Genomic DNA, 144,179 nt, shown 5'->3' with positions numbered 1-144,179 from the left:
GTCCGGGCGGAGCTGTTCTATTGTTGCGGCGGAGCCCGGCTCCCGTAGGAGTCCGGGCGGAGCTGTTCTGTTGTTGCGGCAGAGCCCGGCTCCCGTAGGAGTCCGGGCGGAGCTGTTCTGATGTTGCGGTGGAGCCCGGCTCTCGTAGGAGTTTGGGCGGAGCTGTTCTGATGTTGCGGCGGAGCCCGGCTCCCGTAGGAGTCTGGGCGGAGCTGTTCTGATGTTGCGGCGGAGCCCGGCTCCCGTAGGAGTCCGGGCGGAGCTGTTCTGATGTTGCGGCAGAGCCCGGCTCCCGTAGGAGTCCGGGCGGAGCTGTTCTGATGTTGCAGTGGAGCTCGGCTCCCGTAGGAGTCCGGGTGGGGCTGTTCTGATGTTGCGGCGGAGCCCGGCTCCCGTAGGAGTCCGGGCGGAGCTGTTCTGATGTTGCGGCGGAGCCCGGCTCCCATAGGAGTCCGGGCGGGGCTGTGCCGTTGCCGATTCCACCGAGGGTTTCGGTTGTGGGTATTTTATACCCAACAGTAGGTATGCCTCCTTTTAGAAAAAAATATTTTTTTAAGGGAACAGTGGGAGGATAATTGAACTTGAGAAGTTCAAGACCTATGAGCTATCCTATCATAACCTTTGGAGTGTCTATAAGCTGATTCTCGACCAGATATGCTCATTGATAAGGCACAACCATGAAACACACCTCTTCATCGATGGTCAATTCGAATGCGTAATGTACTACTCAAATATAGATTTATCATTGAGAATGACTATACACCATACATTATTGTGAATAATATTTTCTTGATCTATTCGGAGATTGTCATGAGTAGAGACTCTGACAGATGGCTTGAAATCATAACTTTCAAAATGAACTCCCTGTACATCAACCAAGTATGGACTATGGTTGAAGCACCTATGGATATGACCCAATAGGTTGCTAACAGGAATGCCAATCTAGATTGTTGCTATTGCCCCAGACCATCTAGAGAGTGTCTCTAGTGGGGGGCAAATGCATTTAGGGATTCAAGCAGGTATTGAGGAGTAGGTACTTCAATTTTGATGAGATAATCAAAATATTTGACTTTATTAAATATAAAGAACCATGTATGTATGAAAGAAGACAAGTAGGAGTACCACTAACTTTTTAGTTATATATGTGGGTGACATACAATATTTGGAAAGGTAGTCCCGATATTATACTCGGTCAATGAGATGCTTATCACAAAAGTTTTTATAAAAAAAGATTTGGGTTAAGCATCCAATATACTTGGTATCTATAGTGATAGATGTAAGTGGATGCTAGGCTTGTCCCAGTCTAGGTACATAAAATTTATATTGAAGGAGTTTAACATAAATGGGAGTAAAAGAGTTTACTTACCTATATATTCAATGTACCTCATTTGATGTGATTTATGCTTTATGCATAATTATTGATTTCAGGCACATCCATGATAGGATCTTTTGAAAATTATGAAAAGCATGTTGAGTTTCATTGATGTAGCAAAATATAAATTTCAAAAAATTTTAACATGCATTCAACAATGAAAATAAAATTTAACATTAAAACTAGTCTACCGGAATACAAAAGTCTTAGAAATCCCTTGATGATTACAATCAAATTATCAAAAAAATATATATTAGAAAGAGATCAGAAGTCATATACCAATGAGAAGACCATGATCTAGTAATCTTAAGACCTCCATGAGACTCCAAAGTAGAAGTCCTCTAATGGTGTTCCACACGAGACTGATCAGGACCATTCCCAAATCGTCATGGTGTTGCAGCCTTCTTTACAAGCTCGCTGCCGACAGTCCTTCGCAAAAACTGATGGCTCCATTTCTCGTACACCTTTATGACCTATACTAAGATCTCTTTAGAAATTCTTTTCTAAAAGATCTCACCACACATAAATCAGATTTTATGTTCAACACATGAACAATCTGATTTTAGGACAAGTATCACATACTTTTCTTTTCTCTCTTCCCTTCCTTTCTATTTTTCTTTCTCTCTTCTCCTTTATTTTTTCTACTTCAGATTTTCTCTCCCTCTTTCTCATCTAATCCCATGTCTAAACCACTTTTTGGATGAATTTTATGCCATATGGGATGCTCCTTATATAAGGAATGAAGGGGCGCCACATAAGTCACCAAGGGGTGCCAACTCTTGGCATCCCATCTTCCTTACACGCACAAATTAATTTTTGTATATAATCCAAAGCTTTAAGGCATGGAATAGGAAGTGATTTATAAGTATAAGGACTCTTCCTCTATCAAAAAAAATTTGGATGCCATCTTATGGTGCATGGAAAAGAAATTAGCGTGAGATACCAAGAGTCCTTAACAATTAAGACTCTTTCGTAAACTCTACGCATATATGAAAGGGTGTCCAATTAATTTGGTGTTCAAACTCCTTGCCAGAGAAGGACTCTTCCTTCTCTTCTGCACCCATAATCCCAAGAGGTATCTCATGCCATGAGGAATTAAGCAACGCATGGAGAAATAAAGGAAGGAATTAAGAGTCCTGTGAAATGGACTCTTCTATTTCAACACCCAAAAATGAGGCATCCCAAATTTACTTTGGTGTGGAGTTCCTTCTCAGAGAAGGACTTCTCCTCTTCCACACCCACATGTCCCAAGGCCCTATCTGATGGTGCACAAGATTATGGGACATCTGGAACATATAAGAAAATTAAGATAAGTATGAAAGAAGGACTCTCCTTCCTTAACTCTCAAAATAAATGTGACACCACATTATTTCTTTGGTGTGGTGAACGGCATGGAGGTGGTGGATTTATATGAAACTCTTTCATATAAACCAGATAAATCAATTAAAAATTAGATGGTTCAAACCCAATCACATTAGGTCAAGGTAATAAGCAAAGGGTTAGCACAAACACATTTGCATTGAACCCAATTGAGAACTTGGGTTAATTCATGTGCTAGCAATTCAATTAACTCATTGAATTTATAATAAATTCAAATAGATTGGATCAAGATCAAATTCTTATTGTATGTGATCCATTGGGTTCCAAATCTAGACAGCAGTGGATCCAAACTCTCGACTTAACCCTAATCCAATTGGATTAGGTCAGCTCAAGAGTTTCAATCAACCAGGACTCTTCCTAATTAATTTTTGAATTAAACTCTTTTAATTTTGATAAGTTCATAAGTCAAGATTAACATCAAACAACATATCATGACTATTCAAAAGATTTAAAATTTGATAAAAATATCAAACTTACTCTTCCATAGTGAGTTATCTTGTAATTCAATCCTTCGATCACACAATATCCCGAAAAGGCCTTGGATATGAAAATATGTCAAACCCAAATATCTATCCATATGTATTTTGATCCGAAGATGATGACTCGATTGATGAATCATTAAAAATCTTTTCTACTATTCATTCTTGCTCTGGCCAGAGACTCTCAGAGTCACCATCTTATGAGATCACATAGGATGTTCTCTCCTCCTACAAGGAGTGATCGATTTCTTATTGACCATACACAACTCCATGCACACTTTACCATATCCAGAATATCCCACACACATCTCAAAATGGTGTGCTAGGGAATAAAACAAAGGGTCTATGTACATAAGGTACCATGGTGATCTCAGGTCAAAGGATCACATGCACTATTCCCACTGGAGAACCATTTGTTGACATGCTGTAAGACTCCATCAGATGTTCTTCCTATGAGTTAGTTCAGTGAACTCATTCTCTAATGAGCACCTACATCCTTGTATTAGTATCACTATACAAGTGATTGTGAGATCAACCATCCTCTCCATCGAGCATACATAGGATGTACCAGTCTTATCGTTTCATCGATCTCTGAATAGATGATCCAACGACTAGAAATATTTTAGATTAGAGATATCAAAATTTTAGATCTTACTGACATGATCTCATCATGGTCCTAAAATTATTATCCTAATCTATGGGATTTATCATAATCATAAATAATATGATGCAACAAATGATAAAACATAATACCTCATAAATAAAAATAACTAATGTCATGCAAGTAAGTAGGAAGAAAATAAAGAAAAGTCCCTTCGCATCCCCATGCGATTGGCTTGTAAGGAACTATTCTTTCAAAGCATTCTCAAAGTACTTGAGAAGCATTAGAGAGGTAGTGAATTGGAAGAGTTTCAAATAGCAAACTGTGTTTGACTCAGTTAATTACTGTTAGTAAAGATTATCAACAAAAGTTGCCAGATGAAAGGTTCATCACTGAGTTGGGTGTGGTCTCACTATATACCCACGCACATCCTAGGTACTTTTACCTCATTCATGATTTGATCATAAAATGAGTTTATATAAAGAACAATATAATAAGACCAGTTCACTAAGCCTTATACAGTAGCAGTGTATTTGCCACCCTGATTGCATGGAGGCATCAAGTATAAAGGGTGATTGATTTTAGTGCAAGTGGGAGATTGAAAGAATAGTGCTCTACAAGTCAATTGCATGGGGATGTGAAGAAATTTTTTTAAAATTTCTTCTTACTTATTTGCATGATATTAATTATTTTTATTTATGAGATATTATGTTTTATCATTTGTTGCATCATATTTTTATGATTATGATAAACCCCATAGATTAGGAAAATAATTTTAGGGTCATGATGAGATCATGCCAATGAGATCTAAAAATTTGATAGCCCCAATCTAAAATATTTTCAGTCATTAGATCATCAAGTCGAAAATCGATGATATCGATAAGACTGGTACATGCTATGTATGCTCAATAGAGAGAATGGTTGATCTCACAATTACTTGTGTGGTGACACTAATATAAGGATGTAGGTGCTCATTAGAGAATGAGTTCACTGAATTGATTTGCAAGAAGAATATCTGAAAGAGCCTTACAGCATGTCAACAGATGGTTCTTCAGTGGGAGTGATGCATGTGATCCTTTCACCTGAGATCACCATGGTACCTTATGTACATGGACCCTTACTTTGGTTTATTCCCTAACACACCACTTTGAGATATGTGTGAGATATTCTGGGTATGGTGAAGTGTGCATGAAGATTGTGACTGGTCAATAAAGAATCGATCACTCCATGTAGGAGGAGAGAATATCCTATGTGATCTCATAAGATGATGACTCTAAGAGTCTCTAACCAGAGCAGGGATGAACAGTAGAAAAGATTTTTATTGGTTCATCAATTGAGTCATCATTATCAGATCGAGATACATTTAGATAGGTATTTAGGTTTGACATATTTTCATACCCATAGCCTTTTCGGGATGTTGTATGATCAAAGGATTGAATTACACAGTAACTCACCATGAAAGGATAATTTTGATATTTTCATCAAATTTTAAATCTTTTGGGTAGTCATGATACGTTGCTAGATGTCAATCTGGACTTGTGGACTTATCAGAATTAAAAAAAATTAATTCAAGAATCAATTAGGAAGAATCCTAGTTGATTGAAACTCCTGAGCTAACCTAATCTAATCGAATTAAGGTTATGTCATGAGTCTGGTATGGAAAAAATTTCAGTGCAGGGGTAAAATGGTAATTTTAAAACTTTTTCAAAATTATAATTTTATAATAAAAATTATTAATTAATCTAATTAATTAATATGTATTAACTCTATATAAAGATCTAAATATGATATATATAGCATGCATTTAAATTTAAAATTTTGAATTCTATAGTAAATATTTTACTGTTATGTGTTCAGAACACATTACCTTCGTGCAGGTAGTCGATCGCCATAGTCTGATCAACATCGGAATGGTCTGATCATCATAATGCACCCACACAGTATGTTTGAACTCTGTAGATTATCCACACGAAGCTCTCGGTCTGATCGGCTCCTCACGAATGCTAGTTCATTGCAGAACTCTTTCGACGGCTGATGCTGATCGAACTCCTTCGATCGATGTTTATCGATTCTTCAGATACTCCAGATCATCAGTAGAGATAGTAGAGATATTGATGAAGCTCTTTCTGAAGTTTGGTGGACTCACGATACTCGTAGCTCACCTTCTCACTTCTCGAACCCTAAGCAGAAACCCAAGGGTATTCTCTGAAAAACCCTGCGCCCTTTCTGTTTCTTTTCTTTTCTCTTCTTTTCTTTTCTTTTTTCATGCACAAAGCCTTTCTCATGCCACCCTTTCTCTCTAAGATCAGATATCACATGCCCCACCTTCTCTCTCATTTTAAAATGGTGAAAGACCGCATCTTTTCAGCATTTTCACCACGTGAGAAGATAAAGCTAGGTGGTTGCTCACTTGAATTCAAATCGAATTTGAATTCAAATGTCAACCAACCAATCTTTATCCACTCTAGACATGAGAAGTGAAGGGGTGTGGGTTCTTTGTGCATGAAAAATTTACACAAGAAACTTTTTCTCATGTAGAGTAAGTGGCGCACAAGTGGATAAGGTGGCGCATGAGATTAGTTGCCCATTCAAATTCAAACATCATTTGAATTTGAATGGCCAACCAACCATCTTTATCCACTCAAAATGGCACACACAGATGAGGCATGGGAAGGCTTCTTCTTGGGAGAAAATTCATGAGAACTTATTTCTCGTGAATTCAAATAGGCGCAGGTGAGGTGAGGTGGCGCAGGGAGATAAGTCAAAGTGGTTTCAAATATTAAATCAACTTAATTAAACCAACCTTATTAAAATAGGTCAGGCACAATTAGACTAAATTAAATCCAACATAATTAGGCTTAATTAGGCTCAATAAAATCTTAATCAAATCAAAAATTGACTAAGTCCAACCCTTGATCAGATCAGGGACCAAACCACCTTGGCGATTAGGTCAACTCTTAACCTAATCGGGTCAAACCCAACTGAATCCAATTCAATTGGACTTGATCCAAAAATAATTACTCAATCAAATTGAGTTAATTAGTGATCAAATCACTAATTAAACCTCTCATAAATACTGAGTCCAAATTCGATGGGCAATCGGACATCAAAGTCCATCGATATGAAATCTTGATCGAAGAGTCCCAAACCAGTGAGACTCTTGACCCCGGTACCCAAAATGTATGGAACTTATGATCAGAGAATCTTGATTCTCAATCACAGAGTCCTAGACATGTATGACCTAAAGTTTCTGAGCATTAGGACTCTTGGTCAAAGAGTCCCAGTCCAGTGGGACTCTTCACCAGCCATCAGATCAGATAGGAACCTCTAATATGTGTGACTCCGTAGGTTCGAACCTAAGCCGGTAGCACAGGAACCAATTCTTATACTAATCGAATTGACCATCTAGCAATGGTACCCGATGTCCAGATAGGTCGAATAGTCGCAATCACAACATTCAGAACCTATGCGAATATGGTTACTGTATAATTTATCCCTTTTGACACCTGTGCATAGGATGACTTAGGGTTAAACTGTCAACCCTGATCAGATCATCCGAATCATGCTCAACTCAAACAGTCCTATGACTCCTCATTAGGACTATCCTGACCAAAGCTTTGCTAAATTGAAACACTACTGTACATAGCTCCTGAACTGGAGTGGTCAATCTCATCTTGACACACGCACCGACAAGTCAAGTACTTGACTACACCCAGCAGCCTTCCATCACTGAATTAGAAATTCAGGTAATCCAGTGCCTAAGTGTAGTGAGCTGCTTGCAAGTCACCATGACGGTCTCAGATCAGAGGGACATTTATACCCATATCCCATCGGAGTAAATCTTGATAGTAGAAAAAGCTCCAAAATCGATCACATTCAGTGCAGATGTATCCTTACATCTCACCTGTATGCCATACCAGTGTCTCCACACTCTTTGGTTAAGAAAACAACCAATCCATATAACACACAATGATCTATGCTTGATAAACGTTGTCGTCCTTGGTAACAATGTATCATTTGATCGCGAACAGGTTTAAGGACTAAACGATAAATCCTCCATTATGAGTCTAAATAGTCCTAAGGACTTCACCACAACACAAGAGTTCATTAGAAGATGAAACAATTTATGATAAAAGATATCAAAATAACTTTTATTTATTTATAATTCATATACTAATACAAGAAAGAGCACAAACATCAACAGGCTGACGATTGGCTTTGGGATACTATTCCCAACAATCTTTCACTTGGCCTAAAGCCAATTGGTGCAGTATCTAATACCCATCTTCGACTTGAAGTCATCGAACTCCTTCACCGCAATGGCTTTAGTGAATGGGTCGGCCAGGTTCTCCTTTCCATCAATCTTCTGAAGGTTGACGTCACCTCAATCCATTATTTCTCCGATGAGATGGTAGCGGCACAGAATATGCTCCGTCCGTTGGTGTGCCTTCGGTTCCTTCACCTGAGCAATGGCTCCAGAGCTGTCACAATAGAGCAGAACTGAACCAACAAGGGAGGGTGCTACTCCGAGCTCGGTGATGAATTTTCTTAGCCACACCGCTTCTTTGGCAGCATCTGATGCAGCGACATATTCTGCTTCGCAAACTGAATCAGCCACAGTGTGCTGCTTGAAACTCTTCCAGCAGACAGCCCCACCATTAAGGGAAAAAACAAATCCTGATACACTCTTGCTGTCATCATGATCAGACTGAAAATTAAAGTTTGTAAACCCCATAAGTCTCAAGTCTGATTCACCATAAACAAGCCACTGGTCTTTAGTATTTCTTAAATACTTCAGGATGGTTTTAACAACCTTCCAGTGATTCTCCCCTGGATTAGATTGGTATCTACTCACTACCCCTTGTGAGTGTGCCACATCTGGTCGTGTACATGTCATGGCGTACATGATAGATCCCACTACCAAAGCATATGGAATTCTACCCATACGCTCTCTCTCTTGAGGTGTTGTCGGACAATCCCTTTTCGAGAGAGAAATTTCATGGCCTATCGGTAGACAGCCTTTCTTGGAATTCTCCATGCTGAACCTTTTCAGCATAGTATCAATGTATGTGGACTGGGATAAGCCAAGCAATCTTTTAGATCTATCCCTATAGATCCTCATCCCTAGGATATAGGAAGCTTCTCCCATATTCTTCATGGAGAACTGTGACGACAGCCAAATCTTTATTCCTTGTAATGCAGGGACATCATTCCCGATTAAGAGAATGTCATCCACATACAATACAAAAAATACCACTACTGGATCATTAGCCCACTTATAAATGCAGGGCTCTTCTCCATTCTTAACGAAGCCATACGACTCAATCATCCTATCAAAACGTATGTTCCAACTCCGAGATGCCTGCTTAAGTCCATAAATGGACCTCTGTAGCCTGTACACCTTAGACACATATATGGATGTGAACCCTTCAGGTTGTATCATATACACCTCTTCATCCAGCTCTCCATTTAGGAAAGCTGTCTTCACATCCATCTGTCAGATTTCATAGTCCAGATGGGCAGCTATCGCAAGCATAATCCGAATGGATTTGAGCATTTCCATAGGAGAAAACGTCTCATCATAGTCTATACCATAATGTTGACGATATCCTTTGGCAACCAAACAGACTTTATAGGTCTCCACCTTTCTGTCTGCGCCCCTCTTCCTATTGAAGACCCACTTACACCCTATGGGTTTTACTTCTTCGGGTGGGTCAACCAATGTCCACACATCGTTGACCTTCATGGACTCTATTTTGAATTTTATGGCCTCTAGCCATTTCGTAGAGTCAGGTCTCTGCATTGCATCCATGTAGGTGATCGGATCCTCATCATTTTCATCAAGTTTGATAGGATCGCCATCTCAGACCAAAAAACCATAGTATCTGTCCGGTTGACGTGGTACTCTACCAGACCGCCTTAAGGGTGCAGGAACAATAGGCTCCAGATATGATCTAACCAAATCCAATTCAGGTTCAGCAACTTGTGTCGATTTTTTCACCTGCCAAACTTTCTCAAGTTCGACCTTAGAGGCAATAGTCCCTTCACCAAGGAACTCCTTTTCCAAAAAGATTGTCTTAAGGCTGACAAACATCTTTTGCTAATCAGCTAGGTAGAAATAATACCCTTTGATCTCTTTTGTGTACCCTATGAAATAACACTTGTCAAACCTAGGTCCAAGCTTGTCTGTAATTAAACGTTTAATATAAGCCAGACACCCCCAAACCCTAAGGTGCGAGAGTACTGGGTTACATCCTATCCATATCTCATAAGGCATTTTGGTTACAGACTTACTTGGAACCCTATTTAGAAGGTAACAAGCCGATTTGAGTGCATATCCCCAAAGGGAGATCGACAGACCAGCAAACTCCATCATGGATCGAACCATGTCCAATAAAATCCGATTTCTCCTTTCAGACACACCATTATGCTGTGGTGTTCTAGGAGGAGTCCACTGAGAGAGAATCCCATTCTCCCCAAGATATGTCAGAAACTTATTGAAAAGGTATTCATCTCCTCGATCAGATCGAAGAGTTTTAATACACTTTCTAGTTTATTTTTCTACCTCATTTCAGAATAGTTTGAACATTTCAAACGACTCCGACTTATGCTTCATTAAGTAGACATACCCATACCTCGATAGGTCATCTGTGAAGGTTATGAAGTAGAAATATCCACCTCTTGGCTTGAGCTCATGGGTCCACATACATTAGAATATATCAGACCCAAGAGTTCATTGGCTCGCTCACCTTTTTCAGTAAAAGATGATTTGGTCATCTTCTCAAGAAGACAGGACTCACAGGTTGGAAGTGATTCATAATCACCAACTTCAAGAATTCCTTCTTGAGCCAACCTGTTTATCCTGTTCTTATTGATATGACCTAGCCTATAGTGCCAAAGGTAGACTTCTAACATATTATCCATTCTAGGGCATTTACCGGAGGTTTGAACTATATTAACAGGCTGTGATAGTAAGTAAATTTTATTATTTATTTATCCAATAAATATTGTAACACCATTCAAAATGATATTGCAAATATTTTTTTTTATTAAAAATTCATAACTGTACATGGCCAAAAGGTCTACAGAAATAATATTTAATAAAAAACTTAGACAATAGTGACATTCACTCAGAATTATATTATGAGAGTTGATTACAAAGTTCATGATTCCTAAAGCTAAAATTATAACTTTGCTTCCATCTCCAACGTTCAGGAACCTCTCGCCTTCATCAAATCTTCTACTGACCTGCAGACCCTGTATCGAATTACAGTTATGATAAGGGCTTCCGGTATCCAATACCCAGGCAATAGTATCACAAATGAAAAAGTTGCAAGGTGTTATCATATAATTACCTTGCTTCTTCTTTGGCCTGTTCGGGTCCAGGGAGGCAATGTATAGAGGATAGTTCCTCTTCTAGTGCCCCTGCTTCTTACAAAAGAAGCACTCCACCTGGCTCAAGTCGGGCTTGTGCTTCTTGGTCTGACCCTGTACAGATGTCCCAGCATGCGGCCGCACCTTCTTATTCTTCTTCTTCTTGTTCTTCTTTTCTTTCTTAAAGGGTCGACGATCAGAAGAAGACCCTCCCACAATATTCACTGACTCCTTATGGAGCTGATGGTCCTTCTCAAAGTTCTGCAGCAACCCCAACAAGCCATGGTAGTTCACTGCAGGCTTTGTCATCCGAAAATGAGTAAGGAAGGGGAGGAAGGACTTGGGCAAAGAATTAAGGATCGCATCCTTACCGAGCTGCTCGCGCAAGGGAAAGCCTAGTTTACTTAGGTGCTCAATCATTTCGATCATATACAGTACATGATCAGTGACTGAGGCCCCATCCCTCATCCGAGCATTGAAAATGGCACAACTAGTTTTGTGCCTTTCAACGTCGTCAGACGTGCCAAAGGAGTCATTTAACATTTGAAGCATCTCCTGCGGTTGGGCGTTCTCGAACCTACAACTGAACTCATCATTCATTGCCACCAGCATTATGCACCAAACGGTGGTGCGATCATTGAGCCACTTCTGGTAAGTATCTCGGACCATCCCTCTAGCATTCGGGGCTGGCTCCTCAGGTGTCAGATCCGTTACAACATAAAAGATCCGTTCATGCTCAAGAATGATTTTTAATTTTCGATACCAGCTATCGAAATTAGGTCCCATGAGCTTGTCATTATCTAATAATGATCAGAGCGACAGGGTAGTGGCCATAGGTGCATGAAGGAAAACCAGACCTTTATTAGTATATAAATTATCAATACTAAAGATTTGGACTTTAGTCTAAAGTTTCTCCCAGTATTTTTACGAACTGGTAGCCTCAACCTCCAATTCGAGTAATTACCTTAATTTCTTAGTGGGTACTAGAATCCACACAGACCACACACGAGCCCAACTTTGGTTGGTTAACCCATGTGCATCTATGGGTAGATTCATAACCAGTTGTTTCTCTAAACAACTTCTAGTAATTAATTTTACCCCAGAACCTAATCAGTAGGCTTTGACCTCCACTGAAAAGATCTGGTTAGGTCCAACCATTAACATGACTTGATTTGGTGAATCAGACCAATAAATGATTAGGCCCGACTTTGACCGGCCAACCTGACCACCATCAAAAAGACTCAACCAAATTATCATATTATGAATGATAATTCCATTAGTCAATAAGCATCAGGCCTTTGGGCCTCCAGTGATTATTAAACTAATGGACCCATTATCTCTCACTTAATAGGAGGCTATGACTTAGTTATAACTATAACTTAATCATTTTTAGGGACCTAATAATTTTTGAAAATTTTATTAAAGGATAAAAGAGAAGAAATTAACCAGTCAATTTCAATCCTCCCACTGACTTCATCAAGTCAGATTAAAAAAGGATTTAATTAAAGCCGGCATTAGGAGCACCTAAATCAGTCACACTGATTTACCTAATGACATGGGTGAGCCCTAATCACCAAGTGATCTAATCAAAACCTAACTCATCAGGTTGGCCAGGTAAGTGAGATCAGTGGAAGGGATGTACCATTAACTCATCAGAGATCGAATCAATGCGAGTAGCTCTCAGTTAAAAATCACTGGTCAGACTGCCGAACTTATCTTAGACACCAACCAGTTCATTAGTTTTAATTTGATCAACTTAGTAAATAGGGTTCAACTGCGTAGCCATGAATTAAGTCCATCTTGGTCAAGTTAAAGACATGGACCCATTCAACTACAACTATTAGAGTTGAGTCTAGAGTGTCCTTTGTAGAAATTTCAGTACAGGGGTAAAATGATAATTTTAAAATTTTTTTAAAATTATAATTTTACAGTAAAAATTATTAATTAATCTAATTAATTAACATGTATTAACCCTACATAAGGATCTAAATATGATATATATAGCATGCATTTAAATTTGAAATTTTGAATTCTACAGTAATCATTTTACTGTTATGTGTTCAGAACACATTACCTTCGTGCAGGTAGTCGATCGCCGCAGTCTGATCACCATCGGGATAGTCTGATCATTGCAATGTAGCCACATGATATGTCTAGCCTCTGCAGATCATCCACATGAAGCTCCCGGTCTAATCGGCTCCTCACGAATGCTAGTTCGTTGCAGAACCCTTTCGACGGCCGATGCTGATCGAACTCCATCGATCGATGTCTGTCGATTCTTTGGATGCTCTAGATCGTCAGCATAGATACTTGAGAAGTTGATGAAGCTCTCTCTAAAGTTTGGTGGACTCACAACACTCGTAGCTCACCTTCTCACTTCCCAAACCCTAGGCAGAAATCCTAGGGTACTCTCAGAAAAACCCTGCGCCCTTTCTGATTCTTTTCTTTTCACTTCTTTTCTTTTCTTTTCTCATGCACAGAGCCTTTCTCATGCCACCCTTTCTCTCTAGATCAGATGTCGACATACCCCATCTTTTCATTCCTTTTAAAATGATGCAAGACTATGTCTTTATAGCATTTTTACCGCGTGAGAGGATAAAGCTAGGTGGTTTCTCACTTGAATTCAAATCAAATTTAAATTCAAATGCTAACCAACCTATCCTTATCCACTCATGACGTGAGAAGGGAGGGGCGTGGGCTTCTTTGTGCATGGACAGTGTTGGTGCAAAAATCCACTTGTGCCGGAGAAGCTGGAGTCGAGGAAGTCGCGGTCGCCGGCGGGACCTGCAAAGAAAGTCTAAATCGGAGGTGGGGTTGCTCCGGCAAGACCCTCCGACGCTCAAGTCAGTTCTCTGCCTCAATAAGAATGGAGTGCTCGAACGAAAAATTTAGCAGAGTTTTTAGATGAAAGATGAGAGCTTATTGAATAACGTATCTGGAGCCCCCTTTTATAGGCGGAGGGGGCAGTAGCCTGATAGCGATATCTGTAACCATCTGGCAGTGGGTTGCCCAGGGTCAGACGGAGTTTGCTGTGAAGAGTAGTGGGGTGGACCCGTGGCTATCACCGGGGTGTGCCATGTAGAGTCTGCCGCGGGGAGTGGAGCGGCGTCTGTTGTCGCGACTTGCCAGCGGATGGGAGAATCGTGCGGTATCCGTCATAGGAAGTGGAGCAGGATCGTGGCCGTTACTCCGGCCTGCCAGGGAGTAGTGGAGCTGCACGAGATCCATCGTAGGAAGTGGAGTAGTGCTGTGACCGTTACTGCGGCCTGTCAGGGAGTGATGGAGCTGCGCGGAATCTGCTGCAGGAAGTGGAGCAAGATCGTGGCCGTTATTGTGGCCTGCCTGGGAGTGCAGATCCATCGGCGAAAGTTCGACAGCAGTCAGGGCTGATGACGGAGTCTGGCTCCCGTAGGAGTCCAGGCGGAGTCCTCCTTACGGTTGGAGTTGTCGGCGGAGTCCGGCTCCCGTAGGAGTTCGGGCGGAGTCCTTCTGCAGTTGAAGTTGGCGATGGAGCCCAGCTCCCATAGGGGTCTGGGCGGAGTCCTCCTGCAATTGAAGTTATCCTGCAATTGAAGTTAGGTGCAAAGTCCGGCTCCCGTGGGAGTTCGGACGGATCTTATCGGCGGTTGATGTTGAGGATGGAGCCCGACTCCCGTAGGATTTCGGATGGAGTCTACTTGCGGTTGAAGTTGTCGGTGGAGTCTGGCTCCCGTAGGAGTCCGGACGAAGTCTGTCTGTAGCCGTTGGTGTTGAGGACGAAGCCCGGCTCCCGTGGGAGTCCGGGCGGAGTCTTCCTGCAATTAAAGTCAAAGGCGAAGTCTGGCTCCCGTAGGAGTCCGGACAAGGCTTACCGACAGTTGATGTTGAGGACGGAGCCTGGCTCCCGTAGGAGTTCGGGCGGAGTCTACTTGCGGTTGAAGTTGTCGGTGGAGTCCGGCTCCCGTAGGAGTCCGGATGAAGTCTGTCTGCAGCCGTTGGAGTCGAGGACAAAGCCCGGCTCCCATAGGAGTCCGGGCGGAGTCTTCCTGCAATTAAAGTCAAAGGTGAAGTCCGGCTCCCGTAGGAGTCCGGACAAGGCTTACCGGCAGTTGATGTTGAGGACGGAGCCCGGCTCCCGTAGGAGTTCGGGCGGAGTCTACTTGCGGTTGAAGTTGTCGGCGGAGTCCGGCTCCCGTAGGAGTCCGGATGAAATCTGTCTGCAGCCGTTGGAGTCGAGGATGAAGCCCGGCTCCCGTAGGAGTCCAGGCGGAGTCTTCCTGCAATTAAAGTCAAAAGCGAAGTCCGGCTCCCGTAGGAGTCCGGACAAGGCTTACAGGCAGTTGATGTTGAGGATGGAGCCCGGCTCCCGTAGGAGTTCGGGCGGAGTCTACTTGCGGTTGAAGTTGTCGGCGGAGTCCGGCTTCCGTAGGAGTTCGGACAAAGTCTGTCTGCAGCCGTTGGAGTCAAGGATGAAGCCCGGCTCCCGTAGGAGTCTGGGCGGAGTCTTCCTGCAATTAATGTCAAAGGCGAAGTCCGACTCCCGTAGGAGTCCGGACAAGGCTTACCGGCAGTTGATGTTGAGGACGGAGCCCAGCTCCCATAGGAGTTCGGGCGGAGTCTACTTGCGGTTGAAGTTGTCAGCGGAGTCCGGCTCCCGTAGGAGTCCGGACGAAGTCTGTCTGCTGCCGTTGGAGTCGAGGATGAAGCCCGGCTCCCGTAGAAGTCCGGGCAGAGTCTTCCTGTAATTAAAGTCAAAGGTGAAGTTCGGCTCCCGTAGGAGTCCGGACAAGGCTTACCGACAGTTGATGTTGAGGACGGAGCCCGGCTCCCGTAGGAGTTCGGGCGGAGTCCTCCTGGAGCTGATTCTGCTGAGGACTTCGGCTGTGGGTATTTTATACCCAACACCAGTCCCCCTACTTTCGAGTTCGAATTTCGAACGAAAGAAGTACAGAGAGATGGGCACAGCCGAAATCGTCCCCTCGAATCCTGCGCACTACCGCCCCCAGATATTTTGGCATTAAATGTGCTCGTGCTAGAGTCTTTTTTCGGTTAAGGCGACCTGAAGAGTCTTTTCGGAACTCCCATCGAAACACGATCCCAAGCATCGCGCTACGGAAATTTGCGAACAGTCAATCCTCGATAGCGGCGAGTGGGACATGCGGGACACGTGGCATGCACCAGTTGGCCCAGGGACACCCGCCGCCATAACTGTGCTAAGATCCGTTGGCTATTTAAACCCCCTACTCTTCCTTCGAGCTTTCATCCTGCCGAGAGGACGGCACCTTTCTTTCGTCTGAGAGCCTAGCTACACAGCCACTTCCTCCGCATCGGTCCTTACCGTCTTCAGCCCCTCGATTCTTCTCTAAGGGGTTCCCACGTCATGTCCTCCACCTCGGAGGCCATCCTCGAAGGGATGTCTAGCGCTTGGAGGAAGGCGAGGAGGAGAACAGCGGCCGGTGAGTTCTCCGGTCATCAAGTGGCCACTGAGGATCCCCGTCGTTTCAAAGGGGGCTCAAGGAAGAATTCCTTCAACAACAGGGGTTTAATAACGGGGGCCACCGGTAAAGGTATTCTGCCCGAGAATTTCGGAGTAGCAAGGCGGGGTGATACCGGTCAAGAGGGCAGAGCTGTCGTCACAAGCTGTGGCGGGATCCTTGATGCCGTCGGGGCCGAGGGACCAGAAGCGGTCGGCGTCGATGGTGGGGCAGTAAAATTTGTTGCGGGGACAGTGGAAGTAGCGCATGCCGACCTTGTCGGAGCATTTTGGATGGTGGCTGTCACGGAGCATTCGGTGATGACGCATATCTCTGGTGCCACTGCTGCCCCCGGGGTGACTCCGGTTCTTCTTGAAACAGGTCTTCGCCGCCGCTGCCATCGCCCCTACCGCCCCCGGGAATCTATCCCATCCTTTTCCCCCTAAGGTTGGGACTTCGGAGGTGGAGCGAAACAAGGCGGGGCGAAAGCCGATGAGCCCGTCACACGCACTAGACAACGCGGCTGGGAAGGACAGAAATGGGAAGAGAAGTTTGTAGCTTGAAGCGGCCTCCGGTGTATTCTTTCCAAACCGTGTTCGCGAGACTTGCAATGATGTATATTTTTTTCCTGGCCCACCGGGTCTTGTAACGTACATCTTGTTAGTTGAAAAATGAAAAGGAGATTTTGTTACCTCATCCGCATCTTGCATCGAATAGTTGTCTGTCGAACTTCTTTATTCTTCTTTCTTTTCTCTTCCTCCTTTTCTTTTTCTCTTCTTTTTTTTTTTTTTTTTTTTTTTTTACGGCGTCCTAAGGTCATTGGTGGTCCCTATTATTTGTATTGGATTGTCATTTGCCGAGCTCCTTTTCAATTTTTACGCCGTTCGAAGGTACCCGGTTGCTATTGCACCAACCCATCTTTTCCGTCAATGGCAGCAGGCTCGCCCGGGGCCATTCGGGCTTGGGGTCCCTCTTAGGGATTGAGTCCGGGGTTCAAGCTTCTGTCACCCTGAGTAAGTTGTCCTATTTTGCGTCGAAAGCTTCCTTGAAAGCTGGGACTCCCATCGAGAGTTCCAATCCTCGCCGTGACAGGGTTTTCTGTACCTCGGGTGCTGTTTGTTTTCCAATCGTCGCTATTGCGATCCATTGCCTTCCTTTTTTGCTTGGAGTTTTCTCCACTGAAGCTGAGGTGAAGTTCGACTCTCGTGGGAGTCTAGACGAAGAACACTAGCTGTTGAAGTTGGTGACGAAGTCCGGCTCCCGTAGGAGTCCGGGCGGAGAATCCCTCTTGAAGTTGGAGTTGTGGGCAGAGCCCGGCTCCCGTAGGAGTCCAGGCGGAGCCTTCCTTGGCATCGTGGACAGAGCCCGGCTCCCGTAGGAGTCAGGGCGAGGTCTTCCTGCAATCAAAGTAGGGTACGAAGTCCAGCTCCCGTGGGAGTCCGGACGGGATTTATCAAAAATTGAAGTTGGCGACGGAGCCCGGCTCCCGTAGAGGTTCGGGCTGGGTTTACCACCGGTTGAAGTTGCTTAAGCTAGGGCAAGGTTTTCCTCCTGGAGGGTGCATATGGATGTTGCAGGGCCTCTCCCCCCATCCGGTCTAAAAGAACCGGACCTTTGACTTTGCTCATGTCAGGATGAGGTCCTCCTCCTGTTCCTGACATGACTGTGGGGGCACGTTAGGGCGCTGTAAGGCCTCTCCCCCCATCCGATCAAAATGGAACCGGGCCTTCGACTTTGCTCAAGTTAGGGCGAGGTTCTCCTCCTGTCCCTAACAGGGCTGTGGAGGCACTTATGGGCGTTGTAGGGCCTCTCCCCCCATCCGGTCTAAATGGAACCGGGCCTTCGACTTTACTCAAGTTAGGGCGAGGTTCTCTTCCTGTCCCTAACAGGGCTGTGGGGGCACATATGGGCGTTGTAAGGCCTCTCCCCCCATCCGATCTAAATGGAACCGGGCCTTCGACTTTGCTCAAGTTAGGGCGAGGTTCTCCTCCTGTCCCTAACAGGACTGTGGGGGTACATATGGGCGTTGTAGGGCCTCTCCCCCCATCCGGTCTAAATGGAACCGGGCCTTCGACTTTGCTCAAGTTAGGGCGAGGTTCTCCTCCTGTCCCTAACAAGGCTGTGGGGGCACATAAGGGCGTTGTAGGGCCTCTCCCCCCATCCGGTCTAAATGGAACCGGGCCTTCGACTTTGCTTAAGTTAGAGCGAGGTTCTCCTCCTGTCCCTAACAGGGCTGTGGGGGCACATATGGGCATTGTAGGGCCTCTCCCCCCATCCGGTCTAAATGGAACCGGACCTTCGACTTTGTCGGGATGACGTTTCCCTTTCATTTCTGACACAGTTTGTGCGAATTGTTTAAAGACATACAGGTATGCAACTTTCAACTAAAATGAAGTTATTGATAGCACACCCGTAAGTTTTCCGAGTTCCACGGTCGCGGGAGGTCGGCTCCTCCGAGTTCCTTAAGATAATAAGTTCCTGGCCGGACTACTTCTTTGACTTCATACGGTCCTTCCCAGTTTGGGGTGAGTTTCCCCCGGTCCTGAGGTTGTGAGACAGCAGCTCGTCGAAGCACTAGATCTCCTGCTTTAAAGGCTTTGTTCTTGACCCGGGTGTTGTAATATCGAGCAACTTTCTGTTTGTAGGTTGTCATTCGAACCTGAGCGATCTCCCATCTTTCTTCCAGCAGGTCGAGGTTGGCTCTAAGACTTTATGAATTTTGATGTTCGTCGAATGCCACGACTCGTGCCGACGGAAGTTTAAGCTCGATTGGGATGACGGCTTCCATACCAAAGGCTAAAGCAAAGGGGGTCTCCCCCGTAGGTAACCTCTGGGTAGTTCGATACGCCCATAGCACATGATAAAGCTCGTCCGCCCAAGTTCCCTTTGCTTTTTCAAGCCTTGTCTTAATCCCCTGCAAAAGGGTTCTGTTGGTCACCTCAGCTTCGCCGTTCGCTTGGGGATGGGCTACTGATGTGAAGTTGTGGGAGATGTTTAGATCTTCACAGAATTCGGCGAATTTTGCTCCCGCGAATTGCCGTCCATTATCAGTGATTAGGGTTCTAGGAAGACCGAACCTGCACACGATCGACTTCCAGACAAAATCTTGCACTTTCGCTTCTGTGATTTTCGCTAGTGGTTCGGCTTCAACCCATTTGGTGAAGTAGTCGATCGCTACAAGGAGGAACTTTCTTTGTCCAGACGCCATGGAAAAGGGGCCAAGGATATCCATCCCCCATTGTGCAAAAGGCCATGGGGCACTCAAGGGTGTGAGCTCGGTGGCGGGCTGTCTCTGGACGTTGGCGTATCTCTGGCATCGATCACACTTTTTGACATATTCAATCGAATCATGATGCATCGTTGGCCAGTAATATCCTTGGCGGAGCAGCTTGTGGGATAAAGATCTAGCTCTCAAATAGTTTCCGCAAATTCCCTCATGTACCTCCCACAAGGCGTAGTCAGCTTCTGAGGGCCGGAGACATTTCAAGAGGGGCAAGGAGTATGATCTTTTGTACAATTTGCCCTCATAAAGGATGTATCGGGAGGCTTGATTTCAGAGCTTTCGAGCCTCCTTCGCATCCTGGGGGAGAACTCCATCTCTGAGATAGGTTATCAGCGGGTCGACCCAGCTGGACTCGTGGTCGATCTCCATTACGGGTCACAATTCTTCTGTACTCGGGTGTTTTAGAACTTCAAAAAGGATGCCTTTGGGCAATTCGACCAGAGCTGATGTCGCCAGCTTGGAGAGAAGATCGGCTCTGGTATTCTCCAGCCTTAGAATCTGTCTAATATTGAAGTTGCTGAAGGCGGGGGTGAGCTCCTTTACCTTCTCAAGGTATCTGGCCATACTGTCCTCCCGTGCTTCGTAACTCCCGCTGACTTGCCCCACCACCAGTTGAGAGTCACTGTGCACCCGAAGCTGACTTATTCCCAGCTCTCTGGCGATCCTTAGTCCCACGATCAGAGCTTCATATTCTGCTCCATTGTTTGTTGCGAGAAACTCGAAACACAGAGCGTACTCTGCGATGACTCCCAACGGACTGACCAAGATCAGGCCTGCACCTGCGCCCGACATGTTGGAAGATCCGTCCACATAGAGGGTCCAAAAGCGATCGGAGGGATTGGCCTCTTCGTTGGGAGAGTTCGGTTGGGTGTTCAGGTCGTCACCTTTGCTTTGTTCAAGTTCAGCCTCTTCTGGGATGGTACACTCTACTATGAAATCTGCCAGTATTTGGGCTTTCACTGCTGGCCTGGGTCGATAATTGATGTCGAATTCTGTGAGCTCGATCGCCCATTTCGCCATCCTCCCAGAGATATCTGCCCAGTGCAGGATCGCCTTGATTGGTTGGTCGGTGAGTAGTTCACGGTGTGCCCTTGAAAGTAGGGTCGGAGCCTCCGAGCTGCAATCAACAAGGCGTAAGTCAGTTTTTCTAATTTGGTGTACCTGGTCTCGGCGTCCCTCAGCGTGCGGCCAATGTAGTAGACTGGTTGCTGGACTTTCATTTCTTCTTTGACAAGGACGGCCGCGAGGGCCATGGGAGAGACCGCTAGGTATAAAAATAGTTCCTCCCCAGGTTCAGGCTTTGCCAACAGCGGGGGTGAGCTAAGGTAGCTTCTTAACTCTTCGAATGCCTGTTGGCACTCAGGGGTCCAACAGAAGTTCTTCGGCTGCTTGAGGGTTTGAAAGAAGGGCAAGCACCGTTCGGCCGACCTCGCGATGAAGCGATTAAGAGCCTCTATCCTCCCTGTGAGATGCTGAACCTCTTTGACCGACTTTGGGGCGGTCATCTCCTGGATGGCGCGAATTTTCTCTGGATTGGCCTCAATCCCGCACCCTGATACCATGAAGCCCAGAAACTTTCCTGAGGTTACTCCGAAAGCGTATTTAGTTAGGTTCAGCTTCATTCTATACTTTCGGAGAGCATCAAAGGTCTCCTCGAGGTCGGCGACATGATTTCTGGAAGACTTGCTTTTTACGAGCATATCATCCACATAGACCTCCATGTTTCGGCCGATCTGCTCCTTGAAGATTTTGTTCACCAACCGTTGATACGTTGCGCCCGCATTCTTGAGGCCAAAAGGCATGACCCTGTAACAGTAAAGGCCACGATTAGTGATGAAAGCTGTCTTTTCTTCGTCTTCCGGTGCCATTCTAATTTGATTATAGCCGGAGAATGCATCCATGAAGGTGAGGAGCTCATGGCCAGAGGTCACATCCACCAGTTGGTCGATTCTGGGAAGGGGATAGCTGTCCTTTGGATAAGCCTTATTCAGCTTTTTGAAGTCTACGCACATCCTCCACTTGTCGTTTGCTTTTTTGACCAGGACAACATTGGAAATCCAATCAGGATAATTGACTTCCTTAATGAACTCAGTCTTGAGGAGCTTATCCACTTCCTCGGCTATCGCCTTCTGCCTCTCCGGGGCATGACTCTGGATTTTTTCTTTCGTCGGTCGATGCTTTGGATCGACGGCCAGACGATGCTCCATGACTTCCGTGTCAATCCCCGGCATGTCCGCATTTCTTCGTAGAAAATCAATGAGGTGCATCCGCACCTCCTCCCCCAGGTTGGAGCCAATTAGCGCCACATGCTCCGCGTTCCCATCATTCAAAGGGATTGGTACCAGATCTTCAATTGGGCCGCCCCTTTCTTCGGTGAGGTCATCGCGAGCATCTAGTCCATCAACGGGACAGGGGTCAGCCTGATTGCTTCTTTGCAAGGCGATATTGTAGCAGTGTCTGGCCAGGGCTTGGTCTCCCCGGACCTCTCCGATCCCCTGGTTGGTGGGGAACTTCAACTTCAAATGGTAGGTCGAAACGACAGCTCGGAGAGCATTGAGGCCGGGTCGGCCAAAGATTGCATTGTAGGCGGATGGCACCTTCACCACCATGAAATTCACCAGAGCCCTGGATTGCTTTGGATATTGACCCACAGCCACAGTCAAAGCTATCATTCCTTCCATCGAAATGGCATCACCGATAAACCCTACCAGGGGGGAGCAAATCGGCCTCAGATGACCGCCAAGAGCGGACATTCTTGAAAAGGCATCGTAGAACAAGATGTCGGTCGAACTTTCGTTGTCGACAAGAATGCGACGGACGTCGTAATTTGCTATATTCAAGGAAACTACGACTGCGTCGTTATGAGGGAATTGGACTCCCTGGGTGTCTTCTTCGGTAAAGGTTATGGGTTCTTCAACCTTTTACCGCTTGGGGAATATAGCCGGTATGTTGGTTGCCTCCCGCCGGGATCCCCCCAAAATGGTGTTGACGGAATCCGATAGAGGTCGATCGTCCGGCCACTCCTTGTCGGCGACCATAATCGGAGGTAATTGTGCGAATGCCTCACGAGAAGGCATCAGATGAGGAAAGGAGGAGTGGGTGCCGGATAAGATGACTGGAGATGGATCCATTGAGCGCTCCTTTAAGAACAAGGGTACTGCGAAGGTTCGGGCCCTTCTTCTAGCGCCAATCCTGTTGGTGCAAAAATCCACTTGCGCCGGAGAAGCTGGAGTCGAGGAAGTCACGGTCGCCGTCAGAACCTGCAAAGGAAGTCTAAATCGGAGGTGGGGTTGCTCCAGCAAGACCCTCCGACGCTCAAGTCAGTTCTCTTCCTCAACAAGAATGGAGTGCTCGAACGGAGAATTTAGCAGAGTTTTTAGATGAAATATGAGAGCTTATTGAATAACGTATCTGGATCCCCCTTTCATAGGTGGAGGGGGCAGTAGCCTGATAGCGACATCTGTAATCGTCTGGCAGTGGGTTGCCCAGGGTCAGGCGGAGTTTGCTGCGAAGAGTAGTGGGGTGGACCCGTGGCTATCACCGGGGTGTGCCACGTGGAGTCTACCGCAGGGAGTGGAGCGGCGTCTGTTGTCGCGACTTGCCAGTGGATGGGAGAATCGTGCGGTATCCATCGCAGGAAGTGGAGCAAGATCATGGCCGTTATTGCGGCCTACCAGGGAGTAGTGGAGCTGCGCGAGATCCGTCGTAGGAAGTAGAGCAGTGCTGTGACCGTTACTGCGGCCTGTCAGGGAGTGATGGAGCTGCACAGAATCTGCCGCAGGAAGTGGAGCAGGATCATGGCCGTTATTGTGGCCTGCCTGGGAGTGTAGATCCATCGGTGGAAGTTCGGCAACAGTCGGGGCTGATGACAGAGTCTGGCTCCCGTAGGAGTCCGGGCGGAGTCCTCCTTGCGGTTGGAGTTGTCGGCAGAGTCCGGCTCCCGTAGGAGTCCGGGCGGAGCCCGGCTCCTATAGGAGTTCGGGCGGAGTCCTTCTGTAGTTGAAGTTGGCGATGGAGCCCGGCTCCCGTAGGGGTCCGGGCGGAGTCCTCCTGCAATTGAAGTTATCCTGCAATTGAAGTTAGGTATGAAGTTTGGCTCCCATGGGAGTCCGGATGGATCTTACCGGCGGTTGATGTTGAGGATGGAGCCCGGCTCCCGTAGGAGTTCAGGCGGAGTCTACTTGCGGTTGAAGTTGTCGGCGGAGTCCGGCTCCCGTAGGAGTCCGGCTCCCGTAGGAGTCCGGACGAAGTCTGTCTGCAGCCGTTGGTGTTGAGGACGAAGCCCGACTCCCGTGGGAGTCCGGGCGGAGTCTTCCAGCAATTAAAGTCAAAGGTGAAGTCCGGCTCCCGTAGGAGTCCGGACAAGGCTTACTGGCAGTTGATGTTGAGGACGGAGCCCAGCTCCCGTAGGAATTCGGGCGTAGTCTACTTGCGGTTGAAGTTATCGGCAGAGTCCGGCTCCCGTAGGAGTCCGGACGAAGTCTGTCTGCAGCCGTTGGAGTCGAGGATGAAGCTCAGCTCCCGTAGGAGTCCGGATGGAGTCTTCCTGCAATTAAAGTCAAAGGCGAAGTTCGACTCCCGTAGAAGTTCGGACAAGGCTTACCGACGGTTGATGTTGAGGACGGAGCCCGACTCCCGTAGGAGTTCGGACGGAGTCTACTTGCGGTTGAAGTTGTCGGCGGAGTCCGACTCCCGTAGGAGTCCGGACGAAGTCTGTCTGCAGCCGTTGGAGTCGAGGATGAAGCTCGGCTCCCGTAGGAGTCCGGGTGGAGTCTTCCTACAATTAAAGTCAAAGGCGAAGTTCGGCTCCCGTAGGAGTCCGGACAAGGCTTACCGACAGTTGATGTTGAGGACGGAGCCCGGCTCCCGTAGGAGTTCGGGCGGAGTCTACTTGCGGTTGAAGTTGTCGGCGGAGTCCGGCTCCCGTAGGAGTCCGGACGAAGTCTGTCTGCAGTTGTTGGAGTCGAGGATGAAGCCCGGCTCCCGTAGGAGTCCGGGTGGAGTCTTCTTGCAATTAAAGTCAAAGGCGAAGTCCGGCTCCCGTAGGAGTCCGGACAAGGCTTACCGGCAGTTGATGTTGAGGACGGAGCCCGGCTCCCGTAGGAGTTCGGGCGGAGTCTACTTGCGGTTGAAGTTGTCGGCGGAGTCCGGCTCCCATAGGAGTCCGGACGAAGTCTGTCTGCAGCCGTTGGAGTCGAGGATGAAGCCCGGCTCCCGTAGGAGTCCGGGTGGAGTCTTCCTGCAATTAAAGTCAAAGGCGAAGTTCGGCTCCCGTAGGAGTCCGGACAAGGCTTACCGGCAGTTGATGTTGAGGACGGAGCCCGGCTCCCATAGGAGTTCGGGCGGAGTCCTCCTGGAGCTGATTCTGCTGAGGACTTCGACTGTGGGTATTTTATACCCAACAGATAGTTTACACGAGAAACTTTTTCTCGTGTAGAGCAAGTGGCGCACAAGTGGATAAGGTGGCGCATGGGAATAGTTGCTCATTCAAATTCAAACATCATTTGAATTTGAATGGCCAACTAATCAATCTTTATCCACTCAAATGGCACACAAGGGAGGGGCGTGGGAAGGCTTCTGCGTGGAAGAAAATTCATGAGAACTCATTTCTCATGAATTCAAATAGGCACAGGTGAGGTGAGATGGCGCAGGGAGATAAGTCAAAGTGATTTCAAATATTAAATCAACCTAATTGAACCAACCTTATTAAAATAGGTTAGGCACAATTAGACTAAGTTAAACTCAACACAATTAAGCTTAATTAGGCTCAATAAAATCTTAATCAAATCAGGAATTGACTAAGCCCAACCCTTGATCAGATCAGGGATCAAACCACCTTGGCGATTAGATCAACTCTTAACCTAATCGGGTCAAACCCAACTGAATCCAATTCAATTGGACTTGATCCAAAAATAATTACTCAATTAAATTGAGTTAATTAGCGATCAAATTACTAATTAAACCTCTCATAAATACTAAGTCTAAATCTGATGGGCAATCGGGCATCAAAGTCCATCGATATGAAACCTTGATCGAAGAGTCCCAAACCAGTGGGACTCTTGACCCCGGTACCCAAAATATGTGGAACTCATGATCAGAGAATCTTGATTCTCGATCACAGAGTCTCAGACACATAGGACTCAGAGTCTTCAAGTATTTAGACTCTTAGTCGAAGAATCCCAGTCCAGTGGGACTCTTCACCAGCCATCAGATCAGATAGGAACCTCTAATGTGCGTGACCCTGCAGGTTCGAACCTAAGCTGGTAGCACAGGAATCTATTCCTGTACTAATCGAAGTGATCATCTAGCAATGGTATCTGACATCCAGATAGGTCGAATAGTCACAATCGCAATATTCAAAACCGATGCGAATATGGTTACTGTATAATTCATTCCTTTTGACCCCTGTGTATAGGACGACTTAGGGTTAAACTGTCAACCCTGATTAAATCATCCGAATTGTACACAACTCAAACAATCCTGTGACTCCTCAGTAGGACTACCCTGACCAAGATTTTGCTAAATTGAAACACGACTGTACACAGCTTCTGAACTGGAGTGGTCAATCCCATCTTGACACACGCACCGACAAGTCAAGTACTTGACTACACCCAGCAGCCTTCCATCACTGAATTAGAAATTCAGGTAGTCCAATGCCTAAGTGCAGTGAGTTGCTTGCAAGTCACCATGGCGGTCTCAGATCGGAGGGAAAGTTATACCCATGTCCCATCGGAGCAAATCTTGACAGCAGAAAAAGCTCCGGAGTCGGTCACATTCAGTGCAGATGTACCCTTACATCTCACCTATATGCCATACCAGTATCTCCACACTCCTTGGTTAAGAGAACAACCAACCCATATGGCACACAACAACCTATGCTTGATAAACATTGTTGTCCTTGGTAACAATGTATCTTTTGGTCACGAACAGGTTTAAGGACTAAACGATAAATCCTCCTTTGTCGAATCTAAATAGTCCAAAGGACTTCACCACAACACAGGAGTTCATTAGAAGATGAAACAATTTGTGATGAAAAATACTAAAATAATTTTTATTTATTTATAATTAATATACTAATACAAGAAAGAGCACAACTATCAACAGACTGACGATTGGCTTTGGAACACTATTCCCAACAATCTCCCACTTGGCCTAAAGCCAATCGGTGCAGTATCTAATACCCATCTTCGACTTGAAGTCATCGAACTCCTTCACCGCAATGGCTTTAGTGAATGGGTCGGCTAGGTTCTCCTTTCCATCGACCTTCTGAAGGTCGACGTCACCTCGATCCATGATTTCCCAGATGAGATGGTAGCGACGCAGAATATGCTTCGTCTGCTGGTGTGCCTTCGGTTCCTTCGCCTGAGCAATGGCTCCAGAGCTGTCACAGTAGAGCAGAACTGGACCAACAAGATAGGGTGCTACTCCGAGCTTGGTGATGAATTTCCTCAGCCACAATACTTCTTTGGCAGCATCTGATGCAGCGACATACTCTGCCTCGCAAACTAAATCAGCCACAGTGTGTTGCTTGAAACTCTTCCAGCAGACAGCCCCACCATTAAGAATAAAAATAAATCCCGACACACTCTTGCTGTCATTGTGATCAGACTGGAAACTAGAATCTGTAAACCCCATAAGTCTCAAGTCTGATTCACCATAAACAAGCCACTGGTCCTTAGTATTTCTTAAATACTTTAGGATGGTTTTAACAACCTTTCAGTATTTCTCCCCTGGATCAGATTGGTATCTACTCACTACCCCTAGTGAATATGCCACATCTGGTCGTGTACATGTCATGGCGTACATGATAGATCCCACTATCGAAGCATATGAAATTCTACCCATATGCTCTCTCTCTTGAGGTGTTGTCTGACAATCCCTCTTTGAGAGAGAAATTCCATGGCCTATCGGTAGATACCCTTCTTGAAATTTTCTATGCTGAACCTCTTCAGCATAGTATCAATGTACGTGGACTGGGATAAGCCAAGCAACCTTTTAGATCTATCCCTATAGATCCTTATCCCTAGGATGTAGGAAGCTTCTCCTAGATCTTTCATGGAGAACTGTGATGACAGCCAAATCTTTATTCCTTGTAATGCAGGGACATCATTCCTGATTAAGAGAATGTTATGCACATACAATACAAAAAATATCACTACTGGACCATTAGCCCACTTATAAATATAGGACTCTTCTCCGTTCTTAACAAAGCCATACGTCTTGATCATCCTATTAAAATGTATGTTCCAACTTCGGGATGCCTGCTTAAGTCCATAAATGGACCTTTATAGCCTGCACACCTTAGACTCATCTGTGGATGTGAATCCTTCAGATTGTATCATATACACCTCTTCATCTAGCTCTCCATTTAGAAAAGCTGTATTCACATCCATCTGCCAGATTTCATAGTCCAGATGGGTAGCTATCGTAACTACAATCTGAATGGATTTGAGCATTGCCACAGGAGAAAACGTCTTCTTATAGTCTATACCATAATATTGACGATATCCCTTGGTAACCAGATGGACTTTATAGGTCTCCACCTTTCCGTCTGCGCCCCTCTTCCTCTTGAAGACCCACTTACACCCTATGGGTTTTACTCCTTCGGGTGGGTCAACCAATGTCCACACATCGTTGACCTTCATAGACTCCATTTTGGATTTCATGGTCTCTAGCCATTTCTCAGAGTTAGATCTCTGCATTGCATCCATGTAGGTGATTGGATCCTCATCATTTTCACCAAGTTCGACAAGATCGCCGTCTCGGACCAAGAAACCATAGTATCTGTCTGGTTGACGTGGTACTCTACCATACCGCCTTAAGGGTGCAGGAACAATGGGCTCCAGATCTGATCTAACCAAATCCAATTCAGGTTCAGAAATTTGTGCCAATATTTTCACCTGCTGAACTTCCTCAAGTTCAACCTTAGAGGCAACAGTCCCTTCACCAAGGAACTCCTTTTACAAAAAGATTGTCTTAAGGCTGACAAACACCTTATGCTCATCAGCTAGATAGAAATAATACCTTTTGGTCTCTTTTGGATACCCTATGAAATAACACTTGTCAGACCTAGGTCCAAGCTTGTCCGTAATTAAACGTTTAACATAAGTCGGACACCCCCAAACCCTAAGGTGCGAGAGTACTGGCTTACGTCCTATCCATATCTCATAAGGCATTTTGGTTACAGACTTACTCGGAACCCTATTTAGAAGGTAACAAGCTGATTCGAGCACATATCCCCAAAGGGAGATCGGCAGACCAGCAAACCCCATCATGGATCGAACCATGTCTAATAAGGTCCGATTCCTCCTTTCAGATACACCATTTTGCTGTGGTATTCCAGGAGGAGTCCACTGAGAGAGAATCTCATTCTTCCCAAGATATGTCAGAAACTCATTGGAAAGGTATTCACCTCCTCGATCAGATCGAAGAGTTTTAATACACTTCTCAGTTTGTTTTTCTATCTCATTTCGGAATAGTTTGAACATTTCAAATGACTCTGACTTATACTTCATTAAGTAGATATACCCATACCTCGATAGGTCATCTGTGAAGGTTATGAAGTAGAAATATCCACCTCTTGCACTTGAACTCATGGATCCACACACATCAGAATGTACCAGACCTAAGAGTTCACTGGCTCGCTCACCTTTTCTAGTAAAAGGTGATTTGGTCATCTTTTCAAGAAGACAGGACTCACAGGTTGAAAGTGATTCACAATCACCAACTTCAAGAATTTTTTCTTGAGCCAACCTGTTTATCCTGTTCTTATTGATATGACCTAGCCTACAGTGCCAAAGGTAGACTTTTGACATATTATCTATTCTAGGGCATTTATCGAAGGTTTGAACCATATTAACAGGCTGTGATAGTAAGTAAATTTTATTATTTAATTATCCAACAAACATTGTAACACCATTCAAAATGATATTGCAAATATTTTTTTTTATTAAAAATTCATAACTGTACATGGCCAAAAGGCCTACAAAAATAATATTTAATAAAAACTGGGACAATAGTGACATTCAATTAGAATTACATTACGAGAGTTGATTACAAGATTCATGATTCCTAAAGCTAGAACTAGAACTTTGCTTCCATCTCCGACATTCAGGAACATCTTACCTTCATCAAATCTCCTACTGATCTGCAGACCCTGTATCGAATTACAGATATGATAAGGGCTTCTGGTATCCAATACCCAGGCAGTAGTATCACAAATGAAAAAGTTGCAAGGTGTTATCAAATAATTATCTTGCATCTTCTTCAGCCTATTCGAGTCTAGGGAGGCAATGTATAGAGGACAGTTCCTCTTCCAGTGCCCCTGCTTCTTGCAAAAGAAGCACTCCGCCTAGCTCTAATCGGGCTTGTGCTTCTTGGTCTGACCCTGTGCAGACATCCCAGCATACGACTGCACCTTCTTGTTCTTCTTTTCTTTCTTAAAGGGTTGACGATCTGAAGAAGACCCTCCCACAACATTCACCGACTCCTTATGGAGCGGTGGTCCTTCTCAAAGTTCTGCAGCAACCCCAACAAGCCATGGTAGTTCACTGCAGACTTTGTCGTCCAAAAATGAGTAAGAAAGGGGAGGAAGGACTTGGACAAAGAATTAAGGATCGCATCCTTATCGAGCTGCTCGTGCAAGAGAAAGTCCAGTTTACTTAGGCACTCAATCATTTCAATCATGTACAGTACATGATCAGTGACTGAGGCTCCATCCCTCATTCGAGCATTGAAAATGGCATAACTAGTTTTGTACCTTTCAACATCGTCAGGTGTGCCAAAGGAGTCGCTCAACATTTGAAGCATCTCCTGCGGCTGGGCGTTCTCGAACCTATGGCTGAACTCATCATTCATTGCCGCCAGCATTATGCACCGAACGGTGGTGCGGTTGTTGAGCTATTTTTGATAAGTGTCTCAGACCGTCCCTCTAGCATTCGGGACAGGCTCCTCAGGTGCTGGATCCGTTACTACATAAAGGATCCGCTCATGCTCAAGGATGATTTTTAATTTTCGATACCAGCTATCAAAATTAGATCCCAAAAGCTTGTCATTATCTAATAATGATCAGAGTGATAGGGTAGTGGCCATAGGTGTATAAAGAAAAATTTGGAAGGAATATGCCCTATAAGCTAATCAAAATGTATAAATAGATGGATATTTTTTTTGTCTCCCGACAACTCATGTACTGATGTTTTAAATAAATAAAGGCATTTAGTTCATCATATGCTGCATCTTATTTTGATGAACCCCATAAATTAGGGCTATGGTTTTAGGGTTATGATGCGATCATACCAAGTAAGACCTAAAACCTTAAAACTCTAATTTTAAATATTCCTAGTCGATGGAACATTGAGTAAGGGATCAATGTTTCCGGTAAGACTGGTACATCCTGTGTATGCTCGACAGAGAGGATAATTGATCTCATAATTACTTGTGTATGACACTAATATAAGGATGTAAGTGTTCATTAGAGAATGAATTCACTGAATTGATCCAATTAAAGAATATCTGATGGAGTCTTATCTACATGTCAACAGATTTTTTCTTATAGTGGGAATTGTGCATGTAAATCTTTTGACCTGAGACTTCCATAGAACCTTATAAGCATGAATCCATATTTTGGATCATACTCATTCATGATTTAATCATGTACGGGATGTTCTAGATATGATGGATTGCTTATGAAGGTTATGAGTAGGTCAATATGGAAATGATCGCTCCTAGTAAGAGGAGATCGCATCCTATCTGCTTCAATCAAATAATGATTCAGGAAGATTTTGATCAAAGCATTATGAAAAAATTAAAAATAGTTTTTAATATTTTATAAATTGAATCATTATTATTTGATCAAGAGAAATATGAATATAAAATTAGGTTTGACATTTTTTCATACCCAAACTTATATTCGGGATGCAGGATGATCGTAAGATCAAGTTGCACGGTAATTTTCACTGAAGGGTATTTTTGGTATTTTTATCAAAATTCCATATCTACCAGGTAGACATGATACGTTGCTAGACGTCAATCATGTCTTGTGAGTTTGATCGAATTAAAGAGTTTAATTCGATCATTAATTAAAAGCTGTTCTGATTGATCAAAATGGTTCAGCTTGATTTGACCTAAATCGGCTAGATTGTGTGCTAACCAAATTAGTTTAAATTGCACCTAGACTCACTGCTGGCTAGATGTGGAACCCAATGGGTCACACACAAAGGGAATTGATCATGAGTTTAATTTGATTAAACCATGTTTGCAAGTTGAACATGCTAGCACATGTTGCAAACCCTAGCATTTAGATTCGAATCGAATTCGAATCGGGTTCCGATTTGGGCTAATTTAGAACCAATTTGAGCTAAATTGGATTTGGTCTTGAAGTGGGTTTGAAGTGTTTTAATTGGGCTTGCTGTTGGGTGCCAAAAAACTAGGGAACCACATGCCTAAGAGTCTCTCTCTTGGCGTGTGGATTTAAATCCATGCGCATGAGCCACATGGCGCATGGATGGAGTTGGCGCCACCTTTAGATAAGGTCTATCCTATTTTTCTCCGTAACCTTTAGTCTACGAATGTATTTCAGATGTCTTAAGAGGTGTCTAAGAGTCCTTCTGAGTATTAAACTCATTGTAGAAGAATTAAGAGAAGGGATAAGGATTAAATCCATGCGCCACCTCTTGAAAGCGCCCCTTCGAAATTTCAAATGGGGAGATAAGTTTTAAATTATCCACGCCCCTTAATCTCTTGCGCCATTATTCAAGTTGGCACCATCTATCTTGGCCATTGCATGGGCTTCCTTCCAGATCCAAAGGCATGGGTTGATGGCGCCAATAAGAGAAGCTTCGTGACTTCTCATCTGAACACCGTAAGTTAAGATCGAAGAGTCTTTCTGAAATAAGGCATCTCTTCAACCCAATTTTGATGTACACATAGCATTTCTTAACTTGTGGGGTATGAGAAATAGACAAGAGGCTTGAGATAAATTGTAAGAGGGCGTGCGATGTTTTGGATTGCACCTTTATGTGCAATATAAATAGGGGTGCATGTCGAGGAGTCTTGGGTATTCATAAATCTTCTTTCTTTCTTACAAGAGGCTCTGCTTGTCCAATTTTCTTTATTCTTTTTCTCTAGCCTAGATAAGGTTCTGATAAAGGACAAGAAATCTTCCAAAAGGCTTAGAGAATTGGAATAAAAATTAAGGAGACAAGGAGCAAGAAAGAAAGGGAAGAAAAGGTCCAACAGTGTGACAACAAAGCCAAGAAAGGAGGTTCTGCCCAAATTGCATTTAAATTCTGATAAATCAGAATTTAATTGTAGAGTATTTTCTAATAAGTTCTAGAGAGTTGATCGAGTCCCCGTGTGGATCAACATTGGAGGGTGAACATGTGGGCACCTTGTGGAAACCCAAACAGATTGCTGCCGGCAACTAAGCACAAATCAGGGTTTAGCGATAAGAGGTATGTTTCTATATCTTTTATTTGATATTAATGCATATTATATGGTTTAATTTCTGATAAGGTGATCTTGGAGTTAGGTTTTATTTTTATGATTTCATAATAATTGTTTTGAAATCCATGCTTCCGCCATTGTATTAAAACCTTTCAGTGGTATCAGAGCCACCTTGTTAGAATTAAATCATATGATGATATGTTAATGATTTAAAGGTAATATTATAAATATGATATGATCATTATTTATGTTTTAATATGATATTAATATGATGAGATCATATTCATTATTTCATAATTAAATCATGATGTATATAATTTTGGAATGTTGCTATGTAATATTGAATTGTGTTCACTATGATGCTATATGATGAGATCATATTCATTATTTCATAATTAAAATATGAAGTATATAATTATGGAATATTGCTTTGTCATATTGAATTGTGTTCACTATGATGCTATATGATGAGATCATATTCATTATTTCATAATTAAAATATGAAGTATATAATTATGGAATGTTGCTTTGTCATATTGAATTGTGTTCACTATGATGCTATATGATGAGATCATATTCATTATTTCATAATTAAAATATGATGTATATAATTATGGAATGTTGCTTTGTCATATTGAATTGTGTTCACTATGATGCTATATGATGAGATCATATTCATTATTTCATAATTAAAATATGATGTATATAATTATGGAATGTTGCTTTGTCATATTAAAGTATGTTCACTATGATGCTAATTTCTTTTATTCATGTATTTATTATGATATAGAAATTAAATATGCATTGAGACCTGAAAAACCCTCTGTAAAATGATATTAAGTTGTAGTGTAATTAACCAATAGCAGAACCAGTCGATGATGTCTAATTGATCAATTGGTGTCTAGAAAAGTGGTTCATGATTGGTAAAGAGAATGTGGTTTCTAATTGATTCCGTTGTCTGACCTGGCCAAAATTTATTGGTGTCTAAGGAAAGCAATGGGGGGACCCCCACCTCTCTTCCACTTACCTGGCTGATTAGATTAATTTAATTCTTGATTGGGATGCTCGGTGTTATATTCACTATATTATGGCCTTCCTTCATGCTAGGACATTACTATGTCATGAACCATATTAGGTTTGTTGTGTAACCACAAGACCAATTATGGAAACTGACATAGTATTGTTCTGGAGCATCGAGATGCTTACAACAATTTTTTGAGTATAATGCTTTGTTGTGTAACCACAAAAGTATTTATATTCTATTTTGACTGTATTAAAATGAAGGGTCCTACTTAACTAAAACATTATGGTCTGTTGTGTAAACACAAGGCTATTAATATTTTAGAAGCCAGGGCTTATTATTAAGAATTGCATGAGATGCAATTGGAAAGAGTTTCCTACCTTTAAACTTATAAAAAATTTGTTGTGCAGCCACAAGATCTTTTATAAGGAATTAGGGTCTCAATCCCACTAAGAAAATCAATCAGGGTTTTCTCAAACATCATACTAGAGGGTTATGATGTCAGATAAAAATAGTGGGAGACACAATAAAATTAAAATCCTAATTTAATTGTGTATATCATCTTGAGTTGTTCGCTTATGTAATGTTCTTTATTATATAGATTAATGGCTTCTTCACTTTCACTTCGCTCTATTTTGGATACAAATAAATTGACTGGTACAAACTATGTGGACTGGTTGAGAAATCTTAAAATAGTACTTAGTCAAGAGAAGCTTTCTTACATTCTCGATACCCCTGACATTGAGCCAGTTGGGGAGGATGCCACAGAGGAAGAAAAAACCACATATAGGATGTGGCAAAATGATTCTTTAACTGTCAAGTGTATCATACTTGCCTCTATGACAAATGAGTTACAGAGGCAGCATGATAGCATAGACACTCATTCCATATTGCTCAATTTAAAAGAGCTTTATGGAGAACATAGTAGGACTGCAAGATATGAGATATCTAAGCAGTTATTCTATGCCAGAATGACAGAGGGGTCATCTGTACAAAACCATGTTTTGATGGTTATTGACCTGATCACTTGATTAGGTTAATTAGGTTTTGTTATGGATGGGGAGTTGAGTCAGGATCTAATCCTGCAATCACTTCCAAAATCATTTTCTCAATTTGTCATGAACTATCACATGAACAAACTGAATTCTTCCTTGCCTGAGATGTTAAATATGATCAAAACAGCAGAGAGCCATATCAAGAAGGATAAGGCTCCTCTTCTTCTTGTGGATGGGATCTCCAAGAAGAAGGCAGGCAAAAAGGGTTCTAAAAGGAGGCTGAACCCTAAAGGTGGTATAAATAAGAGAAAGAAGGGAAAGAAGACCTCCAGATAGTCGACCTGCTTCCACTGCGGCAAGGCAGGTCATTGGAAAAGGAATTGCAAGGCTTATCTTGCAACAGTGAGGACTGGTGCAAATAATGCACCAAAAGGTATGTATGAGATACATACAATATTATCATTGAATTCTTCCATATCAAACTCATGGGTATTTGATACTGTCTGTGATTTTTATATCTACAAATCATTGCAGGGGCTGCAGAAAATTAGAAGTTTGAGGAAGGAAGACTTCGAGATCTATGGTGCTGGAGGAGATTCTATCCAAGCAGAAGCTGTAGGGACATATATCTTGAAGTTTCCTTCTGGAAAGATCTTAGAGCTAACAAATTATTATTACATGCCTAAGATCATTAGAAATATTGTATCTGTACCCTTGTTGATAAAATAAGGATATCAAATATCTGTAACGAGCAATGGTTGCTCGATTAATTTTTCTAATGAAATAATTTGTCATGGCATTTTTGACAATGGTTTGTTGACTCTATGCTTGAATGATAATATTTTTCATGTTGATGAAAATAGTAAACGTAAGAGAGATAATGTAAATAATACCTTACTTTGGCATTGTCGACTTGGTCATATTAGTGAGACTAGGATTAACAAGTTGTACAAAGAAAAGTTCTTTGATTCTTATGATTGTGAATCATTAGGAACTTGTGAATCATGTCTCATGGGTAAAATGACCAAGACTTCATTTAGTGGACATGGAGATAGGACAAACGAGTTGTTAGGACTTGTACATACAGATGTATGTGGCCCTATGACAACTCATGCCAGAGGTGGATACTCATATTTTATTATATTTACAGATGATTTATCTAGGTTTGGATATGTGTATCTTATGAAACATAAATCTGAAGCCTTTGATAAATTCAAAGAGTATCAAAGCATGGTCGAAAAATAAACTGGAAAAAGTATAAAAATCTTTCGATCTGATCGAGGAGGAGAATACTTGTCCAATGAATTTTTAGACTATCTTAAAGCAAAGGGAATTATCTCTGAATGGACACCTCCTTATACACCATAATTAAATGGTGTAGCCGAAAGGAGGAACCGTACGTTATTAGATATGGTACGATCCATGATGTGCTTCACTGAATTGCCTACTTCCTTCTGGGGTTATGCTTTAGAGACCGCAATAATTATCTTGAATAGAGTACCTTCTAAATCTGTATCTAGCACTCCATATGAAATATGGAGAGGTAAGAAGCCCAATCTTAAATATTTTAAGATATGGGGATGTTCAGCATATGTCAAAAAAAATTTTGGACATAAACTAGATACTAGAGCAGATAAATATTTGTTTGTAGGATATCCTAAGGATAGTATAGGATATCTATTCTACCACCCTACTGAACAAAAGATATTTGTAAGTAGGCATGCCACTTTCATGGAGAAAGAATTTATCCTAGAAAGAGGCAGTGGGAGAAATATTGAAATTAATGAAGTTCAACAAAAATAAATAGATATTTCTCAACCAAATATTCACATAAATAAAGAAGAACTAGAACACATAACTCCTATCCGTAGGTTAGAGAGGGTACGATATGTACCTATAAGGTATGGTTCATTATTAAGAATAATGAAGCCCAAGTCATTGAGAATGACGAACCTTTGACCTATACAGAAGCTGTCATGAGTAAGGACTCAGACAGATGGTAGGATGCTATGAAATCCGAGATGGACTCCATGTACACCAACAAAGTATGGACTTTGGTCGATGCACCAGAAGGGGTAAACCCTATTGGGTGCAAATGGGTCTATAAGAAAAAAATTGGAGCAGATGGTCAAATAGAAACCTATAAAGCTAGATTGGTAGCTAATGGTTTCAGGCAAAAATAGGGTATTGATTATGATGAAACTTTTTCACCTGTTGCCATGCTCAAATCTATTCGGATAATGCTTGCAATAGCAGCATACTATGATTATGAAATATGGCAAATGGATGTGAAGACCGCCTTCTTGAATGGTTTTCTAGAAGAGGAGGTCTACATGTCAAAGCCAAAGGGTTTTGTCTCAAATGACAGACGAAATCTAGTATGCTGGCTTAAAAAATCCATTTATAAATTAAAGCAAGCCTCAAGGAGTTGGAACATCCGCTTTGATGTAACAATTAAAGAATTTGGCTTCATCAAAAATGTGGATGAACCTTACGTGTATAAGAAGATTAGTGGGAGTGCCCTAGTTTTCTTGGTTCTGTATGTAGATGACATACTCCTTATTGGGAATGATATCCCAATATTACTGTTGGTGCAAAAATCCGCTTGCGCCGGAGAAGCTGGAGTCGGGGAAGCCGCGGTCGCCGTCGGGACCTGCAAGGGAAGTCTAAATCGGAGGTGGGGTTGCTCCGGCAAGACCCTCCGATGCTCAAGTCAGTTTTCTGCCTCAACAAGAATGGAGTGCTTGAACAGAGAATTTAGCAGAGTTTTGAGATAAGAAAGAATGAGCTTAAAGAATAACGTATCTGAATCCCCTTTTTATAGGCGGAGGAGGCAATGGATTGATGGCGACGTTCGTAACCGCCTGGTAGTGGGCCACCCATGGTCAGGGGAATTGATTGCGGAAGATAGTGGAGCGGACACGTGGCCATTACCTCGGCCCGCCACGTGGAATCTGTTATGAGGGGTGGAGCAGCGTCCGTTGTCAGCGGATAGGAGAATCGCATGGTATCCATCGCAGGAGGTGGAGCAGGTTCATGGCCGTCACTGTGGCCTGCCAGGGGATAGTGGAGCTGTGCGGAGTCCACCACAGGAAGTGGAGCAGGGCGGCTATGGTTACTGCGGCCTGTCAGGGAATGATGGTACTGCGCGGAGTCTGCCACAGGAAGTGGGGCAGGGTCGTTGCCGTTTTGAGGGCCTGTCAGGGGGCGCAGATCTGTCAATTGAAGCTCGGCAACGGTCGGAGCCCGGTTTCTGTTGGGGTCCGGGTAGTGTCCTCCTGGCGGTAGGGGTCGTGAGCGGAGCCCGACTCCCGGGGGAGTCCGGGCGGAACTGTTTTGACGTTGGCGGTGGAGCCCGACTCCCGTAGGAGTCCGGGCGGAGCTGCACTTGCTGTCGGTGATGGAGCCCAGCTCCCGTAGGAGTCCGGGTGGAGCTGCACTGCAATCAAAGTTAAGGGTGAAGTCCGGCTCTGGTAGGAGTCCGGATGGAGCTTACCATCGGTTGATACTGAGAGCAAAGCCCGGCTCCCGTAGGAGTCCGGGCGGAGCTGTTCTGATGTTGGCGGTGGAGCCCGGCTCCCGTAGGAGTCCGGGCGGAGCTGCGCTGATGTCGTCGGTGGGGCCCGACTCCCGTAGGAGTCCGGGCGGAGCTGCACTTGCTGTCGGCGATGGAGCCCGACTCCCGTAGGAGTCCGGGCGGAGCTGCACTTGCTGTCGGCGGTGGAGCCCGGCTCCCGTAGGAGTCCGGGCGGAGCTGTGCTGCAATCAAAGTTAAGGGTGAAGTCCGGCTCTGGTAGGAGTCCGGATGGAGCTTACCATCGGTTGATACTGAGAGCGGAGCCCGGCTCCCGTAGGAGTCCGGGCGGAGCTGTTCTGATGTTGGCGACGGAGTCCGGCTCCCGTAGGAGTCCGGGCGGAGCTGCGCTGATGTCGTCGGTGGAGCCCGGCTCCCGTAGGAGTCCGGGCGGAGCTGCACTTGCTGTCGGCAGTGGAGCCTGGCTCCCGTAGGGGTCCGGGCGGAGGTGCACTTGCTGTCGGCGGTGGAGCCCGGCTCCCTTAGGAGTTCGGGCGGAGCTGCACTTGCTGTCGGCGGTGGAGCCCGGCTCCCGTAGGAGTCCAGGCGGAGCTGTGCTGCAATCAAAGTTAAGGATGAAGTCCGGCTCTGGTAGGAGTCCGGATGGAGCTTACCATCGGTTGATACTGAGAGCGTAGCCCGGCTCCCGTAGGAGTCCGGGCAGAGCTGTTCTGATGTTGGCGGCGGAGTCCGGCTCCCGTAGGAGTCCGGGCGGAGCTGCGCTGATGTCGATTCCATTGAGGGTTCCAGCTGTGGGTATTTTATACCCAACACCAGTCCCCCTACATCCGAGTTTTGAATTTCAAATGAAGGAAGTACACAGAGGTACAGCCGGAACCATCCCTTCGAATCCCGTGCCCTGTCGCTCCCAGATATTTTGGCATTAAATGAGCGCGTGCCGGAGTCTTTTCGAATTGGGGCGGTACGAGGGGATGCTTCGAAGACCCCGCAGGTACACTGGCCTAGGTACGGCGCAATTATGACCCTGCCAACCGCCAGCCGCCTTTAGCCGTCTGCCACGGGGAGTGGGACATGCGTCGGACGCGGACTGGCTTGGGGGGATTCGAGATCATTATGGCGCCGGATCCCAGGGTCTATTTAAACCCGTCCTCCCCTCTTCAGGCGTCCCACTCCGTTTCTGATTTCTTGCTGGCGCCTGTCATCTCCCCGAGGGTCTGCTCTAGCGAACGCCCTCTCGAGCCGTAGGCGCCTTCCGTTTCTCGCTCCCCAAGCCCCCAGAGCAAGATAGGTTAGTGCCAACCTTCTTCTTCTTACCGCCTAGGGGCTTCTCCTCTTTTCATTTCTTTTGTGTCTTCTTCTGAGTTGACCTTCGGCATCTCGTTCCCTTCTCGGTCTGCCTTTCTAGGGCCCTTTAGGTTCTCCCCCCAAAAAAAAAAATGTCTTCCGACTCTTCTGCCCCCGTAAGTTCTGGGAGTTCTTCTGCTTCGAACCCCCAGGCCCCCGTTTCTGCGCACGAACCCGCGTTCGGGGCAGGGCCTCGCCCGGTTTTCGCACCGGGCGCCATTCCATGTTCGTCGACTCCGGACGAACTCCTCCTGATAAGGGCTCGGTATGAGGTTCCTTCGGAGTACGACCTGGAGCTTCCTGGCCCCTCTGACCGGGCCAGCGCTCCCCCTCCTGGTCGCTTTTATTTGTACTAGGAGGCATTCCGTGCCGGACTCCGGCTTCCGCTTCCTGTCTTTGTTGCCGCCTTCTTTCGTTTCTTAGACATTTCTCTCACCTCTGTCGCCTCGAATTCCTTTAGGTTTTTGATAGGGTTTCTCTCTCTCTGCCATATAGCCGAGGTCCAGCCATCCCTCTCCCTGTTCAGACATTTCTACACCTTCAAACGCCATCCTTCAGCGAAGGACTGGTGGTACTTCTCCCCCCAGTTCGGTAAGAAGGGGTTGCTGAAGGGCGCCCCTTCTTCGATTCACAACTGGAAGGGGAAATTTCTCTTTGTCTACTGCCCGATCCTGGAACTAGGTCTGCCCCCTTGGGGGTCTCTAAGGGATTCCGTCCGTCGGGCTCCCAGCCTAGGAGAGGACGACCTCCAGGCTGCCCAGAAGCTTCTGAGTTATCCCGCTCCTTCCCTTCCTAACCTTCTGAGGGAGCAGCTTCTTTTCAACATCGGCTTGAGCCCTCAGGATCCAGCAAGTATTTATCTTTCCTTTTCTTGCCTTCTTCTTCTCTCTCTTTCTCTTCTTTTATCTTTCTCTTTTTTTTTTTTTTTTTTTTTTTTGACTCTGGACTGATCGGTGCTGCTTCTTCTTTCTTCTTTTCTTCTCCTGTTTTGTGTTGTTGTTTTTTTTTTTTTTTTTTTTTTTTTTTTTGACTCTGGACTGATCGGTGCTGCTTCTTCTTTCTTCTTTTCTTCTCCTGTTTTGTGTTGTTTTCTTTTTCTTTTTTTTTTTTTTTTAGCAATGGACGCTGAAGCCACGCGGATGCTCGCCAAGGCTATGAGAGCCTAGAAGAGGAAGGGCACGGCGACCTCCGGTTCGGCGAAGAGGGCCAGGGTGGAGGAGACGAGCCTGGCCGGGAAGAGGGCCAGGGTGGAGGAGACGAGCCTGGCCGCGCCCGTCCAGGCGACCCCGGCCATCGACATTCCTTCGGATGCCAAGCCAGCGGCCCCCCGGGCTTCCCCAAGGAGCCCGCCGACTGGGGTCCCCGTTCTGGAGGTTCGCCCCACGGAGGCGCCCGCCGTGGGGAGGAGGAGGAAATTGGTGGCCCGCAGGGTGAGCAGCCACCGAGCCGCTGCAGACGAGTCCGTCTGCTCCGAGGGGGGATCGGAGAACCCCTTCAACGACAAGGCTCTGATCCGGCGGCTGCTCGATGGTTGCATTCTGTCCGACGTCGTGGAGAGGATCGATCGCGCCGATCCCGAGCAGCGGGCCTGGGACACTTTGGGGTCCTTTCTTGAGGTAAGTGGATTTTTACTTGCACAGTTGCTCGGTCTTTATTGTAATTCTCTATCTGTCCTTGCAGATCGGGCACCAGCTCTTCGCCTATGTCGAGACGTCGGGCTGCATGAGAAGGGACCTTCTTCGGGCGGAGGAGCGCTGCCAAGACGAGGTTGCTCGTCTTCAAGTGAAGACGGCCGAGGTGGCCGCCCTCTGGGAGGCCCTGGAGAAAGAGAGACAAGACCGGGAAGAGGAAAGACGAGCCCGGGAGGAGGAGAGACGAAGCTTGGAGGAGTCGGCGAAGAAGGCGGAGGCCGAGGTCGCCCATCTGGCCGAGCAAACTCCGGTTCTGGTCTCGGAGGCCAGGACCCTTGCGGTGGAGGAGTTCAAGGCTTCCGCGGAGATGAGGGAGCTGAACGTCCAGTTTGGCCTGGAGGCGTTTACCAAGGGGTTCGAGCTTTGCCGAGAGAGGGTGGCCAGTAGATACCCCGACCTTGATCTCGGCTTTTTGGAGGAGTCTGACGATGAGGCCGCCCCTTCGTCCGCCGCTACCGCAGTTGCACCCCCCGCGCCGAGCTCTCCACCCCCTGCCCCCGAGGTCTGAGACCTCCGATCTTGTATCTTTCTTTTGTCGCCATATTTTCTTTCCGCTTGTCTTCAAAATTAATCAATAAAGTCGAACGTCTTATTGTGGATGGCCTTTCCTTCCCCCTGCTCCTTCTTTTCTGCCTTTCTCCTTGTAATGAGTTGGTCTTTGATGTTTGCTTCTTCCGATGGCAGTGTCCTGCCGAAGCACTCCCCTTGCCCCTGGGGGTCCCACTGAAGTCAACTATCCAACGGCTAAAAAAGGAGGTCCTCCACCTGACGAAGAAGTTGAAAAAGTCGGAGGACGAGCTCCGCAAGTCGAAAAAATGCTATTCCGAGGCCGCCGCTGAGGCCGCCCACTTCAGGAGTCTCCAAGTGAAGGCAATCATGGACTACAGCCGGAGGAAGGCGAACTTCACAAAGGAGCTCGAGGAATGCACGAAGAGCGCCAGCGACCGAACTTGGGCTCAAGAAGCCAGGATCAGCGCCCTTAAGGTGGAGCTGTCAGCTGCGAAGAGGAGGATCGGCCAGCTGGAAGGGAACTCATCCCAGCTCACGACGCGGGATGAGCAGATATGATCACAAAAGGTCTCCGACCTCCAGAAGCAGCTTCAAGATGCTGAGATGAGCCACGATGTGCAGCGGGCCAGCTGGCACCGGCAGGTACAAGAGTACAAAGGAAGATTCCGTCAAGCGGCGGACGAGGTCGTTCATCTCCAGAGGTAGTTGGTTACTAGGGTGCAGCTTGCCAACGCCCAAGATGCCGAAGAGCTCCTAGCCCTGAGGGGCACTGTCGAGGGAATTTCTGTCTCCCTTGGGGAGAAGACAGCCGAGCTTCAACAAGTGAGCATCCAACTGACGCTTGAGCGGAGGGCCGTTGCGGACGCAGAGGCGGAGCGGAAGCAGCGTCGAGAAGCGGAGGCTGAAAGTCGGCGACTTCGTCAGGCGCTCCAGGATACGCTGTGGAAGAAGGAAGAACTAGAAGAAGCAGTGGAGAGCCTGAGGCAGTCCTGGTCGAGGGATGGAAGTGATAACCCTAGGTCGGAGGGAGCAGGGCCTCCTTAGAGTTCTTTTGTCTTCATGTAATCACCCCCTTGTTTTTTGTCGTTTTGCTCTTCTTTCCCTGGCCGTCCTGGCCCTGTAGTATGCATATGGGAAATGGAAAAAAGTGCTTTGCGTTACCTCATCCACGCATAACATGATGTTGTCATCTGTTGACCTTCTCCTGTCGTTCGACTTGTCATCGCGGGGGGGGGGCTCTTCCCTTCCATCTGTCCTTGTCGTGTGGCCGGGTCTCGCCGCCATTATTAACCCCTGCTGTAGGAGTGGCTGATGGAGCCCGGCTTCCGTAGGAGTCCGGGCGAAGTCTTCCTTGTCGTAGGAACCCGGCTCCCGTAGGAGTCCGGGTGAATCCTTCTTTGCGGCGGGACCCGGCTCCCGTAGGAGTCCGGGTGAAGTCTTCTTTGGCGTAGGGACCCGGCTCCCGTAGGAGTCCGGGTGAAGTCTCCTTGGCGGCGGAACCCAGCTCCCGTAGGAGTCCGGGTGAAGTCTTCTAGGCGGCGGAACCCGGCACCCGTAGGAGTCCGGGTGAAGTCTTCTTTGGCGTAGGGACCCGGCTCCCGTAGGAGTCCGGGTGAAGTCTCCTTGGCGGTGGAACCCGGCTCCCGTAGGAGTCCGGGTGAAGTCTTCTTGGCGGCGGAACCCGACTCCCGTAGGAGTCCGGGTGAAGTCTCCTTGGCGGCGGAACCCAGCTCCCATAGGAGTCCGGGTGAAGTCTTCTTGGCGGTGGAACCCGGCTCCCGTAGGAGTCCGAGTGAAGTCCTCTTGGCGGTGGAACCTGGCTCCCGTAGGAGTCCGGGTGAAGTCTTCTTTGGCGTAGGGACCCGGCTCCCGTAGGAGTCCGGGCTTTCCATTTTGCTCATGTCAGGATGAGGTTCTCCTCCTGTTCCTGACAGGGCTGTGGGGGCACATTAGGGCGTTGCAAGGCCTCTCCCCCCATCCGGTCTAAAAGAATCGGGCCTTTGACTTTGCTCAAGTTAGGGCGAGGTTCTCCTCCTGTCCCTAACAGGGCTGTGGGGGCACATTAGGGCGTTGTAAGGCCTCTCCCCCCGTCCGGTCTAAAAGAATCGGGCCTTCGACTTTGCTCAAGTTAGGGTGAGGTTCTCCTCCTGTCCCTAACAGGACTGTGGGGGCACATTAGGGCATTGTAAGGCCTCTCCCCCCATCCGGTCTAAAAGAATCGGGCCTTTGACTTTGCTCAAGTTAGGGCGAGGTTCTCCTCCTGTCCCTAACAGGGCTGTGGGGGCACATTAGGGCATTGTAAGGCCTCTCCCCCCATCCGATCTAAAAGAATCGGGCCTTCGACTTTGCTCAAGTTAGGGCGAGGTTCTCCTCCTGTCCCTAACAGGACTGTGGGGGCACATTAGGGCGTTGTAAGGCCTCTCCCCCCATCCGGTCTAAAAGAACCGAGCCTTTGACTTTGCTCAAGTTAGGGCGAGGTTCTCCTCCTGTCCCTAACAGGGCTGTGGGGGCACATTAGGGCGTTGCAAGGCCTCTCCCCCCATCCGGTCTAAAAGAACCGGGCCTTTGACTTTGCTCAAGTTAGGGCGAGGTTCTCCTCCTATCCCTAACAGGGCTGTGGGGGCATATTAGGGCGTTGCAAGGCCTCTCCCCCCATCCGGTCTAAAAGAACTGGGCCTTTGACTTTGCTCATGTCAGGACGAGGTCCTCCTCTTGTTCCCGACATGGCCGTTGTTTTTGGAGGGGTCATATTCAGTCATAATACATCCATGTTAAGTAGGAGGGGCACGTTAGCTAGAAAGAAGAGTAGATTCAAAATGAAATAGTAAGTGATACATTTACAGTTCTCCCGCTCCTCCTTGAGGCCCTCCGGCGATGGAGTCGATGGTCCCGATAGGAGGCCGGTCCCCGGGCTGCTCCTCCCTTTTCTGCAGTTCGGGCGGTGGGAGGGCTCTTGGCCGGTCTCCCCTACCCTCAGGCCTGCGGCGGATGAACCTGTCGAGTCGACCTCGTCGGATGAGCTCCTCGATCTCGTCCTGGAGCTGGATGCATTCTTCGGTGTCGTGGCCGTGGTCGCGGTGGTAGAGGCAGAACTTGTTGGGGTTGCGCTTCTCGGGGTGCATGCGCATCCTCTCTGGCCTAGGGAGCTGCTCCCTGACTTCCATCAGCACCTGGGCCCTCGAGGCGTTGAGGGGGGCGTAGTTGCGGAATTTCTCTGGTGGGGAACCCCGCCGAAACCTGTTGTCCGGGCTTCTCTGCCTGCATGCCCTGGGGGGAGTATGGGCGCGCTTATGTCCAGGAGGGGATCGGGAGCGAGGCCGGGCTTCCTTTGGCCTCTTCTCGACTGCGGGCTTACCAGAATCTCCCGCCTGACGCTCTCTCGCAGTCTCTTCGTCCTTCATTTTGAAGGCCTCTTCCGCTCGGGCGTATCCTTCAGCCCGAGCCAGTAGATCAGCAAAATCCCTGGGGTACTTCTTCTCCAGGGAGTACAAGAGGTCATTCTTCTGAAGGCCACCCTTCAGGGCGGCCATGGCAACCGACTGGTCCAAGTTTCGGACCTCCAACGTCGCGATGTTGAAGCGGTTGACGTAGGCCCGGATGGACTCCCCTTCCCTCTGCTTGATGTTGATGAGGGACTCCGAACCTTTTCGGGGATGCCGGCTGCTGACAAAATGGGCCACGAATTGGTGGCTCATTTGATCGAAGGAGAATATGGTACCCGACTTCAGATCCGAGTACCAGTTCCTTGCTGCTCCCTTCAAAGTAGACGGGAAAGCCCGGCACAAGATGGCGTCGGGAGCACCATGAAGCAGCATCATCGTCCGGAAGGCCTCCAGATGGTCCACCGGGTCCGACGTCCCGTCGTAGCTTTCAAACTGGGGGAGCTTGAAATTCGGCGGGATCGGTTCCTGCATAATCATTTGGGAGAAGGGAGGGTCAGTGCAGATATCCTCACCATAAACGGGAGGCGCATGGCGGAGTTCTTCGATCCGCCGGTTCATCTCCTGGAGCCTCCGGTCCAGGAAGTCCTCTCGACTCCGAGTCTCGAGGGTCCTTTGGCAGAACGGGGGCAGGGATCTCCCAGGGGTGGAGTCATGGTCCGATTGAGGGCTCTCTACCCTCAGATTCGCCTTCCCAGGAGGACGGGGGGGCTGGCCCAGGCGGCCCGCCCCACCGCCAAGTTCTGGCATTCCGGAGATGCCCCCTCTGGATGCGCCGACGCCTGCGGCTGCTGCCGCTGTATTGCTTGTACGGCCTCGACGAGGCCTTTGACCTGCTGCGCCAGCAAGTCAAACTGCTCCACGCCGACCGCCGCCGCCGGAGGGGGAAGAGGAGGAGGCTGAGAAACGGGAGGGGAGGCCGGAGCCTAAGATCTGGCCGCGGAGGCCATGGACCGTCGGGTGGATGCCTTGCACGGAGGCATCGAGTGTCGATCTCGCGGGGGAGGATTAGGAGTGGATGATGGAGAAATGGCCGGAAGCGAGTCCGTTGAGCGCTCCTTCAAGAACAAGGGTGCTGCGAAGACATGCCCCCTTTCTCTAGCGCCAATCCTATTGGTGCAAAAATCCGCTTGCGCCGGAGAAGCTGGAGTCGGGGAAGCCGCGGTCGCCGCCGGGACCTATAAGGGAAGTCTAAACCGGAGGTGGGGTTGCTCCGGCAAGACCCTCTGATGCTCAAGTCAGTTTTCTGCCTCAACAAGAATGGAGTGCTCGAACGGAGAATTTAGCAGAGTTTTGAGATAAGAAAGAATGAGCTTAAAGAATAACGTATCTGAATCCCCTTTTTATAGGCGGAGGAGGCAACGGATTGATGGCGACGTTCGTAACCGCCTGGTAGTGGGCCGCCCATGGTCAGGGGAATTGATTGCGGAAGATAGTGGAGCGGACACGTGGCCATTACCTCGGCCCGCCATGTGGAATCTGTTATGAGGGGTGGAGCAGCGTCCGTTGTCAGCGGATAGGAGAATCGCATGGTATCCGTCACAGGAGGTGGAGCAGGTTCGTGGCTGTCACTGTGGCCTGCCAGGGGATAGTGGAGCTGTGCGGAGTCCGCCACAGGAAGTGGAGCAGGGCGGCTATGGTTACTGCGGCCTGTCAGGGAATGATGGTACTGCGCGGAGTCTGCCACAGGAAGTGGGGCAGGGTCGTTGCCATTTTGAGGGCCTGTCAGGGGGCGCGGATCTGTCGATTGAAGCTCGGCAACGGTCGAAGCCCAATTTCTGTTGGGGTCCGGGTAAGGTCCTCCTGGCGGTAGGGGTCGTGAGCGGAGCCCGACTCCCGGGGGAGTCCGGGCGGAACTATTCTGACGTTGGCGGTGGAGCCTGGCTCCCGTAGGAGTCTGGGCGGAGCTGCACTTGCTGTCGGCGGTGGAGCCCGGCTCCCGTAGGAGTCCGGGCGGAGCTGCACTTGCTGTCGGCGGTGGAGCCCGACTCCCGTAGGAGTCCGGGCGGAGCTGCACTGCAATCAAAGTTAAGGGTGAAGTCCAGCGCTGGTAGGAGTCCGGATGGAGCTTACCATCGGTTGATACTGAGAGCGGAGCCCGGCTCCCGTAGGAGTCCGGGCGGAGCTGTTCTGATGTTGGCGGTGGAGCCCGGCTCCCATAGGAGTCCGGGCGGAGCTGCGCTGATGTCGTTGGTGGGGCCCGGCTCCCGTAGGAGTCCGGGCGGAGCTGCACTTGCTGTCGGCGGTGGAGCCCGGCTCCTGTAGGAGTCCGGGCGGAGCTGCACTTGCTGTCGGTGGTGGAGCCCGGCTCCCGTAGGAGTCCGGGCGGAGCTGTGCTGCAATCAAAGTTAAGGGTGAAGTCCGGCTCTGGTAGGAGTCCGGATGGAGCTTACCATCGGTTGATACTGAGAGCGGAGCCCGGCTCCCGTAGGAGTCCGGGCGGAGCTGTTCTGATGTTGGCGGCGGAGTTCGGCTCCCGTAGGAGTCCGGGTGGAGCTGCGCTGATGTCATCGGTGGAGCCCGACTCCCGTAGGAGTCCGGGCGGAGCTGCACTTGCTGTCGGCAGTGGAGCCCGGCTCCCGTAGGGGTCCGGGCGGAGCTGCACTTGCTGTCGGCGGTGGAGCCTGGCTCCCGTAGGAGTCCGGGCGGAGCTGCACTTGCTGTCGGCGGTGGAACCCGGCTCCCGTAGGAGTCCGGGCAGAGCTGTGCTGCAATCAAAGTTAAGGGTGAAGTCCGGCTCTGGTAGGAGTCCGGATGGAGCTTACCATCGGTTGATACTGAGAGCGGAGCCCGGCTCCCGTAGGAGTCCGGGCGGAGCTGTTCTGATGTTGGCGGCGGAGTCCGGCTCCCGTAGGAGTCCGGGCGGAGCTGCACTGATGTCGATTCCGTTGAGGGTTCCGGCTGTGGGTATTTTATACCCAACAATTACAAACAGTCAAATTATGGCTATCAAATAAGTTTTCTATGAAAGACTTGGGGGAAGCATCCTATATACTTGGTATAAAGATCTATAGAGATAGATCTAAAAGGATGCTAGGCTTATCTCAGTCTAAGTACATTGACTTAATACTGAAAAGATTCAGTATGAATGAAAGTAAAAGAGGTTATTTACCCATGAGTCAAGACATACATCTCTCTAAGAAGATGTCTCCTAAGACAACTGAAGAGAGAAATAGAATGAGTTCTATTCCTTATGCTTCGGCTGTAGGATCAATAATGTATGCTATGTTATGTACCAGGCCTGATGTAGCTTATGCCTTAGGCATAGCCAGTAGATTTCAGGCTGAACCAGGAGAGGATCATTGGAAGGCTGTGAAAAATATTCTAAAGTACTTAAGAAGGACTAAGGATATTTTTCTCATATATGGTGGATCTGATCTTAAACTAGAAGGATACTCTGATTCTAGTTTTCAATCAGACCCAGATGATAGCAAATCCATTTCAGGATATGTCTTTACTTTGAATGATGGAGCAGTGAGTTGGAAGAGTTCTAAGCAGCAAACAGTAGCTGACTCAACCACAGAGGCAGAATACATAGCTGCAAGTGAAGCCGCCAAGGAAGCTGTCTGGATGAAGAAGTTCATCACTGAATTGGATGTTTTTCCTAAGATTGAGAACCCAGTACCATTTTATTGTGATAATACTGGAGCAGTTGCTCAAGCAAAGGAACCCAGGTCTCACCATAAATCCAAGCACATTTTGAGATGCTTCCATCTCGTTCGTGAAATAATTGAAAGACAAGATGTTATTATTGAACGAGTAGACACAAAGAACAACATAGCGGATCCATTCACTAAAGCTTTACCACAGCAGTAATTCGATCGCCATCTCGATTGTATGGGGTTGAAATATAAGGGAGATTGGCTTTTGTGCAAGTGGGAGATTGAAAGGAATATGCCCTATAAGCCAATCAAAATGTATAAATAGATGGATATTTTTTTTGTCTCCCAACAACTCATATACTGATGTTTTAAATAAATAAAGGCATTTAGTTCATCATATGCTGCATCTTATTTTGATGAACCCCATAAATTAGGGCTATGGTTTTAGGATTATGATGCAATCATACCAAGTGAGACCTAAAACCTTAAAACTCTAATTTTAAATATTCCTAGTCGATGGAACATTGAGTAAGGGATCAATGTTTCTGGTAAGACTGGTACATCCTGTGTATGCTCGGCAGAGAGGGTAATTGATCTCACAATTACTTATGTATGACACTAATATAAGGATGTAAGTGTTCATTAGAGAATGAATTCACTGAATTGATCCAATTAAAGAATATCTGATGGAGTCTTATCTACATGTCAACAGATTTTTTCTTATAGTGGGAATTGTGCATGTAAATCTTTTGACCTGAGACTGCCATAGAACCTTATAAGCATGAATCCATATTTTAGATCATACTCATTCATGATTTAATCATGTACGGGATGTTCTGGATATGATGGATTTCTTATGAAGGTTGTGAGTAGGTCAATATGGAAACGATCGCTCCTAGTAAGAGGAGATCGCATCCTATCTGCTTCAATCAAATAATGATTCAGGAAGACTTTGATCAGAGCATTATGAAAAAATTAGAAATGATTTCTAATATTTTATAAATTGAATCATTATTATTTGATCAAGAGAAATATGAATATAAAATTAGGTTTGACATTTTTCCATACCCAAACTTATATTCGGGATGCAGGATGATCGCAAGATCAAGTTGCACGATAATTTTCACTGAAGGGTATTTTTGGTATTTTCATCAAAATTTCATATCTACCAGGTACATATGATACATTGCTAGACGTCAATCATATCTTGTGAGTTTGATCGAATTAAAGAGTTTAATTCGATCATTAATTAAAAGCTGTTCTGATTGATCAAAACGGTTCAGCTTGATTTGACCTAAATTGGCTAGATTGTGTTCTAACCAAATTAGTTTAAATTGCACCTGGACTCACTGCTGGCTAGATGTGGAACCCAATGGGTCACACACAAAGAGAATTGATCATGGGTTTAATTTGATTAAACCATGTTTGCAAGTTGAACATGCTAGCACATGTTGCAAACCCTAGCATTTAGATTCGAATCGAATTCGAATCGGGTTCCGATTTGGGCTAATTTAGAACCAATTTGAGCCAAATTTGATTTGGTCTTGAAGTGGGTTTGAAGTGTTTTAATTGGGCTTGCTGTTGGGTGCCAAAAAACCAGGGAACCACATGCCTAAGAGTCTCTCTCTTGGCGTGTGGATTTAAATCCATGCGCATGAGCCACATGGCGCATGGATGGAGTTGGCGCCACCTTTAGATAAGGTCTATCCTATTTTTCTCCATAACCTTTATTCTACGAATGTATTTCAGATGTCTTAGGAGGTGCCTAAGAGTCCTTCTGAGTATTAAACTCATCGTAGAAGAATTAAGTGAAGGGATAAGGATTAAATCCATGCGCCACCTCTTGAAAGCACCCCTTTGAAATTTCAAATGGGGAGATAAGTTTTAAATTATCCACGCCCCTTAATCTCTTGCACCATTCTTCAAGTTGGCACCATCTATCTTGGCCATTGGATGGGCTGTCTTCCAGATCCAAAGGCATGGGTTGATGGCGCCAATAAGAGAAGCTTCGTGACTTCTCATCTGAACACCATAAGTTAAGATCGAAGAGTCTTTCTGAAATAAGGCGTCTCTTCAACCCAATTTTGATGTACACATGGCATTTCCTAACTTATGGGGCATGAGAAATAGACAAGAGTCATGAGATAAATTGTAAGAGGGCGTGAGATGTTTTGGATTGCACCTTTACGTGCAATATAAATAGGGGTGCACACCGAGGAGTCTTGGGTATTCAGAAATCTTCTTTCTTTCTTACAAGAGGCTCTGCTTGTCTAATTTTCTTTATTCTTTCTCTCTAGCCTAGATAAGGTCCTGATAAAGGACAACAAATCTTCCAAAAGGCTTAGAGAATTGGAATAAAAATTAAGGAGACAAGGAGCAAGAAAGAAAGGGAAGAAAAGGTCCAACAGTGTGACAACAAAGCCAAGAAAGGAGGTTCTACCCAAATTGCATTTAAATTCTGATAAATCAGAATTTAATTGTAGAGTATTTTCTAATAAGTGCTAGAGAGTTGATCGAGTCCCCGTGTGGATCAACGTTGGAGGGTGAACACGTGGGCACCTTGTGAAAACCCAAACAGATTGCTGCCGGCAACTAAGCACAAATCAGGGTTTAGCGATAAGAGGTATGCTTCTATATCTTTTATTTGATATTAATGCATATTATATGGTTTAATTTCTGATAAGGTGATCTTGGAGTTAGGTTTTATTTTTATGATTTCATAATAATTGCTTTGAAATCCATGCTTCCGCCATTGTATTAAAACCTTTCAAAATTAGACCTTTATTAGTATATAAATTATTAATACTAAAGACTTGGATTTTAGTCTAAAATTTCTCCCAGTATTTTTACGAACTGGTAGCCTCAACCTCCAATTCAAGGAATTACTTTAATTTCTTAGTGGGTACTAGAATCCACACAGACCACACACGAGCCCAACTTTGGTTGGTCAACCCATGTGCATCTATGGGTAGGTTCATAACCAGTTGTTTCTCTAAACAACTTCTAGTAATTAATTTTGCTCCAGAACCTAATCAGTAGGCTTTGGCCTCCACTGAAAAGATCTGGTTAAGTCCAACCATTAACATGACTTGATTTGATGAATCGGACCAATAAATGATCAGGCCCGACTTTGGTCGGCCAACCTGACCACCATCAGAAAGACTCAACCAAGTTATCATATTATGAATGATAATTCCATTAGTCAATAAGCACCAGGCCTTTGGGCCTCCAGTGATTATTAAACTAATGGACTCATTATCACTCACTTAATGGGAGGCTATGACTTAGTTATCACTATAACTTAATCATTTTTAGGGACCTAATAATTTTTGAGGATTTTATTAAAGGATAGAAGATAAGAAATTAACCAGCCAATTTCAATCCTCCCACTGACTTCACCAAGTCAGATTAAAAAAGATTTAATTAAAGCCGGCATTAGGAGCATCTAAATCAGTCACACTGATTTACCTAATGATATGGGTGAGCCCTAATCACCAAGTGATCTAATCAAAACCTAACTCATCAGGTTGGCCAGGTAAGTGAGATCAGTGGAAGGAATGTGCCATTAACTCGTCAGAGATCGAATCAATGTAAGTAACTCTCAGTTAAAAACCACTGGTCAGACTGCTGAACTTACCTTAGACACCAACCGGTTCATTAGTTTTAATTTGATCGACTTAGTAAATAGGGTTCCACCGTGTAGCCATGAATTAAGTCCATCTTGATCTAGTTAAAGACATGGACCCATTCAACTACAACTAGTGGAGTTGAGTCTAGAGTATCCTTGACCTAATCTAATTTAACTTTTGATTAGATTTGACCAATTACTCTAATTTAGTCTATTTCTTTAAGCTAACCTTAGGTCTAACATAATTATGGATCTAATCCATCTAATCCATTGACCCACAAGTTTATACAATTGTCTTAGGTCTTAATTCACAATTCTAGACCAACTAGACAATACTTAATTCTTTTAATTAAGTATTAGGGCTGATGGGTCATGGTTTGGTATTTTGAAAATAATTTTTAAATTTAAAATATTTTATTTTTTGATCACCAAATGTGTTGACTTATTTCACAAACGGATCAGCACATTTCATAAACAACAATCCTATTGCTAATTACATAACAGAAAATAACTCAATCAAAATAAATCATGAATATTTCTTTAGATCTAATCTAATATATTCATGATAAATTTCATAATTGAACCTTTACAATTAAGTCCTTTCGCTGCTTCGTCTACATAGGATATAATCGCTCGGCACCTCTACCACCATAGGAGAACCCCATCGAATGGGAGGAGAGGGCCTTTAAACCCTACTTTTCTCCTATGATCGGATGACCATGGCAACCAACCCAATTAGACTACTTGCTACTTGGATCAAGTATATCTAAATATACCAATTTTAAAATTTAAATTTCAAATTTTAAATTTTAAATTTTGAATTTCAAATTTCAAACAAATTTCAAATTTCAAAATTTTGAATTTCAAATTTTGAATTTTAAATTTTGAATTTTAAATTTGAAATTTCAAACAAATTTTAAATTTTAAATTTCAAATTTTAAATTTCAAATTTCAAATTTCAAATTTTGAATTTTAAATTTTAAATTCAAATTTTAAATTTAAAATTTTAGATTACTACTTAATCTATGCATGTAAATATATATCATATTTTAGAACCTGCTCTGATACCATTTGTGGTGATTTCAGTACAGGGGTAAAATGATAATTTTAAAATTTTATCAAAATTATAATTTTACAGTAAAAATTATTAATTAATCTAATTAATTAACATGTATTAACCCTACATAAGGATCTAAATATGATATATATAGCATGCATTTAAATTTAAAATTTCAAATTCTATAGTAAATATTTTACTATTATGTGTTCAGAACATATTACCTTCGTGCAGGTAGTTGATCGTTGTAGTCTGATCATCATCGGGATGGTCTGATCATTGCAATACAGTCACACAATATGTCTGACCTTTGTGGATCATCCACATGAAGCTCTCGATCTGATCGGCTCCTCACGAATGCTAGTTCGTTGCAGAATCTTTTCGACGATCGATGCTGATCGAACTCCTTCGATCGGTGGCTGTCGATTCTTTGGATGCTCTGGATCATCAGTGGAGATACTTGAGAGGTTGATGAAGCTCTCCTTGAAGTTTGGTGGACTCATGACACTCGTAGCTCACCTTCTCACTTCCCAAACCCTAGGCAGAAACCCTAGGGTACTCTCAGAAAAACCCTGCGCCCTTTCTGTTTATTTTCTTTTCTCTTTTTTTCTTTTCTTTTCTCATGGATAGAGCCTTTCTCATGCCACCCTTTCTCTCTAGGATCAGATGTCGATATGCCCCATCTTCTCATTCCTTTTAAAATGGTGCAAGCCGCATCTTTACAGTATTTTTACCACATGAGAGGATAAAGCTAGGTGGTTGCTCACTTGAATTCAAATCAAATTTGAATTCAAATGCCAACAACCTATCCTTATCCACTCAAGGCGTGAGAAGGAAGGGGTGTGGGCTTCTTTGTGCATGGAGAGTTTACACGAGAAACTTTTTCTCGTGTAGAGCAAGTGGCGCACAAGTGGATAAGGTGGCGCATGGGATTAGTTGCTCATTCAAATTCAAACATCATTTGAATTTGAATGGCCAACTAATCAATCTTTATCCACTCAAATGGTGCACAAGGGAGGGGCATGGGAAGGCTTCTGTGTGGGAGAAAATTTATGAGAACTCATTTCTCATGAATTCAAATAGGCGCAGGTGAGGTGAGGTGGCGCAAGGAGATAAGTCAAAGTGGTTCCAAATATTAAATCAACCTAATTGAACAAACTTATTAAAATAGGTTAGGCACAATTAGACTAAGTTAAATCCAACATAATTAGAATTAATTAGGCTCAATAAAATCTTAATCAAATCAAGAATTGACTAAGTCCAACCCTTGATCAGATCAGGGACCAAACCACCTTGGCAATTAGGTCAACTCTTAACCTAATCGGGTCAAACCCAACTGAATCTAATTTAATTGGACTTGATCCAAAAATAATTACTCAATCAAATTGAGTTAATTAGTGATCAAATTATTAATTAAACCTCTCATAAATATTGAGTCCAAATTTGATGGGCAATCGGACATCAAAGTCCATCGATATGAAACCTTGATCAAAGAGTCCCAAACCAGTGGGACTCTTGACCCCGGTACCCAAAATGTGTGGAACTCATGATCAGAGAATCCTGATTCTCGATCACAGAGTCTCAGACATGTAGGACTTAGAGTCCTTGAGCATTAGAACTCTTGGTCGAAGAGTCTCAGTCCAGTGGGACTCTTCACCAGCCATCAGATCAGATAGGAACCTCTAATGTGTGTGATCCCGTAGGTTCGAACCTAAGCCGGTAGCACAGAAATCAATTTTTGTACTAATCGAAGTGACCATCTAGCAATGGTACCCATCATCTGGATAGGTCAAATAGTCACAATCATAACATTCAGAACCTACACAAATATGGTTACTGTATAATTCATCCCTTTTGACCCCTGTGTATAGGATGACTCAGGGTTAAACTGTCAACCCTGATTAAGTCATCCGAATCATGCTCAACTCAAACAGTCCTGTGACTCCTCACTAGGACTACCTTGGCCAAGATTTTACTAAATTAAAATATGACTGTACACAGCTCCTGAACTAGAGTGGTCAATCCCATCTTGATACACGCACTGACAAGTCAAGTACTTGACTACACCCAGCAGCCTTCCATCACTGAATTAAAAATTCAGGTAGTCCAGTGTCTAAGTGCAGTGACTTGCTTGCAAGTCACCATGGCGGTCTCAGGTCGGAGGGATAGTTATACCCATATCCCATCGGAGCAAATCTTGACAGCAGAAAAAGCTCCGGAGTCGGTCACATTTCATGCAGATGTACCCTTACATCTCACCTGTATGCCATACCAGTGTCTCTACACTCCTTGGTTAAGAGAACAACCAACCCATATGGCACACAATGACCTATGCTTGATAAATGTTATTGTCTTTGGTAACAACGTATCATTTGGTCGCGAACAGGTTTAAGAACTAAATGACAAATCCTCCTTTGTCGAGTCTAAATAGTCCTAAGGACTTCACCACAACACAGGAGTTCATTAAAAGATGAAATAATTTATGATGAAAAATATTAAAATAATTTTTATTTATTTATAATTGATATACTAATACAGAAAAAAGTACAACCATCAACAGGTTGATGATTGGCTTTGGGTCACTATTCCCAACATCTTTGACCTAATCTAATTCAACTTTTGATTAGATTTGACCAAATACTCTAATTTAGTTCATTTCTTTAAGCTAACCTTAGGTCTAACCCAATTATGGACCTAATACATCTAACCTATTGACCCACAAGTTTATGCAATTGTCTTAGGTCTTAATTCACAATTCTAGACCAACTAGACAACACTTAATTCTTTTAATTAAGTATTTGGGCTGATGGGTCAGGGTTTGGTATTTCAAAAATAAATTTTAAATTTGAAAGGTTTTATTTTCTATTCACCAAATGTGTTGACTCATTTCACAAACGGATCAGCACATTTCATAAACAGCAATCCTATTGCTAATTACATAACAGAAAATAACTCAATCAAAATAAATTATGAATATTCCTTTAGATCTAATCTAACACATTCATGATAAATTTTATAATTAAACCTTTACAATTAAGTCCTTTCGCTGCTTTGTCTATATGGGATATAATCGCTCAGCACCCCTACCGCTATAGGAGAATCCCATCGAATGGAAGGAGAGGGCCATTAAACCCTACTTTTCTCTTATGACCGGACAATCATGGCAACCAACCCAATTAGACTACTTGCTACTTGGATCAAGTATATCTAAATATACTAATTTCAAAATTTAAATTTCAAATTTTAAATTTTAAATTTCAAATTTTGAATTTTAAATTTCAAACAAATTTCAAATTTCAAATTTTTAAATTTCAAATTTTGAATTTTAAATTTTGAATTTGAAATTTAAAATTTCAAATAAATATCAAATTTTAAATTTTGAATTTTGAATTTCAAATTTTTGAATTTTGAATTTTGAATTTTAAATTTCAAAATTTAAATTTTAAATTTTGAATTTCAAATTTTAAATTCAAATTTCAAATTTAAACTTTTAGATTACTACTTAATCTATGCATGTAAATATATATCATATTTTAGAACCTGCTCTGATATCATTTATGGGAAAAATTTTAGTGCAGGGGTAAAATGATAATTTTAAATTTTTTTCAAAATTATAATTTTATATTGGAAATTATTAATTAATCTAATTAATTAATATATATTAACCCTACACAAGAATCTAAATATGATATATATAGCATACATTTAAATTTAAAATTTTGAATTCTACAGTAAATATTTTACTGTTATGTGTTCAGAACACATTATCTTCGTGCAGGTAATCGATCGCCGCAGTCTGATCACCGTCAGAATGGTCTGATCATCACAATATAGCCACACAGTATGTCTGGCCTTTGTGGATCATCCACACGAAGCTCCCGATCTGATCGACTCCTCACAAATGCTAGTTCGTTGTAGAATTCTTTCGACGGCTGATGCTGATCGAACTTCTTCGATTGGTGTCTGTCGATTCTTTGAATACTCCGAATCATCAGCAGAGATAGTAGAGATGTTGATGAAGCTCTTCCTGATGTTTGGTGGACTCACGACACTCGTAGCTCACCTTCTCACTTCCCGAACCTTAGGCAGAAATCCTAGGGTACTCTCAGAAAAACCCTGCGCCCTTTCTGTTTCTTTTCTTTTCTCTTCTTTTTTTTTCTTTTCTCACGCATAGAGCCTTTATCATGCCACCCTTTCTCCCTAGGATCAGATATCACATGCCCCACCTTCTCTCTCATTTTAAAATGGTGCAAGATCATATCCTTTCAGTATTTTCACCGCGTGAGAGGATAAAGCTAGGTGGTTGCTCACTTGAATTCAAATCGAATTTGAATTCAAATGCCAATCAATCAATCTTTATCCACTCTAAGCATGAGAAGAGAAGGGCTGTGGGTTCTTTGTGTATGGAGAATTTACACGAGAAACTTTTTCTTGTGTAGAGTAAGTGGCGCACAAGTGGATAAGGTGGCGCATGAGATTAGTTGCCCATTCAAAATCAAACATCATTTGAATTTGAATGGCCAACCAACCATCTTTATCCACTCAAAATGGTGCACACAGGTGAGGCATGAGAAAGCTTCTGCATGGGAGAAAATTCATGAGAACTTGTTTCTCGTGAATTCAAATAGGCGCAGGTGAGGTGAGGTGGCGCAGGGAGATAAGTCAAGGTGGTTTCAAATATTAAATCAACCTAATTGAACCAACCTTATTAAAATAGGTTAGACACAATTAGACTAAATTAAACCTAACATAATTAGGCTTAATTAGACTCAATAAAATTTAAATCAAATTAGAAATTGACTAAGCCCAACCCTTGATTAGATCAGGGACCAAACCACCTTGGCGATTAGGTCAACTCTTAACCTAATCGGATCAAACCCAACTGAATCCAATTCAATTGAACTTGATCCAAAAATAATTACTCAATCAAATTAAGTTAATTAGTAATCAAATCACTAATTAAATCTCTCATAAATACTGAGTCCAAATTTGATGGGCAATCGGGCATCAAAGTCCATCGATATGAAACCTTGATCGAAGAGTCCCAAACCAGTGGGACTCTTGACCCCGGTACCCAAAATGTGTGGAACTCATGATCAAAAAATCTTGATTCTCGATCACAAAATTCCAGACATGTAGGACTCAGAGTCTCCAAGCATTAGGACTCTTGGTCGAAGAGTCTCAGTCCAGTGGGACTCTTCACCAGCCATTAGATCAGATAGGAACCTCTAATGTGTGTGACTCCGCAGGTTCGAACCTAAGCCAGTAGCACAGGAACCAATTCATATACTAATCGAAGTGACCATCTAGCAATGGTACCCGACATCTGGATAGGTCAAATAGTCGCAATCGCAACATTCAGAACCTACGTGAATATGGTTACTGTATAATTCATCCCTTTTGACCCCTGTGTATAGGATGACGCAGGGTTAAACTGTCAACCCTAATCAGATCATCCGAATCATGCTCAACTCAAACAGTCCTGTGACTCCTCACAAGGACTACCCTGGCCAAGATTTTGCTAAATTGAAACACGACTGTACACAGCTTTTGAACTGGAGTGGTCAATCCCATCTTGACACATGCACCGACAAGTCAAGTACTTGACTACACCCAGCAGCCTTCCGTCACTGAATTAGAAATTCAGGTAGTCTAGTGCCTAAGTGCAATGAGTTGCTTGCAAGTCACCATGGCGGTCTCAGGTCGGAGGGACATTTATACTCATATCCCATCGGAGCAAATCTTGACAGCAGAAAAAGCTTCAGAGTCGGTCACGTTCAGTACAGATGTACCCTTACATCTCACCTGTATGCCATACCAGTGTCTCCACACTCCTTGGTTAAGAGGATAACCAACCCATATGGCACACAATGACCTATGCTTGATAAACATTGTCATCCTTGATAACAACGTATCATTTGGTTGCGAACAGGTTTAAGGACTAAACGACAAATCCTCCTTTGTCGAGTCTAAATAGTCCTAAGGACTTCACCACAACATAAGAGTTCATTAGAAGATGAAATAATTTATGATGAAAAATATCAAAATAACTTTTATTTATTTATAATTCATATCCTAATACAAGAAAGAGCACAATCATCAATAGGCTGACGATTGGCTTTGGGACACTATTCCCAACATCTAGGTCCACTGCTGGCTAGATTTGGAACCCAATGGGTTGCACACAATAAAAATTTAGTCTTGATCTAATTTATTTAGATTTATTATAATTTCAATAGGTTAATTAAATTACTAGCACATGAATTAATCCATGCTCCCAATTGGGTTCAGTGCAAAGGTGTTTGTACTAACCTAAGCTTGTTGCATTGACCTAATGTGATTGGGTTTGAACCATCTCATTTATTAGTTGGTTTATTTGGCTTTTATGAAAGTGTTCCATATGGATTAAACCTTCTCCACGCCAAAGCCACACGTCAATATATTGATAACATCCCATTTAATTTTGGCATTTAAGGAGATGAGTCCTTCTCCTTTACTTATCTTAATTTTCTTACATGTTCCACACATCCCTTAATTTTGTGCACCATCAGATGGCACCTTGGGATATGTGGGCATTGAAGAGAAGGAGTCCTTCCCTAAGAAAGAACTCCATGCCAAAATAAATTGAGACACCCACTTTTTGTGCAATGAAATGGAAGAGTCCATTTCATGTCAAACTCTTAATTCCTTCCTTTATTTCTTCACATATTTCTTAATTCCTCATGACATGAGATGGCTCTTGGGATTATGGGTGTAGAAGAGAAGAAAGAGTCCTTCTCTGGCAAGGAGTTTGAATGCCAAATTATGTGGGATGCCATATTTATACATTGGTGTATATGGAAGAGTCTTAATTATTAAGGACTCTTGGTATCTCATGCTAATTCCTTTCCCATGGACCAAGAGTTGGCATTATATTTTTTTCCAGATAGAGGAAGAGTCCTTCTACTGGTTAACCTCTTTTGATTCCATGCTATCCTTTTGAATTCCACCAAAAAAATTAATGAATACCATGTAAGATTTAAGGGATGCCAAGAGTTGGCATCCCATGGTATCCCCCCTTGTTTCCTATTTAAAGGGGGTGCTACACCAAGGTTCAACATGCCAAATTGGGCTGAGAGTAGTCATGAAAAGAGAGAAAAATGATGGAAAAATTTGAAAAAAAGATAAGGAAAAGAAGGAGAGAAAAAAATGGAAAGGAAGAGATGAGAGAAAATGGAAAGCATGAGATGCTTATCCAAAAATTAGATTGTTCATGTGTTGAACATAAAATTTGATTTGTATGTAGTGTGATCATTTGAGAAAAAATTTCTAAAACGATACTAGTGGAGGTCTTGAAGGCATACAAGCAATAGTGCAATCCATTCTTATGAAGAATGATCGACAACGAGCTTACGAAGAAGGCTGCAGCACCATGACAAATTGGAAAGGGCCCTGATCAATCCTGTGTGGATTACTATTGGAGAGCTTCTACTTTAGAGTCTCATAGAGATCTCAAGATTATCAATTCATGATCTTCATGATGGTATATGACTTTTGATCTTTTCTTGTTATGCATACTTATGATATTTGATTGCAATCATCAAGGTGTTCCAAAGACTTTTGAGTTTCGATGCTCTAGTTTAATTGTTAAACCTTATTTTCAATTGTTGAATGCTTATAAAAATTTTGAAATTTATATTTTGCTGCACCACTAAAACACAACATGTAAGTTTTCTCCGAGTAGCTAGGTTCATAGTTCAACACTGGTTGTAATGTCCAAGAAAAATTGGGGTGATTTTTTCAATCCAGATTGTAGAAACGAGAATTATGCTGAGCAGACTGGGTATGGGCTTGATAAACTTGTTCATACACAAATCTTGAGAATTGAACTACAGTTGGACATTCACTAACCAGGTGGGTGGGACTTGAGCCTATGACACAAACATCTTGGGGAGGCAAGGGTGAGATAGGAAAGTGTCCGACATTCAATAGCCGGTCAATTTTTTAAGACAACTCATCTACCTTACTATAGATATCTATAGAGTTTTCAACCTCATAAATTTCACCTCTATTTAGTCCATACATAGGTATATTAGGGGTAGATGTGTGGTACAAGAAATTTTCGCTAAAAATTTCAAATAGTTGCCATGCCTCATTCTCATTTTGGAGCTTGAATGTCCCACCACATGAGGCATTAACCATCCATTGGTGCTCCTCTAATAGGCCATCATAAAAGCATGGAACTAGTTGCCATTTAGGTACAGCATGGTGTGGATATTTACGGATGAGGTCTTTAAATCTTTCTCATATTTCATTAAACATCTCCTCATCCATTTAGGAAAAATGGGTGATGGTTTTTATAATTTGATAGGTTTTCCCAATCGAAAAGAATTTCTTGAGGAATTCACTTTGGAGTTGGTCCCAGGTTGAGATGGTTACTAATTCTAATGTGTTCAACCAATATTTGGCTCTGTCCTTAAGTGAGAGTGGAAACAATTTCAACCTAAGAGTGTCATCAGAGAGATTGTGGATTCTAACTATTGGGTATAAAATAATCCTAGCCGAAGTTCGTAAGAGGCCAACCCTCCCAGGATTCTTCTGGCTTCCGACCTTGTGCGGCATCTTTCTGAACTCCTCTGACCGTTCGAGCTTCCACAGTACCATCCGAACTCCTCTAGCAGTCGACCTTCCACAGTGTCCTCCAGATTCCTCCAACGGATGAACTCTTATCGTACCCTCCAAACTTCTCTGATAATGAGCTCCTTCAGTCGTCTATCGGACTGCACCAAATACTTTCTGGGCTTCACTATCAGTCAATTTTCTACAGTGATCGACTACTCTCTAAATCTCTTCCAGACTTCCTCCTATCACGATCGACTTTACTCCGAGCTTCTTTCGGACTTCGTCAATGTCTGGGCTTCTCCAGCAGCAGGACTTCTACAGTAACCAGGCTCCATCCAAGTTTCTACAATGGTCGACCCCTTTCGAATTTCATCCGAGCTTCTACAGTAAGCGAATTCCGTCCGAACTTCTACATCGGATGGATTCCAGATGAACTTCTACAACGGATGGGCTCCAGCAGTCGAATTTCTACTCCAAACTTCTATTGCAAGCGGACTTCATCCGAGTTTCTACGGTAAGTGGACTTCGTCCGAGCTTCTACAATAAGCGGTCTCCATCTGGGCTTCCACGGCAATCGATCTCCATCCGAGCTTTTACAGTAAGCAGCCTCCTTTTGGACTCCTACAAGAATCGAACTCCGTCCGAACTTCTACAGCAAATGGATTCCAGATGAACTTCTACAACGGATAGGCTCCAGCAGCCAGATTTCTATAGTGACTAACTGTCTCTAGTGTCTTCCGTACCTCTCCAGCCATCAATCTTCAACAGTGCCAATCGGACTTCAACAGTGCCAACCAGACCCCTCCAACGGATAAATTTCCTCCAGACCCCTCCAGCGGTCGAGCTTCCACAGTGTCCTCCAGACTCCTCCAGCGGACGAGCTTCCACAATGTCTTCCAGACTCTTCTATCGGTCAACCTTCTATAGTGCCTTCTGAATTCACCTATCGATCAACCTTCTGCCAGATTTCTCATGCAACCGGACTTCTCTAGTGGACAGTCTTCAGACAAGCTTCTACATCAAACAAATTCCAGACGGACTTCTCTAGCAATCGGACTCCAGCCAGATTTCTCCAATAGAAAGTTTTCGTCCAGACTTCTACAGTAGATGACTTCCGTCTGCAGCATCAATGCCTAAAGCACCCAACAACAGTTAACCCGTCAGCAATCTCGAAAATATTCGAGCTTCTCTTAGATTGCTGAGACAGAGAGCTATTTCGCTCCACCAGACATCCCAACCGAACTTCAACCGTCCGACCTGAACTCCCCGATAAGTCACGACAATGGACACCACTCCACTCTGTAACAAACTCCACGTGGCTCCACCACTTTCTAGTAAGTCACGACAACGGACACGACTCCACTCTCTGTAACAAACTCCACGTGGCCCCACCACTCTCTGGCAAGTCGCGACAATGGATACCACTCCACTCTTTATAACAAACTCTACATGGCCCCACCACTCTCTGGCAAGTCACGATAGTGGACACCACAACTCTCCGTAACAAACTCCATGTGGCCCCGAATGGCCCACTATCAGGCAGTCACGGATGTTGCTGTCAATCGGTTACGCTATTCCGTCTATAAAAGAGACCCCCCAGATACGTTCTCCGGTAAGCTCTAAACACTATCTCTAAACTCTGCTAAAATCTCATTCGAGTGCTCCATTTTTGTTGAAGCAGAGTACTGACTTGAGCATCGGAGGGTCTTGCCGGAGCACCCCCAACTCCAGTTTAGACTTTTCTTACAGGTCCCGACGGTTGCTGTGATCCCCTTGACTCCAGCTTCTTCGGTATTGGTGGAATTCTGCACCAACAGAATTAGTGCTAGAGGAAGGGGCTGTGTCTTCGCAGGACCATTATTCTTAAAGAAGTACTCAACGGGACTATCTTCGGTCATCTTCTTCTTCTTCTCCGACCAGATCCCAACCTGATGCCTCCCCAAAAGGCATCCACCAGGCGATCTATGGCCTCCATGACCAGATCTTAGTAATATCCATCGGCTCCGGCCTCATCTTCAGTTTCTCAGGCTCCTCCTCCTCTGACAACGACAGTCGGTACGGAGCAGTTCGACATGCTGGTTCAGCAGGTCAGGGGCCTCACCGAAATAGTGCAGGCCATGCAACAGCAGCAGCAACAGCCGCAGGCATCTGTGCGACTGAAAAGAGCATCGCTGGAGTTCCAGAAGCTGGAGATCGAGCGGCCCACTTTGGCCAGTCGCCCTGTATCCCCAGAAAAGGGGAAGCAGAGGGCGAAGAGCCCTCTGTCTGATCATGATTCCACCCCCAGAGGGTCCCTACCTCCATTCTACCAGAAGACCCTTGAGATTCACGATCGAGAGGATCTCCTAGATCAAAGGTTTCAAGAGATAAACCGATGGATCGAAGAGCTCCGCCATGCTCCCCCTGCTTACGGTGAGGATATCTGTACTGATCCTTTTTTTTCTCAAGAGATTATGTAAGAACCGATCCCGTCGAACTTCAAGCTCCTCCAATTTGAGAGCTACGATGGGATCTCGGATCCGATTGACCACTTGGAGGCCTTCCAGACAATGATGCTGCTCCATGGTGTGCCAGACGCCATCCTGTGCCGAGCTTTCCCATCTACCTTGAAGGGAGCAGCAAGAAATTGGTACTCGACACTGAAGTCGGGTACTATCTTCTTCTTTGATCAAATGAGCCACCAGTTTGCGGCTCATTTCGTCAGCAGCCGACATCTCTGGAGAGGTTCGGAGTCCCTCATCAATATCAAGCAAAAGGAGGGAGAATCCATCCTAACTTATGTCAATCATTTTAATGCCACCTCATTGGAGGTCCAGAATTTGGACCAATCAGTTGCAATGGCCGTCCTGAAGAGCAGCCTTCAAAAGAATGACCTTCTATTTTCTCTGAAAAAGAAGTATCCTAGAGACTTCACTGATTTGCTGGCTCAGGCCGAAGGATATACCCGAGCAGAGGAAGCCTTCAAGCTAAAGGATAAGGAGGCCACGAAGGAGCGACAGGTGGGTGACACCGATGAGCCCGCAACTAAAAAAGGGCCAAGTGAAGCTCGCCTATGTTCTCGAACTCCCTCTGAATACAAGCATGTTTGAACTCCCCCCGAGCTCGTAGGCAGAGAAGCCCAGACCGTAGAGTTCGATGGAGCTCTCCCCCAGGAAGATTCCATAGCTACGCCCCTCTCAATGCTCCAAAAACTCAAGTGCTGATGGAGATCAGAGAGCAGCTGCCAAGGCCGAAAAGGATGCGCACACACCTCGAGAAGCGTAACCCTAACAAGTTTTGCCTCTATCATCGTGACCACAGCCATGATACAGAGGAGTGTATTCAGCTCCGAGATGAGATCGAAGAGCTCATCAGACGGGGTCGGCTCAACAGATTCATCCTGTGCCAGTCTGAAGGTAGGGAAGATTGGTCGAGGGCCCTACCACAACCAGAGCCACCAAGGAAGAAGGAACAGCCTGAAGATCAGCCTCCAATCGGGATCATCAACACCATCTCTGGAGGACCCCGGTGGGGAGCAGCCAGTGGATCGATCGGACCGCCCAAGCGACAGAGGACTGAAGAATCTATAACCTTTACTGAAGAAGATGCCCAGGGGATCCAATTCTCCCATAATGATGCGGTCGTAGTTTTTTTAAATATTGCTGACTATGATATACGCCGCATTCTTGTTGATAATGGAAGCTCGATCGATATTTTATTTTACGATGCATTCTCGAAAATATCTATTCCGAATGATCGATTAGGACCGATGAGCTCCCCATTGGTAGGGTTCACTGGCGATGCTGTGCCAGTAGAAGGAGTAATAACTTTGACTGTAGTTGCAGGTGATGCCTGAAATAATCTAGAGCACAAATGGATTTCTTGGTAGTAAGGGCACCGTCTGCCTACAACACAATAATCGATCGATCTAGCCTCAATGCCCTCTGAGCTGTGGTATCAACCTACCATTTGAAATTGAAATTTTCTACAAGCCAAGGGGTCGGAGAGGTCAGAGGAGATCAAGTTCTAGAAAGACACTGCTATAACATAGCCTTACAAAGAAATGGTCAGTCTGACCCCTGTCTGGTTGATGGGTTAGACACCCGCGATGACCTTGCTGAAGAACGAGGTGAGCCAATTGAAGATCTTATCTCAATTCCTTTGAATGATGGGAATGAAGAGCACGTGATAAAGATCGGCTCCAACCTGGGAGAAGAGGTACGGACACAGCTCATCAATTTTCTACAAAAGAATATGGATATTTTCATTTGGGTTCCGACGGACATGCCGGGGATTGATGCAAAAGTCATGAAACACCATCTAGCTGTTGATCCCAAACATCGACCGATGAAGGAAAAAATCCGAGGTCATGCACCAAAAAGGCAGAAGGTAATAGTTGAGGAAGTTGATAAACTCTTGAAAGCCGGGTCAATCAGAGAAGTCAACTATCTGAATTGGGTCTCCAATGTGGTTCTCATCAAGAAGGCGAACGGTAAGTGGAGGATGTGTATAGACTTCAAAAAGCAGAACAAAGCTTGTCCGAAGGACAGTTACCCTCTGCCCAGAATTGATCAATTAGTGGATGCAACCTCGGGCCACGAGCTTCTCCCTTTCATGGATGCATTCTTTGGCTACAATCAAATCAGGATGGCACCAGAGGATGAAGAAAAGACTGCTTTTATCAATGACCATGGTCTTTACTGTTACAGGGTCATGCCTTTTGGCTTCAAAAATATAGGGGTGACCTATCAACGGCTGGTGAACAAGATCTTCAAAGAGCAGATTGGCCGCAACATGGAGGTCTATGTGGACGACATGCTTGTAAAAAGCAAATCCTCAATGAACCACATCGCCACCTTGAGGAGACCTTCAGCGTCCTCCAAAAATACAAGATGAAGCTGAACCCAACCAAGTGCACTTTTGGAGTAACCTCAGGAAAATTCTTGGGCTTTATGGTATCGGGGTGCAGGATCGAAGCAAATTTGCAAAAGATTCATGCCATCCAGGAAATGACTACCCCAAAATCAATAAAGAAAGTTCAGCGCCTTACTGGGAGAGTAGTGGCTCTGAATCGCTTCGTCTCAAGGTCGGCCGAACGGTGCCTACCTTTCTTTCAAACTCTTAAGCAGTCGAAGAACTTCTGTTGGACCATTGAATATCAGCAAGTGTTTGAAGAATTGAAGAACTACCTCGGCTCACCTCTGCTATTGGCAAAGCTCGAACCTGGAAAGAAGTTGTTCCTGTACCTGGCGGTCTCCCTTGTGGTTGTCGCAGCAGTTCTAGTTAAGGAAGAAGCAAAAATTCAACGGCCGATCTACTACATAAGTCGAGTATTGAGAGATGCCGAAATCAGGTACACTAAGTTACAGAAACTAACTTACGCCCTGTTGATTGCAGCCCGAAGGCTCCGATCTTACTTTCAAGGGCACACCATAACACTGCTCACCGACTAGCAGATTAAGGCAGTTCTTCATCGAGCAGATGCTTTCAGAAGGATAGCGAAATGGGCGGTCGAGCTTATGAAATTTGGCATCAACTATCGACCTTGACCGATGATAAAAGCCCAGATATTAACAGACTTCATAGTGGAATGTACTATCCCAGAAGAAGCCAAACTTGAACGAGGTGAAGCTGACAACCCAGGGCTCCAGCCGAACTTCCCTGAGGAAAGAACTGATCTCCCTGATGATTTTTGGGCCCTCTACATGGATGGTTCCTCCAACATGTCAGGCATGGGTGCGGACCTGATCTTGGTCAATCCGAAAAGAATTATCATGGAGTACACGCTACGCTTCGAATTTCCTATGATAAATAATGAAGCAGAATATGAATCTCTGATTGCAGGACTGAAGATCGTCAAAGAATTAGAAGTAGATCGGCTCCAAGTCTACAGTGACTCCCAATTGGTGGTGGGATGAGTCAGCAAAAATTATGAAGCTCGAGAGGACAGTATGGCTAAGTATCTCGAAAAGATAAAAGAGATCATCCCTACCTTTGGCAGCTTTGTCATCAAGCAGATTTCAAGAGCAAAAAATACCAGGACCGATCTTCTCTCCAAGTTGGCTACACTGGCTCCTGTTGAACTACCCAAGGAAGTCCTCTTCGAAGTTATGGAATGTCCAAGTATGGAAGAATCACAGCTTGTAATAGAGATCAGCCATGAACCTAGCTAGATTGACCCACTGGTTGCATACCTCAAAGATGGGGTTCTTCCTCATGATGCAAAAGAAGCTCGAAAGCTTAAAAATCAGACCTCTCGATATATCCTTTATGAGGGCAAGCTGTACAAGAGATCATACTCTTTGCCCCTCCTGAAATATCTCCGACCTTCTGAAGCCGACTTTGCCTTATGGGAGGTACATGAAGGAGTCTGCGGAAGTCACCTGGGGGCCAGATCTTTATCCCACAAACTGCTCCGACAAGGTTATTACTGGTCTACAATGTACCACGATTCCATTGAATATATCAGAAAGTGTGATCAGTGTTAGAGATATGCGAATATCCAAAGACAGCCCACCTCCGAACTTACACCCTTGAGTGCTCCATGGCCGTTTGCATAATGGGGGATGGATATCTATGGACCTTTTCCCATGGCACCCGGGTAGTGAAAGTTCCTCCTAGTGGCAATTGACTACTTCACCAAGTGGGTCGAAGCCGAACCTTTGGCAAAAATTACAAAAGCTAAAGTGCAGGACTTCGTCTGAAAGTCAATTGTTTGTAGGTTTGGCTTACCCAGAACTCTCATTACTGATAATGGGCGGCAATTTGCTGGATCAAGATTTGCTGAATTTTGTGAGAACTTAAACATCTCCCATAACTTCACATCAGTAGCCCATCCGCAGGCAAACGGCGAAGTCGAGGTGACTAACAGGACTCTGTTGCAAGGAATCAAGGCGAGACTTGAAAAAACAAAGGAAACATGGGCAGACGAGCTTTATCATATATTATGGGCATACCGAACTACCCAAAAATTGCCCATGGGGGAGACCCCCTTTGCCTTAGCCTTCAGAACAGAAGCCGTTATCTCGATTGAACTTAACCTTCCTTCGGTGTGAGTCATGGCATTCGACGAGCAGTGCAACTCACAGGATCTCAATGCCAACCTTGACTTGTTAGAAGAAAAGTGGGAGACAGCTCAAGTTCGGATGGCAGCCTACAAGCAGAAAGCAGCCCGCTACTACAACTCCCGAGTCAAGAGCAAAGCCTTCAAAGTGGGGGACTTAGTACTTCAACGAGCCGCTGTTTCACAACCTCAGAACCAAGAAAAACTTGCCCCAAACTGGGAAAGCCCGTATGAAGTCAGGGAGGTAGTCTGGCTTGGAACATACTATCTAAAAGAGCTCAAAGGAGTGGACCTTCTGCGACCATAGAATTCAAAAAATTTATGAATGTATTACCGATAAATTTGCCTTAAATAAAAGTTTCATATTTGCATATCTTTTCTTTTGGCATTAGCTTATAACGACAGGGAGTAGCTTCTTCAGACAATCAAAACTAAGCGTGTCAGGAACGAGAGGAGAACCTCGTTCCGACACAAACAAATGCCCGATTATTTAGAGACCAGATGGGGGGAGATGCCCTCGCAACGGCCCTTATGCCCCCCACAGCCATGTTAGGAACAGGAGGAGAACCTCATCCTAACATGAGCAAAAATGAAGGTCTGATTATTTAGAGATCGGATGGGGGGAGAGGCCCTCGCAACGGCCCTTATGCGCCCCCACAACCATGTTAGGAATAAGAGGAGAACCTCATCCTAACATGAGCAAAGTCGAAGATCCGGTTATTAAGAGACCGGATGAGGGGAGAGACCCTCACAACGGCCCTTATGTGCCCCCACAGCCATGTTAGAAATAGGAGGAGAACCTCGTCCTAACATGAGCAAAGTCGAAGATCCAATTATTAAGAGATCGGATAGGGGGAGAGGCCCTCGCAACAGCCCTTATGCGCCCCCACAGTCATGTTAGGAACAGAAGGAGAACCTCATCCTAACATGAGCAAAGTCGAAGACTCAGTTATTAAGAGACCAGATGGAGGGAGAGACCCTCACAACGGCCCTTATGCGCCCCCACAGTCATGTTAGGAACAGGAGAAGAACTCATCCTAACATGAGCAAAGTCGAAGACCCGATTATTAAGAGATCAGATGGGGGGAGAGGCCCTCGCAATGGTCCTTATGCATCCCCATAGCCTTGTTAGGAACAAGAGGAGAACCTCATCCTAACATGAGCAAAGTCGAAGACCTGGTTATTAAGAGATCGGATGGGGGGAGAGGCCCTCGTAATGCCCCCACAGTCCTTCTAGAAATAGGAGGAAAATATTATCCTAACATGAGCTGAAATTGACTGTGTCAGGAACAGGAGGAGAACCTCATCCTAACACAAATGAAGACCTGATCGTTTAAGACCGGATGAGGGGAAAAGCCTCCTCAACGGCTCCTCTACACCCCCTACAATCCTGTTAGGAGCAGAGGGAAAACCCTCACCCAAACATAAAAAAAAGAGGGGTAGAGAAAAAGAGAAAGTGACGAGCTACGCTAGAGATAAGGGAAAAATGAACTACATCTAAGACATAAGGGATCTCGTCTCAGTGAAGAAGAAAACTCTTGTCAAAAATTCTCAGTCTCTAAGGGGGAACCCAACACTAGTAGAAGAAAATAGACTTCCTCAAAGTAACGAGAAGTTCAGACCCCAAGCTCAAACACTGGAAGAAAGCATCAAATTCGAATGGCCTCGAAAAGACCTTCGATCATGAACAAAAAGGGTGAATCAATGCGGCGATGATCAGGAACCTTCAAACAACGTCGACATCGAATAAGACAAAAGATAAGAGAAGCTCGATAAATGATAACTCAGAGCAAGAATAGATAAGATAATAAGAAAATTCTTTTTCATTTCATTAGTAAAGAGAGCATTACAAAAGCCTTTGAAGGCCAAAAAAAAAAACAACAAGAAAAGAAAAGAATACATGGACCAAAAGGTAAAAGAAGCTCTAAGGAAGCTCGACTTCTTCTGACTTCGAACTCTCGGTTCCAGCCATTATCAGGGATTGCTTTAAGTTCTCAACTTCTTCTTCTAGTTCATTCTTTCTTTACAGCATCTCCCGATATATTTGGTGAAACCGCCGGCTTTCGCCCTTCGATTCTCGAAGCCTCTTCCTCAGAACTTCAGACTCCGCTTCTGCATCTTTGACCGCCTGCTGCTCATAAGCCAACTAAATTTTCAGCCACTGCAGTTTGGCCTTCTCCTTTTCAAGGGCTATGGACAGTTCTTCCATGGTCCCCCTTAAAGATCGAAGCTCGTTGGAGCCTTGAACCAAAATGGCCTCGGCTCTTTCGGACAATTGCTTCTGAAGGCAAGCAACCTCGTCGGTCGTCATCTTGAGCCTCCTTCTGTAGTTGTCTATTTGCCTGCACCAGCTAACTCGATAAGTGTTGTAATTCATCTCGACGTCCTATAGCTGCTTCTGGAGGTTGGAGAATTTTTTCGACCAGTCCCTGTTGTGGTCAGCCTGAGTTGTAAGCCAGGACGAGCTCCCTTCCAATTGGCCGATCTTCTCCCGTGCAGCCACCAACTCAACCTCAAGGGAGCTGATCTTGGAGGCCTGAGTCCAAGATTGGTCACTGGCACATTTCTGAAGTTCCTCAAGCTCCTTCTCGAAGTTGGTCTTCTTCTGGTTATAGTCCATGAAGTTCTTTTTGTGGAGGTTCTGAAGGCGAGTAACCTCCACGATGGCTTCCGAATGGCTCTTCCTCTGCCTGTGAAGTTTGGCATCCATCTTCTTTGATTTCTTCATTAGATGATGAACTTTCCTTCTCAGATTTTGGATCATGGACTTCAAAGGAATCCCCTATGGTAGGGGAAGAGCTTCGGCAGGGCACTGTTGTCGAGAAATAAGAGCATCACAATGCAAATCATTACAAGAAAGAAAAAAAAAAGAAAAAAGAAGTAGAAGAAGAAAAAGGAGCTCTCTGTAAAGAGAAATCCAATTTCATTGATTGAATAATTCTTAAGCACAAGAGAAAGAGAAAAAAAATTATAACAAAGGAAAAGTACAAAATTAGAGGTCTCAGACCTCTGGAGCAGAAGTGGAGGAGCTCGACACCTCCGAAAGGTCGGTCACGGTAGCTGTGATAGTTGAAGAGGTCCCGACTAGAGGGAGACCGATAGCAGCTTCGAAAGGTCTGGCTTCATCATTGGATGCTTCATCCAGGAAGCTGAGGTCAAGTTCGAAAAACTTTCTGACCACCTTCTCCTGGCAAAGCTCGAAGCCTTTGATAAAGGTGGCCTGGCCGAACTTGATATTCAAATCCCTCATCTCGGAGGAGGTCTTGAACTCCTCCACCGCTTAGGCCCTTGCCTCTGAGACTAGGGTCGGGATCTGCTCTTTCAGCTTGGAGACCTCCACCTTCCTTCTTTCCTCCTCCAAAGCAGCCCTCAGATCCGTCGAAGTTTGTTCCTCCTTCTGGAGTACCTCTTGGAGACTCGTGACTTCGATGACCTTCTCCTTAAGACGGGCAACCTCAGCCTGGCGACTTTCTTCCGCCTGGGCTGCTTCCTTCTTTGCATTGTTCATCGCCTCGATGTTGGTGATGAGCTGGTGTCCAATCTGCAAGAGCGGCCAGGAAGTCAATATGAAAGCTAAGGAATGAACTAAATGAAGAAGTAAAAGGAAGAAAAAAGTAAATCGGCCTACCTCAAGAAAGAACCCCAGAGAGTCCCAAACCCGCTATTCAAGATCGGCATGGACGATCCTATGGACGATCTCAGGCAAAATGCACCCGTTGACCAACCTTTTTATTAAATCCCTGTTGTTGAAAGAATTCTCTCCCAGATACTCTTCGGAGCCATTGGACCCTTCAATGGCAGCCCTGCTGCTGCTGATCTTGCGGGCCACCATTTTCTTCTTTCTCTTCCTTTCGACCCCCGGTGCCTCCTCGGGATGAGACTCTGGAGCGGGAACCTCGGTCGGAGGGCTTCTTGAAGAAGCTCGGGGGACTGTGGGCTGACGTTAGAGGGGGCATCAACGACAATGGCCACCTGGGCAAGCACGGTCGGGCTTGTCTCCTCTACCCTCACCTTCTTCGCCGACCCAGAAGTTGCGGCACCTTTCCTCTTGTGGACCTTGAGATCCTTGGCTAGTATCTGAGCTGCATCTGCATCCATGTCTGAAATGAAAAAAGATCGGCACAGCTTAGAAATAGAATAAGAAAAAGAGGAAGCAGCGAATGACTTGAGAAAGAAAAAATATCGACAGGGTTGAGAGGGCTCAGGCCAACATTGAATAAAAGTTGCTCCTTTAGAAGGTCGGGGAGGAGAGGAGCTAGATAAGTTTTAAGTTTATTAGAGGCTTCAAGGTCATCCTTTCCTAGGCTAGAAACCCAGCAGACGAAGTCCCTCAGGGAGCCCCAAGAGGGCAACCCCAACATTAGGGTCGGGCATCGAACGTAGAAGTACCTCTCCTTCCAGTTGTAGATAGAAGAGGGGGCACCTTTCAGCAACCCCTTTCTATCGAACTGGGGGGAGAAGTACCACCAGTCCTTTGTCGAAGGGTGACACTTAAAGGTATAAAAATTTCTAAACAAAAAAAGAGTTGGCCGGACTTCAGCTAAATGACAGAGGGAAAGAAATCCTATCAGAAACCTAAAGGAGTTCGGCACTATAGAAACTAGAAAAATATTTAAAAAGCAAAAAAGAGCAACAACAAAAGGTGGGTGTGGAAGTCAAAGTCTGACGTGGAAGGCTTCCTGGTATAAACAAAAGCGGCCAGGGGGAGGGGTGCTAGTCCAGTCAGTTGGCTCGGGAAGCTCAAGCTCATACTCCGAAGGAACCCCGTACTGAATCCTAATCAACGAGAGTTCGTCCGAGGTCAAAGAGCTGAAAATGGTGTTTGGTAAAAAGATCGGACGAGGTCCGATCCTAAGTATGGGTTCATCTACAGTACTAGGATTTTGGGGGGCTGGAGCTGACGAACTTCTAGAATTGCTAGAAGAGGAAGTGTTAAAGGATATTTGAATCAAATGAAAATCTCAAAAAATCTCGAAAAAATTAGAAAAAATTAGAAAAAATAGAAAATAAGGCGCTCACAGAGAAATTGAATGGGTGGAATGCAGAGGAGGAAAAATAAAAGAACATCAAGAAAAAGAAGGATTTCAAAACTAACTTAGGCTGGTCCGAGAGGTGCAGGAGGGCAGCGAAGGCGATGGAGGTCGACCTGAAGGGCGTCTAAGATCGAGAGAGATGCTAGAAGAGGACAAAGCTCTCGGGAAAGAAGAGAGGACCGAAGAAAAATCTCAAGCAAGGTGAAACCCCTGAAGGAGGGGAACGGGTTTAAATAGACCTCAGGGTCCAACGCAATAATGATTGGAGATCTTCTTTGGCCGACCTACAACCGCCGTGTGTTCCACTCGTCGTGGCAGACGGCTGACAACTGACAAAATCATTATTGTACCATACCTGAGGCAACGCTCCAGTAGAAATTCTGAAAAAATCTTTTCGAATTGCCTCGATTTGAAAAGACTCTGGCACCGGCGTGCCAAACGTCAAAATATTTGCAAACAATCGAGTACAAAAATCAAGGGGGGCAACTTCGGCTGTGAAATTTTTTTTGTACTTCCTTCATTCGAAATCCGAACTCAAAAGTAGGGGGACTAGTGTTAGGTATAAAATAACCCCAGTCAAAGTTTATAAGAGGCCAACCCTCCCAGGACTCTTCCAGTTTCTGACCTTGTGCGGCATCTTTCTGAACTCCTCCGACCGTTTGAGCTTCCACAGTACCATCCGGACTCCTCCAGCAGTCAACCTTCCATAGTGTCCTTCAGATTCCTCCAACGGATGAACTCCTATCATACCCTTTAGACTTCTTCAATAATGAGCTCTTTCAGTCATCTATCGGACTGCTTCAAATGCTCTCTAGACTTCACTATCAGTCAATTTTCTACAGTGATCGACTACTCTTCGAATCTCTTCCAGACTTTCTCTTGTCACGATCGACTTTACTCCGAGCTTCTTTCAGACTTCGTCAATGTCCAGGCTTCTCCAGCAGTAGAACTTCTACGGTAACCAGGCTCCATCAAAGTTTCTACAGTGGTCGATCGCCTTTTGAATTTTATCTGAGCTTCTATAGTCAGTGAATTTCATCCGAACTTCTACAGCAGATGGATTCCAGACGAACTTCTACAACAGATGGGCTCCAGCAGTCTGATTTCTACTCCGAACTTCTATTGCAAGCGGACTTCATCCGAGTTTCTATGGTAAATGGACTTCGTCCGAGCTTCTACAATAAGCGGTCTCCATCCAGGCTTCCACGGCAATCGATCTCCATCCGAGCTTCTACAGCAAGCAGCCTCCTTCTGAACTCCTATAAGAATCAGACTCCGTCCAAACTTCTACAGCGAATGAATTCCAGACGAACTTTTACAATGGACAGGCTCCAGCAGCTGAATTTCTATAGTGACCGATTGTCTCCGATATCTTCCGTACCTCTCCAGCCATCAACCTTTAACAGTGCCAACCGGACTTCAACAGTGCCAACTAGACCCCTCCAACAGATAAATTTCCTCCAGACCCCTCCAGCGATCGACCTTCTATAGTGTCCTCCAAACTCCTCCAGCAGACGAGCTTCCACAATGCCTTCCAGATTCTTCGATCGATCAACCTTCTATAGCACTTTCCGAATTTTGCTATCGGTCGACCTTCTATTGGATTTCCTCATGCAACCGAACTTCTCCAGCGGATAATCTTCAGACAAGCTTCTACATCAGACAAATTTCAGATGGACTTCTCTAGCAATCAGACTCCAGCCAGATTTCTCCAACAGAAAGTTTCCATCCGAGCTTCTACAGCAGATGACTTCTGTTTGCAGCATCAACGCCTAAGGCACTCAACAATAGTTAACCCATCAGCAATCTCAAAAACATCCGAGCTTCTCTTAGATTGCTGAGATAGAGAGCTATTCCGCTGCACCAGATATCCCAATCGAGCTTCAACCATCCGGCCCGAACTCCCCAGCAAGTCACGACAACGGACACCACTCCACTCTCTGTAACAAAATTCATGTGGCCCCACCACTCTTCGATAAGTCGCGACAACAGACACCACTCCACTCTTTGTAACAAACTCCACGTAGCCCCACCACTCTCCGGCAAGTCGCGACAGCGGACACCACTACTCTCTGTAACAAACTCCACGTGGCCCCGAATGGCCCACTACTAGATAGTTACAGACGTCGCTGTCAATCAGTTACGCTCTTCCGTTTATAAAAGAGACCCCCCAGATACGTTCTCTGATAAGCTTTAAACACTATCTCTAAACTCTGCTAAAATTTCATTCGAGTGCTCTATTTTTGTTGAAGCAGAGTACTGACTTAAGCATCGGAGGATCTTGTTGGAGCACCCCCAACTCCAGTTTAGACTCTCCTTGCAGGTCCCGGTGGTGGCCGTGATCCCCTCGATTCCAGCTTCTCCAGCATCAATGGAATTCTGCACCAACACTAACAATGGAGCATATCTCAAGGAATTCATTTAGATGTTTGTAAGGGTCTTCATGATTAAGTCCATAGAAACATGGTCATATTTGGATAATGCTAGACTTAATTTATATTGGTCAGCCTCCATAAGAGATGCCTAGATATAAGAGAGATGGTTATAAGAATGTGGGATAAAGTATTCTCCTAATTGGCGAGGACATTCAATTTCATCGGGTGCAGCCATATTGCGGAATTAGGTTGCTCTAATTGATTTTTTTTTTAGAAGAAGAAGAGAAGAAGAAAAAAAAGAGAAGAGAAAGAAAGAAAGAAGTTCTAAAGATGAGAACCCTAAGAGTCCTAAATCTAAGGAATAGATGCAAAGAGTTTTATTAGGTTTAATATAAGTTAGCAATCAAGTTAGACAATCAATCCTGGCTAAGAGTTACCCTAGATCTATACAGCTCTTAACTGCCAAGGTTATCTTCAAGCACTTCAAGTCAGAAATTAACTAACTAACTAGCCACATAAGTGTAAGATTGATAGGAGGCTCTCCGTACTTTCGCAACAGACCTAATTAAGTAACCACCTTTCTTTAGGATGTAATCTTTGAACCACTTTCCTTAGACACCAGTCAATTGACTAACTCTAATCTGATCCAACTCTTAAGATTTCTTATCCAAGTGAGCCCGAGTTTCTTAGGGGTCAATGTCTAATTGCTTTTAAATTAGAGGCTTGGGTATGCAAGATGAAGGTTGGTGGTTTGTGGGCTAAGGAAGGGTGATCAAATCTCTACCTTATGTTGATTGATGGTTATAACCTTAAAATATATTATGGAGATGATATACAATAAATCAAGATGTCCAAGCTTTGTGATTAGCATGCAATCATAATTAAATTAAATTAGTTTATTTTTTTTAGATTTTTTTTTTTAAAATAATCATACCTAGATCTCCGACAATGACACCAAAATTTGATGTGTAGTCATTGATAGCATCAAAAATAACTTTACTTACTATGTAGATAGGGTGAGCTAAGATCGTATCCTCAGGGACCTAGGGCGAAATTGTGATTGCAGAAGAGTATTTATTTTGACTTAGAAAATAAACTATCCTAAAATTGGAGCAATAAGAAAATAAAGATCTGGGGGGTCATGAATTAATTTTGCACTAAATAAAGTTGCATCTCTTTTAAAATAATTACAATTAATCTAAAAAAAATACCTATCTTTTTTCAGCACACCTCATACCTATGGATCATGGTGTATCTTCAAAAAGTACTAGGGATACAACTCTTCTTTCCTTGACATGCCCTATACCCATAGATCATGGTGCGTCTCCAGAAAGTAAAAGCTATTCCTAATCTTAATCTAACAAGAAAGTATAAAAGAAAGCATATAAAAGAGCAAATAAAGAACTCGTAGATCTAGCAGGGTCTCCCAACCTCCTAAAAGGTACATAGATATGCTTACGAAAAAAGTTAAGAAAATATTTCTTATGGGAGATAAGGGTCATGGTGATGATCTTAATATCTTTAACGAGGTGATGTTTGATATCAATTTTGAGAAATAGTTAGACGCAATAAAGTCAGAGATTGACTCGATACACTCGAACCAAGTATGGATCTTAGTAGATCCACCTGAGGATATAGTACCCATTAGGTGTAAATAGATCTACAAAAAAAAATAGGTACCGATGGTAAGGTAGAGACCTATAAAGCTAAGCTCGTGGTAAAAGATTATAGTCAGTACAAGAGCATTGACTATCAGAAAATCTTTGCACCCGTAGCCATGCTGAAATCTATCCATACTTTGCTTGCTGTTGCAGCTTATTATGATTACGAAATCTGGTAGATGGATGTGAAAACTATTTTTCAGAATGAATATTTTGAGAAAGATATCTATATGGAGCAGCCTTTGGGTTTCACATCTGGTGATCGTGATCACAGAGTCTGCAAGCTGTAAAGATCCATATACAGATTAAAGCAAACTTCTTGAAGTTAGAATCTTCATTTTGATAATGTGATCAAATCGTTTGATTTCATCAAGAATGAAGAGAAATCTTGTGTATACAAAAGGGTCAGTGGGGGCACAATAGCATTCTTCATATTGTACGTGGATGATATTCTCCTCATTGAGAATTATATTCCCATACTGACCACGGTCAAAAGATGGTTGTCCAAGTAATTCTCTATGAAAGATCCAAGAAAAGCATCCAATATTCTTAGAATAAAGGTCTATAGGGATAGATCTAAAAAGGTACTAGTCCTATCAAAAAAGCTATACATAGAGAAAGTACTGAAGAGGTTCATTATAGAAAACTCTAAGAGAGAACATTTACCTCTTAGGCATGGTATTCATCTTTCCAAGATGATGTGTTCGATCACATCTGAGAAAGTTCAACACATGAGTAAGATTCCTTATGCCTCAACTATAGGGAGCCTCATGTATACCATGCTATATACTCGATCTGATATTGCCCTTGCTGTGAGTATTACGAGTAGGTATCAGTCGAATCCAGATGAGGAGTATTGGATAGCTGTGAAAAATATCCTTAAGTACTTGAAAAGGATTAAGGATTTGTTCTTAATCTTTGGAGGAGGATCTGAGTTGCAAGTTGAGGGGTATACTGATTTAGACTTCATGTCTGATCTTGATAATAGAATATCTACATCAGGATATGTGTTTGCTTGAAATGATGGCATAGTTAGCTGGAAGAGTTTCAAGCAACCCATCATAGTGGATTCGACCACAGAGGCTAAATATGTTGCTGCTTTGGATGCTACAAAGGAAGGCTTCTAGTTCAAGAAGTTCATCGCGAAGCTTAGGGTAGTGACATTAGATGTCATATCACTTTATTGCGACAACAATGGAGCGATAGTACTTGCAAAGGAGCTAAGGTCTCATCAAAAATCAAAGCACATAGAGCGGCGATACCATATCATACGTGACTATCTTGAAAAGAAATATGTCGATGTGTGAAGAGTAGACTCTGTGAATAATATTGCAGACCTGCTGACAAAGTAATTGAGCCAACCGAAGATGGAAGTCCATCTTGAGAAGATAGGACATAGATTAGTGGCAAATTGACTTTAATCCAAGTGGAAGATTGTTAGATGTATGTCCTAAAAGCCAATATGGCTGACACATTATAATAAATCTATGGTGTAATTTTGTACTTAATTTATTGATTTGATCATAAAAGGATAAGTTTGTTTTCATTTAAATATGATGTATCCTTGAATCATCCATAGAATTAACATTTCGATATATATTCTCAAGGTGTTGAGAATTAGAGACATGTATATGATTTCTAAATGCTCCCGATCATAGTATCATCATGAGGATGGTGATCGATCTGGATAGACCAATGCATAGATTACTTCTTTTAGGAGGGATGAGTCTCTGGTCTACAGTGTAGAGATGCTGAGCGATGAGTACGGATAGTTGTTAGAGAATAACTAGTATGGAGTATGACAATACGAGAGATCATTTGGATTTTTAATCGATCGTCAGTGATTGTCTCGATGCTGTAGTTGTGTGAATGATCTTTTGACCTGTGATGGTACGACTGCTCATAGTGAGATGGCTGAAGTATGACTGATATATAAATATGATCTCAATGAGTCCTTGTAGTGGATATTGGTGATAGTTGGTCCACTATAGGAGTAGGATATGCATCTAAATGGAATCTATCGATCTTGATAGAGAGGAGTAGTCCTATGAGATTTGAGAGGCTGTCCAGTACCCAATTAAAAAATAGAACCAGAGTCCAATACCCAATTAGAAGTAAAAGAAATCATTAGGTTAGATTCTATTATAAGCATACCTTCAGAAGGTTGTTCATCCTTTTTCATCTTTAGGCTCTCCATGTAAGATGGACAGTTTCTCTTTCAATGGCTGTCGAAGTTGCAGTGAAAATACTTTTTCTTCTCTATTACTTTCTTCAAAGTGTCCTTCTTAGATTTGCTCTCCTTCCTCTGCTTCTTTGTAGGCTTATTCTTTTTCTTCCCTTAAGACTTTCTCTTGGAAGGTGCCCCCTCAACAGCAAGAATAGAACTCCTTGAACTTTTCAAGGTACCCTCAGCAGTGACTAGCATGTTGACCAATTCAGATAAATTACAGTCCAATTTGTTTATATGATAGTTTATGATAAACTGTCCAAACAAACTAGTCAGAGATTGGAGGATCAAATCGATCTTTAACTCCTTCTGTATTGTGAGCCCAAGCTTTTCAAGCTCCTCAAGATCCTTGATCGTTGTTATACAATGATCGTGGACTGACTGTCTCTCGCACATCTTCATATTAAACAACTACTTGGATAATTCAAAGCACATGGTTCGGCTCTGCTCATCATACAATTCTTGTAGGTGAGTGATCATCACACGGGCAGTGGGCATGTGCTCATGCTAGTTCTGCAACTCGTTTGATATGGAAGCTAGCACATAGCACTTTACCCTAAGGTCATCATCCATTTACTTAACCAGAGTAGCTCTTTGCTCTGCTGTAGGATAGGCTAGTAAGACTAGGGCATCTTGATCTAGTACATACTCAATCTTCTTGAATGTCAAGACTATCCTGAGGTTTCTGAGCCAGTCTTTAAAATTTGTATCAATCAGACAATTGATTTCAAAGATGTAGGCTAGTGGGTTAGAGGTCAATATTGTTTATCTGCGAGAGTAGATATTCAAGTTAGACATTTATACTTAAAATTATATTTGCTCCAAAAATTTTTAGATGCAAATAGACTCCCACTATTTTTCTAGATTTCAATACTCTCCAAATGAAAAATGAAAATCCGACCAATGCAAGATTTCTAATAGGTACTGCAGTTCCATCGATGCTGTGAACCTCATCTAATAGTTATTGATGAAATGCACATCAATGCATAGGCAACTCTTTGTCCAGATACTTCTCTAAGCATATTGCAGTGACTTGATCTTTAAGTCATTTGAGCTCAAACAACATATATTGTCCCACTCCTTAGTTAAGCCAGACCCACCATTCACAAGCAAGTATAAAGCTATCATTGAGTCCCTCAGATAATACATATTAGGTCCCATCTCATCTTCACTCTGGAGCAACTCTTTGCTAGTAGAGTGGTTGCATATTTTTGATACAACTGAACCACTATAATCAACCGAGAACAGTCAATGCCAGGACCACGCCCGTACTTCTACAATGATGGAAGACCATAAGGCTTAATATTGATTGGAGAGGTTTAGATTAGTTCTCATCTAGTCAGTCATCACATAACTGATTTAATTGGTATGGGCTAAACCAAAATATCTTAGTAACTAATAAATCCAATCATCCAATTGGTCAGATAAATGAGATCGATAGAAGGAGACACCATTAACTCACTGTAGGCAAAATTGTCTAGATTAGTAGCCTCTTTATTAAAAATCATCGATTGAGACTTGCCTTAGATGTCAAATGACTTATTGGTTTCAATTAGTCAACTTAGGTGAATCGGGTTTGAGCCATAAAGTCAAATTAGGTCCTAAGGTTGATTCAATTCTACATATAGAGTTTGATCGACTCAACTATAATACTTGTAGAATCACTAGCTCAATTGTTCTAACTCAAATCAACATTCGACTCAGTTTGATCAATAGCTACATCGATTTCGACCCAATATGCTCTAATCATAATCTAAGATGCAATCCTAATGCAAAACTACTCATGCCTAATGATTTATGCATACACTAATTTTAGATCATAAAAATAATTTTTAGATCTAAATTCATTGCATGAAATATAAGTTTTTGATTCTCGAAATATTTTCAAAACATGCATGCAATCATATATCATATTTATGAAAACTTTTAGATTTTTTAAAAATTAATTTTAGATCTAAACACGACATCATATACCGCATTCATAAAAAATTTAGATCACAAAAATTTAATTTCTAACCTATGCATGCTTTCATATATCGCATGTATGAATAAAGATCAAAACTAAAATACTTTTCATATCTGAACATAAACACATATATCGCATGTATGAGTCAAAATCAAAATTTTGAAAATAATTTTTAAATTTTTTATTCTACTTTCATACATATGAACATGTGACTTTCATACCACTGTCGGATTTTCTATAGGTGCTAGTGCATGTGGATTTCAAAAATTTTTAAAATCCAAAAGCAGTGAAAAAATTAGATTAAGATATCCCTACACCAACCGTCGCTTCAGCATCACGTGGAGTAACTGTAGCTCAAATCCTATCCTAGGCTCAAACCCACCTATCTCATCTCGAGGCTCGTCACAACCTCCTTATAGGTGTCTGGATAATCTCTTATGGTAAACAATGTGTCTGACATTGTCTCTTCAGAGTCATGGCTCTCTAGTGCCCATACATCCAGTTAGATTTTCTACAGGTGCTAGTATATGTAGATTTTAAAAATTTTTTAAATCTAAAATATAGCAAAAAAATTAGATTAAAATAATTTTAATCTAAGTATACATTTATCATATGAAAATATTAGAAAATCGAATAGGGTGCATGTGTAGATTTCAAAAATCTTTTGATCGTAGCTGAAAACCAATCAGATTAAACCCTTTTACAGCACATACAATAGATCTCATCTAATCCTACCCAAGCCCAAGAGAAAAGACATACATATAATCTGAAAATAAAATAAGTATGAGATCAAATCTCAATATGTTAGCACAGATAGAAATTCACCACTACCGATAATCTCTAGTTTGAAGGTCCTTGAGTTGCACACATGTCCGACCTCTACAAGTATCTACCGAGATCAACCTCGAATTGATCTTCTCATAATAGATCCTTCTTCTCCAAGTAGGATCTCAACCCTTTAAAATGTTGATCAACTCTTTGATCTAAACTGCAGAATCAACTCTTTGATCTGCGGCCTTTTCTCTTCATTCCTCACTGTAGATGAACAACTCCTCAACTCTTGGCATGTAGAAAGGTGGGAAGCCCAACCTTTGGGCATGGAAAGGAAAGAGGGAGAGAGGGAGTGACATTGAGAGGGAGAGAGAAACTTTTGTTTCACAAAATTCTACAACACACTAAACCCTAAGAGACCTTCTCTTTAAATAGATTCTACTTTGACCCAAAAGAGAAACCAATTAACTTAAAAAGGCACATCCTTATCTCATAAAGATTTCTACCTTTTTAATCTGATTTTTTTTATTAAAATTAGACTTAATTGGTAGGTTATCAGTCCCTTTTGGCAAGCACATGGGGCACCCCAATCAGATAAGGTAATCTGAGTGGGTGCCTCATATTATATAGTGTAGGTAGATGCGGTGCCAACACTTGGTGCCCCTTAGGGTTTCATTGCTCAAGAGAGGGGGTGTGACCCATCTCTCTCTCTCCTTCCATGCCCATCCATAAGAGGAGGTGGGCCCCTCTTGCATTATCCAAGGGTTGGTGCCCCTAGTCCTGCCAAAAAGAGAGGAAGGCACCATCCTTCTTTCCATTTATTCCACACACACATTAGGAGATAATGAAGAGATGATAAGGAGATAATTTAGCCAACTAATTGACTTAATCCAATCTCCTTGGGCTCACAATTAGGCATCCAATTAAACCCAAATGAATTTAGGTAAGATTTAAGGCTATGAACTTGATCCAATCGAAGTCCTGAGAAGAGTTATGTTTAACCATGTGCTAGCATGATTCTCTTAAACCTAATAGGATTTCAATAAACCCTAATCCAATTAGAGCTTCATAAGCCCAATTGGCGAATTCAAGACTAAATTTCTTAATATGTGACCCCATAGGTTTCATTCTATCTGGTAGTGAGATATACTGTGATCTCCATCATAATATCATTAAAACTCTGTTCGATGGATCGGAATAATTTCAGCTCTACCCTTCAAGGGTCATCGATCATCAAGACGACGCCCAATAAGTCCCACAATCCACCAATGACACCTAGCAATATGTAGCGACAACTTAGTAGAATGAAAGTATGAACCCCTAGGTCAGTTATCATATGATTCAATTTTTCTATCATGAGTCCCGACTTGATGGAGGTCATGGAGAACTCATCAGACCTCATCATCAGTTATATGCTAGATTGGCTCAACTCGAGCTCATTTGTGAATTACGTAGAAACTCTTTTTCAGTATTCACACTTATTTTGGCCAAAAACTTTCTTAACTCAGTCTCGTAAATCACATAGGACTTCTCTTTTTCTACCAAGATCGACAGATTCCATCTAGGTGCATCTTACTCCAAACAATGAACCTAAATCTACTGTAGCCAACATATACAGCAAGGATCTGAATGGCTAAGGATCAAGAAAATATTCAGTCAAACCAGTAGCCTCGCTACAAATAGCCAATGACATCGTAGATCAAAAGATCACTCATACTACTGCTACATCGAGAAGACCATTGATGAGTGAGTAGATATCCATATGGTTTCTCATGTTGGTCACGCTCAGTACAAGTTATTCCCTAACAACCATCCGCACCCTCACCCCAATGTCCCTATACTATAGATCCGAGACTCATCTACCCATAAGAGAGGTGAACTGTGCATCGATCTCAAATGGATTGATCACTGTCCTTCATGATGATCTATTAATCGAAAGTATTTAAAAATTAACCACTAATTAATATATGTCTCAAATTTTCAACACTTTAAGAATATATAAAAATCATCTTTATTAATTCATACATAAACATAATTGGAATGAAAAAGCTCTCTATTGATAATAAAAATATTGCAAGTACTAGTTTAAGGCCTAAAATTACATAATGTGTCAAGGTAATTGGCCATATACCTAGGACACAAATTTAGGGCACAAATCTAGGGCCATAATGTGTCAAGACCTTTATTCTAGGGCACAAATCTAACAAACTCCCACTTGACCTAAAGTCAATTGGCCATATATCTAAGATCCATCTTCTCAAGATAAGCTTCGATCTTCTGCTGGCTGAGAGGCTTGGTCAGCAGGTCCACCACGTTCAATGCGGAGTCGACTCTCTGCAGCTCGATGAACTTCTTCTCGAGGTATTCACATATGATGTGAAAACGCCGCTCTATATACTTGGACTTCTTGTGAGACCTGGGCTCCTTAGCGAGGGCTATGGTACCGTTGTTGTCGTAGTGCAGTGCAATGGCATATGATGGTATCACATCTAGCTCCACAACAAACTTTTTGAACAAAAAGGCTTCCTCAGTAGCTTCAAAGGTGGTGATGTACTTGGCTTTCATGATCGAATCTACAATGATTGGCTGTTTGGAACTCTTCCAGCTAACCACACCACATTACACAAGAAGATACATGACGATGTAGACTTTCTATCATCGACATTAGCCATGAAGTCTGAATTGGTGTATCCCTCAACTTTTAGCTCCGATCCTCTACCAAAGACCAATAACAAATTTTTAGTCCTTCTTAAGTACTTAAGGATGTTTTTAACAGCAATTCAGTATTTTTCATCTGGATTCACCTGATATCTGCTCATAATGCTCTTGGCAAAGGCTATATCAAGTTGTGTATATAACATGGCATACATGAAGCTCCCTATTGCCTAAGCAAAAGGAATCTTGCTCATGCACTAGATATCCTTAGGTGTGTCGGGATACATCTTCTTAAAGAGATGAATGCTATGTCTAAGGGGCAAAAGATTCCTCTTGAAGTTTTTAATGCTGAACCTCTTCAGCACCTCCTCTATGTATATTCGCTATGAGAGTCCTATCATCTTCCTAGATATATCTCTATAGACTTTTATACCAAGAATGTAGGAAGCTTCTCCTAGGTCTTTTATAGCAAACTCTTTTGACAAACATACTTTGACCAATGTCAGCATCAGAATAACATTCTTAATCAGAAGGATGTCATCCACGTACAATATGAGGAATATGACAGCGCTCCCACTGATTTTTTTGTCCACACATGGTTCTTCTTTATTTTTGATGAAATCAAATATTTTGATCACATCATTAAAGTGAGTGTTCCAACTTCGAGATGCTTGTTTGAGTCTATATATGAACTTTTGCAGCTAGCAGACCTTATGATCACTATCATTGGATGTGAAACCCAAAGGCTATTCTATATAGATATCTTTCTCAAAATATCCATTTAGGAAGGTAATTTTGCATCCATCTGTCAAATTTATAATCATGAAAAGCTACTATGGCAAGCAAAGTTTGGATGAATTTCAACATGACTATGGACAAAAAAGTTTTATGATAGTCAATACCTTCGCGTCGACTATAACCTTTTGCGATTAGTCTTGCCTTATAAGTCTCTACCTTACCATTCGACTTAATTTTTTTTTTGTAAATCTATTTACACCTAATAGGTACAATACCTTCAAGTAGATCTACTAAGGATCAAACCTGGTTGGAATGCATGGAGTCAATTTCTGACTTCATTACTTCCATCCATTTCTCGGAGTCTATATCTAACATTACCTCATCGTAGGTCTTAGGATCATTCCTAATATCCCTATCTCTCATAAGGAATGCTTCCTCTAAATCCTTTGTAAGAATACCTAAGTACCTTTCAGGAGGATGGAAGACCTTACTTAATCTATGAGGTAGAGGAGATATCATATCTACTGGCTCACTACTGGGTTCAGATTCTTGGACTCGATGCTCTTTAGAGACTCTCTCTTTGAGCTCAATCTTCCTCCCACCGCCTCCATCTTGGATAAACTCTTTTTTGAAGAAGATGGCAAGATAGCTCACAATCACATTGTGATCCTCAAGAAGATAGAAGTAGTATCCCATAATTTTTTCAGAATACCCTATAAAGTAAGCCCTAAAAGATCTAGCCTCTAACTTGTCCGTCTGCTGTCGCTTGACATAGACTGGACATCTCCAAATCTTGAGGTACCCAAGAGTTAGCTTCTTACCATGCTATACCATAACTCATATGGTGTGGTAGAAATAGATTTAGAGAGAACCTGATTCAAAAGATGAATCACAGAAAGCAATGCATATCCCTAGAGAAAAGAAGGTTTATGAAGCTCATCTTGGATCAGACCATATCTAATAGGGTCCAATTCTTTTTTTTGAATATCTTGTTGAGTTGAGGTGTCCCTAGAGGTATCCACTATGAGACTATGCCATTATTTTTGAGAAAGGTCCGAAATTTTTCACTGAGATATTCTCCTCCTCGATCTAATTGAAGAATCTTTATGAATTTTTCGATCTATTTCTTTACTTCATATTTGAACTCTATGAACTTTTCAAAAGCTTCAGACTTTTGGTTCATCAGGTATATAAACTCATATCATAAATAATCATTGATAAAAGTTATGAAGTAGACATAGCCACCCTTGGCTTGTCCATCGAATAGATCATACATGTCAATGTGTATCAGGGCTAATATCTCAGTGGCCCTTTCCTCTTGTCCCACAAAGGGCAACTTAGTCATTTTTTTTTGAAAACATGATTCACAAATTAGATAAAACTTGAAAGTCAATGGTCTGAGAAGATCATCTTTCTCCAATTTATTGAGTCTATCTTCTCCTATATGGTCTAGCCTAAGGTGCCATAGTTATTTTTGGCTAATCCTATCTCTAAGTCTTTTAGACCCTATGACATTCATAATTTACTCATTAATATTTACACTCGCATCTATATGCAAATGGTAAAGATCGTCAATCAAGAAAGCACGTGCAATAATTTTATTTTTTAAAAAAATTGAATATATATCTTTATTGAAATAAAAATTATAATTTTTCTGTGCCAGCACAGATATAAAAATCAAATTCCTACTTGCTATAGGTATATAATAGCAGTCTTTAAGAATTAAACTAAGTCCTAACGATAATCATAGAGGGTAGGTTCCAACGGCCATAGTAGCAACTCTTGCTCCATTGCCGACTTGAAGAGTGATCTTGTCTTTCCTCAGCCCTCTCACTTCTTTAAAATCTTGCATAGAAGTGCACAAATGAGCACTTGATCCAAAATCTAGAACCCAACTAAAAGAAGAGAAAACCATTAGATTAGTTTCAAAAATGAGCATATGAGATGTACCTTCAGAAGGTACATCCTTCTTCTTGCTCTTGACAATCATTGGGTAGGCTGGACAGTTTCTCCTCCAGTGGCCTTCGATATTGTAATGGAAATACTTTTTCTTGTCGTCAGTCTTCTTTAAAGCCTGCTTCTTGGGCTTGGCCTCATTATTTTGCTTCTTTGTAGGCTTCTTTTTCTTTTTGAAAGAAGACTTTTTTTTGGAGAAAGCCCACTCCACAGTCAGAACTGTACCCCTTGAACTATTCAAGGTGCCCTCTGCTATTACCAGCATGTTCAGTACCTCAGACAAAGTGCTATCAATTTTATTCATATGGTAGTTCATAATGAACTGCCCATACGAATCAGAAGAAGACTGGAGGATCAGATCCATTTGTAATTCCTTGTCCATGTTCATACCGAACTTTTGAAGCTCCTTGATGTTCTTGATCATTGTCAAACAATATTCATTGATAGACTGTCCATCATGCATCTTTGCTCTGAAAAATTCTCAGGAGACTTCAAAGCGAGCTGTGCAACTCTGCTTATCATACAACTCTTGCAGGTGAGTCAGCATCTCTCTATCAGTCCTCATGTCTTCATGTTATTGCTGAAGATCATTGGACATGGATGCTAAAATGTAACACTTTGCCTTATTATCTTCATCCATCCATTTCTCAAGTGTGGCTCGTTATCAGGGGATGGACGAGTAGGTAACACAAGTACATTCTGGTCAAGGACATGGGTGAGTTTCTTAGAGCTGAGAATGATTCTCAAATTCTAGAGCCAGTTTTTATAGTTGGTATCGGTCAACCTATTAGTATCGAGGATATGGGCTAAAAGGTTGGAACTCGACATAGTTATCTACAGAGAGAACAGTTTCTAGTTAGATATTTATACTTATAAAACTAATTATCCTAAGAACTTTAAAAATAAACAAAGGCTCTCACTATTTCTTCGAATCTCCCACACTCCTTGGGTGGAGAAATAGAAACCTATATGCGATCGATTTCAAATGGGTACTGCAGTCCTACTAATCTATATACACCTCACCTAACAGTTATTGGTAAGTACAGACCAATAAGTAGACAATACTTTGTCTATTGCTTCACTAAAAAAGATGCAGTAGGCTTGGTCTCTAAGTCCTGTGGTCTTACCTAACAATTATTGGCATATTTCTTAGTTAAGTTAGACCCATCATTCACCAGTGAGCACAAAGCCATCATTGGGACCTTCACCTAACAGTTATTGGGTCCAACCTCATATTTACCTAAGGACATCAAATATCAATAGAGTGATTGTACCTTTCTGATGCAACCGAACTACTATAACCAATTGAGAACGATCAACACTAGGAAGGCACCTGCATCTCTACAATGATGGAAGACCTCTAGACTTAATATTTAGTGAGGAGATTTAGGTTTAGGCCTCTTCTAAATTAGTAGATTTGATATCCGACTGATCAAATTCAGATCAGCACATCAACATGTCTAACCAGCCTAGTTGGCATGGGTGAACTCGAGTCAACAAGTAACCTAGCATGAAACTGAATCTCCCAAGATGGCTGGGTAAGTTAAGATGAGTGGGGGTCCCTCCGTTGCTTTTCTTAGACACCAATCAAAATTGATCAGGTTAGACAACAAAATCAACTAAATAATCACTATCTAAATACTTGCCTTAGGCACCAAATTGGTCGATTAGAATCGATCAAGTTAACCTATTGAAATGGGTCCGAACCACTGAGCCAAATTCGATCTTGAGTTAATCAACTCATATTAAAATATAAATCGATGCGACCAACTACAACTTAACTCAACTTTGATCTCCTTTGACCTAATATTAATCAACTATCGATTAGATTCAATCAACTACTCAAAATCGATAATGGATTCTAGCCTGATCTAATCAATTTAATCCTAATTGTAGTTTCATCATTATATCTGATTTGTTCAACCCATACCCACATGCAACAATATAATTTCAAATTCAAAAATAATTTTTAGATTATGTTTCATTGCATGCATTGGTAGCTTATGATCTTGAAACTATTTTAGATCTAAACCTAATATCATATATCATATATATGTAGTTTCGGATTTAAATTAAAACATGCATCACATATACATCAAATTTCAGATTAAAACTAAAAATATATATATCAAATAATTATATAATCAAATTTAAAATAATGATTAAAATATTTTAAAAATATTTTTCAAAAAATCGATTCATATCAAACTAGGATAACTTTTTCAATATAGGGGGTAAACCCTATACCAAGACAACCTTATACCAGTTTGATGTGAACTTTTAATCATTCTAATTTTAGATCTAAATATAAAATAAAATATATCACATATACAAATTTTTAGATCTAAAAGATTGATTTAATTACTTTAAAAATAATTTTTCAAAATCGATCAATCTTGTGCTAGGACAACCTTTACAATATAGAGAATAAACCCTATACCAGGACAATCTTATATCAGTACAAGATCAATTTTAAATCACCAAAACCATCAGATCTAAGTTAAAAACTAGATAATATATGCTCTTAAAAACTAGTGGCTCAGATACCACTATTAGAAAATCGGATAGGATGCATGTGTAAATTTCAAAAATCTTTTGATCGTGGTAAAAAACCAATCGGATTAAATCCTTTAACCCCACATGTAATAGATCTCATCTAATTCTATCCAAGCCCAAGAGAAAAGACATACATATAATCTAAAAATAAAATAAATATGAGATCAAATCTCAATACCTTAGTGTGGGTAGAAATTCATCGCTATCGATGATATCTAGTTCCAAGGTTCTGAGCCGCACACATGTTCGGCTTCTATAGATATTCACTGAGATCAATCTCAAATCAATCTTCTCGTAGTAGATCTTTTTCTCCAAGTAAAATCTCAATCCTTTAAAACCTTGATCAACTCTTTGATCTAGACTGCAGAATCAACTCTTTGATCTGCAGCCTTTTCTCTTCGTTTCTCACTGTAGATAAATAACTCCTCAACTCTTGATGTGTAGAAAGGTGGGACGCCCAACCTTTGGCATGGAAAGGGAAGAGGGAGAGAAGAGGTGGCGTGGAGAGGGAGAGAGGAACTCTTGTTTCACAAAATTCTACAACACACTAAATCCTAAAAGACCTTCTCTTTAAATAGATTCTACCTTAACCTAAAAGAGAAACCAATTAACTTAAAAAAGCACATCCTTATCTCATAAGGATTTCTATCTTTTTAATCTAATTTTTTCTCATTAAAATCAGACTTAATTGGTAAGTTAACAGCCCTTTTTGGCAAGCACATGGGGCACCCTAGTTAGATAAGGTGATCTGAGTGGGTGCCTCATGTTATATAGGGCAAGTAGATGGGGCACCAACACTTGGCCCCCCCTTAGGGTTTCATTGCTCAAAAGAGGGGGTGTGGCCCCTCTCCCTCTCTCCTTCCATGCCCATCCACAAGAGGGTGCGGGCCCCTTTTGCATTATCTAGGGTTTGGCGCCCCTAGTCATGCCCCCCCTCTCTCTCTCCTTCCATGCCCATCCATAAGAGGGGGCAGGCCCCTCTTGCATTATCCACGGGTTGGCGCCCCTAGTTCTGCCAAAAAGAGAGGAAGGGGCCACCCTTCTTTTCATTTATTCAACACACACATTAGGAGATAATGAGAAGATAATGAAGAGATAATAAGAAGCTAATTTAGCTAACTAATTGACTTAATCCAATCTTTTTGGGCTCACAATTAAGTACCTAATTAAATCTAAATAGATTTAGGTAAGGTTTAAGGCTATGGACTTGATTCAATCGAAGTTCCGAGAAGAATTAGGTTTAATCATGTGCTAGCAAGGTTCTTTTAAACCTAATAGAATTTCAATAAATCCTAATCCAATTAGAACTTCATAAGTTCAATTAACAAATTCAAGATTAAATTTTTTAATGTGTGACCTTATAGGTTTTATTCTATCTAGTAGTGAGATATACTATGATCTCCATCATAATATCATCGAAACTCTTTTTGATGGATTAGAATAATTTCAACTCTACCCTTCGAGGGTCATTGATTATCAAGACGATGCCCGATGAGTCCCATAATCCACCAATGACACCTAACAGTATATAGTGGTAATCTAGTAGAATGAAAGTATGAACCTCTAAGTACAATTATTATATGATTCAGTCCTTCTATCATGAGTCCCGATATGATAGAGGTCATGGAGAACTCGTCAGACCCCATCATCAATCATATACAAGATTAGCTTGACTCGAGTCCATTTATGAATCCCATAGAAATTTTTTCTCAGTATTCATACTTGCTTTGGCCAAAGACTTTTTGTACTCAGTCTCGTAAATCACATAGGACTTCTCCTTTTCTATCAAAATCGATAGATTCTATTTAGATGCATCCTACTCCAAACAGCGAATCTGAACCTACTGTAGCCAACATAGACAGTAAGGATCCAAATTATTAGCGACCAAGGGAACGTACAATCAAACTGAAAGAATAATGCCTTACAAGCCAATCGCATACGGGATGTGATAGGATATTTTCTGTAATTTATCTTTCAGACTCATATAATAGGCTTTAATATATTTAATAAAATAGATATTTTTGATTCATTATATGCTGTATTTTATTATTTTAAGATTATAATAAACTTTAAAGGTTCGGATAATAGTTTTAGGACTGTGATGAGATCACACTTGTGAGACCTAAATCCTTGATAATCATGATCTAAAATATTTTTAGTCATTGATTCATTGAGTCAGAGATCAATGATACTGGTAAGACTGGCATGTCCTATGTATGCTCAGAAATAAGGATATAGGTGCTCATTAAAGAATGAGTTCATTGAATAGACCTATGAGAGAACATCAGATGGAGTCTTATCTACATGTCAACTGATGATTCTCTAGTGGGAGTTATGTAAGTGATCCTTTGACCTGAGATTGGTATGGTACTTTGTGTATATGAATCCATATTTTAGTTCACTTTCTAACTTAGTTCTTTGATCCTTGTATGGGGTATTCTGGATATGGTGAAGCATGGATGGAGGTTGTGAGTGATCAATAAGAGATCAGTCACTCCTAATAAGGAGAGCGAATATCTTATGTGATCTCATAGATCAGTGATTCTGGAAGTCTTTGGCCAAAGCAAGATAATAATTAGAAAAGAGTTTCTAATGTATCATCAACTGAATCATCACTTTCTGATCGAGATACATATGGATAAGTAATTGGGTTTGACATATTTTCATACCCATAACTCATCTAGGATGTTACTTGACTGAAAGATTGAATTACATGATAACTTACCATTGAAAGATATTTTGATAATTTTTTATCAAAATTTTAAATCTTTTGGATAGTCATGACATGTTGCTAGACATAAATCTTGACTTATGGATTCATCAAAATTAAAAGAGTTTAATTCAAGAATCAATTAGGAAGAGTCCTAGTTGATTAAGACTCTTCGACTGACCTAATTAAGGTTTGTTGGTGCAGAATTCTGCCGACGCCGGAGAAACTAGAGTCGAGGAGATCACGGCTGCCATCAGGACCTACAAGGAAAGTCTAAATCGGAGTTGTGGGTGCTCCGGCAAGATCCTTCGACACTCAAGTTAGTACTCTGCCTCAATAGAAATGGAGCACTCGAATAAAATTTTAGCAGAGTTTCGAGATAGAGTTTAGAGCTTCGAGGAGAACGTATCTAGGAGGGTCTCTTTTATAGATGGGGGAGTGTAACCGCTTGACAGTGACGTTTGTAACTGCCTAGTAGTGAGCCATTCAGGGCCACGTGGAGTTTGTTACGGAGAGTGGAGTGGTGTCCGTTGTCGCGACTTGCCAGAGAGTGGTGGGGCCACGTGAAATCTATTATAGAGAGTTGAGTGGTATCCGTTGTCGTGACTTGCCAGAGAATGGTGGGGCCATGTGGAGTTTGTTACGGAGGGCAGAGTTGGGTAGTGTCCATTGTCGCGACTTGCCAGAGAGTTCGAGCTGGACAGCTGAAGCTCAGCTAGAACATTTGATGGAGTGGAATGGCTCTCTATCTCAGCAATCTAAGAGAAGCTCGAATGTTTCTGAGGTTGCTGATGGGCTATTGTTGGGTGCCTTAGGCATTGATGTTGTAGACCGAAGTCATCTACTGTAGAAGCTCGGACAGAAATTTTTTGTTGGAGAAGTCCGACAGGAGTCCGATTGCTAGAGAAGTTCGTCTAAAATTTGCTTGATGTAGAAGCTTGTCTGAAGATTGTCCACTGGTGAGGTCTGGTTTCATGAGGAATTTGATAGAAGGTCAACCGATAGTGGAGTTCGGATGGCGTTGTGGAAGTTCATCCGCTGGAGGAGCCTGGAGGACACTGTGGAAGGTCGACCGCTAGAGGAGTTTGGAGGACACTGTGGAAGGTCGACCGCTGGAGGAATCTGGAATTCAATTCTATTATAGAAGTTCAGATGAAGTCCAGTTCTTGTAGGAATCTTTCTGAACCTACAATTCAATTCTTGTAGGAATTCTTGTAGGAATTCAATTCTATTGTAGAAGCTCGGACGAAGATCGGTTGCCGTGGAAGCTCAGATGGAGACTTCTTATTGTAGAAGCTCGGATGAAGTCTGCTTGCAATAGAAGTTCAAAGTAGAGATCCAGCTGGTGGAGCCCGTCCGTTATAGAAGTTCGTCTGGGATCCATCCGCTGTAGAAGTTCGGATGGAGTCCGACTCTTATAGGAGCTCGGATGAAATTCGAAAGGCGGTCGACCACAGTAGAAATTTGGATGGAGTCTGGTTACTGTAGAGGTCCTGCTGCTGGAGAAGCTCAGTCATTGACAAAGATCGAAAGAAGTTTGGAGTAAAATCGATCGTGACAGGAAGAGGTCTGGAAGGGATTCGGAGAGTAGTCGATCACTGTAGAAAATCGACTGATAGTGAAGCCCAAAGAGTATTTGGAGCAGTCCGATAGATGAATGGAGGAGCTCATTATTGGAGAAGTCCGGATGGCGTGATAGGAGCTCATCCATTGGAGGAATCTAGAGGACACTGTGGAAGGTCGATTGCTGGGGGAGTTCGGATGGTATTATGGAAGCTCGGACAGCCGAGGGAGTTCAGAAAGATGCCGCACAAGGTCGGAAACCGGAAGAGCACTGGGAGGGTCGGCCTCTTACGATCTTTGGCTGGGGTTATTTTATACCTAACACCAGTCCCCCTACTTTCGAGTTCGGGTTTCGAATGAAGTACAAAGAAATTTTTACAGTTGAAGTTGCCTCCCTTGATTTTCGTACTCCATTGTTTTCAGATATTTTGGCGTTTGGCATGCTGGTGTTGGAGTCTTTTCAAATCGAGGCGATCCGAAAAGATTTTTTTGGAATTCTCGCTGGAGCGTTGCTCTAGGTACGGTGCAATAATGATTCTGTCAGTTGTCAGCCACCTTCAGCCGCCTGCCATGATGAGTGAGACACGCGGCGGTTGTAGATCGGCCAGAGGAGATCTGCAATCATTATTGCGTCGGACCCCGTTGCCTATTTAAACCCACCCCCTTCCTTCAGGGGTTTCACTTTGCCTGAGAGTTTCTTCGGTCCCTTCTTCTTTCTGAGAGTTTCGTCCTCCTCCAGCATCCCTCTCGACCTTAGGTGTTCTTCGAGTCGACCCCCATCTCTGCATCTCTGCATCTCTCGGACCAGCCTAGGTTAATTTCAGAACCCCCCTCTTGTTTTTTTTTTTGCTATTCGCTGTTTCCCCTTTCTTCTTGTTCTTTTTCTAAGCTGTGCCGATCTTCTTTCATTGTAGATATGGACACTGACGCAGCTTGAATGCTAGCCTAGGGTCTCAAGGCCCATAAAAGGAAAGGCACCGCATCCTCGGGGGTGGCGAAGAGGGCAAGGGTAGAAAATACTAGCTCGATCGTGCTTGCCCAGGCGGCCATTGCAGTCGACACCCCCTCCGATGTCGAGCTCGCAGTCCCCCGAGCCTCTTCAAGCAGCCCTTCGGTCGAGGTTCTCGCTCCAGAGGCTCATCCCGAGGAGGCATCGGGGGCCGAAAGGAGGAGGAGAAAGAAGACATTGGCCCGCAAGATCCACAGCAGCAGGGCCGCCATCGAGGGGGCCAACGGCTCTGAAGAGGATCCGAGAGAGAATCCCTTTAACAATAGGGATTTAATAAAAAGGTTGGTCGACGGGTGCATCCTGGCTTCTCGATGGGCTTGGACAGCACCTTCTTGGGCTCGTGGCGTGGAAAGACACCGCCGTGCTTCGTCTTGATCGCCCAGAGCTTGCGCTTGTGGTACATCTTCGACCGTGAGTACTTCTCGATCCCACGGATGAGCTCGAGACTCCGGCTCGAAGCCCTCGATTTCCTTAGCACCATGGAGAGTGAAGGAAGAGAGGAGGGGAAGAAACCCTAAAAATGGAGGAGGGACGGAGGCTGGAGAAGCAAAATCTTTTAAGGGGGACTGGAAGAAGAAGTTGAGAACTTAAAGCAATCTCTGATGATGGCTAGAATTGAGAGTTCGAAGTTGGCAAAAGCCGAGCTTCCCTAGAGCCTCTTTTACCTTTTGTTCTTCCATGTATTCTTTTCTTTTTTTGTCTTTTTTTTTTTTTTGGCCTTTAAAGGCTTTTGTAATGCATTCTTTACTAATGAAATAAAATAAAAATTTTTTATCACCTTGTACAATATTGCTCTGAGTTGTCATTTACCGAACCTCTCTTGTCTTTTATTTTGTTCGATGTCGACGTTGTTTGAAGATTCCTGGTCATCGCTGTGTTGACTCACCCTTTTTGTTCATGACCAAAGATCTTTTCGAGGCCATTGGAGTTTAACGCTTTCTCCCTATGTTCGAACTTGGGGTCCGAACTTCTTGTTACTTTGAGGAAGTCTATTTTCTCCTGCTAGTGTTGGGCTCCCCCTTAGAGACTGAAGATTTTTTACAAGGATTTTCTTCCTCGTTGAGATGAGGTCCCTTGATTCTTGGATGTAGTTCATTTTTTTTTCTTATCTCTGGTGTAGCTTGTCGCTTTTTCTTTTTTTCTCCTGCTTTCTTTTTGTTTGGGCGAGGGTTTTCCCTCTGCTCCTAACGGGATTGTAGGGGTGTAGAGGAGCTGCTGAGGGACTTTTTTCCTCATCCGATCTCAAACGACCAGATCTTCATTTGTGTCAGGATGAGGTTCTCCTCTTGTTTCCGACACAATCAATTTTAGCTCATGTTAGGATGAGATCTTCCTCCTATTTCTAACAGGACTGCGGGGGCACATAAGGGCTGTTGCAAGGGCCTCTCCCTCCATTCGGTCTCTGAATAACCGGGCCTTCGACCTTGCTCATGTTAGGATGAGGTTCTTCTCTTGTTCCTAACATGGCTGTGGGGGCATATAAGGGCCGTTGCAAGGGCCTCTCCCCACATCCGATCTCTAAATAATCAGGCCTTCGACCTTGCTCATGTTAGGATGAGGTTCTCCTCCTATTCTTAACATGGCTGTGGGGGCGCATAAGGGCGGTTGCAAAGGCCTCTCCCCCCATCCGATCTCTAAATAACCAGGCCTTCAACTTTGCTCATGTTAGGATGAGGTTCTTCTCTTGTTTCTAACATGGCTGTGGGGGCACATAAGGGCCGTTGCAAGTGCCTCTCCCCCCATTCGATCTCTAAATAACTGGGCCTTCGACTTTGCTCATGTTAGGATGAGGTTCTCCTCCTGTTCCTAACATGGCTGTGGGGGCGCATTAGGGCCGTTGCAAGGGCCTCTCACCCCATCCGGTCTCTAAATAATCGAGCCTTCGACTTTGCTCATGTTAGGATGAGGTTCTCCTCCTGTTCCTAACATGGCTTTGGGGGTACATAAGAGCCGTTGCAAGGGCCTCTCCCCCCATCCGGTTTCTAAATAATCGAGTCTTCGTTTGTATCAGGATGAGGTTCTCCTCTTATTCCTGATACGCTCAATTTTGATTGTCTGAAGGAGCTACTCTCTGTCGTTATATGCTTATGCCAAAAGAAAAGATATGCGAATATGAAACTTTTATTTAAGGTAAAGTTATCGGTAATACATTCGTAGATTTTTCGAATTCTATGGTCGCAGAAGGTCTACTCCTCTGAGCTCTTTTAGATAATATATTTCGGGCAGGACCACCTCCTTGACTTCATACGGGCCTTCCCAGTTCGGGGTGAGTTTTCTTTGGTTCTGAGGTTGTAAAATAGCAGCTCGCCGAAGTACTAAGTCCCCCGCTCTGAAGGCTTTGCTCTTGACCCGGGAGTTGTAGTAGCGGGCTGCTTTCTACTTGTAGGCTGCCATCCGAACTTGAGCTGTCTCCCACTTTTCTTCTAACAAGTCAAGGTTGGCCTTGAGATCCTGTGAGTTACGCTGCTCGTCGAATGCCACAACTCATGTCGATGAAAGCTTGAGTTTGATCGGGATCACGGCTTCTGTTTCGAAGGCTAAGGCAAAGGAGGTCTCCCCTATGGGCAGTCTTTGGGTAGTTCGGTATGCCCATAATATATGATAAAGCTCATCTGCCCAAGTTCCTTTTGCCTTTTCAAGTCTTGCCTTGATTCCTTGCAACAAAGTCCTGTTAGTAACCTCAGCTTCATCATTTGCCTGCGGATGGGCTACTGACATGAAATTATGAGAGATATTTAAGTCCTCACAAAATTTAGCAAACCTTGCTCCAGCAAATTATCGCCCATTATCAGTAATGAGAGTTCTGGGTAAGCTGAACCTACAGACAATTGACTTTCAGATGAAGTCCTGCACTTTAGCTTCTATGATTTTCGCCAAAGGCTCAGCTTCGACTCACTTGGTGAAGTAGTCAATAGCCACCAGGAGGAACTTCCACTGCCCGGATGCCATGGAAAAAGGTTCGAGGATATCCATCTCCCATTATGCAAACGGTCATGGGGCACTCAAGGGTGTAAGTTCAGAGGCGGGCTGCCTTTGGATATTTGCATATCTCTGACACCGATCACACTTTCTGATATATTTGATGGAGTCATGGTATATTGTAGGCTAGTAATAACTTTGTCGGAGCAATTTATGGGATAAAGATCTGGCCCCCAAGTGACTTCCGCAGACTCCCTCATGTACCTCCCATAAGGCAAAGTCGACTTCAGAAGGTCAGAGACATTTCAGGAGGGGCAAAGAGTACGACCTCTTGTACAGCTTGCCTTCATAAAGGATGTATCGGGAGGCCTGGTTCCTAAGCTTGCGAGCTTCTTTTGCATCGTGAGGGAGAACCCCATCCTTGAGGTATGCAACCAGTGGATCAATCCAGCTGGGTTCATGGCTGATCTCCATCACAAGCTGCAGTTCTTCCATACTTGGGCACTTCAGAACTTCGAAGAAGACTTTCTTGGGTAGTTCAGTCGGAGCCAGTGTAGCCAACTTGGAGAGAAGATCGGCCCTGGTATTTTCTGCTCTTGGAATCTGCCTGATGTCAAAGTTGCCAAAGGTGGGGATGATCTCTTTTACCTTTTTGAGATACTTGGCCATACTGTTCTCCCGAGCTTCATAGTTTTCGCTGACTTATCCCACTACCAATTGAGAGTCACTGTAGACTTGGAGCCGATCTACTTCTAACTCTTTGGCGATCCTCAGTCCTGTGATCAGAGCTTCATATTCTGCTCTGTTATTTATCACAGAAAATTTGAAGCACAACACGTACTTCACAATAATTCTTTTCGGATTGACCAAGATCAGGCCCGCGCCTGCGCCTGATATGTTGGAGGAACCATCCACGTAGAGGGCCCAAAAACCATCAGGGAGATCTGTACTTTCTTCAGGGGAGTTCGGCTGGAGCCCTGGGTTGTCAGCTTCACCTCATTCAAGTTCAGCCTCTTCCAGAATAGTGCAATCTACTATGAAGTCTGCTAATATCTGGGCTTTTATCATCGGTCGAGGTTGATAGTTGATGTCGAATTTTATGAGCTCGACTGTCCATTTTGCTATCTTTTCGAAAGCATCTGCTCGATGCAGAACTGCCTTAATCGACTGGTCGGTGAGCAGTATTATGGTGTGTTCTTGAAAGTAAGGTCGGAGACTTCGAGCTGCAATCAACAAGGTGTAAGTTAGTTTCTCTAACTTAGTATACCTGATTTCGGCATCTCTCAATACTCGACTTATGTAGTAGATTGGCCGTTGAATTTTTGCTTCTTCCTTAATCAGAATTGCTGCGAGAGCCACAGGGGAGACCGCCAGGTACAGGAACAACTCCTCTCCGAGTTCGGATTTTGTCAATAGTGGAGGTGAGCTGAGGTAGTTCTTCAATTCTTCGAATGCTTGCTGACATTCAGTGGTCCAACAGAAGTTCTTCAACTGCTTAAGAGTCTGAAAGAAAGGTAGGCATCGTTCGGCCGATCTTGAGACGAAGCGATTCAGAGCTGCTACTCTCCCAGTAAGGCGCTGAACTTCCTTTATTGACTTTGAGGCAGTCATTTCCTAGATGGAATGAATTTTTTTTCAGATTTGCTTCGATCCTGCACCCCGATACTATAAAGCTCAAGAATTTCCCTGAGGTCACTTTAAAAGCGTACTTGGCTGAGTTCAGCTTCATCTTGTATTTTCAGAGGACACTGAAGGTCTTCTCAAGGTCGACGACATGGTTCGTTGAGGATTTGCTTTTTATAAGCATATCGTCCACGTAGACCACCATATTACAGCCGATCTGTTCTTTTAGGATCTTGTTCACCAGTCGTTGATAGGTCGCCCCTGCATTTTTTAGGCCAAAAGGCATGACCCTGTAACAATAAAGACCATGGTTAGTAATAAAAGTAGTTTTTTCTTCATCCTCCGATGCCATCCTGATTTGATCGTAGCCGAAAAATGCATCCATGAAAGTGAGAAGCTCGTGGCCCGAGGTTGCATCCACTAATTGGTCAATTCTGGGCAGAGGATAACTGTCCTTCGGGCAGGCTTTGTTTAGCTTTTTAAAGTCTATACACATCCTCCACTTGCCGTTCGCCTTCTTGATGAGAACCACATTGGAGACCCAGTTCAGGTAGTTGACTTCTCTGATGAACCCAGCTTTTAGGAGTTTATCAACTTCCTCAGCTATTGCTTTCTGCCTTTTCGGTGCATGACCTCAGATTTTTTCTTTCATCGATCGATGTTTGGGATCAACAGCTAGACGGTGTTCCATGACTATCGCATCAATCTCCGGCATGTCCGTCGGAACCCAAGCAAAAATATCCACATTCTTTTGTAGAAAATTGATGAGCTGTGTCCGTACCTCATCTTCCAGGTTGTAGCCGATCTTCACCACATGCTCCTCATTCCCATCGTTCAAAGGAATTGAGATAAAATCTTCAATCGGCTCACCCCATTCTTCAGCGAGGTCATCGCAAGTGTCTAATCCATCAACCGGTCAGGGTTCAGACTGACCATTTCTTTGTAGGGCTATGTTATAGTAGTGTCTCACCAGGACTTGATCTTCTCTGACCTCTCCGACCCCTTGGCTAGTAGGAAATTTTAATTTCAAATGGTAGGTCGATACCACAGCTTGGAGGGCATTGAGGCCAGGTCAGCCGAGTATTGCATTGTAGGCAGACGGCACCCTTACTACCAGAAAATCCACTTGTGCTCTAGATTATTTCAGATACCGACCCGCAATCATGGTTAAAGTTATTACTCCTTCCACCGGCATAGCATCGCCAGTGAACCCCACCAACGGGGAGCTTATCGGCCCTAATCGACCATCCGGAATGAACATTTTTGAGAATGCATTGTAAAACAAAATATCGACAGAGCTTCCACTATCAACAAGAATGCGGTGTACATCATAGTCACCAATATTTAAAGAAATTACAACCACATCATTATGGGAGAATTGAATCTCCTTGGCATCTTCTTCAGTAAAGATTATAGATTCTTCAGTCCTCTGTCGCTTGGGTGGTCCGACCGATCCACTGGCTGCTCCCCACCGGGGTCCTCCAGAGATGGCATTGATGATCCTGATTGGAGGTCAATCTTTAGGCTGTTCTTTCCTCTTTGATGGCTCTGGCTGTGGTAGGGCCCTCGACCGATCCTCCCTACCTTCAGACCGATGTCGGATGAATCTGTCAAGCCGACCTCGTCTGATGAGCTCCTCGATCTCATCTCAGAGCTGAATACACTCCACCGTGTCGTGGCCGTAGTCACGATGATAGAGGCAGAACTTGTTAGGATTATGCTTTTCGAGGTGTGCGTGCATCCTTTCCGGCCTTGGCAGCTGCTCCCTGACCTCCATCAGCACTTGGGCTTTTGGAGCATTGAGAGGGGCGTAGCTGTGGAATCTTCCTGGGGGTGAGCTTTGCCGAACTTTGCAGTCCGGGCTCCTCTGCCTACGAGCTCGGAGAGGAGTTCAGACATGCTTGTGTCTGGGGGGAGTTCGAGAACGTGGTCGAGCTTCACTCAGCCCTTTTTCAGCTGCGGGCTTGCTGGAGTCACCCGCCTGTCGCTCCTTCGTGGCCTCCTCATCCTTCATCTTGAAGGCTTCCTCTGCTCGGGCATACCCTTCGGCCTGAGCCAGCAAATCAGTGAAGTCCCTAAGATACTTCTTTTTTAGGAAAAATAGAAGATCATTCTTTTGAAGACCACTCTTCAAGGCGGCCATTGCAACTGATTGGTCCAAGTTTCGGACCTCCAATGCGGCGGCATTAAAATGGTTGACGTATGTTTGGATGGATTCTCCCGTCTTTTGCTTGATGTTGATGAGGGACTCTGAACCTCTCCAGGGATGCCGGCTGCTGACGAAATGAGCAGCGAACTGGTGGCTCATCTGATCAAAGGAGAAGATAGTACCCTGCTTCAGTGTCGAGTATCAATTTCTTGCTACTCCCTTAAAGGTAGATGGGAAGGCTCGACACAGGATGGCGTCTGGCATGCCATGGAGTAGCATCATTATCCGGAAGGCCTCCAGGTGGTCAACCGGATCTGAGGTTCTATCGTAGCTCTCAAATTTGGGGAGCTTGAAGTTCGGTGGGATTGGTTCCTGCATAATCATTTGAGAGAAAGGAGGGTCAGTATAGATATCCTCACTGTAAGCAGGGGGAGCATGGCAGAGCTTTTCGATCCGTCGGTTCATCTCCTAGAACCTTTGATCTAGAAGATCCTCTCGACTGCGAGTCTCGAGGGTCTTCTGGCAGAACGGAGGTAGGGACCCTTTGGGGGTGGAATCATGATCAGATGGAGGGCTCTCCACCCTCTGCTTCCCCTTTCCGAGGAAGACAGGGTGACTGGCCCAAGCAGGTCATCCGATCGTCGGATTTTGAAACTCCGACGATGCTCTTTCCTGCCGCACAGATGCCTGCGGCTGCTACTACTGCATGACCTGCACTGCTTCGGTGAGGCCCTTGACCTGCTGAACCAGCAGGTCAAACTGCTCCATGCCGACTACCGTTATCGGAGGAGGAGGAGCCTGAAAAATTAGAGACGAGGTCGGAGCTTGTGGATCTCGCTGAGATCTGGCCACAGAGGCTGTAGATCGCCTACTGGATGCCTTTCGAAGAGGCATCAGGTGGGGATCTGGCAGGAGAAGAAAAAGAAAATATCGAAAAAGATGATCAGAGACAGTCCCGTTGAGTACTCCTTTAAGAATAAGGATCCTGCGAAGACACAAATCCTTCCTCTAGTGTCAATTCTATTGGTGCAGAATTCCACCGATGTCAGAGAAGCTGGAGTTGAGGGGATCGTAGCCACCGCTGGGACCTGCAAGGGAAGTCTAAACTAGAGTTGGGAGTGCTCCGACAAGATCCTCCGATGCTCAAGTCAGTACTCTACCTCAATAGAAATGGAGTACTCGAATGGGATTTTAGCAGAGTTTTGAGATAGAGTTTAGAGCTTAGAGGAGAACATATTTGGGAGGGTCTCTTTTATAGATGGGGGAGCATAACTGCTTGACAACGACATTCGTAACTACCTGATAGTGGGTCATTCAGGGCCACGTAGAGTTTGTTACGGAGAGTGGAGTGGTGTCTATTATCGCGACTTGCTAGAGAGTGGTGGGGCCAAGTAAAATTTATTACAGAGAGTGGAGTGGTGTCCGTTGTTGTGACTTGCCAGAGAATGATGGGGCCACGCAGAGTTTGTTACGAAGGGTGGAGTGGGGTAGTATCCGTTGTTGCGACTTGCTAGAGAGTTTGGACTGGATGGCTGAAGCTCGACTGGGACGTCTAATGGAGCGGAATGGCTCTCTATCTCAACAATCTAAGAGAAGCTCGAATGTTTTTGAGATTGCTGATGGGCTGTTGTTGGGTGCCTTAGGCATTGATGCTGTAGATCGAAGTCATCTGCTGTAGAAGCTCGGATGGAAACTTTCTATTGGAGAAGTCCGGTAGGAGTCTGATTGCTAGAGAAGTCTATCTGAAATTTGCTTGATGTAGAAACTCGTTTGAAGACTGTCCGCTACAGAGGTCCGATTCCATGAAGAATTTGATAGAAGGTTGATCGATAGTGGAGTTCGGATGGTGTTGTGGAAGTTCATCCGCTGGAGGAGCCTCGAGGACACTGTGGAAGGTTGACCGCTGGAGGAGTTTGGAGGACACTGTGGAAGGTTGACCACTGGAGGAGTCTGAAATTTAATTCTATTGTAGAAGTTCGGATGGAGTCCAGTTCTTGTAGGAGTCCGAAAGGAGGCAACTTACTGTAGAAGCTCGAACGAAGACCCGTTGCCATGGAAGCTCGGATGGAGACTTCTTATTGTAGAAGCTCGGATGAAGTCCACTTGCAATAGAAGTTCAGAGTAGAGATCCGACTAGTGGAGCCCGTCTGTTATAGAAGTTCATCTGGGATCTATCCGCTGTAGAAGTTCGAACGGAGTCCGGCTCTTGTAGGAGCTCGGATAAAATTCGAAAGGCGGTCGACCATCGTAGAAACTTGGATGGAGTCTGGTTACTGTAGAGGTCCTGCTGCTGGAGAAGCTCAGTCATTGATGAAGTTCGAAAGAAGTTCGGAGTAAAGTCGATCATGGCAGGAAGAGATCTGGAAGGGATTCGGAGAGTAGTCGATCACTGTAGAAAATTGGCTGATAGTGAAGCCTAGAGAGCATTTGGAGCAGTCTGGTAGATGAATGGAGGAGCTCATTATTGGAGAAGTCTGGATGGCACGATAGAAGCTCGTCCGTTGGAGGAATCTGGAGGACACTGTGGAAGGTCGACTGCTGGGGGAGTCCGGATGGTATTATGGAAGCTCGAATAGCCAAGGGAGTTCAAAAAGATGCCGCACAAGGTCGGAAGCCGGAAGATCCCTGAGAGGGTCAGCCTCTTACAAACTTCGGCTGGGGTTATTTTATACCCAACAGGGTTATCTCGAAAGTCTAGATCCACTGCTGGCTAGATTTGAAACCCAATAGATCACACACTTTAAGATTTGATCTTGATCTGATTTAATTAAGATTTAATATAAATTTTAAGAATTAATTTGATATGCTAGCATATTGTATTAACCTAAGTTCCTAAATTGGTTTAGTTTAAAGTGTTTGAGCTAACCTAAACCGATTGTCTTTGACCTAATGAGATTGGATCTATTTTAATTTGGTTCTTATCCAACTTGAAATAGTTTCAAGTATGGAAGGACTCCTCTGCACCCACTAGGTTCCACACCAAAATAAAATGCCACCCCTCCTAATTAGCATGTGAACATGGAGAGTCCTTCTTAATGAAGGCTCTTATCTTAATGTGTTGCCTAAATTCTCATCCAGATAACTTTTGAATTCATACAAATTTATTATCAGATTTTTATGAGGAATAGAAGAAGAGGAATCCTTCTATGTGAAGACTCTTCTATACCAAAAATCATATACAGTGAATTTATTCACTATGTGAGAAAGTGGAGTGCCAAAGGTTGGCACCCCTTGGTCCTTCCTCACTTTCCATGGTCACCTATTTATATGGGGCATCCCATATGGTCTAAGTGCTAGGTTTTTGGATGAAAACTAGAGAAAAGTGGTATGTAAATGAGGGAAAAAATTTGAGAAAAAGGCAAGGAAAAATTGAGAGGCAAAAGTTGTAAGAAGGGTGGTGAGAGAATTAGCAAGTGTTGCTAGTGTGCCCTAGGGTTTGATTTTTTCACATGTTGGAGCCCAAAATCAAATCCTAGATTGTAAGACATCTGAAGAGTATCTTCTTGGCATGTTTCTGGTGGTAAGATTGAAGATGACTGAGTTTTGATGGGATCATACTTTAAGTTCGAAGCTGGCGGTGTTCTTGAGAAGACAAGGCTATGACAGTGCGTCGGTTAAGAAGGACCTAGGCCAACTTTCGTGTGGATCACTATTGGAGGGCTTCTACTTTAGAGTCTTATGGAGATCACCAATGTGCCACATTGCTTTTGGTGAAAGTATAAAATTCTATCCCTTTGCATGCTTGTTTTTGTTTTGATCGACATCAGCAAAGTGATTCTAGGGTTTGAGTTTCAGGTCGATAATTTTAATTGTTAAGGCAATTGATTTATATGATTTTAAAAATTTTAAGAATCACTTTTCACTACATGTCTGAAATCCAACAGTGGTATCAGAGTCACCCTTCAAACAAGTGCAAAGTAGTAGTATAGAAATGTTCTTGTTCATATATTACCAAAATTATTGTATCAATTTTTAGTATCGATCTTTAGAATCAAAAATTATTTTTGACTTTATAAGAACCATGGATTTAAATTTTAGTTATTAAAATTATAAATTTATGATAATTTAAAATTTATATTTTCATGGTAGCTTGATGCTTAAATCGATTTATGGTTAAGGGTGTTATGCATGCCTAATTTGATTAGAGTTTGCTTTATTACTTGAATATGCTTGACATATGTTATATCTTCTATTGCACCCTTATATGATTTTTGGTATGATTATATGATTGCTATTATGACTTGTAAAAGCATGTCAAATTGCATAATATGCTTAGCACATTTTATGTAGTTGTAGTTAGGATGTGCCAAGACCAGTTCAAAGACCCTCCTAAAAATTATATTAAGTTGTAATGTCAGAATTCACTTTCAATTCAAATATTGAGTTCATTTGATCAATTGGTGTCTAGAAAAGTATGAAAAGTAGTTTTCTAATTAGGTCCATAGGCTGGCATGGCTAACTTTGTAGGTGTCTAAGAAAAGCTACGAGGATCCTCCCACCTACTGACCTTGCCAATTTGGTCTTATTGAATTTTGGACTTAGATTGATTAGTGATGTAGACACTACAAGGACCTTCCTTCAAACTTGGCCAACAGAGTATGTCAAGATCTTAGTGAGCTTATTATGCTATCTATAAGGCTTACTATAGAAATTGATATAATGTTGATCAAGTGCATATTGATGCTTATGGCATATTTGAATAGTGTTGCTTTGTTGTGCTATCCATAAGGGCAGCATTGTTTAAGTATGACCATATAAGATTGAAGAGTTAACTTAATTAGAACACTATAGTTTGTTGTGCTATCCATAAGACTATATGTGATCTAGAGATAAGAGAAAAAAATATTGAGAATTGTATGAGATATAATTGATAAAGAGTTACCTACTCTTAAACTCATGAATACTTGTTGTGCTATCTACAAGATGTTTATGAGGAATAGAGATCTCAACCCCACTAAGAAACATAAGGATGTTTCTCGATTTTCATACTTGAGGGCTATAAAATTTGCTAAAATAGTAGAAGACATAATTAGACATAAGTCCTAATCTAGTTGTACATGTCATCATGAGTTATCTGCTTATATAGTATTTTTGTTGATTAACTGTACATATAACATCCTTACTATCACTTAGAGGCATACTAGATGTGAACAAATTGATCGGACCTAACTACTTGAACTGGTTAAGAAACTTAAGAATTATTCTCACTCAGGAGAAAGTCTCCTATATACTGAATACACCTGCACCTGATATGATCAGAAAAAAGGCATCTGAGGAGGAAAAGGCCACATATAAGATGTGGAAAGAGGATAGTGTGACTGTCAAATGCATCATGCTTGCCTCAATGAGCACCGAGCTTCAGAGACAGCATGAGGACATGGATGTTCCCTCTATCCTCCTTAATCTTAAAGAGTTATATGAGGAATAAAGTAGAACTGCTAGATATAAGATATCTAAGCAGTTGTTCCATGCTCGCATGACTGAAGGCACCTCTGTGCAAATGCATGTTCTGGAGATGATTGATTTGATCACTCGTCTGGGACAACTGAGTTTTGCCATGGATGGTAAACTGAGCCAAAATTTGATCTTGCAGTCTCTCCCTAACTCCTTCGCTCAGTTTATCATAAATTTTCATATGAACAAACTAAACACTAGTCTGCCTGAGCTACTGAACATGTTGAAAACTACAGAGAGCTATTTCAAGAGCGAAAAGGCTCTGGTACTTCTTATCGATAAGATCAACAAGAAGAAAGATAAGAAGAGTTTCAAGAAAAAGCTAAACCCTAAGGCTGGTATCTCTAAGAAGAAGACGAAGAAGGTCTCTGCTAAAGATACTGGCTATCACTGTGGCAAGAAGGGCCACTAAAAGAGAAATTGCAAGGAATACCTTGCAACCATGAAATCGGCAAATATTGCTAAAAATTTGTATATGATACAAACTAACTTATCATTAAGTACGTCAATTTCAGATTCTTGAGTATTGGATACCGCCTGTGGCTTACATCTTTGCAAATCATTACAGGGTCTGCAGGAAATAAAGAGACTGAATAAAGGTGATTTCGAGCTATTTAGTGCTAGTGGAGAGTCCATTTAGGCTGAAGCCGTAAGAACCAGGATATTGAAATTATCTTCAGACAAAATTTTGAAACTGAAGACCTGTTATTATATTTCTAATATTGTTAGAAATATTATTTCTGTACCATTGTTATTAGAACAAAATTTTGAAATAAAAGCAAAGAATAATGGTTGTTCTATATATTTTTCTAACAAATATTATGAAAATGCTTATATTGATAATGATTTTTTATTTCTATCACTTAATGATAATGTACTTCATGTTGATAGTATGAAAAAAAGAAAGAGAGAGGATGTGAATGTCACATACCTCTGGTACTGTCGACTTGATCATATAAATGAGTCGAGAATTAACAAGTTATATAAAATAAATTCTTTGATCCTTATGATTATGAATCATATAAAACTTGTGAATCTTGTCTCATGAGAAAAATGATCAAGACTCTATTTACTGGACATGGAGAAAGGGCGAGTGATATATTGGACCTTGTACATACTGATGTTTATTATCCAATATCGACTCAAGCTAGAGGTGAATACTCTTACTTCATCACATTTATTGATGATAAGTCTAGGTTTGAATATGTGTATTTAATGAAATACAAGTTTGAAGTCTTTAACAAATTTAAAGAGTATCAAAGAATGGTGGAGAAACAAACTGGTAAAAGTATTAAAGCTCTTCGATCTGATCGAAGAGGAGAATACTTATCTAATAAATTTCTCAATTATTTAAAATAAAATAGAATACTCTTTCAATGGACACCTCCTTACACTCCATAACTAAATAGAATTATGGAAAGGAAGAATCGTATCTTATTAGATGTGGTGCGATCCATGATGTATTTCACGAATCTTTTGATATTCTTTTGGGAATATGCTCTCGAGGCCGCAGCATATGTTTTGAATAAAATGCCTTCTAAATATGTTTCTAGCACTCCATATGAGATATGAAAAGAAAAAAGATCCAGTCTTAAGCATCTTAAGATTTGGGGTTGTCTGGCTTATGTGAAAAATGTTGATGGACATAAGCTGACTGCTAAATCAAAAAATTACAGGTTTGTGGGTTATCCCAAGGAGAGTATTGAATACTATTTCTACCACCCTACTTAACAAAAGGTGTTTGTTGGTAGGCATGCCATTTTCTTAGAGAAAGTGTTTATCCAAGAAGGAGGCAGTGAAAGATCTATTGAACTTGAGGAAGTTCAAAACCTACAACCCATCCAGGATTTTCAAAATGACTCTCAACCAAATGCGTCCATTATTGAGGCATAGCTACTACATACACCTCCTCTCCGAAGATCAAGTAGAGTGCATAATATACCACTCAGGTATGGATTTATCATTGAGAATGATAATACATCCCACATCATTCAAAATAATGATCCCACAACCTATTCAGAAGCTATCATGAGTAGTGAGTCTGACAAGTGCTCAATACCATGAAATTCGAAATAGACTCCATGTATACCAATCAAGTTTGGACTTTGATAGATGTGCCTGAGGCTATGATCCCAATAGGCTGCAAATGGGTCTTCAAAAAGAAAATTGGAGTAGATGGCCAGATAGAGACCTATAAGGTCAGGCTAGTGGCAAAAAGTTTTAGACAAAAATAAGGTGTTGATTATGAAGAATCTTTTTCGCCAGTAGCTATGCTCAAGTTTATTCAGATAATGCTTGTTATTGTAGCATACCATGACTATAAAATCTGACAGATGGATATCAAGACTGCTTTCCTAGATAAAAATTTTGAGAAAAAAATTTATATGACTCAGTCAGAGAGATTTATCTCTAATGGGAGAGCAAATCAGATATGCAAGTTGAATAGATCCATTTATGGATTAAAATAAGTATCGAGGAGCTGGAACATCCATTTTGATGAGACAGTCAAATCATTTGGCTTTATCAAAAATATGGATGAACCTTGGGTGTACAAGAAGACTAGTGGGAGTGCTGTTGTCTTCTTAGTCTTGTATGTGGATGACATACTGCTCATTGAAAATGATATCCCGATGTTGCAATCGATCAAGATATGGCTATCATTAAAGTTTTTCATGAAAGACTTGGGTGAAGCGTGCTATATACTTGATATAAAGATCTATAGGGATAGATCAAAAAGGATGCTTGACTTATCCCGATCTAGGTATATTGATCTTGTATCAAAGAAGTCCAACATGGAGAGAAGTAAAAGAGGTTACTTTCCCGTAGGTCATGGCATACAACTCTCTAAGAAGATATCTCCTAAGACACCTGAAAAGAGAAATAGAATGAGTTCTATTCCTTATGCTTTGGCTATAGAATCAATTATGTATACTATGTTATGTACCAGGCCTGATGTGGCTTATACCTTAGGCATTATAAATAGATTTCAAGCTGATCCCAAAAAAGATCATTGGAAAGCTGTAAAAAATATACTCAAGTACTTGAGAAAGACTAGAGATATTTTTCTTATATATGGAGGATCTGATTTAAAACTGAAAGATTATACTGATTCTAATTTTCAATCTAATCTGGATGATAGTAAATCTATATCTGAGTATGTGTTCACTCTGTATGGTGGTGCAGTAAATTGAAAGAGTTTCAAACAACAAACTATTGCAGACTCGATCATTGAGGCTGAGTATATTGTTGCTAGTGAGGCTACTAAGGAGGCCGTCTGGATAAAAAAATTTATCTCAGAATTACATGTGGTTCCAGAGATTTAACAATCAGTGCCATTTTATTATGATAATACTGGGACAGTTGCTCAAGCAAAAGAATCGAGGTCTCATCATAAATCCAAGCATATCCTAAGACAGTTCCACTTCATTCGAGAGATAGTCGAAAAATGTGAAGTGATCATGGAGTGAGTTGACACCAAGAATAATATAGCAAAACTGTTCACTAAGGCCTTGTCAATGTAGCAGTTTGACCGCCATCTTGATTGCGTGGGCACCAAGTATAGAGGTGATTGGCTTTAGTGCAAGTGAGAGATTGAAAGAATAATATCCTACAAGTCAATCGCATATGAGATGCGATAAGATATTTTCTATAATTTATCTTTCAGACTCAGGTAATTGATATTAATATATTTAATAAAATAAATATTTTTGATTCATTATATGCTGTATTTTATTATTTTAAGATTATAATGAACCCCATAGGTTCGGGTAATGATTTTAAGACCGTGATGAGATCACGCCAGTGAGACCTAAATTTTTGATAGCCACGATCTAAAATATTTTACATCATTGGTTCATTGAGTCAGAAATCAATGATACCGATAAGACTGGTTTGTTCTATGTATGCTCAGAAATAAGAGTGGTTGATCTGACAACTACTTATGTGGTAACACTAATACAAGGATATGGGTGCTCAGTAGAGAATAAGTTCACTGAATAGACCTACGAGAGAACATTAGATGGAGTTTTATTTATATGTCAACTGACGATTCTCTAGTGGGAGTTGTGTAAGTGATCCTTTAACCTGAGATTATCATGATACCTTATGTACATGAATCCATATTTTGGTTCACTTTCTAACTTGATTCTTTGATCCTTATATTAGGTATTCTTGATATGGTGAAGTGTATATGGAGATTGTGAGTAATCAATAAGGGATCAGTCACTCCTAATAAGGGAAGCAAACATCCTATGTGATCTCATAGGTCAGTGATTTTAGAAGTCTTTGGCCAAAGCAGGATGATAATTAGAAAAAGATTTTTAATGTATCATCAACTGAATCATCATCTTCTGATCAAGATACATATGGATAAACATTGGGTTTGATATGTTTTTATGTCCATAGCTCATCTAGGATATTGTTTGACTGAAGGATTGAATTATACGATAACTTACCACAGAAGAGTATTTTGATAATTTTTTATCAAAATTTTAAATCTTTTAAATTATCATGACACATTACTAGATATCAATTTTGACTTGTAAATTCATCAAAATTAAAAGAGTTTAATTCGAGAATCAATTAGGAAGAGTCTTAGTTGACTGAGACTCTTTGGCTGACCTAATTAGGGTTACATCAAAAGTCTGGGTCCACTGCTGGGTTGATTTGGAACCCAATAGGTCACACACTTTAAGATTTAATCTTGATCTAATTTAGTTAGGATTTAATATAAATTTAAAGGGTTAATTTGATATATTAGCACATTGTATTAATCCAAGTTCCTAAATTGGTTTAGTTCAAAGTGTTTGACCTAACCTAGACTAGTTGTCTTTGACCTAATGAGATTAGGTCCATTGTAATTGGGTTCTTATCCAACTTGGAATAGTTTCAAGTGTGGAAGGACTCCTTTGTGCCCATTAGGTTCCATGCCAAAATAAAATGCTGCCCCCCTCCTAATTAGCATGTGAACATGGAGAATCCTTCTTAATGAAGGCTCTTATCTTAACATGTTGCCTTAAATTCACATCCAGATACCTTTTGAATTCATGCCAATTTATTATGGGATTTTTATGAGATGTAAAAGAGGAGGAGTCCTTCTATGTGAAGGCTCTCCTACATCAAAAATCATACATGGTGAACTTATTCAGCTCGTGAGAAAGTGGACCTTTGGTGCCCCTTAGTCCTTCCTCATGTCCCATGGTCACCTATTTATATGGGTCATCCCATATGGCCCAAGTACTAGGTTTTTGGGTGAAAACCAAAGATAATGGGCTTGTAAATGAGTGAAAAAATTTTATAAAAAAATTTGAGAAAAAGGCAAGGAAAAATTGAGAGGCAAAAGTTGTAAGAAGGGTGGTGAGAGAATTAGCAAGTGTTGCTAGTGTGCCCTAGGATTTGATTTTTTCATATGTTGGAGCTCAAAATCAAATATTAGGTTGTAAGACATCTGAAGAGTGTCTTCTTGGCATGATTTTGGTGGTAAGATCGAAGGTGACTGGACTTTGGTGTGTACATACATCGAGTTCAAAGTCGGTAGTATTTTTGAGAAGACAAGGCTGCAGCAGCACACCGATTTGGAAGGACCTTGGCCAACTTCCATGTGGGTCACCGTTGGAGGACTTCTACTTTAAAGACTTGTGGAGATCACCAATGTGCCATATTATTTTTAGTAAAAGTATAAAATTCTATTCCTTTGCATGCTTGTTTTTATTTTGATCGACATCGACAAGGTGATTCTAGGATTTGGATTTCAGATCGATAGTTTTAATTGTTAACACTATTGACTTATATGGTTTTAAAAATTTTAAAAATTATTTTTTACTTAATATCCAAAACCCAACACAAACTCAATAGCTTCACTGCAAATAGCCAATGACACCGCAGGTCAAAGGACCACAGATACTACTGCAGCATCGAGAAGACCACTGACGAGTGAGTAGACATCCATGTGATTTCTCATATTGCTCATGCTCAGTATAAGTTATTCTCTAACAACCACCCACACCCTTACTCTACTATCCTTACACTGCAGATCCGAGACTCATCTGCCCATAGGAGAGGTGAACTGTGCATTGATCTCGAATAGATTGATCACTATCCTCTGTGATGATCCTTTGATTGGGAGTATTTAAAAATTAATTACTAATTAATGTATATCTTAAATTTTCAATACTTTAAGAATATACAAAAATCATCTTTGTTAATTTTTAGGATAAATCATGGACATATAAATATGATTAGAATGAAAAAGCTCTTTATTGATAATAAAAATATTATAAGTACAAGTTTAAACTCTAAAATTATATAGTGTGTTTTAGGACACAAATCTAACAGAAAATATCTATGGATCTAGTTCATATGTTGAAATTAACATAAACTGATTTTAGTATGAATAAAGAAAACCCTGTGATTAAATCACATATTTGAATCACTTTCTCCTTTACCTCAAACCTGTAACTGGAGTCAAATCCAATTTAATCCCTGGATCTTGTAGTTGAGTAGGTTTTGAATCAGTAATACAAGTGTCCTACCTTTACGGATATCCACAGGATCGATCTGAATTATTTTCTCTTGAACTTGCTTGCTTGAATCGAAGGCCTAAATAGGCTTAAACCAAGTCTGGATAGGGATCAACCCTTGAACCCTTTTTGATCTTTCTTTTTTGATTCTTGAAGAAAGTAAGAATCTTTCTTGATCCCTCAACTAATGAAGAAGAACTACTATCAAGAAGTGATTGTAACAACCTTCCAACTAATTAGAAGATTGAAGATGGAACACCAACTAATCTTGGAACCAACTTTTGACACCAAGAAAATAGTTGCAGCCCACCTCTCCCTAAGATCCAAAGAGAGGATGTTTGAAGAGAGATAGGTTATGGGCTAGATAGAGGTATTGGGTTTCGGTGGCACAGCGGAAGGGTTAGGTGTTTAAAATTTTCATTCAAAGCACCTAATGCTCCGGAAGCCCCAATGCCCAAAAACTCTTGACTATAATAATCAAAGCATAATAAATATAAATTAGGATAAGAAGAATACCTGTAGTTCTAATCCTAATTTTCACAAGGTGTCCAAGTATCCACCCTCCAATGGTGATCCACATAAAAATTGAACCAAAGACAGCGCTCCTTCTTCACCTTGCTTTAAGAGTTCTAGCTCCTAGAATTCGACTAGCCTCGTACCGATCAAATTTCTTCAAGAACCTGACCTCATCCTCTTAGAACCTCTTTTGAACTTTTAATTCTCCTTCTTTAGGACCCTTACATCTCTTGTTAGGACCAGATAAAGCTTTGTCTTAAATCCCAAGGCCTGGTCCTAAAACTAAGATAGGTTGTAAGAAAGAAAGGAGAGCAGTAGGAGAGAAATTGGAAACCCCTCTTAGATTTTTCGGATACCCAGTGCCCCAGCCTATTTATAGCCACCAGAGAGATGCCAAAAGAGAGGGACATGCCTTATCCAAAAGGCATATCTGATCTGATTATCAGAGATAAGAGTTCCTTCAAGCAGAAGGACTCTTATCCATGATACGTTGATCAGCACCCTGGTCTACGCGCATGCAACCAAAGAAGGGATGTTTTCACATCCCTTCTCAAATCAAAAAAATCCTCAAAAGTCCACATGGATTGAGAATTGAATCTAAATTCTAGAAAATCAAAAATGGTGATAAAATTCTCACAGAAGAATGCTATCTTCGCACCTCTTCATGCGAGTGCTGATAACCACATGTGTAGGCATCAGGACCGACTTATGGCATCCAGATAAGTCTGAAAAAATTTTAGAAAAATTATCAAAAATATATTATCAAGTAAAAAATGTCATCATCAAAAATAATTCCAATTTGAAAGCATTTTATTAGGATAAGGACTCTCTAAATCCTAGAGAGATGCAATGCTTCTGCGCGTATGCGTGAGACATCCTTCTTTTTCTAATTTTTTCTATACTCCATAAATTTTAGAAAAAATATATCTCATACTTTGAGATGTGAATCATAGGATGGAGGGTGATGTGAGCTATCACATATAATTTAATCCCATGAAAAATTATTTTTTTTCTTCTGCCCATGCCAACACTTGTAGGCAGAACCTGTTTTACACCAAGAGTCCACAACAACTTGGACTCTTCATATTTTCCGTTAACATGGGATGTGGTGCCCCAATTTAGGCTACTTTCAGGTATCACAACCTAACCCAAATGTCTACCAAATTGGCCTAGCTAATTAGCAAGGGATGGGATCAATTGGTCTCCAAAAGAGCAAGAGTTTTCACACGTGCTAGCATGCTTATCGGAACCCTGATTGAATCCAAAATTCCAATCAACCTTTTTCAAAAGGGTCCTTAGCCAATTTCTATATGTGTGTGACCCATTGGGTTTCACATCTAGTCAGCAGTAGGTCTGGGTATAAGTTGATCAAATTTGATTATATTTCAATCTAATCGATTTAGGTCTAATCAAACTAATCCAAGTTCAACAATTAGAATCCTTTCTAATTGGCAATCGAATTAAACTTTTTAATTCGATCAAAAACTTATAAATCAAGATTGACATTTAGAAATATATCATGACTATCCAAAAAATATAGAATTTGATGGAAATACCAAATCTATCCTTCAGTGGCAAATTACCGTGCAATTCAATCCTTCGATCATCCTTACACCCTGAATATGTTCATGAGTATGGAATCATGTCAAACTCAAACACATATTCATATCGATTTTTAATTAACCAATGATAACTCCAATAAAAAAACTTAGAAACTCTTTCTAATCTTCTTCTTGCTTTTGGCCAAAAGACTTTTCTCGAGTCATCTAGGATTGAAAATACACAGGATGCAATCTCCTCTTATTAGGAGTGATTGATTCCATGTTGACCTACTCATAACCTTCATACACACTCCACTATATCCAGAACACCCCGAACATATCTTAATGCCATGCCTGGGTATGAACCAAAATATGAATTCATGTACACTAGATTTCATGGTGGTCTCAGGTCTAAGGATCACTTGCACAACTCCCACTTAGAGAACCATCTTTGACATGCAAATAAGGCTTCGATAAGATGTTCTCTTTCATCGAGTCAATTTAGTAGAGTCATTTCTCAAATGAGCACCCACATCTTTGTATTAGTGTCTCACATAAGTGGCTAGTGAGATCTGCCACCCTCTTCATTTAGCATACATAGGATGTACCAGTCTATCTGGAACATTGATCTCTGACTCAATTCTCCTACGATCAAAAATATTTAATATTAAGATTTTAGGATTTTAGATCTCACTAGCATGATCAATTCATGTCTCCTAAAATCATTATCCTAATCTTTGGCATTCATCATAATCTTAGATATAATAAGATGCAACTAATATGATGAATCAATATCTCAAATAATAATAAATGTCATTTCATGAGTTGAAAAATTGTAAAGAAAGTCCCATCACAACACACTTGCAATTGGCTTATAGGACACTTTTCTTTCAATCTCTCACTTGCACTAAAGCCAATCGCCTTTGTATCTCATACAATCAAGATGGCGATCATATAGCTGCTGTGGTATGGCCTTAGTGAATGGGTCAGCTATATTGTTCTTTCTGTCTACTCGTTCAAAGATAACATCTTATCTTTAACGAGATAGAAACGTCTAAAGATGTGCTTGGATTTATAATAAGACCTAGGTTCCTTATCTCGAATAACGGCCCCAGTGTTATCAAAATAAAGTGACACCAGTCCTTCAATCTTAGGAATGACTCTTAAATCCATGATGAGTTTCTTCATCCAGACAGCTTCCTTAATAGCTTCACTAACAGCAACATACTCTGGCTCAGTAGTTGTCAGCTACTATCTACTGCTTGGAACTCTTCTAACTTATTAACCCATCATTTAGGATAAACACATACCCTGATATTGACTTGCTATTATCTACTTTCCAATGATCTTTCCTTGGATCAGCCTGAAATTTACTAGCTATGCCCAAAGCATAAGCTACATCAGGCTTGGTACATAGCATGGCATACATAATTGATCCCACAGCTGAAGTATAAGAGATTTCATTCATCTTTTTTCTCTCTTCTGGTGTCTTAGGACACATTCTCTTAGAGACATGTATACCATGACTTGCAGGCAGGTAACCTCTTACTTGCCTCCATATTAAATCTCTTTAATATGAGATCTATGTACTGTGATTGGGATAAGCTTAACATCCTTTTAGATTTATCTCTATAGATCTTTATATCCAGTATATAGGATGCTTCACCCAAGTCTTTCATAAAAAACTTATTCGATAGCTAAGTCTTGACTGATTGCATCATTGAGATATCATTCCCAATGAGCAATATATCATCAACATACAGAACCAAGAAGATAATAACACTCCCACTTGTCTTCTTATATACACATGGATCATCTATATTTTTGATAAAGCCAAACTCTTTGACTATCATATCAAATCAGATGTTCCAACTCCTCGAAACTTGCTTCAATCCATAGATGGATCTCATTAGCTTGCATACTTGATTTGCTCTCCCACTTGAGACAAATCTCTCTGGCTGAGTCATATAGACCTCTTCCTCTAGATTACTCTTAAGAAAAATAATCTTGACATCCATCTGCCAGATTTCATAATCGTAGTATGCCGCTATTACAAGCAAAATTCGGATGGACTTGAGCATAGCCACTGGTGAGAAGGTTTCATCATAGTCAATTCCTTGTCTTTGACTGAAACCCTTCGCCACTAACCTAGCTTTGTAGGTTTCTACTTAGCCATCTACTCTGATCTTCCTTTTGAAGACCCACTTGCACCCTATATTGGGGTCGCACCCTCATGTGCATCAATCAAGGTCTACACTTAGTTGGTATTCATCAAGTCCATCTCAGATTTCATAGCTTTCAGCTATTTGTCCAAGTCTCTACTCATGACAGCTTTCGAATAGGACAGTGGATCAACATCCTGAATGATGTTGATAGAATTGTTATTCTCAATGATAAAATTATATCTCAGAGATGCTTGACGCACTCTATCTGACCTTCAGAGAAGAGGTGTGTATAGTGGATGTACCTTATTCTTGGGTACTTTTGATTGAGGATCTCCACTGGTATTTCTGGATCGGTTTGTAGATCATGAACTTTCAGAAATTCAATATTCCTCTCACTGCCTCCTTGGATAAATTCATGTTTCAAAAAAGTAGCGTGCCTACTAACAAACATCTTTTGTTCAGTAGGGTGATTGAAATAATATCTATTAATTTCATTAAGATACTCTACAAACCTACACTTGTCTGAGCTAGTATTAAGCTTATGTCCAAAAATATTTTTGACATAAGTAGGACAGTCCAAAGTCTTAAGATGTTTAAGATTAGGCTTCTTTTCATTCCATATCTCATATAGAGTGCTTGCAACAAACTTTGAAGGCATTCTGTTTAATATATATGTGGTAGTCTCTAAGGCATTATCCCTAGAAAGATATTGGGAGATCGGTGAAGCATATCATAGATCGCACCATATCCATTAAAGTGTGATTCTTCCTTTCTGCTATACCATTTAACTAAGGTATATAAGGAGGGATCCAATCAGAGAGAATACCTTTACTTTTAAGATGATCAAAAAATTCACTGGATAAGTACTCTCCTCTTTGATCAGATCGAAGAACTTTGATATTTTTTCCAGTTTGTTTTTTGAACATACCTGGATACTCCTTGAACTTATCAAAAGCTTCGAATTTATATTTCATAAGATACACATATCTGAACCTTAATAAATCATCTGTAAAGGTAATAAAATAGGAGTATCTTCTTCTGATCTGACTTGTTATCAGTCCATATACATCTATATGTACTAAAGCTAACAACTCACTTATTCTCTCTCTATATTAAGAAAATAGAGTCTTGATCATCTTACCTATGAGACAAGATTTATAAGTCCCCAATGATTCATAATCATTTGGATCAAAGAATTCTTCTTTGTATAACTTATTTATCCTTGACTCACTAATATGACCCAGGCGACAATGCCAAAGATATGTGACATTCATATTTTCTCTCTTTCTTTTCATATTTCTTTTAATATAAAAAATATTTTTATTGAGTACAAGAATTAAAAGATTGTTATCAATTTAACTACTGCCATAAAATTCATTAAAAAAAAATGGAGCATCCATTTTTTATTAGCCTTATTTTATAATCTTATTTTACCAACAAAGGTATAGAAATAATATTTTTAATAATCTTTGGCATGTAATAATAGTCTTTTAATTCTAAAGTTTTATCCGAAGGTAAATCAAGCATATAGGTTCCCACAATCTTTGCGCTAATAGACTCTCCACTTACGCTATAAAGCTCGAGGTCACCTCTTTTTAGACCTTTGATATTCTATAATCGCTGTAATAAATTATAAATGTGCGATCCACAGATGGTATCCAATATTCAAATATCAGAGTCTGAATCACTCAATAAAAAATAGGTCTGTATCATATACATATCTTTTGGTGTTACACTTGCACCCTGCTTCAATCTTGCAAGATAATTCTTGCAATTATACTCCTAATGTCTAAATTTTTCATAAATCATATCCATACGGACATCATTACCTTCTCATTATTACTGACCAATCTAGGATCAGAAATATCCAAAACATCGAAGTTATTTTCTGATATAAAGCTAATTTGCAAGTTTCTTAACCAATCCATATAGTTGTATCGATCAACATAGTTTTATTTATGGTATCATGGGGTGAAAATAAAGAAGCCATAATGTAAACTTAAATCTATATAAAATAATAGTATAAGCAGATCACTCATGTTTGACATGTATAACCAGATGAGGACTTTTAAAATTAGTTATGTCTCCCACTATTTTATCAGATACCATAGCCCTCTCTTATGATAAACGAGATATATTTTATATTTATCTTAGTGGAATTGAGATCCTAATTCTTCATAACAATCTTGTGTTAACACAATAAATTCTTACGAGTTCATAAGTAGGAAACTCTTTCCAATTACATCTCATGCAATTCTCAATATTTTTTCTTGGCCTCTAAAATATTATTAGCCTTGTGTTAACACAACAAGTTATAATATTTTAGTTAAGTCAGACCCTTCATTTCAATACGGTCAAAATCGAATATAATTGCCCTTGTGTTACCACAACAAAGTAGTATATCCAAAATTATCGTAAGAATCTTTTATGCACCAGGATTATGTTATATCAATTTTTATAACAAGCCTTATGGTAACACAACAAACTAGCCATAGTTCATGATGTAACATTAACCTAGTATGAAGGAAGGTCCTTAGTAGTGTTTAAAATACTAAGCTACCTTCATTCAAGATTTGAACTAATCTAATTGACCAAAAAAGTGTTAAGATTGGTGGGGGTCCCCCCATTGCTTTTCTTAGACATCAATAAAATTGGCTAGGCCAGCAATAGAACCAATTAAATAACCACCGTACTTGAAACACTCCTTAGACTCCAATTAATTAATCGATTCAAAAAAATAAGTCAGCTTCTGATTCATAACACTACGACTTAATATGATTTTTATGAGGGTTTTAATGGTCTCAAACACATCCTAATTCAATCTATCACAAGAATGTACTATAATAGTTGTATCTTAATAATCATAATAACTAATTATGGTATTTTATCATATCTCTAAGATATAGAAGCAGAATCATACAATATGATTATAACTAAACATCTCAAGCATATCATATATGCATGAAGTTCTAATAACATACATGAATATAAAACACTCTTTTCACGATTTTTTTTTTGGAACATCACAGTGGCACCCCTACATGCCATAAGAGTATCCTATTAAATAGGAAGAGAGGATGTCTAAACCCTACTTGCTCTTATGACCGGATGGCCTGGTGATGAACTCCAATTAGAGTACTATTCTACTAAGAAAATTTTACACATACATCATGTATTTTATATTTAAAACATATCTCTAAGACATGATAGGGTTTGGATGTTCAATCGGGTTCAACTCTTGACCCGACTTGAATCAAACAAAAAACTCATGCTTGATCACAATCAAGATAATAATTTAATCTTTGATTACATAAATCAAGATAGGCTCTGATACCACTATTGGGTTTCAGTGGCACAGCGGAAGGGTTAGGTATTTAAAATTTTCATTCAAAACACCCAATGCATCGGAAGCCCCAATGCCTAGAAACTCTTGACTATAATAATCAAAGTATAATAAATATAAATTAGGATAAGAAGAATACCTATAGCGTTAATCTCAATTTTTATAAGGTATCCAAGTGTCCGCCCTCCAATGGTGATCCACACAGAAATTGAACCAAAGATAGCACTCCTTCTTCACCTTGCTTCAAGAGTTCTAGCCCCTAGAACTCGACTAGCCTCGTATCGATCAAGTTTCTTCAAGAACCTGACCTCACCCATTTAGAATCTTCTCTGAACTTCTGATTCTCCTTATTTAGGACCCTTACAACCCTTGTTAGGATTAGATATGTCTTTGTCTTAAATCCCAAAGCCTTGTCCTAAAACTAAGATAGGTTGTAAGAAAGAAAAGAGAGCAACAGGAGAGAAATTGAAAACCCCTCTTAGATTTTTTGGATACCCAGCACCCCAGCCTATTTATAGCTACCAGAGGGACACCAAAAGAAAGGGACATACCTTATCCAAAAGGCATATCTGATCTAATTATCAGAGATAAAAGTTCCTTCAAGCAGAAGGACTCTTATCCATGATACGTCGATCGGCACCCTGATCTGCACGCATGCAACCAAAGAAGGGATGTTTTCATATCCCTTCTCAAATCAAAAAAATCTTTAAAAATCCATGTGGATTGGAGATTCAATTTAAATTTTAGAAAATTAAAAATAGTGATAAAATTCTCACAGACGGATGCTATCCTTGCACCTCTTCATGCGAGTGCTAATCACCACGCGCACAGGCATTAAGACTGACTTATGGCATCCGTTTGGCATCCAGATAAGTCTGAAAAAATTCTAGAAAAATTATCAAACCTTCTTTTTTCAATTTTTTCTCTACCCCATAAATTCTAGAAAAAATATATCTCATACTTTGAGATGTGCATCAGAGGATGGAAGGTGATGTGAGCTATCACACATAATTTAATCTCATAAAAAAATAAATTTTTTCTTCTACCCATGCCAACACTTGTAGGCAGAACCTGTTTTACACCAAGAGTCCACCACAACTTGGACTCTTCATATTTGACATTAACATGGGATGTGGTGCCCCAATTTGGGCTGCTTTCAGGTATCATGACATGACCCAAATGTATACCAAATTGGGCTAGCTAATTAGCAAGGGATGGGACCAAATTGGTCTTCAAAGGAGTAAGGGTTTCCACACGTGCTAGCATACTTACCGAAATCCTGATTGAATCCAAAATTCCAATCAACCTTTTTCAAAAGGGTCCTTGGCCAATTTTTATATGTGTTTGACCCATTGGGTTCCACATATAGCCGACAGTAGGTCTGGGTATAGGTTGACCAAATTTGATTAGATTTCAATCTAATTGATTTAGGTCCAATCGAGCTAATCCGAGTTCAACAATTAGAATTCTTTCTAATTGGTGATCGAATTAAACTCTTTAATTTGATAAAAAATTTATAAATTAAGATTGACATCTAGCAATATATCATGACTACTCAGAAGATATAAAATTTAGGAAAAATACTAAATCTACCCTTCAGTGGCAAATTACCATGCAATTCAATCCTTCGATCATCCTTGCACCCTGAATATGTTCATGAGTATGGAATCATGTCAAACTCAAACACATATTCATATCGATTCTCAATTAACCAATGATGACTCCAATGAAAAAACTCAGAAACTCTTTCTAATCTCCTTCCTGATTTTGGCCAAAAGACTTTTCTTGAGTCATCTAGGATTGAGAATACACAGGAAGCGATCTCCTCTTATTAGGAGTGATTGATTCCATATTGACCTACTCACAACCTCCATACACACTCCACCATATCTAGAACACCCCGTACATGTCTTAATGCCATACCTGGGTATGAACCAAAATATGGATTCCTATACACAAGATTTCATGGTGGTCTCAGGTCTAAAGATTACTTGCACAACTCTCACTTAGAAAACTATCTTTGACATGCAAATAAGGCTTTCATAAGATGTTCTCTTTCATCGAGTCAATTCAGTGGACTCATTTCTCAAATGAGCACCCACATCCTTATTGTTGGTGCAGAATTTCGTCGATGCCGGAGAAGCTGAAGTCGAGGGAATCACGGCCACCGTCGGGACCTGCAAGGAAAGTCTAAATCGGAGTTGGGGATGCTCCAACAAGATCCTTCGATGCTCAAGTCAGTACTCTGGTTTAATAGAAATGGAGCACTCGAATGGAATTTTAGCAGAGTTTAGAGATAGTGCTTAGAGCTTAGAGGAGAACATATCTAGAGGGTCTCTTTTATAGATGGAAGAGCATAACCAATTGATAGCGACGTCCGTAACTGCCTGGTAGTGGGCCATTCAGGGCCACATGGAGTTTGTTACGAAGAGTAGTGGTGTCCGTTATCGTGACTTACCGGAGAGTGGTGGGGCCACATGGAGTTTGTTATAGAGAGTGGAGTGGTGTCCGTTGTCGTGACTTGCTGGAGAGTTCGGGCCGGACGGCTGAAGCTCGGTTGGGACATTTGGTGGAGCGAAATAGCTCTCTGTCTTAGCAATCTAAGAGAAGCTCGAATATTTTCAAGGTTGCTGACGGGTTAACTGTTGTTGGGTGCTTTAGGTGTTGATGCTGCAGATGGAAGTCATTTGCTGTAGAAGCCCAGATGGAAACTTTCTGTTGGAGAAATCCGGCTGGAGTTTGATTGCTAGAGAAGTCCGTCTAGAATTTGTCTGATGTAGAAGCTTATCTGAAGACTATCCACTGGAGAGGTCCGGTTGCATGAGGAATCTGGTAGAAGGTTGACTAATAGCCAAATTCGAAAGGTGTTGTGGAAGTTCATCCGCTGGAGGAGTCTGGAAAACACTGTGGAAGGTCGACCGCTGAAGGGGTTTGGAGGGAATTTATCCGTTGGAGGGGTTTGGTTGGCACTGTTGAAGTCTGGTTGGTGCTATTGAAGGTTGATGGCTGGAGAGGTACGGAAGACATCGAAGATAGTCGGTCACTATAGAAATCTGACTGCTGAAGCCCGTCCATTGTAGAAGTTCATCTGGAATCCTTCCACTGTAGAAGTTCGGATGGAGTCCGATTCTTGTAGGAGGCCGCTTACTGTAGAAGCTCGGATGGAGATCGATTGCCGTGGAAGTATGGATGGAGACCACTTATTGTACAAGCTCGGATGAAGTCCACTTACCGTAGAAACTTGGATGAAGTCCGCTTGCAATAGAAGTTTGGATGGAATTCGCTTACTGTAGAAGCTCGGATGAAATTTGAAAGGCGGTCGACCACTGTAGAAACTTGGATGGAGTTTGGCTACTGTAGAAGTCCTGCTGCTGGAGAAGCCCGAACATTGATGAAGTCTGAAAGAAGCTCAGAGTAAAGTTGATCGTGACAGGAGGAAATCTGGAAGAGATTCAGAGAGTAGTCGATCACTATAGAAAATCGACTGATAGTGAAGCCCAGAGAGCATTTGGAGCAGTCCGATAGACGACTGAAGGAGCTCATTATTAGAGAAGTCCGGAGGATACGATAAGAGTTCGTTTGTTGGAGGAATCTGGAGGACACTATGGAAGGTTGACTGCTGGAGGAGTCCGGATGGTACTGTGGAAGCTCGGACGGTCAGGAGAGTTCAAAAAGACGCCGCACAAGGTCGGAAGCCGGAAGAGTCCTGGGAGGGTTGGCCTCTTACGAACTTTGACTGGGGTTATTTTATACCCAACACTTATATTAGTGTCTCACACAAATGGCTAGTGAGATCTGCCACCCTCTCCATTTAGCATACATAGGATTTACCAGTCTATCAGGAACATTGATCCCTGACTCAATGCTCCTACGATCAGGAATATTTAATATTAGGATTTTAAGATTTTAGGTCTCACTAGCATGATCAATTTATGTCTTCTAAAATCTTTATCTTAATCCTTGGGGTTTATCATAATCTTAGACATAATAAGATGCAGCTAATATGATGAATCAATGCCTCAAATAATAACAAATATCATTTCATGAGTTAAAAAATTGTAAAGAAAGTCCCATCGCAACACACTTGCGATTGGCTTATAAGGCACTTTTCTTTCAAGAGGAAGAGGAGAGGAGGCATTGGGCACAATAAGGGTGGCGGCAAGGATGCAAGAATATGAGATATGAAGAGAGGTAGAACTAGAACTCTTTAAATAGACAACATAAAGGTATCCTAATCAAATTAAGATCCCTCTTCCTAATCATATTAAAAGTCCTAGCATTAAAATACTTGGATCAAATAAATGGGGCACCACCCATCCTTGATCCACACCCATATTGGGCTTGGGCATCCCATCATATGTGATCCTATTAAAAGCTCTCAAATCAGCCCATATGGTTTCATAAATTCACTTCAAATATTTTTTATCAAATCAAGATGAGTAAAATCAAGAAATTCTTTTTTGATTTAATCAAAATCATAAATTAAGCATCCAACCATTGGAGCCCATTGAATCAAATTTAATTAGGTTCAAATCAAGTGTAGGAATTGGCTACAGCTTATCATATAAGCAAATCAACCACAAGAGGAAATGGGTTCACCTAGATGCTAGCAAGGTTAAAATGAACTCAATAGAATTTCTCTAAATCCATATAAATTAATACTTCATAAGTCCAATTTAAACCAATCTAAGTCTTCTCCCTTTAATGTGTAACCCCATAGGTTCAATTCTATCTGATAGTAAGATATACCATGATCTCTATCATAAATATTACTGAAATCTCTTTCAGTGGATCCAAACAGTTTCACTCCAACTCGACATAGATCATTGATCCAGAATGATCCTATTAAGCTCTCACAATCCATCAATAATATCTAGCAACATATAGTGGCAATCTAATAGAACCAAATAAAATCTCTAGGTATAGTTAATATGTGATATAGTCCCTCTATCGTGAGTCCCGACTAGATGGCAGGTTATCGATAAATCTCAAAGCTCATCATCATCATATGATAGATTCGATCAACTCAAGTCCAATAGTGATTTTAAATAATTTTTTTTTCATTAATCATACTACTATGGATATAGACTTGTAGACTTAGCTTCTCAAATCTCATAAGACTACTCTTCTCTATCAAAGTCAATAGATCCCATCTAGATGCACACTTGCATCCACAGCTCAACCAACTGAAGCCAACATCCACTATGAAAACTCATAATTAAGTCAATACTTATGTGTAGTCAAACTACAATAGTCTTGTACATAACTACAGCCTTAAGATAATCACTGATAATTGGATAGAAATCCATGTGATCTCTCTTATGGTCACACTCAATACTAGTTGTTCTCTAACAACTATCCATACTTGCCACTCAATATCTCTACACTATAGACTCGAGATTCATCTATCTTGAATGAAGCAAACCATATGCTAGTCTATCTGGATGGATCATCATTTCCTTAACTATTCTATGACTGAGAGTAATTTAGAAATTGATCATACATATCTCTAATTCTCAACAGTTGAGAATATGTATCGTAATATCAATTTCAAAGATGATTCAAAGACACATAACACTTAATTAAAAAAAAATATTTCATATTGATTAAATCAATAGTTTAAATATAAATTTGTATCATAGAAAGAATAATGTGTCAACCAATAATTGACTTCTAAGACATACATCTAACACATCTCGCGTAGAACCATGCTGTGCATCGCTGTTGTTGGTGCTAGAAATGGGCTCCATCCCTGCACCCCTAGGCTCTAAACTTATACCAAACCATCCTCTACCTATTGAGGCAGCTCTGATTGGTGCTTCATTTAAATCGTGACTCCTTCCAGTGCCTCCACAGAAGACAAAATTGGATCTGAGGTCAGTTGCCCAGCACTGTCATACTGGACCTCCTGCTGAACCTCCACCGTCACTACTGTCATTTTGCATCTTCTGCACTCTGCAAACTCCTATAAAAGCACCAGACAACCTCCTCCTCCTCTGAACCAGCTGCGACACTCTATGGATCTACTATTTCCATCACCCAAGGCTTTGCAAATCCCTGCTCTGGTCGAATCACTGAAAGCATCCCTGACTACTTCCCTACCTTCTTATACCCAAAGGCTGTAGTCACTTCTTCAGCTTCCCTACGACCACTATCCCTTGGGTGAACTCTCCTCATCCATCGAATAGACCCCACACTGCCCTTCTCCCCTAGAGATCCCTATCGCCTAACTGCCATGCACCCCGATCTTTCCTTCAAGACCGCCTCCAACCAAGGTTGGATCAACAAATTATGCACCTAAGCCTTCCACCTTGGGAAACATCCCTTCCCTTCAATCCCCTCAACCTCCACCTTCAACCTGCTACTCCTGGTTGGCCAAACCATAATAAAAAAAAAAACTAAGGTTGATCTTGAAAGGAAGTGTGGTGGTTTTGTGCGTGCATTTTTAAAATTCTACAGCAGAACATGCATAGATTAAACAATTTAATCTACAATGCATATATAGATCAAATCTAAAACTACCATATAGGATCTATGATATGAACTAATATACATGTATGTAAATCTAAAATCTAAAATTTAGCAAATATAGATCATATCTATATCAAATCAGATCATATCTGAATTATATTTAGATCATACCTAAATATGAATTGAGTCTAAAACTTTATACCTAAGCGCAGATAGTAGATCATCATATTTGAAATCTATGGTAGTTGGTTCTTCATGATGCTCGATAGCCACATACGTGTCCAATCTCTATAGGTATCCAAACGAAGCCCTTACGCTGATCGATGACCTCGGGAGTACTAGCTCATGAAGACATCATGCTTTGGCTTATTTAAGAGGAACATGAAGAAGATGAAGAACAAGAAGATTCTCTTTTTTTTTCTAGATTCAGACATCAGATCTTTACGATAGAGATCAAGAGAAGAATATTCTCAATTCTCCCACACACAAGAGAGAATCTTTCTCTCTACCTTTCACACCTTTATGAAGAATTTTTTTTCTCTAATTTTTTATAATAAAAATCAGATCTAATATAATTTTTCATGCTAAAAATAATATAAATTCTCATACTCTAGAAAAATTTAAAAGAAAGACCCAAGAGAAGAACCGTTCTTCTCCCTTCTTCTTCCTTTTTCTCCATGATCTAGAGCCCTAGAAAGCCCCAAACACCCAACCAGATTATTTTGATATTTTTTCTCTAAATTTTTATGTTAAAAATTAAATTTAATCTGATATTTATCCTAAAAAAAATTTAAAAAAAAATTGAAAGAAGAACTCCTTCTCCAAGGCTGCACACAAGAAAGAAGACCCTTCTTCTTCCTTCTCATTCTCTCATTGGGAAGAACTTTTCTTCTCTAATTTTCTACTGTAGAATCAACAAGAGAAGCGCTCTTTGATATCTAAGAACCAGCAATAAAAGCCTCACAAAATCTCTTCAAAAGGGGTTGGGAAGGAAGCCTAGATGCATGAGATATAGGGCATCCAACTCTTGGACACCCCTCCTTTCTTTTTGGCGACCAAAAGAGGAGGAGACACCCCTTTTTTTACATGAAAGAGAGGGGAGGATGTGGGACCTTATGTGGGGCATGAATACTTATGTTAAAGAGGAGTTTAGGCATGGAGCGATCTTAAATAGGTGGGTTTAAGAATTGGTTCAGCCCTATTTCAAATAGGATTCAAGAATTTTGATCAAACTCTAATTAATTCTTGGACTCAATCCTAACTAACTTAAGAATTAGTTATAACAAACTAACTAATTAAGTCCTAACCTAATTATAAAACCAATTAGACCCTAATCTAATTAGAGAATTAGTTAGATTAAGATCCTATCTATGGGAAGCATTTTTTTATTCAATAGAACTTGATCCAATCAAAGCCTATATCAAACTAATTGAATCTTATTCAACTCAAAATTTGATTTGTATTTTTGAGACCAACTGAAACAAGTCCTGTTATCTAATAAGATAGCATCCAACCAACCCAAAGTCAATCTAACTGAATCCAATTCAATTAGACTTGATCCAATCTCCATTGCTCAATCAAATTAAGCCAATTAACAATCAAATTGTTAATTAATTTTTTTTAATTTATCAATCATTAGTAAATAATTTATTACAATCTTTGCAAAAGATTAATCATCAATCACATTGATAATTAAATCTTTCAACAATTCATAATTGTCGATCAGTCATTTGATGAGATGGTACTTTTATGTGTGTGATCCCATAGGTTTGAACCTAAGTCGGTAGCACAATAATCAAATCCTGTACTAATCAATGTTACCATCTAGCAATGGTTTCTGACATCCAGATAGGTCAAATGTATATCCAACAACACTCTAGATCTATGTGGATATAGTTACCATATAATCCATCCCTTTGACACTCGATGCTCAAGGATGACTTAGGATTAAACTGTCAACCTAGAATAAGTAGTCCACATTGTATTTCAATCTCAAAAATTTCGTGACTCCTCACTAGGACTACTTTAGCCAAAGTTTTGTTAAATTGAAATACGATGATGCATCATCTTCAATTTTATTTGGAATAGTCAATCCCATCTTGACTCACACCCAGACTTCACAAGTACTTGACTATATCCAAAAATCTTCCATCTCTAAATTAAAAATTTAGATAGTCCGACATCAAAATATAGTGAGTTGCTTGCAAGTCACCAAGACAGCCTCAAGTCAGAGGGACACATATACCCATATCCCATCAAAGCAACCCTTGACAATAGAGTGCTCTGAAAGTGATCATGCTCAGTAAAATGTATTCCTACATATCATCCATATGTCATATCCATGTCACCACATGCTTTAGTTAAGAGGACAACCAACTAATATGGCACACGATGACCTACACTCGATACAATTATCGTCTTTATAATAATTGTATCATTTAGTCATGAGTAGGATTTAAGAACCATACGATAAATCTTTCTTTATCATTTTGGAAGTAGCTCTAAGGACTTCATCATAACATATAAATTTTATTTAGGAAGATGTATTCTTCATGATGAATCTTATCAGATAATATTTATAATTCATATACATATATGGAACACAATCATCTACAACCTAGATGATTGACTTTAGGATATAATTCCCAATAGATCTGAGACATACCATAGAATAGATATGCAAACTTTTGACTTCACCTTGTATGACTTCTCCTTCCTTTCCACACTCCATCAAGCTTTGATACCAACTGTTATAAACCATGGCATCACTCAACCCACTATGCAACTCAACCTACTGTGCTGCTCTGATACTATGTTGAAACTCCTGATCTTATGTGTGGTCCTGAGGAGAGCTACGATAGATCTAGTCTCTCTGAAGGTAGCAAACAGTAGCACCAACCCCTAGGTGCTATTGTTGGAAATTGTGTCCCAAAGTTAATCGTCAGCCTATTGATGGTTGTGCTTATCATTATAATTGTATATGAATTATTGAATTAATAAATATTATTTAATTTTCTCATCATTCTGTATACATCTTATTTGAACTCTTATTTTGTGATGAAATTTTTAAGACTATTTGAATCGATATAGGAAGATATATTGTTTAGTTCTTAAACTTTAATTCACGATCAAATAATATACTATTATTAGGATGATAGCTATACAAGAATAAGTCATTGTGTGCCATGTGCATTGGTCGTTTTCTTAACCAAGGAATGTGGAGACACTAGCATGGCATGCAAGTGAGATGTAGGAGTATATTTCACTAAACATGACCAACTATTGAGTACTCTACTATCAAGAGTAGCTCATGAAGGATATGGGTATAAGTATCCCTCCAATCTGAGATCACTACGGTAACTTACAAGTAACTTACTATACTTTGATGTCAGACTATCTAAATTTTTAATTTAGTGATGAAAAATTTTTGAGCACAATCAAGTACTTGCGAAGTCAGTGTGTGAGTCAAGATGGAATTGACCCCTCCAAATAAGTAGGAGTTAATATATCAGTATGTTTCAATTCAGTAAAATCTCGATCAGGATAATCCATGAGATGGATTTGAAAAATTAAAATACAATATGAATAACTATATAAAGATTGATAGTTACACCCTAGGTCACCTTTATCATTTGGGTCAAAAGGATGAATTATACGATAACCATATGCCAATAGGTTCTTGAATGTTGCTTACAATCTTTCAACCTATCCGGACGTTGGATATCATTGATCAGTGGTCACTTTGATTAGTATAGAAAGATTTTTTCTGCACTACGAGCTTAGGTTCGAATCTATAAGGTCACACTCAAAAGAAGTTTTTGATTGATCATGTGGCTGATCAATGATTAAGAATCATTTTAGGATATAATAGTTAATTTGATTGATAATTAACTCCGTACAAGAGTTAATTTACTAATTATTGATGAATTATAAAAAGATTGATTAGTGATTAGATTGCTAATTAGTTTAATTTAATTAAGTATTGAGTTTTAGATCAAATCTAATTGAATTGGATTCAATTTGATTTGACACGATAAGGTTATGAGATGACCTAATTGCTAAGGATGTTCGATTCTTGATTTGATCGAAACTTGAACTCGATTAATTTTTGATTTGATTAACATTTAATTGAGACTATTTACTATCTAATTAGATTAGGTTCAGTGGTCTAATTGGGTCTAACCTAATTGGGTTAGGTTAAGAACCTAATTGGATCAGAAATCAATTTCAAATTCAAACTGGATGAACCCCTCACGCCACCCTTTCTCTGCATCATTCCTTTCATCATGCAAGAAAGGTTTTTGCATGGATTTTTTCTCTTACCTAGATGAAGTTTAACATCCACTTCTGATCTTTTTTGGATTAGAATTTGGTTGGTTTAAATTTTGAGTTCCAAATATTTGAATTCAGATTTAAACCTAGAGTCCAAAACAAATTGGACTTTTCCCTCACCTGCCGACCACATCTTCTCACACACAAATGAGTTTTGCATGATTTTTTTTGCACCATTTTGATGGTTGTCACCCCCTCTCTAAGTTCCTAAGATGAGGATAATATTTGTTTCAAAGTTCAATTCAAATTTGATTTGAATTGATGATAAGGATCCACTAATGTTTGAATTTGAACCTAACTATCCAAATCTTATCCTTATCTTTCATGGGACACCACATTAAGAAGATTTGATTTTTGTGTGATAAATGAGAGAGATTTTTGGCATGAGGAACATCAGAGAAGGGGTGTGAAAAATCTGAGAGGGGTTGGGCATCCATGCAAGAGAAATTGAGGGAGAACTCTTCCTCTTGGGCGTGAGATCTAGGGTGGTTTCTAGGGTTTTTCATCTCTAGATTTTTGTGTGAGAAAAATTCACGAGGGTCATGATACAATCTCTCATACCACCACCTACTCATAAAGTTTCTTCTTCTAATCTGGAGGTGTCTGAGTGATCCGAAGGGAGGAGTCTTTATCAGCCATTCAAAGCCTTCTATGCGAGCTAGCACTCCCGAGAAGGATGATATATTCAAGGCTTCAAGTGGACTATCTGTAGAGGCTGGATGATCTGCATGATAGCTTCACATTAGAAAGAGCCTCGTACCATGCCTATCAATAGTGAAGATCATCGATCTATGATAAGGTAATGAGTTCTGAACTCATCTAATCAGATCTAACGACTAGATCTTATTCAGGGCATCGATATAATTGATGGAGTATTTGTTTTTATATCAATTTTTTTATGCAAATATTTTATGTCATAGATCTTAAAAAGGTAGTTTAGATCAGATCTAAATCATGTGTAAGAGATTAAATTGTTTAATCTACTATTTTTACTATAAAAATTTTAAAAATACATGCTTTGAATATCCATTTTCCTTTCAAATGGTATCAAAGCTTTAGTTTCTTATGACATAAATTTTTTACATATAATTTGATATTTATCTGATTTTAATTATTTAGATTAAATTTAAATAATTAATTTAGAATTTGAGTAGTATAGTAATCAAATTGGATAAATTCTCATAGCCATCCATTCATAGAAGAAAGTAATTTCACGGCCCTCTCCTCCCATTCGATGGGGTTCTACTGTGGTGTGTAGAGGTGCTGTGCGGTCTTTTCCATGAAGATGAACAATGAAAAAAGTTTAAAAAAAATATATTTTAGATTTGATGTAATGTATGTTAGATATGAAATTAAAGTTTATATATTTATATGATAGTTTGTGAAAATATTTTACAAAACTTGAAACTATTTTCAAACACCGAACCCCAATCCATGTTAGCCCAAAACTTAATTGCAAATTAAGTGATCTAGATTTGAGAATCAAAGATCTAAAGTATTAATTTCATAATTTATGAGTTCATGGATTAGCTCGAGCCAAGTTCATTTAATTGGGTTAGATCTAGGGATAGAAATCACTGATAATAGACTATGTTAGTAATTGATCAAATCTAATTAATAGTTAATTCTGATTAGATCAATTTTTCTCTTAATCAATTCTCAATATTTATAGTTGGTCTAGTTCATATCTTTGATTAGACTAAGATGGACCTTGATTATAGCTTCGTGGTCGAATCCAAATCTATAAGTTGATCAAATTGAAACTGACTAACCAGATGGTGTCTAAGGTAAGTCTGGTAGCTTTGATCGATGGTCATTAATTGAGAGCTACTCACATAGATTGAGTCTATGTCAAGTTAATGGCATATCCCTCTCACCGATCTCACTTATCTAACCAGCATGATGAATCATATTTTGATTAGATCACTTAACGATTGGGATTGATTCATGCTAACTAGAAAATCAGTATGACTGATTCAAGTGCCCATAGTTCAACTTGTCTCAAGTCTTCTTCATGACTTGATGAAGTCAGTGGAAGGATTTATGACTAGTTGGCTAGACCAACTTATGCCTAATCTTCTTTAATCTGACTTAGTGAAGTCAGTGGGAGGATTAAGATTAACTGATCAAGTCCTTTTATCATCTCTCAATTCAACTAATTAAATTCTCTAAAATTATTAGATTCTTAAAAATGAAATAGTTATGGTGATAACTAGATCATAGCCTCCTGTTAAGTTGGATGATAATGGGTTCAACAGTTTCGATGATCATTGGAGGCGCCACATGCCTGGTGCTCATTTGTCTGTCAGAATTATCATTTATAATATGTTGATTTAGTTGTGTCTTTCTAATGATGGTAAGGTTGGCGGAGCCACACTTGAGCCTGATCATTAGTTTGTCAGATGTACTAAATTCTGACATGTCAATAGTTGAACCTCACCAAAACTTTCAGTGGAGGCACCACATGCCTGTTAAAGAGGGATCTAGGGCAAAATTAAATAGTAGAAATTATTTGATGAAACAATTGGTTAAGAACCTACTCATTGGTGCACACGGATTGGTCGAGCCACACTCAGGCCCATGTGTAGCCTGTGAGGGTTCTGGCACCCGCTAGAAAATTAGTATAATTTCTCAAATTGAAGGTAGAGGCTACCAATTTGAATAAAATAGTGGGAGAACTTTTAAACTAAATTTCACACCTTTAGGCTTAGTCAATTCATATACTAAGTTTTGATTTTTCTTTTACAATTATAGCCACCACCTTGTCGCTCTGATCACTATTGGATAGTGCTAAATTGATGAGATCCAATTTTGATAGTTGGTATCGAAAGCTCAAATAGTCTTAGAGTACGAATGGATCTTGTATGTGCTGATAGATCCGACACCCGAGTAGCCAACTTTGAATGCCTACAGTACAGTCTGAGATGCTTATCAGAAGTGGCTCAACGATCAGACTACAGCTCGTTACATTATCCTGGCAGTAATGAATGATGAGTTCAGCCATCAATTTGAAAATGCTCAGTCACAAAACATATTACAAATGTTAAACAAGTCCTTTGACGCACCTGACGATGTTGAGAGGTACAAGACTAGTTGTGCCATCTTCAATACTTGAATAAGGGAAGGAGCGTCAGTCACTGGTCATGTACTGTACATGATCGAGATGATTGAGTGCTTGAGCAAGCTCGATTTTTTTCTCCATAAGCAGCTAGAGAAGGATGCTATTCTGAACTCTTTATCCAAATCTTACCTCTCTTTCTTTATGAAGAAACCAGATCTAGGGTTTCAGAGTTAGATCTTGAAATTTTTTCAAGATCAGGCAGCGGAAGACTAAAATAAATCAAAATTTATCTTATAAAATTAGAGAATCCCTAGATCTAAGATCTTATTACATAATTATTACATGAAACTAAATCAGAAATTAAAATATAAAGAGCAAGAACTGTATGTTGATCATATCAACATATTTCTATGCTACATCTAATGTATGTAAAATATAATAGATCAGATCTATTACCTTGCAAGTTAGACATTCTAACTTTGTTGATCTGGGCTTGAGGATAATGTTGTGAGCCATACACACATCTGACCTCTAAGAGTCGTCCACATGAGCCCACGAATCACGATCAAAAGTTTTGGTCCAGGAAATCAGCACAGTATGTTAATACTGTGCTGATTTTTCTTCAATGGTCGATCAGATGCCTCCTTCTTCTTGATTTGGACTCTTTCAAAGATGAGAAGTAGGAGAAGGAGTTTTACATATGAGACACTCTCAGAAAACTCATAGATGGAGGAAGGAAAGAGGTGAACTCAGCAACCCTAGAAGAAGACCCTCTTCTTCTTCTCTTTGCTCTAACCCAGACACTTAGTCTTGTGTCTATTATATCTCCATGCCCCAATACTTTTTCTTCCTGATTTTCACATTCCCAAAGGACTCTCAATACTCTATAATCCACAAAAATTTTAAGAAAAAAATTATCTTAAATCAAGAGATATAAAGAATCCTTATCTAAGTCAAATACCTAGTCAAAAAAAAATCCAAACAGGGCAAGACAAGGGGTGCCCAACTCTTGGGCACCCTCTCCTTCTTTATCCACCATGGACCATCAGAAAAGGATGTACAATATGTTCCATAAAACCCACAAAAAATTTAAAAAAAAATTGAGTAAAATCAGTACCATAAGGAAAGAGTTTTGGTTTCCTAAAATTCTATCTCATAGAATTTGAAATCCAAATTAATTTCTACTTTGACTTGGTCCACAACCACATTCTATGTAAGAGAGAAAGAGTGGAAAGCTTAGGGCATGTGTGAAAGCCTGGGAGAGAAGATTTTGTCATATAAAATAAGAGAGAGTGGGTGTGGGGGGCTAAGGTGGTGCAAGGTGGAATCCTAGTCTTACTAGGGTTCAATCTATGACTTGTTCAAATTTGGTTTCTCAAACCAAATCAAAGCAAAACCAAATCAACCCAATTAAAATAGGTCTTAACCCAATTAAGAACTTAATTTAATCAGATTAAATTAGATTTAAATTAGATTTAATTTTTTAATTGAATTAGAAATTAGGTTTACCCAAGTCCTAATTGAGCTAGGACTAGTTTTTTTTTGCACTTGGCTTATCCAATAAACCAATTGGACTTGACCCAATCAAGCCCTAACCAAATCTAATTAAATCATATTCAATCAGACTTAATTTTAATCTATTGGCTAAATTAAATTAAGCTAATTAGCAATCAAATTGCTAATTGATCCTCCTGCAACACTTGCACTAGGTTAAATGACAATCGTATTGATCGTTTAACCCTAGAACGATTCCTAATCGTTGATCAACCATCCGATCAGATCATGAACTCTAATGTGTGTGACCTTATAAGTCCGAACCTAGGCAGATAGCATAGAAATAAATTTTTGTACCAATCAAAATGACCATCTAGTAATGGTACCCGACGGTCGGATAGGTCGAATGTGTAGAACAACATCCTTAGAACCCATACGGATATAGTTTCCATATAATTCATTCTCTTGACCAAAATACTCATAAGACACCTCAGAGTTCAACTGTCAACTCTGATCAGGTTGTCCACATTGTATTTTAAAATATCAAATCCATCTGATGGATTATCCTGACCAAGGTTTTCCTAAATTGAAATACAGCGACTCATTCTTCTCCAACTCTTGGAGTGGTCAATCCCATCTTGATCACACTCCAATTTTACAAGTACTTGACTGTGCTCAGAAGTCTTTCATCACTAAATTAGAAATTCAGTTCGTCCAGAACCAAAGCACAGTGAGTTGCTTACAAGTCACTGAGGCAATCTCAAGTCTAAGGGACACTTATACCTATATCCCATCAGAGATATTCTCGATAGCAGAATGCTCTGGAGTTGGTCACGTTCTATAATGATGTACCCTTATATCTCATCTGTATGCCATACCAGTGTCTCCACACTCTTTGGTTAAGAGGACAACCAACCCATATGGCCTACAGCGACCTATGCTCGATAGAAGCTGTCGTCCTTATTAACAGCCCATCATTTGATCGTGAATAGTTTTAAGGACTAATCGATAAATCCTTTTTTTATCGAACCTAAATAGTCCTAAGGACTTCATCACAATAACGGAGTTTATTAGAAGATAAAAATTTATGATGAAAATATCAAAAATATATTTTATTTATTAATAAATCAATTACAATACAAGATTGCTCAACCATCAACAGGTTGACGATTGACTTTTGGGATATATTTTCTAACAACTCCCACCTGTCCTAAAGCCACTCGGCATAGTATCCAATACCCATCTTCGACTTATGGTTGTCGAACTCCTTTATCGCCAGGGCTTTAGTGAAGGGGTCGGCCAGATTCTCTTTTCCGTCGATCTTCTGAAGGTCGACATCATCTCGATCCACGATCTTCCAGACCAGGTGGAAGCAGCACAAAATGTGCTTCGTCCGCTGGTGTGCTTTGGGTTCCTTCGCATGAGCTATGGCACCAGTGCTGTCGCAGTAGAGCAGGACCATCGAGGGAGGGTGCTACTCCGAGCTCGAAGATGAATTTCCTTAGCCAGACAGCTTTCTTCACGGCATCCAATACTGTGATGTACTCCACCTCACAAATAGAGTCTGCCACAATATGCTACTTAGAACTCTTCCAGTAGATGGCTCCACCTTCCAAAGTAAAGATATAACCTGACACACTTCTGTTGTCATCATGGTCAGATTGAAAGCTAGAGTTTGTGAACCCCACAAGTTTCAGATCTGACTCGCCATAAACCAACCATTGGTCCTTAGTATTTCTCAAATACTTAAGGATGGCTTTAACCACTTTTTAGTGATTTTCTCCAGGATCAAATTGGTATCTACTCACTACTTGTTGCCCAGCTATGCAACCTAAGAGGGGGGGTGAATTGGGTTTCTAAAAATTTTAGGCTTAATTAATTACTTATGATGAATGAGAACAAAGACTTTAATTCAAGATTAATTACCTAAAGCAGGAATGCAAGGGTATAATAAAGAATTAAAGAGAAACAATAAAGCACACCACAAACACAAGGATTTATAGTAGTTCGGTGCCAACCTTGCACCTACATCCACTCCCCAAGCTCCTACTTGGGAATTTTAATCCACTATACTTGTATTCAACCCGAATACAAAACGTCGAAAACTCCGACACTAGCTATCCCAAGCTAGTCTACTTGTTTCTCGGGTATAAGTCAATCCAAAACACTCCGATTTCAGGTTCGGATCAACCTTCCCTTATTTTGGAAATCTTCCAAAAATAAGAATAAATACTCACAAAGAGTAAAATAGCTTAGAGCACAAATTAATACAATAACAGCTCCTTAAATGAGCGAATGTAACAATAAAAAAACTTTACTCAAATGAAGAAACCCTTTTTGGATTTTCTCAAGGTGGATGAACGCTTCAATGAATGCTTGAGAAGAAGATGATCTTTGATTGAGAACTTCTTGAAGGCTTTGAAAGATCTCTTGATCAAGGTTGAACAATATGCTTGAAAGATCCTCTCTTTGAATGCTCTTGCTTTTCTCTTTCACAATCTCTCTTGTATATTGTGGATCCTCTCTCTTTTTCTTTTGGGTATTTCGTTGATCTCAGGCTTTCTCGTGTAGATTTTGGATCCTTTTGTATATAGGTTTGATCTTCTCCTTTTTGATCTGCAATTTCTTTCACCATTTGAAACATTTTATAGCAATAAGAAACAAGAGAAAACAATTTAGGCAGATAAAGAGCCGTTAGAGCAATTTTAGAAAGCATAAAAGGTAATTAAAATGGGCAAAAAAATAGCCGTTGCTGACATTTTCCGCCGCAGGGGTCGACTCATGAGTCGACTCATGCTTCAGGAGTCGACTCATGAGTCGACTTCTGTTGCAAAGACCAGAGATGTGGTTTCTGGAATTTCTTGGCTCAAATCAGCAGGGGTCGACTTATGAGGGTCGACTCATGCCTTGTGGGTCGACTCATGAGTCGACTCACAGGTCGTGCCAAGCCAGAAAACTAGCGTGCCAAGGGGAATTTTTGTGTGCCAATCAGCTCATAGTGCCATGAGTTGACTCATGAGTCGACTCATGCACTTCAAACCTTCATAACTTTAAAAATATAAGTCCAAACACAATGAAATTTTTACCAATAGATTACTAATCATTTGTTCTACCAAATGATACTATCAAATTAGAATTTTAGTGAAATTATAATTTTGCCCCTGAAGAGCATAAGGACTTTTTCAATTTAAAATTATTTGTATCCCTTCAATCTGCTTTGTAATCATCAAAATCAATCTAGGAGCAACGATCTCCCCCTTTTTGATGATGACAAAATATTTGAACAAAAGCATTTATTTGAATCAATAATTTCAAAAAAATGCATTATAGGTGTATATGCTTGAAAAGAGTATGATTCTTTTGGCATGTGATATAAATGGTCATATGCAAAAATAGTTTGTCCATTTTCTTAAAGATTTGAAAAGAGTATTAGATCATTTTGAGTTTAAGATATATCAGAGCAAGAGAAAAATAAATTTTGCAATGTATCGGAGCAAGAAAAACAACTTTACAATGTATCAGAAAAAATTTTATAATGTATCAGAATAAATTTTATGATGTATCAGAGCAAGTTAAAAAATTTTAAGATGTATCAGAGTAAGTTGGAATTTGAAAATATATCAGAGCATATTTAAATTTTTAAAGTAAATCAGAGCATTTGTAAAGAAGTAATTTAAAAGTTACATAATTGCATTGTACTTAGCATTGTACTTTTGATATTGTTCTTTAAATTCTTCAATTCATTCATTAATTTTTCATAATTTGTAGTTTTGCTTTTGATGGGTTGCTTTTTCTTTAATTGCTCATAATTGAATTGCTTTTTATTTAATTTCTGTTTGATGCCAAATTTCTCATAAGTTAGGGTTTTGCTTTTAGGGTTTTGCTTTTGATGAGTTGCTTTTTGTTTAATTTCTCCCTCTTTTTTCTCATAATTTAGGATTTTGCTTTTGATGAGTTGCTTTTTGTTTAATTTCTCCCCCTTTTTGACATCATTAGACATGGTTAACTTCTCCTTTTTCTGAAACATTCTTTAATTTCTCCCCCTTTAGAGTTAATCACAGATGTTTGCTCCCCCTTAATACAGCAATTATTAACAGCAAACAACAACAAAGAGAAGACAACATTTCAACAAGGAGAATATATATAACCAAAATATGATCAACATCATTACAAAAGGTAGAAATATAAGTAAAAGATGATTCCATTAAAATCATAATTGTTTCAGTACATAGTTCATATTATAATAATCAACCAGCTAATTGTCAATACATGGCCCCAAAATACAGATCCTAGAACAAGACACTAACACCTAGGATCTAGTAATGATCAAGACAAGTCATGGATCGGAGTCATCAGATATGGTATGAGAAGCTGATGGATCAGAAATGCGTCCTCTACCCCGTCTGCCTCTGGCACGAGCAGGAGAGCGAGATGAACTGGGAGGCTGAGTACGCTGAGATGCTAAGGACTGAACAGAAAGGGTGAGTCTGATGGAATCAAGTACGTTCAGTGCTCTGGAAACAGATTGAAGTAGAGCAGTGAACTGAGTGGTAGCATGCTCACTCGATCCTCGGATCTCTTTCCTCAGTAACTCATATCCACCTTCTAGTGCTCCTCTGAGCCTGTCAGCCTCTGCAGTGAGGTCTGTGACCTCAATAGTTGACTCCTGTGGCTTGGGATGGGCCAAAGCAAGGACTTGCCCCTGCAAGTCTAGAACTCTGCCAGTCAGTCTCCAGACTGTGTCCTCAAGCTGCTGGATCCGGATGGACTGATCTGATAATATCTGAAACACAGTGGAGATGTGGGGAGTAATGGTCTGATCAGAAGAGGTGGCTCCTGGTGCAAAAGAAGTACTACTCCACTGGCTAGACAGCAAAGAAGCCACACGCTGTGATATATGCTCGATCTGATCGTCAGCCAGTCTGAACTCTGAATGAGGTGCTCTGCTCTCTGGCTGATACACTGGTGTGGGCATCCTAGTAAACTCTGAAGGGCCAACCTCTGTATCAGGAATGAACTGGATAACTGGTGATGCTGCCCTGAAGTCATGAACAGGAGATGATGGACCTTCTTCTTCTACTCTGCCTTCAGTTCTGTCTTCAGCTCTTTCCTCAGCTCTCTCCTCAGCTCTCTCTTCAGAGCCCTTGATCCAACCACCATCAGTCTTTGTAAATCCCATTCTATGCAGGGTGTGTTGGTTGAAAGTGTCCACATGAGAGAGTTTAGTAGAAGCTTCCCCCTCACAGCTGACTCCAAACCTCCTAAATACTCTAGTAAGGGCCATACCATAAGGCAAGTGTGCCTTGGATCTGTTCAAAGTTTCTCTCATGGCCTCTATCATAAGTGCAGGGAGGTTCAGGGGGGTCTGAGTGATGACATGAAATATAATACATACATCTCTGCTGGAAAGTAAGTCATGCCTACCACTCCTAGGAAAGAAGAGCTTCGTTACCATCTGATGCAGGATCCTCATCTCAATGGACAAAACCTTTGCTTCCAATTTGTTTAAACTCCCTGAATAA

Source organism: Elaeis guineensis, chromosome 1 (genome assembly GCF_000442705.2).
Source record: "Elaeis guineensis isolate ETL-2024a chromosome 1, EG11, whole genome shotgun sequence".
NCBI lineage: Eukaryota > Viridiplantae > Streptophyta > Magnoliopsida > Arecales > Arecaceae > Elaeis > Elaeis guineensis.
Note: the sequence above shows the minus strand (reverse complement) of the source record.